Source organism: Sminthopsis crassicaudata, chromosome 2 (assembly GCF_048593235.1).
Source record: "Sminthopsis crassicaudata isolate SCR6 chromosome 2, ASM4859323v1, whole genome shotgun sequence".
Lineage (NCBI taxonomy): Eukaryota > Metazoa > Chordata > Mammalia > Dasyuromorphia > Dasyuridae > Sminthopsis > Sminthopsis crassicaudata.
Window position 1 is genome coordinate 630,894,528 of NC_133618.1, and position 121,896 is coordinate 631,016,423.

The 121,896-nt window shown below is 38.4% G+C and overlaps 1 protein-coding gene across 3 annotated transcripts; it reads left to right on the forward strand.

The window, feature by feature from the left end:
- Positions 1-54,527: 54,527 nt before the first annotated feature.
- On the forward strand, positions 54,528-120,848 carry UBE2Q2 (ubiquitin conjugating enzyme E2 Q2). 3 transcript variants are annotated; one of them, XM_074296489.1, is made up of 13 exons: positions 54,528-54,810; positions 85,736-85,840; positions 88,431-88,535; positions 89,916-89,972; positions 91,848-91,988; positions 102,869-102,953; positions 108,286-108,346; positions 110,367-110,457; positions 112,069-112,127; positions 116,660-116,708; positions 117,226-117,321; positions 119,145-119,211; positions 120,669-120,848. In XM_074296489.1, the coding sequence occupies exons 1-13, from the start codon at positions 54,637-54,639 to the stop codon at positions 120,698-120,700; spliced, it is 1,122 nt and encodes a 373-aa protein (XP_074152590.1). In that variant the 5' UTR covers positions 54,528-54,636; the 3' UTR covers positions 120,701-120,848. The 3 variants fall into 3 exon arrangements, with proteins under 3 accessions (XP_074152590.1, XP_074152591.1, XP_074152592.1); XM_074296490.1 differs by lacking the exon at positions 54,528-54,810 and adding an exon at positions 72,533-72,858; XM_074296491.1 differs by lacking the exon at positions 54,528-54,810 and adding an exon at positions 72,536-72,825.
- The last annotated feature ends 1,048 nt before the right edge of the window (positions 120,849-121,896 follow it).

A 121,896-nucleotide genomic window follows, 5' to 3' on the forward strand; every position in this document is an offset into this window, starting at 1 on the left:
AAATTCTTTTGAGAAATAGCTGGGTATAAACTCCAAATAGACCCATAAAAAACCCCAACCCCACAGCTCATCACTACTTATAGGATTTCTGAATTGAATGCCCTGATTTTCACTTGATGAGAGCACATTTTATTCATACAAATTAATTTCCAACCTAATACTTTAACCAAAAGAGCTATTAAAACTAAGGAGAAATGTCCGCTCCAGTGAGAGCTGAATGGCAGAGCTTGGTGGCTGTCTATCCTCCAAGTATCCATTTGGCAATCCCGTCTCTGGGTGGGCATGAACCATAGAATGGAGATGGTATGCCAAGTGAACTCCCTATTGCTTGTAAATAAAAGTTCATATCCTTTGGTCCGGTATTCAAAGTCCCTCACAATTCAGTACCACTCCATCTTTCCAATCTTGTCTCATTCTCCCCCCCACTTACAGATAGTAGTCCCCAACCTGTATAAAAATGAGCCTCCTTTTGGAAAATGCCATCTGCAGCCAAAGAGAGAGAACTCTGGCAAACAAATGTGGATCAAAGCATACTATTTTCACCTTTTTTCTTTTCTTTTATTTTGTTTTTCTTTCTCATGCTTTTCCCCTTTTGTTCTAATTTTTCTTTCCCAACGTGCCTCATATAGAAATACATTTAAAATGATTGTACCTATGTAACCTATATCAGATTGCTTGCTAGCATGGGGAGGTGGGAGGTAAGGGAGGAAGAAAAGAAAACTTGGAAGTCAAAATCTTACAAAAATGAAAATTGAAAACCAACTTTACATGTAATTAGAAAAATAATATACTATTAAAATAAAATTTAAAAAAAAAGAGTATATACAATTTACTAGATCATTGCACAGATCTAGGCATAGATTGTAAATGATTTGGTAAATATCCCAGTTAATTACAATAAATATTCATGTGAATGTAAAAAAGAGCATTCTTTTCATATATCAAGGGATCATGAGCCTCTATGTTAGAAGTCAGACAATGGTATCTGTTGACTGAGAAAAATATGTGATGACAAAAGGCTGCTGTGAATTCAGAAATGATTTTAAATGAATTTGTATTTTATTAAACACAATAGAGAACAAGACTTGATGTCAGGAAGGCTTGAGTTCTAATTCTCAGTGACTAATTTGTCTGGATCTAGATAGTTAACCTTATTCAGGCTCAGTTTACTCATCTGTAAAATGGGAATGAGAATAGCAACTACCCTAAGAGTTGTGAGCATGGACTAGAATATATATGTATAGCATATTAAAACTTTAAAGAACTATATAAATATTATTTCTTATTACTGTATAAATTTGAAAAATCACAGTGCACATATATATGGGACAATATTCATTCAGTACTCTACTCAAGGAGATAAGAGATACTAGGTCAGTATCCCATTGGTCCCTGTGTCTCTTTGCATGTGGGTCTGAGGTCAACCATGACAACCTCCAAAAAATCTGAAGCTCCAGAAACAACAGATTGAAAACTACTTTCCTATGTTCCATCTTAGCCGGACATCTTGCCCTTCCTTATCCATATGTATTCCATACTGTTTTGACTCTGTGCCCTCATTCACACTATTTTCTGTGCCTGGACTGCTGTTCCCCTAGCCCAGCAAATTTTCACCTGTCCTCGAAGAGAAACCTCAAAAGCTGCCTCTTTTAAAGCTCTGCCTGATCCTTCCAGCTGGTAATGATGCTCACCCAGCCCCATCCCAAGACCCCACAGCATCAACATTTTAGTTTACATTTCTCATGCAATAGTCAATCAATAGTATATGTTATCTTTATCTGGGTTGTTGTCTTAGCCTAGGGACTAGATTTTACATGAACTTTGCAGTTCCCCCATCCTTTCCTTCAGTGCTCTGACCAGAATAGTCATTTGTGCTGATTAGGATTGAATTTGTAAAGGTCCCTGAATGCCAGGCAGAACTTAGGTTTAGCCAATAGGGAGCCATAGAGTGCTGTGATCAGAAATCTCGTAGGGATTCTGAAGAGCTCCTTCTAGTTGCTTTGTCACAAAGAGGACTTGGCGATTCCATGCTGCTCTCAGATCATAAACTTAGTAGAGTTATCAGAGTTTAACTATCATAGGCAGAGAACAAGCCATGTTTTCCGTGCATCAGCAGGAGAGATCATGATCACCCAGGGTAAAAGCTCCCACACGGTGATGTGTGCTTAGCCAGACAAACTGACCAGGTGCAATCTCAGGGCTCCCATAAACAATGTCAAGGTACTGAGCTCCGGGGATCAAACATGCAGACACTGAGAGGGAAATGGGAAGCAGCGGTCATCAAGTAACTAAGGAAAGTGATTTGTCATGAGGGAGCCAATAAAACCCTGCCAGCGGCAGCCCCTGATGCTAGTGATTTCTGACCTGATGCTGGACTCAGCATCCACAGAATGAGTTATTACTAAGAGAAATGGCTGGCTCCTAGAGAGAACACGTTAGCCGGATCAGGCAAACAGGGACTCCGGGGCCTGCAGAGACTGCCTCCTGCCCCCTTGCCATGGGAGCCTGAGCCCCAGGAGCATGAGCCTATCTCTGGTGTTCCCCCAGGAGAGCAGAGACGGGAAGTCAGCACCACACTGGGCTCCATGTCTCTGTATGGAGCTCAGTCTGAACCCTCAGAAGACCAGAGCAGGATGGGAAGGGGATGCTCAGAATCCATCATCGAAGTTTTGTGAGCTCTATTTAAATTATGATCTAGGAAAGAAATCAGCATCCTTGTGTCTATGAAAGCTACACTGGAGCCACCATTATCAGTATTCTAGCGCTGCGCCGGAAACTGAATCGCTTCCATGTGAATTGTCTCAAGAAGATTCTGAAGATCCCCTGGCAGAATGAGAAAGCAGAATGAGGTCCTTTCTCCAACTCAACTGCCCAGAGTTCCAACTCTACTGCAGAGAGCACAGCTCCATTGGGCTGGCCACATTGTTCCAAGGCCAGATATATGCTTGTCAAAAAGGTTATTTTATGGAGAACTCACACAGGGCAAGCATTCACAAGATGGTCAGAAAAATCAATACAAGGACACTCTCAAGGTCTCTTTCTTTTTTAACATTTGATATCTTTAATGTCATCATGACAAGTTACAAAAGATCGCATGAAATTATTCAAAATTATTTACATTGAAGTCACATTATTTAGTTAACACATTAACAATGATCAGTCAGGAAGCAACATAGAACAGTGGAAAGAGAACAGAAAAGATCTGGGTTCAAATCCCAACTGTGTAACCTTGAGCAAGCCAAATCGCTTGGATTAGATGATTTCTAGGGTCTTTTCTAGCTCTAAATCTATGATCTCATGATTTCATGTTTTAAGAAAAACATTACTGAAGTAATAAATCTGTTGGCAAATGGTCTTAGCCTTGTTAATAGCAACATGGGCTGACATAATTTGCTCTAAGGTAGGGCCATTCTGGACTTCACTAAAAATAGATTATTTTTGAAATAGCAGAAAGATCTTTCTTTTCATATATCATAGTTAAAAAGATACTTTCTCAGCTCCAATGTATAAAGAATACAGAGGCATATAAATCTAAACAAATCGTTTCAGTGATCTTTATGTATCTGTAATTTGAAATACAGACATAAAATCATAGTTTTTTCTACTTTCTAATAATCAGTTGTGTTTTGTGAATTTCATTTCTGAATTTCTGATTCAGATGCAGAATCAGAACAAGATTCATTATTGTTCAAAGTCTCTTTTAATAACTTTAGAATTGATTGTATGACATAAAAGACACTGGCAAAAGATCACCCACCATAGAGTGCCCCTCTTCAGAGAAGGTGTCATGCTCTATGAACAAAGCAGAATTGAATTAGCTCAGAAGAAATGCAAGATGTGTAAAGTTAGAGAAGCCACCCCAAATGTCCATAGGGACTATTTGTGTCTGACCTGTGCCCCTATTGGTCTGATCAGCCACAGTCAGACATCCTGTAAGTGGACTCTCACAGAGTGATGTCATTTTGATCCTCTTCAAGAATAAGGAAACAACAACAACAATAACTACTACTACTACAACTATTACAACAACAACAACAACAACAACTACTACTACTACTACTACTACTACTACTACTACTACTACTACTACTACTACTACCACTACAACTATTACAACAACAACAACTACTACTACAACTATTACTACTACCACTACAACTATTACAATAATAACTACTACTACTACTACTGCTATTACTATTACTACCACTACAACTATTACAACAATAACTACGACTACTACTACTGCTATTACTACTACTAGTTACTACTAATACTATGACTACTACTAGTTACTACTACTACTACAACTACTACTACTATTACTAAATTATTTATGAATACTATAGTATACTATAATATAGTAGTATAGTAGTAGTTTAAGGCTTTCAAAGTGCTTTACAAATATTATCACATTTAGTGCTCACAATAACACCTAGAGGTAAGTACTATTCTTTTCTCCATTTTACAGATGAAGTGAAAGAAATATCAGTTATGTGATTTGCTAAGTGTCATCCAGATAAAAATATCTGAAGCTGAATTTGTATTCAGCATTTCCTGACTTCAGGCCCAGAGCTCTATCCATTGCATCACCAGTGTTTGACCACTCTTGGCCCAGGTTAATACCCTCTGGGTTACCACTAGATGTTTAAAAAAAAACTCCATAGCCAACTGAATCATAGGAAACTAACCTGGATGGAGAAAATAGTTAGAAGGAGGCTTAGAGGTTACTAGAGGTTCATTTACCCTGAGGAAACTGAGAGGGAAGAGAGGAAAAATTATTTCCTAAGGTCACAAAAGAGTTAACTGAATTCCTTGGACTGTGTAGCGTATGCTCCTCCTATAATACCAACTCTCTTGTTTCTCCGTAGTTGTGTCCATACTGTCTCTAGCATTAGAATATAAGCTCCTTATCCGGCAATCTGATACCTTTCTTGTCTCTCCAGTGCTTACCAGAGTGCCTCGCACATAGTAGGTGCTTCGGAAATGCTTCTTGACTCCACTTGTTGATCATTTTACCCATCCTCAGTAAGCAACTGCTTCTCAGTACAGGGCCGGGAGATGTCACACACAGTCTCAGGACAGAACCAGGAGTCACTGAGGAAAAACTAAAAGTAGAGCATTTGGAGTTCCTTCCTTCCTCACTTTTGCCTCCTGTGGCCAGTTTTTCCTTCCTTCAGTTCAGGTGCTATTGCCTACATGAAAAGCCTTTCCTGGTCCTCCCCAATTATTGACATCCTCTCCTCAGATTCAAGTCCCCATTCTTCCTCTTGCTAACTTCATAGAGCTAGTCATTTACTTTCTCTGGGGTTCATTTTCCTCCTTTATGAATAAGGAATTAAGCATAATGAACTCTGCCATTTTTTTAAGCTGTGACATTTCCCCAGTCTTTGAAGTCACTGAATCTGGAGTCAAAAAAATAACTTGGGCAAGTTCCTTCCTCTCTTTGGACCTCAGTTTCCTCATCTAGAAAATAAAAGCTTGGACCAGACAATCCCTACAATCCTTTTCAACTCTGACTATTCTTACTGCCTTAGAAATCACCTAATCTGTTTCTCTTGTACAGATGGGGAAACTGAGGCACAGAGACAAAATGATTTGCCCTAAATCAACCCCAGAACCCAGATTTTTTTTTAGTGCCTGAATCTTCTCTCTCTTTAATACAACCCAGATCCAAACAACAGCTTTTCCAGAACCCAGATTTTCTAACTTCTAATTCAAAATGTCTTCCATGGAATTCATAAACATTTATTAAGTGTCTACTATGTGCTAGTACTGTTCTAGGACACTATAATCTTTCTAGTCATTTCTCTTTGCATCTAGTATCTTTCATGTAGAAGAATAAGCCCCTTTAGGACTAGACTAAATAGTCAAAGCATTCAGCTCTCCCTGAGGACACTCCCCCGCTTCTGGTACCATATGTTCTAACAGTGCTTTCTAGCCTTTCCCAGTTCATAAATTACTTCCAAATTTACTAGCTGGGAGTCACTGCACTGTTTTTTGAAAATTACTTGAAGATATATTATAGGATTTCCAAGGAGATGTACAATGATAATAATAATGTCTTTCTCCCAGAATTGTCGTGAGGATAAATGAGATAATGCTTGTAAAATGCTTTGCAAACTTTAAAGTGTTATATAAATCATTCCTATTATTATTATCTTACCTTATCAGTCTTCTCCTTCTCTTTGTTTTTCACTCCCTTTTTATTTTTTATCAGAATTTTTTATTATATCTTTTTATTGATAAGACATATGCATGGGTAATTTTTCAGCACTGACCCTTGTAAAACCTTCTGTTCCAACTTTTCTCCTCTTTCCCTCACCCCCCTCCCCAGATAGCAAGTAGTCCCATACATGTTAAATATGTTAAAGTATATCTTAAATACAATATATGTATACATATTTATACAGTTCTCTTGTTGCACAAGAAAAATAGGATTCAGAAGGTAAAAATAACCTGGGAAGAAAAACAAAAATTCAAACAGTCCACACTTGTTTCCCGGTGTTCTTTCTCTGGGTGCTGCTGGTTCTGTTCATCACTGATCGATTGGAACTGATTTGGATCCTCTCATTGTTGAAGAGTCATGTCAATCATAATTAGTCATCATATAGTCTTATTGCTGTATACAGTGATCTGGTTCTGCTCATTTCACTCAGCATCAGTTCATATAAATCTCTCCAAGTCTCTCTGTATTCATCCTGCTGGTCACTCCCTTTTTATAAAGAAGATGACAGTGGGAAGAGAGGAGTGGACAGCTACCTGCCCCTCTTCTCTTTCTATTACCATGAGTTCAATCATACATTATTATCCTTTTTTTTCCTTATAAACCCTACTTTGAGGTTTCTCCTTTATCTCCACTGAATGAAATGCACTTCAGTACTCATCTCTGTGTCTGTGACTTGATATGGATTCTTTCATTCTTTGACCATTTTAGGTGACAGTAAGGTGCAAGTGTCTCCCACTCCCTCCTTCCTCCTTTTTGAATACTCTTCAACTTGCATACCCCAATTCTGGGATATTTTTTTTTTACCTTTACTCTTCCTTTTCTCTCCAGCATATTCCCTTTTCAACCCCATCCTATCTTCTTTTAAAATCACCAAAACATCACCTATATCAAGATAAGGTTGAAATGGGTATATGATTTAGATATAAAGGGTGATACCATAAGCAAATGAGGAAAACAATCACTTACCTATTAGATCTTTGGAGAAGTGGAGAAAATTGTGAAATACATCTGATGGAAGTGGAAATCTTCAACATAAAGAAGATCCAACTCACTTCCAGCTGATCAATGATGGACAGAAATAACTACACCCAGAGAAGGAACACTGGGAAGTGAATGTAAACTATTAGCACTACTGTCTATCTACCCAGGTTACTTATACCTTCGGAAACCAATACTTAACGTGCAACAAGAAAATTGGATTTACTCACATATACTGTATCTAGGTTATGCTGTAACACATGTAAAATGTATGGGATTGCCTGTCATCTAGGGGAGGGAGGAGAGGGAGGGAGGGGAAAATCTGAAAAATGAATACAAGGGATAATGTTATAAAAAATACTCATGCATATATACTGTCAAAAAATGTATAATTATAAAATTAATAAAAAATGGGAAAAAAAGAGAATTATGAAATACAGAATGGGCAGTTTTAATTAATTAACTTAAAAAGGCTATGTGCAAACAAAACCAATGCAAGCAGAAATGAAGGAGAGCAGTAAGCTGGGAAATAATTTTTTCAATCAGTGCTTCTGATAACGAACTTATTTCTAAAACATAAGGAAATAAGTAAAATTTATAAAAGTACAAGTCATTCCCTAATTAATGGTCAAACGATATGAACAGGCAGTTTTCAAATGAAGAAATTAAAGTTATCTATAGTCATATAAAATGGTTAGAAAAATGAACATTAAACAACTCTAAGGTGCTACCTCATACCTATGAGATTGGCTAAGATGACAGAAAAAAAGATAAATATTGACTGGTATGTGGAAAAACTGAGACACCATAAGCTGTTGGTGGAATTGTGAACTGATCCAATTAATCTGAGAGGAATTTGGGGCTGTGCCAAAAGGACTGTATAAAATCCAGCAAAACCATACTAGGTCTCTGTATTCCAAAGAGATCATAAAAAGGAAAAAATAATCCACAGGTACATGTTACAGATGATTTGCTTCTGTAGAATTATACTGTTTTGCTGGGTAAATTATGCTTGGTGGTAAGTCTAGATCTTTTTGTTTTCTGGATCTATTCCAAGATCTCTGCTTCTCTATAGTACTAGCTGCTAAATCTTGTGTGATCCTGAGTGTAGTTCTTGAATTCTTGCTAACTACTTAAAATATTTTAGCTTTGAACTGGAAGTTCTGAATTTTGACTATCATATTCCTAGGAGTTTTCATTTGGGGATTTCTTTGGGGAAGTTTCTAATAGATTTTTTCTGGTTTTACTTTGCCTTCTAGTTCTAAGAAATCTAGGCAGTTTTCTCTTATGATTTCTTGAAATATGATGTTCAGGCAATTTTTGGTCATGGTTTTCAGAAAGTTTAATGAGTCTTAAATGATCTCTCCTTGATTCATATTCTAGTTGTTTTTATTATGAGCTACTTTTCATTTTCTTCTATTTGTTCAGTTATGATTTTGTTTTAATCTTTCTTGTTGCTTCATGGAGCCACTAAATTCTATTTTGTTCCATTCTAATATTTAGGAGGTTTCTTATATGGGCAAGTTCATATACTCCTTGTACAAAGCTACTAGTTATCTTTTCAATTCTTTCCTCCATAGCTCTCATTTCTTTTCTAATTCTTTCTGGTAATATTTTGATTTCACTTATAATCTCTCTTCATCTCTTGTTTTATCTTTTCCAAGAATAGTTGAAATTTATCCAATTGTTTCATTTTGAGGCTTTGCATTCTCTTCTTCTGGAGGTGTCTTAATTCCTCTATAACAATTCTTTGTGGTGAGATCTTTTCATTGGTTCGTTCTTCCAGTCATACTTCCTAACTTCAGACTTCCTAACTTCTGGAGGGAATATTTGGTCTCATCTTGTGTCCTTTTGGGACTGGCTGTGGCTTTCTTGAGAGGCAGCACAGGCTTCTAATATAAGCTTCTATATGCTCCCAAAGTTCTCTGATCAGTGATAAAAACCTGATTGCCATCCTCTTGGTCTGAGCTTTATAAGTTCATGATTTGGATTTGAGTCTGAGCCACGTACCTGTGTGTTTTCCCTTGATTAGAATTCTAGCAGACTGCTACTAGATACTGTCTTATCAGGCAGCTAGAAAGCTCTATTGGTTCAGGGGGACAGAACTGGCCTGGTTTTCCTGAGTTATTCAACTTCAGTCTTCAGAATAGACTGGATGGTATAAATGATACCTTTCAGTCCACTTTGCTCTTGCAATCAGTCACAGTTTCTGCTTGCTTTTGAACTTGCTCCCCAATTAGTATACTATCAATGACTCATGATCACTTCTCACCTTGGAGCACCACCCCAGGTACGGGTTGAATCCTCATCCATTCTGTATCTGTACCTGAGAACATGTGTGGTAAGTCTTAGCATTTATTCCCTACTGGGATCTCTTTTTGCCTTGGTTCACAGTCAGTTTCTTACAATATATACAGCTGTTCCTAGCTAGATCCTGTCTGCAGTATTTACAGGTTCTGTCTCTCTCTGGAAAAATGACACTGTTCTTGGGTTTTCCGGTCAGGCTCAGGTCTGGTGCATTTTCTAGCTCTTTGTAGAGGATCTGTGGTGAACAGTTCATCTCTACTTCTTTCAGTTGTTCCACCATCTTGCCTTCCTCCTCAGTCTTCCTTTCATTATACCATATTGGATTTGAATATAGTCATCTCAATGAACTTCAGTTTCCCTCAATGCTTGTTTTGTCTACTTCATAGGGACATTGTGAGAAAAGCATTTCATAGACTTCTAGGAAGTATACAAATATGTCATTAATACATTTAAACACAATACACTCTGCTCCCTAAATGTGAGTGGAGAATGGAATATTCAGGTCTGCTTAAAGTTGCTGAAATAAATGACGCTATCCTATTGAAACAGAGATGAGAATTTTCCTCTTTCTCAGCCTTTTAACATTACAAATTAAATTCAGTTGGCAGAAATTGCAGCTAGATCTTCATTTTGAATATATCCCTTTTTCCTCTTCCAAAAAATACCCATTCCTTCCTCTCTTCCCCCCTTTTCTCCCTTGACCCCTTCTCAATTCCCAAGCAACCTGTGTTCTTAGGGCAGGCCACTGACCTCAACCCCCTCTCTACCAGATTAAAATGTAATTGAGAAATGTTAAACACATTAAATAAAAATACAGCATAGACAATGTCCGTGTGTGGTTTTCTAAGTCTTGGAAAGATATTCATTGACAAATAATAATATTAAAAGTCAAATAATTTTTCCAAGGTGCTATTCATTTCTATTTCAGTTTGATCCCACTAGCCTATGCCCCTGAAAGGTTATTTGGGTCACCCAGCCAGTGTCCTCAAAACCAGCCTTTTTAGAGTGTTATAGGATTATAGATTTGTACTTGAAGGAGCTTTGGAGGATAGTGTTTTCAAAATCTAAAGCAATAGAGACATGGAAGTTATTATTCTGAGTCTTTTGTGGGTGTTCAAACAGGTCAGAAACTACTCCTGGGAATTTGGGTTCTGGGAGGTATATTTGGTTCTTTATTTAAATTTAATTTGGCTGTGGATTTTGATGGTCCTCAGCTTCCCATCCTTATTTCTCAGTCATTTTTAAAACCTCACCCCATTTCCTTCGCCTTTCAAAATGAGTTTTATTATTTAAATTGCTCTTCCAAAATTGAATTACAGCATTGGCTGGTTTTGTCTCTGGGTGAATTTTCATCTTCTTTTTCCCGTGACATGTGCAGATGGAGGGCCCAGCTCAGCTGGCTCTAGATTTCTGGCTAACAGCCAGATCACTGAGCCTCATTTTCTGAGTTGGGCTAGACAGGACTGAGGATCCGCTTGAACTCAGAAAAAAATAATAACAATGATGATAATAAAAATAACATTTACATCGAGCTGTTGGTGCTTTACAAACATCTCATTTGTTGCTCCCAACAACACTGGGAGGCAGATGGTATTTTTATCATCTCCATTTTACAGTTGGGGAAACTGAGGCAGAGGATAAGTGATTTGCTTGTGTCACAGAGGTAATAAGTATCTGAGGCTGAATTGGAACTCATTTCAAGTCTAGCACTCTCCATTGCACTACCTAGCTGCCCCAGAAGAATCTAAATACGTGAACCAGAGGAGATCATGCAGCAGAATAATAAAGGAAGCAAAGAGAGGAGCAGAAATCAGAAGGCAGTTCAGGGAGCAGGGATGCCAGCTGACTGATGGGAGCCTCTCTGGGAGAAAGACATCTGTTGTGCTGAGCTTGTCAGTGAGTGAGCTGAGTTGGGGCTCCAGCTGGCCCCCCTTCTCCAGGGCAGGCTAGGATGACCCAGCTGGTTCTTGCAATCAAGTCAATTTGGAGTCAATGGCCAGTGTCAACGACTGGCTTTCTCCTCAACAGAGGCAGTGTGCAGAGTGGAAAGGGCACCCAAGAGAAGGCCCCAGGCTTCGCCATTGAGGAGGGACCAGTGATCCAGATTGCACGACATTCTGCAGCTCAGAACAAGAAAGTCCAGTTCTTGGCAGCTATGAACAGACTCAGGCATGAGATGCTACTTCAGTCTCCCCTTCCAACAAGCAAAAGAAGGAAGGAAGAACATTAAAAGGAAGATGTTGTTATCACTTCAAGAGAGCCAGGGCAGCAGAGCTTTGGGGCAAGAAGGTGGTAGTTAGGGGTAATCATTCTAAAGACTGCCCCAGATACTTCACCCAGATTCTCTCTGCAGCAACGAGAAGCAGGATTGTGGGGACCACGTTTGTTCACATGGCCTGTTTCACTGCTGTAGCAAAACTGACTGTTAGAAGGAGGAGAAACTCATGGCCTAGCCCTGTGATTCTGGGGGTCTGTGGTTTCTGGGTGCCATTCCTACTGAGATACTCCTCTGGGATCCATGTGTCTGAGGAAATGAGTCCTATTACAGCCAGCCCACCCCCCAGTCCTCCCTCCCCCAGGGAGAGAGGGAGACAGTTGGGGAAGCACAGAGAGGCCAAATCAGAGACAGAGATAAAGACAGAGAGAGAAAGGGAGGGAAAGGGATGGAGAGAGAGGGAGAAAAAAGAGAGACAGAGACACACAGAGATAGAGACACAAAAAGAGACAAAGACACACAGAGACAGAGACAGAGACAGAGAAGGAGAGAGAGAGAAAGAGAGAGAGAGAGACAGAGAGAGAGACAGAGATAAAGACAGAGAGAGAAAGGGAGGGAAAGGGATGGAGAGAGAGGGAGAAAAAAGAGAGACAGAGATAGCCAGAGAGAGACACAAAAAGAGACAGAGACACACAGAGATAGAGACAGAGACAGAGAAGGAGAGAGAGACAGAGAGACAGAGAGAGACAGAGAGAGAGAGAGAGAGACAGAGAGAGAGAGAGACAGAGAGAGAGAGAGACAGAGAGAGAGAGAGAGAGAGAGAGAGAGAGAGAGAGAGAGAGAGAGAAAGAGAGAGAGAGAGACAGAGAGAGAGAGAGAGATAGCCAGAGAGAAGGAGAGAGGGAGTTTTTAATGGCTTACTCTATTGCAGGCACTGTATTAAGCTCTGAGGATACATATAAAAATAAATAAGACAATCCTTGGTCTCAGGGAGATTATATTCTCATGGGGGAACACAGCTCACAAAGGATTCTGGAAAGGAGTGGGGAGGCCTTGAGGAAGAGTTTCCAATAAGAGATGAGAGACAGAGGAAGCCAGGAGCGGACCTCTGGGAGCATCCTGGAGCAGAAAGCTCTCTGAGAAGTGGGAACATAGTGAGTGCTGAGCAAAGGAACATTGGAGTACAGGCAGTGAGGAACCTGAGTCCTTTCTGTCTCCTGGAGTTGTCTGGATGAGAGATCACAGAGCTTTGATACTCTCTGTGCCAAACGATGGAAGATGTTCAAGTTCATGTGTGTGAGGATGTGTGTGTGTGTGTGTGTGTGTGTGTGTGTGTGTGTGTGTACTATGTCCCCAGTTAGACTGTTACTTGTGGAAGTCCAGGACTAAGTTTCACACATCTTTACACTCCCCCTCCCAACACTCCACAAAGCTCAGTGTTGGTGCTACACAGATATACATTTATGACTCCGCAATGACCAACAAGTATCTATCAAGGGTCAATATGTGCAACATATTGTGATCAAGTATTGAGGGAGATACAAAGGGAAAGAAGCCATGGTCCTGCCCTCAGGGAGCTTACGTCCAAGGAGAGGGAGGGGATTCTGTTCCTAGATAATAGAGGATGATAAGGAAGAAGTGTTTCTTAACTGGTAGCTCTTGATCCTGAGTGATTCTGGCCAATCAGATTACAGATTTTTCTGCATTGAGAAATCACTTACTTTATGGTGAGGAAACATCTTATACGTGGTCTTGGTTCCTTGTACGTATGAAATGTTTTGTTTGGGGCAGTCTATGTTGCTTTGATGTTAATAAAATAAACCTGAATGAAAACCAGTGTTTATATTGAGCTTTATAGCTCTGCGTAACAATAACACAAGGAGATCAAATGAGGGGAAAATCACTTCCATTGCAGGAATCAGGGAAGATTTCACGTAGGAACCCTAGGAGAAGGACAAAGATCACAACTGCACCCTAAAAGATGGGATAATGGGACAGAGATGTGCACGCGACCCCAAGCAACCTGCCCATCGTGATGTTGATTCTTACTCAGATAACTAGCAAATGAGAAATGGACTTGAAAAGGATTTGAATCCTGGCTCCATTATTTAGGTAAATGCAGATCTGGACTTCAGTTCCTTTGTCTGTGAAATGGCTATGTCACTCTTATGTTGAGAAGGAGCCAGCCTTGGGGTTGGGAAGGTTTTAGCTGTGTGGTCCTGGACAAATTTCTTCTCCTCTCAGTGCCTCAGGAAACTCTCTAAAATATAAATTTCAGAAGCGTTTTTGCCTGGCACTGCTGGAGGGAATTCAACAGGAATAAAATCATAGATCCAGACTAAAGCAGAATTACAGAGTTTGAGAGATGGAAGAGATATCTTGATGGGGTGGAGAAAAGGGAGTATGGCAATAGAAAAAATAAAGGAGAAGTTTGGGTAGAGAGAAGCCTGGGGAAGGGCTTTGGGTTTCAGCTGCAAAGTGTATTCCTAGCATCTCAAGAGCATATCTTGGCTTTCTGCCCCATTTAGTTTTCAGGGAAGTTCTGGTCCAGTTATGGAACAGGGAGAAGCAGTAGTAGAGGGAGTAGCTCCCTCACTACTGAGGGGGAGCTGAGTTAGCAGGAGGGGATCTATGAGCTGAGTTCTGCTGAGCAGAGCTCTGTGCAGCTCCACTGAATTACAACCTGTTAATGATTTATGGTAGAAGTCAGCCAACCTCCTCAGAGGCCAAAACCCAGGGGAAAAGTAAATGAAGGGGAAAAAATAGCAATTCTCAGGTTAGGGACCTTGTTGCTAACCAAGACTAATTATTAGGAGAAGAGCTGCTGGAGGAAATGGAAGGTAAATGACTTTTCCTCAGTCCCGGTTAGCAGAAAGGATTAATAATGAGTGTTGCTCTAATTATTTTTGTTATAAAATCCACTTGCCAACCCTACTATGATCACTTTCTTTGTGAATCTCTACCCAGTGGGTTCCATCCGTGACCACTCTCCTGTTGGCTCGTCCTCTGTAGCCACATCCGTATAACTCATCATTCTCTTTCTCTTTCCGAGGTTGGGCTCCCCAAGCTGCTGCTGGAGAGCTCCTAGGATCTTAGGAGTTAGATCCATGAAGGAACCTCAGAGATCACCTAGTCCAATGTCCTCATTTATAGAGGAAAAAACTGAAGACCAGAGAGACTGAGGAACTTGCTAGAGGTCGCCCAGTAGGTTCTAGAAGAAACAGGACTAGAAATCCCTTCTCCAATCCAGCCTTTTCTTCCCCACCAGACATCCACATAAGTCTCAGTGAGATCCAGGTCCCATTTAATGGCAAGGCAGTGGGGAGAGAGATCACTTCCTTGATCACACATGGCGGGGGGCAAGCTAAGCAATAGGAGTGGAACCCAAAAGTCTGTTTGCAAAGATCGGCATTGAGAAGAATAATGCCCCAGGAGGATGCCCATCTGAAGATCAATTGAGCAGCTTTTGGTAACCCCCACGCTTTGAGGGTAGGTATCCATATTTCAGTAGATTGATACTATACCCTCAAAGTAGGCTGGGAAAATACCCAGTGTCAAACACTTTATTATCTTTGCCAAGAAAACCCAAAATAGGGTCACAAAGAGTCAGATACAATTAAAAAATGACTGAAAAATAATGTCAAAAACAAAACTTTTGCATAGAATAGCAATAATAATGAATTATATAGATAAAATAGACTGCTCAGATATTAGAGTCAGAAAACTTGGATTCAAATTCTGTCTTTAAAACATACTAGCTGTGGGACCCAGGACAACACTCTTTAGGTGGAAATTGGGGCAGAACAACCTGGGCTGAAAAGTAGTCAGGAACACTCCTCTTCCTTAGTTCAAATCTGACCTCAGACACTTCCAAGCTGAGTGACCATTTGCCTCCTGTTTCACCCTGTTTGCCTCAGTTCCCTCATCTGTAAAGTAGAAGGAAATGGCAAAGCACTTCAGTATCTTTGCCAAGAAAACCCCAAATGGGATCAGGGAGAGTCGGAAAACAATGGAACAACCATAAATCTACTTAGTTGCCTCCATGCTGTTTTGTGCAGTAGAATATGTGCTCCTGGAGAGTAAGGATTGCATTCTAGCACATAGTAGGTGCTAAACAAATGCTTATTGGCTCCCCAGTGCCTAGTATTGCAATCTCTGTACGTCATAGACACTTAATAAATGTCTACAGAATTGTTGATATAGATTGGACTCAGAATAGAGATGGCTAAGACTATGGGACACCTGGCTCCCAAAATGCTTTGGAAGGAAATGAGGCGTCTCTCTCACATCAGTGGGTGGGTTGAAGAAAGCAAAGAGAGGCGGTCAAGGGGGAATGAGCCAGGAGGAATCAATAACCCTTGCTTATCCCTTCTAGTGGCTTCATTCCATCCATTAGCTTGGACAGAATATATTTGCATGAATTAATTTTAACACCAGGCTTTCAGTTCTATAACTTATGCCAGTAACTTTGCTTTGCAATGTTCTGGTTTGAATCCTTGGGCTGAGGATGAATCCTGAAGGTCACTCAGGAGACCACCTGGCTCTCAGAAGGGCCGAAGGGTCTCAAGCAGGTTTTTGTGTCGGCTCTTCTATGATTTTGGCTAAGGCAGTCCCCTCTCCCATTGCTTTCACAGATCCTCAATGCATGGTACCATTCTCTTCCACTTTATTCCAAAACTGGAACTTCTGCCCCAACGGGGGGGCATTTCCCAGCAAAATCCCAAAAGCACCACGAATAGTCTCACTCCCAGATCTTTGCCCACTAAAACAGCAGTGATAACCAACAGGACATTCCCAGAAGTCCCCCAAAGCTACCATGAATAATTTCACTCCAGACCTCTGGTAACTAAAGCAGTAGTGATAATAAACATCACCACAGAGCCTCCCATAATGATTCAAGTTTTACAGAATCACATGATGTCATTTAAACTTAGCAGATTTGTTTTGTTGGGAAAAGACTTGAAGGGGAGAGAGGAAGGCACCCACAGTGAGTGGGTGTTATATGAATGAAGAACCAGCAAAGGAGACTTGTGATCTACTTACTATAGAAAACTAGCTCTGGCTGTTTTTAGTTTCAAGCACCACCTTTCTGAAATGATGGTACTAAGTGCAAAGATTGTGCAGAGAAAGCCAACCAGGATGCTGAGGGCACGGGAGACTATATATACCACATGAGGGTCAGTTGAAGGAATTAGTGATGGAAGCAGGAAAAGAGAAGATATGGCAGGGGACATCATTCTGTCTTCAAGTAATGGAAAGGCTGTTATGGGAAAGAGGAAGCAGGCAGACGGCAGAACCAGGAGTATTCAGTAGAATTTTGTTGCAAAGACTCAGATTTCAGCTCAATGGAAAAGGAAAATACTTCTTACTATATAAGGGGATAAGGAGGGAAAGGAAGGGAAATTTCCATTCTGATCCCAATGAATAGAATCACAAAAGGACCAAATGTCTCCCATGAATCCATCGATCCCAGGATGTAGTCACAGAGTACAAACCAGCCGTTGAGGAATTTTGCTGCAACCCCACCGAGAAGTTCCGATAAGTATTCCATCATTCGGAGAAGATTGTGGAGTGGTCCCTGCATGGAAGTAAATGGTACTGTGCAGGCTATAAGGGACCCAAAGGGTCAGACACACCCGGGCCTACATATAACAACCACAGCTCTGTTGGAGGATCCCAGCTCTCTTAGGCTCTTTGGGAAAACCATTCCCAAGAACTGGAATGCCCAATTTGGAGCTCGGAATCTCCTCACCATTTATCATATACCTAGACCCAAGAGAGTGTCTGATTCTTTCAAGCAATCACACGATGCTTCATGGGTGGCCTCCATCCAATGACCCGAGCTCTGTAATTCTCCCAAATTGATTAAAGATTTTCCATATAATGGAGGGATTATAGGAAAGTCCCTTAAGAGCTAATTTACACTTTGTGCTTACATTTGGGGATTGAGTGATAGATTCAATGGACCATTCAAGGACTTCTGTGGCTCAGTTCATACAGGGAGAGACTCTAGTTGCATCAGAATCAAATAGAAATGAATCCTTGCTAATACATATTGACTTTGAAAAATATTAACATCTATATTGCATTGTACTTTTAGTTATTTTTAAAAACATTTCCCAAATACATTTTAATCTAGTTTGGGCTGTATTCAGTCAAAAGTCTAGCAGCCCCAAACTACCATGGGCAAGTTTTGATACTTCTGCACACTTGGAATCAAAGCTGATAAGCCTCAGAAGACACTGGATTTCCCTTTGGTCAGGATATGGCTAGCCCATCACTTGTTTCAGTCACTACAGAGCAGATTCCTCCCCACGACGTACGAGCTCTTCTAGCTCAGAGATTCTGTCATTCTTCTTGCCATCTCTCTATTTTAACTTCCTCGGAGGAATGAAAATGCTTTAGAAAGACTAATCTGGCAACAAGTGCAGGCTCTTTTGGAAGAGAAGATGGAGGGAGCCTTGGGAGACCTGTTAGGAGTCTATTGCTATCATCCATAATGCCATATTCAGATTACACCCAAGAATGACACTTTTTACCACCAATTTGGGAGTATTGGAACAAGAAGAACAATTTAGAAAAATGAGAAGGAAAACTAGTTTAGATGACATCCATTTTCTCTGTTATTTTTTCTTATCTTTCTAATCCAAAATGGTAGAATCTCCCAATTGGAAAGGCTCATGGAAGCTATTGAGTCCTCTCCTCCAAATAAAACCCAAACACCTTTTTCTAATTAGTTAGTAATCACAGGTTTTGCTTCCCACCACCCCAAAACAAAAGGTAATCCTGTGGCAATCATGGAACGGAGAGATCAAAAGCAATAATGGTTGTCCGAAATAATGCTTTTGCCCATATGTGTTATAGACTGCATTGAGAGGCGCAGTGTAAGCTCTTCATACTCTGCCCTAATTGGACCACCCTCTTGGGGATTACGTTCAGTCTTGGGAACCACATTTCAGGAAAGACATGGATAAGCTGAAGAATATCCAGAGCTCGAGTGACCAGAATGATGAGGGTCCTCAAGATCAGGCAGTCATACTAAGGCTTAATTAACCCAAAGATCAGGTGTATCTCCCTCCTTCCCTTGCTTGCATGACCCACTTAGTCTCCTGGGTTCGTTCTTGCCCCCATTCCTCATCCCTTATTAGGAAATTCAGAAAATATGCTTGTTTAAGGGGAAGATCACCCGGTTACCTTCCTTCATGGCAGATGATAGGGCAGTCTCCTACCAATACCACATCGGCTCTTTGTTTAAAACTTTATATAAGTGTGTACCCTAAAGGACTTTGAGCCCTCAGCCATAGTTTGGATGCTATTATACCTCCAAAGCCAGCCCAGATATGCTACTTGCCTTCTCTTAGAGGAAGACAACCTAGGGAAATCTGGGATAGAGAAGTCCCAGGGACTGTTGTGAATCCATGGGCCAGTTAGATGCCCCATCCTTTCCATGGTAGAATGTAGTGTTCATTTGATTATTATTCCCAGAGCATGAAGTTTAAGAAGGAAGGGAGAGGGAAACCAACAGCTTGGCAGGAGGATGTCAGGAGAGCAGGCACGGAGTCTGGTCAGGCTAAAAACGGGCAACTCACTCATCAGAAGGCCACGGCCCCAAGGTGAGATCCAGCTAGAGAGCCTTCTTGGAGAGAGACTGGAGTAAAGAGACATGGCTTGGACTAAGGGGAGAAAGTTAGGCAGTGGGGGAAAGGTGGGAGAGTTAGTATCAGTTGAAGAAGCCTTGAATCATTCCAAGGCACAAAGTCACAAAAGAAGTACACCCTTCTGAAGCTACTGAAAAGTGTGTGGCTTGTGCATAGACATGGGGAGGCTGATAACTGAGGGAAGAATCAGATGGTCAGAATGGCAGAGAAATACCCCATGAGAGCGGTCAATAAAAAGATAAATTAGAAAGTCCAGAAATTATTTTTAATGTTTTTAACCTCGTTCTCCCAATCTTGCCTGGGCTACTCACAGGCCAAGCCCCACCCCGGATTGGCATGGGGGCTTCATTTCCAATCTGGGTCTGTCCATCCTTCACAAGGTAGCTTGGCGAGCCCTTACCCAGAGTCTCACCAAATTGGCATCAGACAGTGCAGAATCCCCATCAGCATAGCCCCCACGCAAACTCAGAACTTAGGAGTCAATGGATTGATCAGCCTCAACCTCCCCCCAAAGCAAGGTATACCTGGCCCAAAAATAATTTTAAAATACCTACTGAAGGCATATGCAGTGCAACAGGCACAGAATTAGAATACAGTAACTTGGTGTGTGATCAGGGTCACGTTCCCTCTCTGAACATTTCTTAAATCATCTTTTAAAAGGATAGGAATTGATTAGATCAGTTCTTTTTTATTAAAGTTTTTCTTATTTTTTTATTATAGCTTTTTATTTACATAACAAATGCATGGGTAATTTTTCAACACTGACCCTTCCAATATGTTTCAAAACATATGCATGGATAATTTTTTAACATTAACCCTTGCAAAACCTTGTATTCCAATTCCCCACGCTTTCCCTATTCCCTCCCCCAATATATGTTAAAAATGGTAGAAATATATGTTAGATCCAATATATGCATACAGATTTATACAATTCTCTTGCTGCACAAGAAAAAAATCAAACAGGAAGAAATGAGAAAGAAAATAAAATGCAAGCAAATAAAAAGAGTGAAAATGCTATGTTATGATCCACACTCAGTTCACACAGGCCTGGGTGCAGATCACAGAACAATTGGAACTGGTCTGACTCATCTCATTGTTGGAAAGAGTCACGTCCATCAGGGTTGATCCTCACATAGTCTTCTTGTTGCCGGGTACAAGGATCTCCCGGTCCTGCTCACTTCCCTCAGCATCAGTTCCTGTCAGTCTCTCCAGGCCATCTGACATCGTCCTGTTGTAGAGCAGACGCTCTTAACCTTTCTTTTTTGGGGAGTATTCTGATGAAACTGATGATCTCCTTCTTAATATGTCTCTAATGCATAAAATAAAACACTAATCATATTTCCCATCCAAATCCATAGACTTTAAGAAATGTATCCACAGACCCCAAATTAAGAGTCTAGCTTCTAGCTTCTAGTTCCAGACCCTACAGCATTCAGTGGTAATTGTATGTAGAGAACGTCCTTCCAATCACAAAAGCCTGGGTTCCAGAGCCGCTCCCTCTCTGTGGGGGGTTTGGTGAAGCCCCGCCCCAACTCTGGACCTTCCCTTTCCTCCTACAGAACTGGCCGGTTTCCTACTAGAGGAAGGTCCCTTTCAGCCCCATCATTCTGGGAGCCTGACATCCAAGCCCAGGGCCGGCTGAATTGAGACATCAATTTCATGTTTGTGTCACTCCGTCGTCATGGCAGCAGCCGCAGAGTGGACGCAGCTCCTCCAGTCCAGGGAATTTTTCATTTCTGGCATGAGGGTCCAGCCTGTTTATAACCACTGCTCTGTCGCCATCTGTAGGCTGCCCAGCCATAGACATCCCATTTATAACGCTCCCTCCAAGCTAATTCACAAAGGATTTCTCTGAAAAAAAGCTAAAATTAGGCCCGGAAGAGGCTGACTAGTTCATTGTTTCTGCTTTCTTGAGGAAGGAATTGAGACCCTGAGACAATAGCACCTTCAGGACCCCCTGTAGCCTTAGAGAGTCATCTACAGCTCTTGCATCCATCTGGGATCTTGTAACTGAATGTGGAGCTCACAGAATTCTGATTTATCATCAGTAAATGTTTGGTTTGTTATTCCTATTTTATATAGCTACATAGCCAAGGCTGAGGAAAATTTTATCACATGAAAAGGAGTCAAGAATGGAAAAAGTTTAAGAAGTCTTAGTCTAAAACAGATAAAAATGAATAAAAATAAATTTTAAAAAATTAAAAGAAAGAAAGAAGTCTAAAAAAGATTAAAAATAAATAAAAATAAAATTTAAAAAAGAAAGAAAGAAGTCTAGAGCACTGAGAAGGGGAGGAATTTACCCAGAGTCCCACGACCTTTATGTGTCAGTCGCTCACTGGAACCCCGATCTTCCTCTTTTGGAGACTGGCCCATCATCTGCCACACTCTAAGTGCCTTTTAAGGTCATATAGCTAATAAATGACAGAAACCACAATAACTGGCATTTAGAGAGCTCTTTAAAAATATTACTTCACAGCAATCTTGTGAGATAGGGACCATTATTACCCTATTGTAAAGATAAGGAAATTGAAGTTCAAAGAGTTTCGTGTTATGGTAGGAAGAATATAGTATTTAGAATCAAAGAATCTTCCAGGAATTCAGCCCATTGTGGCATACAGTAGGCGCTTAATCGGTGTTTGTTGATTGATTTAAGTGTGTTTTCATCCCCTCTGAGTCTCATGTTCCTCCCCCTCCACGTGATTCCATTGGGCCAGCAAACAGTCAGACCTAGAGGTATTTGTTCAGCTTCCAGTAAGAAGACAAAGTTGGGTCCTAAATATAGTATCAGTGGGTATGTTTATACTCTGCTTACATAGTATTTTAAAGTTTACAAAATGCTTAATAATCATGAATATCTTGGACTTCATAAATACGCTGTGAGAGTCTTTTGGCTACTGTTCACTCATTCCAGTCATGTCTGATTTCTCATAATCCCATTTGGGTTTTTATTGGCAGATACTGGAGCCACTTCCTTCTCCAGCTCATTTTACAGATGAGGAAACTGAGGCAAACAGAGTAAAGTGATTTGCCCAAGGCCCGACAGCTAGTCAGTGCCTGAGACCAGATTTGAAATCAGTTCCCAGCTCTTTGTCTGGCATGGAGCCAGAGTTACAGGTGAATTGTAGAAAAATCACAAAAGTCAGCATTCACTTTTAGGAATTTGGGGAATAGAAGAATAATCCTTCTGCCCTCAACTTTTCTACACTGCTTGAAATTCATTCATTCATTCACTCACTCCAGGAATAACCTCAAGGGGTTTTAGAAGTCTAGTCCCACCCCCTCTATTTTATAGAGAAGAATCTGAGGCACATATTTCTAAAGCACTCCTCAGGTTTGCAAAGCTCTTTCATCACAACAATGGAGTGGGGGGGGGGGAGGGATGGTACGATATCTCCATTTTTACAACTGAAGAAACTGAGGCTTGAGGAGCCTTCTTGTGACTCGCATATAGCAGGCCCAAGGCCTGGACCTCAGTCATATTCAGGGAAGGCTGGCTTTTTGTTTCTGAGAACGGTAGAAATTGGAGATTTCTTAGAAGAAGGCTTTTGAGCTGAGCCTTGGAAGATGGATAGGATTTTGGCAGCCAAAGGCATTTCAGGCAGGGAGAAGGGTCTGAATCAAGGTCCAAGGTGGGAAAACGCCAGGTGTGTTCCAAGAATGCTGAGTAGTCCAATTGGACCAGAGGTGAGGAGATAATTTGGGCCAAAGCTAGAAAAATGGAGTAGGGTCGGATTTCAGAGGGCCTTGAATGCCGCACTAAGGAGCTAGATATAATCAGAGACACACTTAGGGAATGGACCAAGTATGTACCCCAGGAGTACCAGCATCTTGGAGATCATCCAACAGAAGCAAAACAGACTGTTCCGATTTCTTCACATCTTGGCTTGACTTGAATGCCTCAAGATCCCTTCCAGCTCCCGAATTCTGTGATTAACATCAGTCCTTCCCGACCTTTCAGGAAACGTAAATGATGCTTTGCATTCAGTAGGTGCTTAATAAATATGAGTTGTTGAAGTGAGGACTTTTTAGTAGGGCAGTGAACCCTCAGGTCTCACTTTCCCAGCAGTTTTTAAAATTTAACCAATTAGACAGTAAGGTTAAAGCCACTGTGAAAATACAAACACTGTTGAGGAGGGGAGTTTAGCCCTTCACACCTCGGTGTGAACCCGGTGAATCAGCGTTCCTGGACCCCCAGCTGAAATCCTTTGGGGAGTGTGAGTTCTGAAAGAGGAGGAATAGAAAAGGGGATCTGGAGCAAAGTCCCAGCTTTCTACCTCTTCAGAGCATAGATCACACAATCAGGATGGAGAGCATGTAGTATGGGAGAAAGAATCCCAGACCTAGAATCAGGAATCCTGGGCTTGAATCCTACCTTATGGCCAGGCAAATCTCATTCTACCTCTGAGCCTCAGTTTATCCCTCTGTAAAATGGGATACGTGGACTAACCCGCCATTGTGGCCAGGATGAGATGTCCATCAGGGACCAGACTCCAGGGTGACCCAAATGAACGGAGCTGTCCTTGGCCTTCCTGCTGGCCTCCGAGCGAAGTCTCTGGGGGTGTCCGATGGAAACAGAAGCCTTTCTAGGCTCCGAGCCCAGTCTGCCACTCCCAGATGGTTCCCAAACCAGTCCGGGCTTGTTGAGGTTAGCAAGGAACAGAGAAATCTACTCAGAGCCAGGCTGGGAGATTCCAGGAGTGGGAGTGGGGATGGGCGTGGGGATGGGGGCAGAGGCACTGACCAGGGAGAAAATATATTTATCTGCGCCTAAGCTCCCTGGAGCTTAGGAGGTTTAAGAAGTGTTCTGGTTCTCTGCCCCGTAGAGACAAGAAGAGAAACTGATCTGGGAGAGTTCGGTCTCTTCTCCTGTCCTACCCCTGGACCAGGCGCCGGACCCCCCCTCTACGGGGGGCGTGACACTGGCCAGAAGTCCTCTGGCTTGGATCAGCTCTTTCCTTCTCATCTCTCATCTCCACCTAAATTTTGTTGCTTCGAATTCCTGCTAACCAAGGTGTCGCTGCTATAATGATGGCGGGGATGATGAGAGTTTGTATTTTGGGAAGCCTCTGAGGTCCAAAGTGAGTGTTTCAGCAATCAATCAGCAGGCATTTATTAAGTGACTCCTGTGTGCCAAGCATCGTGCCAGGCAATGTGGATAACGGGGTATAAGAGTTGAACCCCAAAATACATTGGGATTTCAGACAGGATACCTGTCCTCTGTGTCCTAGGAAACTTTCTGCCATAAGGTGGCAGCTCCGATTGAACCCACTCCTGCAGGATGAGTTCCTAAAAGGAGTTAGCAAGAAGTAGGGTACCCGCAGCTTCTTTTATGGGAGAGGTCAGGGGTTGACCTCTACCGTTTAACCTCCGGATTGTATATATTAAATTCAAGAAAGGCCCTTTTCCAACAAAAGCCCACTTGGGGCAAGATAATCCTGTCCATGTCCCTCCCATGGCCCATCTAGACAAAGGAACCCTATCAGGAATACACAGAGGTCTCAAGGATTCTAGTTCTAGGGTTAGAATGAACCTCAGAGGCCATCTCTGTTGGTCCCTTTGTTGAGGCTGACAGAGTTTAAGTGATTTGAATAAGGAACAAAAATAGCAATGGTAAAAGTGGGATTTCAACTGAAGATCTTTGACTCGGGATAGTCAAATGGAGCCATCGTGGATAGAACCCAGGCCTGGGTCAGGAAAACTCATCTTTCTGACTTCCAGTCTGACCTCAGACCCTTTCTACCTGTGTGATTCACATCATTTAACCCTGTTTGCCTCAGTTTCCTCATCTGGAAAATGAGTTGGAAAAGGAAATGGCAAACCACTTCGTTATCTTTGCCAAGAAAACCCCAAATGGGATCCAAAACCACGTGTAACTGAACAATAACAACCTCTGACAATTTGATTTTATAATTTATAAATATATTTAAATAAATTAAAATGTATGTATTATAATTTATTTTTATTTTACTTAGCTCTTGTACTTGTGTGTTGGGTAATTTAAAGTTAGAAAGGACTTTAGAGATCACTTAGAACAATTCTCCACTTGTTACAAGTGGTAAATAAGAAACTCTAGACTTGGAGCCTGGAGGCCCTGTGTTCAAATCGAGACCTGAGAGTCATCCGCCAGCTGTCACTCAGTCTCTGAGATTCAGTTTCCTGATCAGTAAAATTTAGACAGTGAGTAAACCTCCAAGTCCAAATGGTGTGGGATTCTCTCCTCATTGGTGGACATCAGTGCCCTTTACCTTATGAGGGGTGGGGAAGAATTGATGACAGTTGGGGAAAGAAGAAAGAATACAATCTACCCAGTTACTTTGAGGGTCTTCCACCTGCCAGGATTAAAAAAAAAAAGCTGAGCAGGGCTCTAGACTGTCTCTCCAGAGCCCCAAAGGGAGAAAACACTGGGAAGAAACCGAATGTGGAACTGTGATCGTGCTCCTCTCCGTAGCTTGCTATACTTGAATCCCCTTTGGTGAGATCTGGGACTCTCAATTGTCACCTGCAATGGGAGAGCTCATTCACGCTGCATACGATCTGATGTATATTCTCCTGTGTATATTTTCTCAGGTTTTATTTTACTGTCGAATAATTTATTTTTGGGCTGTTTTCTAGGGGTGTTTATTGTGGCCATCTAGTTTAAGGAATTTAACTTGAATATAAAGATTACATCCTCTAGACTAACACTATTTAAATGGATAGATAAAATTCTAGGCCATATCTCTTTCCCTCTGCTCCTCTTTCTAAAGAGCTCAAAATGGCCATCCTCAGGCCCCAACCTCCTGCCTTCCCTCCTGCCAGGAATTAAAACCTCATTTAGAGAAGGGTGGGGGAAGGAGCTGTTAGAGATAGCTATTCTTATCTCCCTAGGAGCCACACATGACACTGCACACCACAAATATAATAGCTAGTAGGAGGATCATATAAAGTATTTGGCGAACCTTAAAATGCTATACTGTGTGATCCTCGGTCTTCTCCAGGGATTGGGGGTCTATCCAACCAGGACCCTATTAATTTTATTTCTTCAATATTTGTCCCATAAATCTTTTGACACACATAGTTATCATTTCCCTAGAGTAATTCCAGAGCCCCCTAATTTATTTGTCTCCCTGTCTCTGTTTCTCTCTGCTCCAATGACCCTCCAAAATAAACATTTAGTGATATGACTAAATCCTAGATCAGACCGTGTCTATGCTCCCTTTGTATGTCCAACAGCACTCAGAAACGGATCCCAGAGTTAGCGCTGGAAGAGCTAGAAAATGATTCAAAGCCTCTTTTAGAGATGAAGCAAGTAAGAGTCTGAGAGACTGACTCACTGGAGATCACATGGGAAATGAGCCGTCATCTCAGGCCAGACCCTCTGACACCGAATTTGTTCCTCTTGCCACTACAGCAGCCTGTCTCTCTAAGACAGAAGATGGGGGCTGCAAGATGGGACAATGCCCTGCTACAAGAGACTTTCACATGTTAATATGTCAAATATTTGAAAGATGGTCGTGTGGGCAAAGGATGAAAATTTGTTTTCTTTCTCCCCTTTTTTTTTAACTTTTTTTTTAATTATTATTATTTTTCCAGAACTCTTCTTCCAATTAGAGCCGACCAAGAGTTAGAATTATCAGTCATCAAGGGAAGAAGGAGAGGAAAATGGGAAGCAGGGAGGGGTTCCCCTGCTTTGAAATTCTAGGATTCTAGTCTAGGTACGTAAAGGGTCAGAGATTCGGCTCAAACTCCTTAACTGCCTCTACAACGCTAGCGTCCCTTTGGTCCTGCAATCCGGGGAGGATTTCACCTGGGAAGGCCTTTAATTGCCAGTTTTATTTTCCAGAGGAGGACATTTGACTTTGAGCTGTTCAGTATCCAGGATGAGGGCAGAGAGCGTCTTTCTGTCCCCTGTGCTGCTCGGATTACAGCTGCAGGATCAAGTCCAGTGATGGGCTCTGTTTGTGGGAAGTGAGAGAGCACTCAGAGCAGGCCTGGGAGCTTCAGGACTGTGCCAGACAAAGAGCAGCTGTAGAAACTAGCTCTATTTAGTCTAGAGATGAGATTTGGTTGAGGTGAAGAGGGAGATACAATAGTCATCTTCCTGTATTTAGAGGACCGCCAGTATTATTTGCTCTTTCTGACCACAACTTCCCTTATGTTCATCCCCCCTTCCACCTGACTGCTAAATCTAGTCTGTGGCTCTTTACAACCTCCGGTCACTCATTCCTTCCTTTGTCTCCCAGTCCCACACCCCTCCTCTCACTTGCTTTAGGAAATCCTGATCATGGATGACCCCCACCATTTGTCTCCTCCGCCTCCATTCATAAGCTGCTGAACACCTACTTCTTTTTTATTATAGCTTTTTATTGACAAAACATGCATGGGCAATTTTTCAACATTGACCCTTGCAAAAACTTCTGAACACCTACTTCTAAGGAAGGTCATACGATGTTAACAATAAAATGGTAATACATTTATATTATCTAAATCCAGCTGGGCTCGATACAATAGCAAATTTTTAGTTATTCCCTGGTGAATTCTAACCTAATGCCCAAGTGGTTGTTGCAAATTTATTCTCTTCAAACTACCGAACCTCCATGGCCCTCGGCTTACCCCCTCTCAGCAGAGTTCACCTGTTACTTTACTGGTTTGTTTCTATTCTTCAAAACCCTTCATCATCATCCTACCAGTTCTACCCTTTTGCTCCCGTCCTGGTAAAGATCTGTCCCTTTTCCTTGCCAAAGCCAAACTTGTAATACCATTCACTTCTGTCTTCTTCAGGAGTTTGCCCTATGGATCACTGCCTCTCCTTCTCTAATCTTCAATAGTGAACTGATTAGTTTTCCAGGAATTCTTTGTCTAATTTTTTTTTCTCTACTATGTTTAACATGGCCAGGTCTCTCCATCTTTTAAAAAACTTGTTGCTAAGAACATCCTCTAACTTCTATCTTATATAATAAAGTTCCTTGGAGGCATCCAGATAGCTTGGAGTCAGGAAGAACTGAGTTCAAATACAGCTTCGGACACACACTAGTTCTAGGACTTTGGGCAAGTCACTTAACTTCTGCCTCAGTTTCCTCAACTGTAAAATGGGGATAATGATAGTGATGTAATATGAAGTCCCCTGACCTTGGGGGGAGTAATAAGTCAGTAGCCCTAAATCTTCTAGCTTGGAGTCTACTTCAGGAAACAGCCCAATCTGTCTTATTCTGACTACTTTTTAGAAAACTCCTACTCCCAGTCTGATTTTGAATATACTTCTTTTCATTTTATTGCTTAACTGATGATCTATCTGGTCAGTGAAAATCCAGATTTCGGAGACCACCCTTAATTCTCCTGGAGATTAACTCCTCAGTCATAGAATTAACATATATATGATCGAAAGCTGTATAAATGTATATCCTTGCTTCAGTTTCTACTGGATTCCATTAGAATTCAGTCTGCTCGTAATTTACTGAACCAGCTACACCCAGAGAAAGAACTCTGGGAGACGACTATGAACCACTACATAGAATTCCCAATCCCTCTATTTTTGTCTATCTGCATTTTGGATTTCCTTCATAGGCTAATTGTATGCTGTTTCAAAGACCGATTCTTTTTGTACAGCAAAATAACTGTTTGGACATGTATCCATATATTGTATTTAACTTATACTTTAACAGTTGGAACAAAAGGTTTTTCAATTGTCAATGCTAGAAAATTATCCATGCATATATCTGGTAAATAAAAACTATAATAAAAAAAGAATTCAGTCTGCTCAGTAATAGGGTCACATTGCTTTTAACAAACTTTTCCCCTTGACAAGGAGATGGGTTCAAGCCTGCAAACTCTTTTGAGACATCTTGCGACACAGGCTTGGGACTTTTTGGGTCCCCCTTCTCAACCTCAACAATAGTACCTACCTCCCAGGGTGATCAAATGAGATAGTAACTGTAAAGTGCCTGGAACATAGTAGGTGCCACATAAATGCTTGTTCTTTTCCCTTCCCTATATTTCCTATAATGAAACAAAGACAAAGTCTTGTTTATGATATTCAAACTAAGAGCAAGAATATTTTTTTATTATCTAGTTAAGAGAAGTATCTCTTTCTTCACCTCTGATCAGATTGCAATGAGGAATAAAGAGAGACAATTGATTTCAGGAGGATAGTGTGATTCTATTTAAGTTCAATGAAAACCCTAAACTTGAATCCCATTCCTTCCTTTACTATGGAATTTTGTTTTTTGCTTTGGTTACTAGAAAATGTAAGAGAGAATTGCTGGAGTCAGAAAGGAGTCTGATAAGCAGAGGAAACTCTGCCCTCTGAACCTCTCTCCAAACAGAAAGGGTCATGTATTAATAAACTAGCTCTGACTGATTTTGGCTTAAAACACAGAGTATAGAGTTTCTCTCCCAGGTTGGGGACATTGAAGAGAGAATCCTAATTGGTGAAGGTTAGGCTGTATGAATCATAGGGCCATCGAGTCTTGTCTGGAAAGGACCCTAGAGGTCATCTAGAACTACTCTTTCATTTAACAGATTGGGAAACTGAGGCTGAAGAATCACTCTGTTGTTCAGTCATGTGTGACTCTTGGTGAGACCCTTTGGGGATAGGCTATTTCCTTCTCCAGCTCATTTTACAGAAATGGAAAGGGAGGCAATTAGGGTTAAGGGACTTGCCCAGGGTCCCACAACTAGGAAATATCTGAGGCTGGCTTGATGAGTCCTCCCGACTCCAAGCCTGGTGCTCCATCCAGTTGCCTGCCTAGATCATTGGTTTTGTTGTCTGCCCTTCATTCTCTAAGGGGACCATGGTATCAGGGAGGCCAATCCACATCATTTAGATAAGAGGTCTGGGAAGAGCTGGTATGGTCCCAGGCCTTCCAGCTCTGAAGTCAGTGCCCTTTGCCTCTGAAGTCCATTCCAGCTCGGAGACCGCTTATAAGTGAAACAGGGAGAAGTCACTCTTGGGACGGCTCAAGCTGGGCTCCACATTGGAATTCCTGGTACCTGGTCCAGGGAGGCCGCCCTCCTTGAATTGGGGCTTGTGCTGAGGTTTTTAAAAGCTTATGTTTCCAGAACCATTGATGAACTTCTGCAGATTACTGGACCACTTCACTACAAGCCGGAATATTTTAGGAAGTCAAACCCTGGGTCATGACAACTAATGGGCCAGGTTTGTTTTCCTATCTCAGGCTTCCACTTTGAACCAGCTGCTCTGATGATAACCTTGTATTTGGACTACTCTTCTAACAGCTGTTTGTCCTGCTGTTTAAAAGATCTGCAGAATCCTTTTTCCTAGACCACTGATTCTTTTTTACAAGTTAATCTTTTTTTTAAATGTAGCTAATACTGAAGTATCTGATTACATATTTTCTATTTCATATTTCTTAAATGTGAACTCATTTTTAAAAACACCACAACAGTGTACATAAAATAGTATTTTGTAGTCCAGGGATTCTTAAATTTTTTGTGAGTATGAATCTCTTTGGCAATTTGATGAAGCTTGTGGTCCCCTTTTCAAAATAATGTTTTTCAATTCATAAGATAAAATGTATAGGATTATGCTGAAAACTAATTGGCAAAATATTTTTAAAACAATTACACAATTGTACATGTTTAACACATATTGGATTACTTGATGTCTAAGAGAAGAGGTGGGGGGAGGAAGGGAGAAAAAATTTGGAATATAAGGTTTTGCAAGGGTGAATGTTGAAAACTATCTACGCTGTATTTTGAAAATAAATTTCACAGACTTCTGATGTAGGTATTTCTTATTTTAAATTGTCAGTTTGCCATAGCAAGATCTAGAAAGGGATTGCTCCTTCCCCCCCCCCCCTCTTAGTGTTATTGCTCTGAAATTGGGCTTCAGCTTAGAGCTGTGACTGAGTTGTGAATCAGGTGATCCAAGTTAAAGTTGGAGATATTCTTAATTCTTTGTCACTTTCACTCTAGCTGGCCAGGTCAGGGAAAAGCTTTGCACAGTAAGGTGCAAATCTGAGGGCCACAGGATGGTCTCTGCAATGGTTTGATAGCACATAACTCACGACTTTATCCAAACAACTTGGACAACACAGGTGTTGTCTGTCCTTCCTTCTCCAAGAGGACCATGACATCAGGAAGGTGATTCCATGGCATGCAGGTGAGTTGGAGTTAAGTGAGGGAAGGCTGTGCAGGGTCACTCAGAACCATCTGGGTCCAGGGGCAAGACATAGATCAAGATGACTAGAGATGGACTCGGATGCAATGGGAGACCTTATATTTTGGAAATGCACTTTCCAGAATGACTTGAAAGTGGGAGTTGTTCTTCCTAATGCCTCATTTTCCTTATTTTCACTCTTCTGATAAACAATATATTAGTAATTCTAAAGCACTTGGCTCAGGGTGAAATGTTTGGGTAATTACAATAATATAGAGAGACCTCAAGTCCCCATTTAATATCTTTTTCTTTTTTCCTGAGGCAATTAGGATTAAGTGACTTGCCCAGGGTCACACAGCCAGGAAGTGTTAGATTTTGAACTCAGTCCTCCTGACTTTAGGGCTCCTATTCTATCTACTGTACCACCTAGCTGCCCCCTAATATCTTTTCTATCAACAGACTAGGAAGGTCTGCAACCAACCTTCTCCGTGTAGAACTTGTCTCCACTACAATTAATAACAGTCCCTTCTCCTCCAACACTTCTAATCAGACCTAGACTGCCTGGCTCTTAACATGAGAGCATAGAGATGCTCACCACTCACCGAATGGCCCAGGTAACAAATCCCGAGGACTGACTCCCTCTTTAGGAGCTGATTCTTTGGGTTTTTCTGTATTTCCTTTTTTAAGCTAATCTGCTTATGCTAGATTGAAGGTAAATTCAGACTTCCAGTTGGATTCTATTTGTTTTATATGGATCCCTGAAGAAATCTGAGGTATCCCATGTATTAGGGACAAAAAGGATTTTTTTTTGCCTTCTCTTACTGAATTTAATCTGCTTGTGTGGGTTGGGAACAGAGAGGCTCCTCAGTGAGATAGGGAGAAAATGAATGCTTCAGCTACTGTGAATCTAGTTTACATCTAAAACAAGCACAAAGACAAAACAGTTTGTTTCTTACTTGAAAGGTAGGAAGTGACTGCCAGTTAATCCCCCAGGTCTCCAATTTTTCTGGGAAAACTTTCTTCTAGGGGACCAGATTTTTCCCTGTGAGGGAGGTAGCTTACTTTTATTTTCCCTTTTCTGTTTCTGCATTGTCTTTAAGTTCTATGGCAGAGCTTTTGCAAATTAGTAACCTGTGAGCAAAATGATGTGTCTGTTAAAATTGTACAAACATGAATTTGGAAGTATTATTATGGTCAAGATAGGGTAAACTAAGGCACAAAATTCCAAACACAATCACTTTATTGGTAAAGTGATACCAATAAGAAAAAAAAGACCCTGAATGAAGAATAACTACCCTTTTTAGATGTTTTGTTTTTGTTTTTTGTTAAGTACAGGACAAAGAACAGGACCTTGTAGTTGGGGGACAAGTTATGATTGGTTAAGAATTTAGCATCATAAATGTCTAAATCAATATGGTTGGTTCAGGACTGAAGTGTGTGGGGCAATATGAATGGTTGGAAATTGAGAACAAGAGGCTCGCAGCAACCTTTCCCTCCAATGACTAAAAAATGTTCATTGTTTGAGTCCACCTACAAGGTTAGAGATAGTGGACCAGACTTCTCTGATAGTGAACCAGACATCCTCTTATTAAGAAGTATTTATTTATTTAAAACTTAAATAAATACAACATACAAAAAACAGATAAAAATATCAGAAGCAGACATTGGTGGTGTAGAGATGTTGCAACAGACTCCCTGGTATTCCCCTGCATCTCTCAAGGATAACAGATTTCCTTGACACAAGAATAGAACAATGATTAACAGGAGAACTGGATTTCTAAACATTATAGAATAGCTTGACTTCTGAACTAAATTCCGAGATAAAGAATGGTGACTTAGGCAATTACAGGACAAAATCAATTAACTATAAATATAATCAATTTTTTAAAAGACATAGAACCAATCAGATTATTTCAAAAGTGAGCATACTCTCCAGGAGCACTAAGTATGGTAAGACTCGTGTGTGAGGGCCCTGTGTGGACTTTGCCCCAAAGCACCTCATTGATTTCCTGGGACACAAATGTTTAACTGAGGGGAAAGTGTAGGGAAAATTTGATTCTTTGCCCTGCCCTATCCCAGGCAAAAGGTTGTCAAGGGTTATAACCACAAAAGTTAAGACTAAATGTTGATTTTTTAAAAATCAGGCCTGGTGATTTCTTTGTGATGTATGAGCACCAGTCTTTCTGACTGATTCAGAAGGGGCAGTGAAACTGGGATGAAAATTAATCATGGTTAAGTCAAAGATGGTCAACAGCTTGAGAGCTGGAAACATTCCGACATGCTGAAGCATATCTTGAGCTTAGGAGTTCTATGCTGCAGTGGGCTAAGGCCAATGGATGTCTGCACTAAGTTTAGTGATAAGATGATTAGCTCCTGGGGAATGGGGTTAGAGGGCACAGAAGAGACAAAGGAGAAACAGCCCATGTTGTAAAATGGAGCAGGTCAAAGCTTCCATGCTGATGAGGTCCTAAGTATCCCCTGTACTGAAAGAGATAAAAGTCCCAGTTTTTAAAAATTAAAAAAAAATTAAAATGGAGAGAGCTAGCAGTGGTGGGGGGGAAACCAAATTCTTCACCTTTGGAGAGTGGAGGAGGAGATTTTCTCCTCTCCTGTCCCATATATAGTCATGGTATCTGAGCTTATCTTAGAAGTGGACACCTTGTTATGCAACTGAAAGGTCAGTTTAAGAGATTTTTAAGACATAGTTGAGGGCAGTAAAGACAGATTCTAGATAGTCATGGATACAGAGGCAGTCACTCAAAAATAGTAGGCACAAGGCCTTTGACAGCTACGTATGGACTCATAAAGCACTACTCCTGGCAATCCAGCTGTGAATAGACTCATAAAGCACTACTCCTGGCAATCCAGCTGTGAATAGACTCATAAAGCATTACTCCTGGCAATCAAGAGTTGAGCTTTAGAGAAGAACAAGACTGTAAACTCAACTGAGCAACTCAAAGATGGCTATATCAACCAAGGAATCTGAAGAGGACCCCGAAGAAGAGAAAAGGATGTTATTGGTCCAGGAAATGGTGGCAGCCTGGGCTCTGAAGAAGTACATTTCAGAAGCTGATAGGCTTACACTCTAGATCTAAGACACTTTATTTTTGTCCATAATTCCCCCAGAACTCCTATATGTGGGAGATAATATTTTGAATTTTCTAGATAGTGTGAGCCTAGAATCTAGCTTTCTAGTCAGAAAAATGGAGATTTCTTGGGAATTACCTTGTAGATGATCTCAAATTTGAGAATTTCCCTCAAGAATTAGAGGCCTGGATTTCTATTAGATTTCCTGAATAACATTACCTTTTGCAGAAAAAAATCTTTCATATATTTCCTGATTATCGTCCATGAATTATTCTGATAGTTAAAATCCACAGGAAGTCTTCTCCAACTTCTCTTGATTCTAATGCTTCCCCTCTATTATTTCCTTTTTATTCTGTATATAACATTTATTTGTAAATATTTATTTGAATGGTTTCCCCCTATTAAATTGTAAGGTCCTTAAGGGTAGTGACCATTTTTTGCCTTTATTTGGATTCCCATTGCTTAGTCCAATACTTGGAACATAATAGATACTTAATGTCTATTGACTGATTGATGAGAAGGAGATTGCTTGTTCAACAATCCAAACCCCCAGAGGGATGCTTCATGTCTTCCAGGATGCTGAAGAGGGCCGATGAATTCATCAGAATTCATCAGAGTTGCCCTCAAGGCAATGAGAGGAACTGAGGTACTATTGAAATACCATATATATTTCTGAATTTGTTTATGGATTCTTAGGCGAGTCCTTTAGTTTTTTTAGAATTTTTTTATGGAATGAAATAAAAACAACTTCCAGATGCAGTGTTAACTTACTTGAGTACCAATATAGGAGCTGAGACCCTGTTACCCAAGTTTGTGGAAATCTAGACATAAATCAAGGGAGATTTTTGAGGAGTTACTCCAGTAGGGACAATGAGGCAAAGAGAGAAAGTAACCATATAGAGACAACAGCCAGGATTAGTATCTGTGAATACCCAGAGGCTTTAGAGAGGCATTGAACAGGTAAGTATACATATTTTTATATTTTAAATGTATTTATTACATTATGCATATATATATGTGTATATATATATATGTATATATATATATATATATATACATATATATATATACACAAAAAACCCTTATTAATAGTAGCCTTGTCTTAACACTAAGATCTTTTAGATTAAACTAAGATATTTCTCTTCTTTTTTCTTTAAGGAAATACAGTAATGTAGCCATAAGCAAAAATACAGCTATATGTATACACATCTAATCTTTGAGAATTGCTGTTCTAATGCACTAGATACATGACCCTTTCCTAGAACAAAAGATAAATTGTGCTAAAGTGTAAGAAGATAGGCCCAGTGATACACTATTGGTACATCTATGAAATGATCTAACTCCTCTGAAAAATCAATTTGGAATTATGTAAGACAAGTCATTAAGTCATTCATTCCCTTTGATCCAGGGTTTATACCAAGGAGATCTATGACAGAAAGAAGGACATTTATTTACACGTGTGAGAATGCATACGTATTCAAAGCACTTCTTTTTAGCTTTCATGGAGCACCATGTAGGTGTGTTAATGTATCTGGGGTTCCCATTACCTTTGATCCATAATACAAGTCATGGGTGCATCAGCACCCCCAGGCTATGCCAACTATGTACCCGAATAACAATGATAATACTACTTATATGACCAAAAAATTGTAAATAGAGATACCAGTGAATGAAGAATAACCAAACAAACTATAATGGAATGGAATATAATTATATAATCATTGTTGTTGTTTACTCGTGTCCAACACTTCATGACCCCAAAGGAACTGGAGTGGTTTGCCATGCCCTACTAAAACTCATTTTACAGATGAAGAAACTGAGGCAAGCTGGGTTAAGTGATTTGATCAGGACTACACAGCTACTAAATATCTGAGGCTGGATTTGAATGGAAAAGAACTAAGAACCACATGGTGTCACTTAGCTGCTCCAAATTGTGCTGAGGAAATTACAAAGTTGGGGAATTTGGAGAATTGTAGGAATATGTAAATTGAACAAAGAAAGCAGAACCAGAATACATGACTACAATAATGTAAACAGCAGAGCACTAAAAGACTAGAATTCGGTACATATGCAAGGAACCATCTTGATTCCAGGGTAATTGTTTTTGGAATTTACGTTTCTTCTTGATAGAGAAGTGGTGGACTCTAGATGCAGATAATTGCATGTATTGTCAGATACAGTCACTGAAATCAGCCTTCCTTAACTTTTTTTCCTATTTTTAACAAGGGAGCACTCTGGGACAAGAGAAGCCAGGTTACTACAAAATGGTTGCAGTGCCAAAATCAAAGGCATCAATAAACCCTTTTTAAAACGAGCCCTAAGTGAACACAGGGGCTCTTTCCTTTTACAGTGTCTTGCAAAACTGCTCAAGGTTTAATTCGATTCGATTGTGTGGCTTGGCAGAAATCACAGAATGTGCTCATACACCACAGGAGTTGAGGAGGCTCCATCCATGAAGCTCCTTTTAGAAGGAACATTATTAGCTGTTCCGATATCTGTCTTGATGCTCTTTGAAAAACTCCTGATGTCATCCCAGGCACTGTGGAGATCAGGTTATTTAGGGCCAGTTCTGTGAAGGTACCCAGTGTTCCCTTCTCTCTCTCCCTAATGCACTGCCAGACATATTGTACGTGGAAATTGAGCGTGTTCCCAGGTACTCACCTGTTCCTGCAATTTATTCTCCATTTCAAAAAGGCACTGTCGAGCACACTGAAAATTGCGTGGGTTTTATCCTTTTTAAAAAAAAAAGAAAAAGAAAGAAAGAAATGTTCTGGACATGCAGGGCAAAAGTATCATTTCAAGATATAAAATGGGACTAGCATGGCTAGAAAGAAATAACCTTGGAGTCAGGATGTGATTGCTCAGCAACCAGAAGATAGGGTCACATGTCCCTCCTCCCTGCTCGCATCACCTTGTCCCTTTTCAAAGAGCTTTGCTGGCAGAAATTGCAGAAGAGTCTAGTGAAAGACAAGGAGGCTAAAGCAGGGACACGAGGGCAAGCATCTTTCAGATGTTCCCAAACACCAGCCTTGGGTATTGTAAATTTCTTTTAATGAAAGAGCTAAAACCCAGCCAAAGGCTCATCCTCCTGGTTGAAAGATTTTTACAGTTGGAAAGAACATCTAGTCCCACCCAAGTTTGAACAGGAATTCAATTCAATAAAAAATCATTAAGTATGCCATGTGCGTTGCTAAATGATGAAGAGACAAAGAAAAAAAGAACTTACTTTGAGGGAAGAAATTAGTTTATTCTTTGGTTTCATATCAAATATATATATATCCCCAGTAATTACCACTGAGACTAGCACATAGAGAAGGATGGGAAGCAAATAAGCAAGCATATATATATATGCAGATATACACAAAATAATTTTGAGGTTGTGGAAATAGCTTGTAACTATTCTGGCCTGGGTTAACAATTGGTACTTGACTTCAGTTTTATCGATGAATTTTATAGAATTAGATTTCATGAATGTCTGTGTTTCTATTTTCAAGGTCTAGAAACTAATACAATAAGATCCCCAAACAGTTGTGATATTACATTTTCCAGTGAAGAGACAAATATCAGACAAAAGTAAGCTTGTGCTTAATACCAATGATAATTTGTCTGCAAGAAATAATAAAATGAAAGATGATGAATAGAGAAGCATGGAAAGATTTTTATCAACTGATTCAAAATCAACAGAACCAGGAAAAGAGTTTATATAATGGCAACAATGTAAACTGAATAACAACAACATAACAATCGAATATTATGAAATTATAATAATCAAGGTTATTAGTCTATGTACTATCAATAGTTAGCTCAACATAGAATGAAGTTTTATCTTTTTTCCTTGAAATCCCCAAAGCTAACTACATATTCCTTTACTTCTCATGATTTCCATTTGAAATTCAAAATCTGCTCAGCTCAAAGGGTCATAGGATCGATCCTCAAGGTCAGTCACATAAGTAGTAAAACAGCAGAACCACAACAGAACTTTAGAGCTAGAAGAAACCTTAGTGGTTATCTTACAGGTCATCACTCCAACCTTCTCATTTTACCAATGGGAAACTATGGTTCAGAGCTCAGGAATTCTATTCTTATTGATTAACTAATCAATTAATCAATATTTATTTAGTGTCAATTAGAGCTAGCATAGTGATAAGTCCTGGGAATACAAAATGAGGCAAAAATCAGTTCCTGTCCTCAAGGAACTTACAGTGTAATGAGGAAATTTACCCAGAGGGTAAAGAAGAGGCACAAGATGATTGATATACAGGATTTACTGTCAGAGAGCAAGATTGAGAGCCAGAGAGAGTGGAGGAGAGGAGGCGAAGGAGAGAGAGAGGGAAAGATAGAGAGAAGGAGGGAGAGGGGACAAGAGAAAGAGAGTGGGAAAGAGAAGAGGAGAGAGAGAGAGGGGGAGAAAGACAAAAGGAAAGGGAGATAAGGAGGAAGATTAAAGAATGTATCAAAGAAATGTGCTACATAATCTAGAGATAGGGAGACACGGAAAAGGAAGGGAGAGAAGAAGGGAAGGAAAGAGGAAGGGGAAAAGGGAGAAAAGAAGAAAGGGAGGAAGCAGAGAAGTTTATTAATCCTTTACCTGTTATGGATACTATCCTGCATCTGGTTCAATGATCATTCAGAGCCAAGAGGCTTTAAACAAAAAGTTCTTTTGTCAAAAATCATTTTCCAGTGACCTCAAGTAGAATCAAGGAGGTTCCCAGAGGTCTTCTGAGCTTTCCTCAAAAGTCTGGAAAATTATTTTATATTCATCTCATGCAAAAGGCCCATAGCTGGCTCTTAGCTCAATCCACTTGGAAGCAAAGTTACTCCCAAACTTGGCTCATTTGTTTTAATTTTTATTTTTTTTCTGGTTAGGCATGTACATTCATTTTTAAAAACATGTCCTTATGAATTATGTTGAGAGAGAAAAATTAGAACTACTGAGAAAATCATGAGAGAAAAAACAGAAGAAAAAAAAGTGAACATAAAATGTATTGATTTACATTATCACTGTATTTCTCTGGACACAGATGGCATTTTCCATCCAAAGTTTATTGGGATTGCCTTGGATCACTGAACCACTGAAAAGAACCAAGTCTGTCATAATTGATCATCATACAATCTTGTTATTACAATATACAATGTATTCCTGGTTCTGCTTATTTCACTCAGCATCAGTTTGTGTAAATTTTTCCAAGCCTTTCTAAAATCAGCTTGTTCATCAATTTTTATAGAACAATAATATTCCATGATATTCATATGCCATAACTTATTCAGCCATTCCTCATCTGATGGGTACCAATCAACTTCCTGTTCCTTACCACCGCAAAAAGAGCTGCTACAAATATTTTTGCACATGTGGGACCTTTTCTCTCCTTTATGATTTCCTTGGGATACGGAGCCAATAGAGACACTGCTTGGATCAAAAGGTTTGCACTGTTTGTTTGATAGTTCCAAATTGCTCTCCAGAATTAGATCCCAAATTTGTCTCTTTTCAATGAGTTGATTCAAGGCAGTTTCAATAGACTTATCATGGAGAGTGCTATCCCCATCCTGAGAACTATAAAGACTGAATGTGGATTGAAGCATAGTGTTTTCACCTTTTTGTTGTTTGCTAGTTTTTTCTTTCTTGTGTTTTTTCCCTCGACCTAATTTTTCTTGTGCTGTATGATGAATATAGAAATATGTTCAGAAGAATTCCATGTTTGACCTACATTGGATTGCTTGCTATCTTAGGGGAAAGAGGAAGAAAAATTTGGAACAAAAGGTTTAGCAAAAGTGAATGTTGAGAACTATCTTTGCATGTATTTGAAAAAATAAAATACTATATAAAAAAGAAAAAAACCAACAAAGTTAACCCAAATGCCCAAGATCTGTGTCATAATTATATCGAATACAATATCCCCAAGTGGTGGTGTAGGAATATGGGAGGGGGTTAGCTCCCTCCTCCTCAGTTCCATTAATATCCTGATCCATAGCAATCTAATAGGTGAAGTGAAAAGTCTTATTAAACTAAGGAACAAAAGTAAGAGTCTATTTGTGTTAACTTTGCAACATAAATGAGCCTTATCTAATATTTCAGCCATGCTTCAGGATTTTTTTTTGCCATAGCCTAAATCCCATGGGAAATAAAGGGTGTGAAATTCAAACATATATTTGGGAGTTCAAACATAGTATTATTTACTTTTGATTACCAAGAGTTTTAATATCAAGTTGCTACAAAGCAAAAAGGGGATTTATCTGGACAATAGAACACAAGAGACAGGTATAGAAATTGGACAGGACGTGAGATTTCTTTGATTTAGGGAAGTCTGGGATAAAGAAATTCTCTCCAGCAAAGCAGATCAGCACCTTCTCTGCAATTTATAGTCTATGAGAGTTGTCTTGTATAAACGGTGGTTAGGTGAGTTGCCCAGGGTCACACGGCCAGCACATGAGTTTGCCTCTTCCACACCAGATCTCTTAAGTTATATTGCCTCTTAAAAGACTGTAAATGGAACTAAAAGTCAGTTTTCAATTGTCTTTATCTTTTAGGAGAATTAGCTAGCGGAGTTATGTACATGAATGTGATGGACAGCATCACCCATTCTCCCACCATCAGAAGCTTCTCTAGTCATTTTAAGTGTCTTTACTTTAATAAGTACCATTATCTAGCTATTTCCAACTCTAAGGAGACCTAAGTTAGAGGAGAAAGCCTCCTTACTGACCTACAACAGAACCAATGATGATAACTAAGCACATGGCCCATCCCCTTTGCCGGCTATTTAGAATTTATCCCTCTCAATTTCAGTTGCAAAAGGTGACCTTCAGGGACTGGGAGGTCCAGGAGGGGCCCAGATTACAGATGGGTGGTAGAGCAGCCAGCCATCGTAGCACGAAGTCCAGAAAAGCCAGAAGCCAGAGTCTGGGACTTGAGCCCCCTGGAAGGCACTGGGGAGGGAGATTCAGACTGAGATCTAGGATTGGCTCTAAGGAAACCCAGCCAAACTATGAAACTAATTCCCCACAATTTGGGGGGAATGTGTCTATTTGTGATTATTTTGGGAAGCAGATATTCTTCTTTGCAAAAACCCCATTCTGGTACCTTAACATGAAGAAGAAGAAGACAGAAGAAAGAAGAAGAACAACAACAAGAAAGAACAAGAAGAAAAAAGAAAGAACAAGAAAAGAAGGAGGAGGAGGAGGAGGAGGAAGAGGAGGAATTAAATGTAATGATTTCTAGTCCTACTCCTGATTTTGTTCTATGATACTTTACTTCCTTTAATTCAGGGAAACTGACAAATGTTTGATTACATCAGAATTAGAAATTATGATTTACCAAAAAAGGGGGGAGGAAGGGGAGAGAATAAAAATAGTTCTGTACCAAGATTCCTCCCCCCAAAATAGAAATAGAATCCAGGAATACTTCAGGAAGGAGTGTCATAGAAAGCTAAAAAAATTATTCCAAAAGGAATAAAATTTTAAATTATTTGGAAAAATATAGATTTGTATATATTCAATACCATCAGGACAAGTTTTTTTTGTTTTTTGTTTTTTTCTCTTCTGAACAAGATCCCCTGGTGGCTAAGGAAAATATAGCCATCCATCCTTAGGCAGCAGGATACTTTAATATATCACCTGTTTATAATGTAGTGACTACGGAAAGCCATCTTAAAATGCTTTCCTCCCAGGAGGGAAGACACTAATAGACTTCCCATTAAAATCACATTCTTTTCCATAACCTTTCATGTATTTGACATATGTGTTAGGTAAAGTAGACACACAGTTTGACAAAGCAATTTTTTTTAAAAAAAGCATACAACAGAAAAAATTATTGATACTCTTGTCTGTTCCACAAACAAGACATTCTCTCTTGATTCCAAGCATTTCCTCTGGTTGTGCCCCAGGTCTGGGATGTTTTCCTTCCTTAATTTACTTTAAATATACCTCCCTGGTTTCCTTTAAGTCCCAACTAAAAATCCCATCTCCTACAAGAAGCCTTCCCCAATTCCTCATGATTCTGCCTTCCCTCTGTTAATTTCCTATTTATCCTAAGGGTAGCTTACGTGGTAAATATTTGCATGTTGTCTCCCCTTAAGGGATATCTTCAGCATTTAACATAGTACCCAGCACATAGTAGGCACTTATTAAATGTTTTTTGAAGTGGGAACAAAAATAGTACCTACTTTCTAAGGTTATTGTCCCAGGATCACATGAGAATATTTATAAAGTATTTTGCAAACTCTGAAGTACCATATAAATAAGTGCTATTATCATTATTATTACAATCTATTCAGATAATACAAATTCTCCATTTAGCAGACTGGGGATGACCTTGATGTCTGACTTCTTGGTGGAGAGATGATGGATAGTGGTACAAAATCATACATACACTTACATTAAAATACAAATTTATTTTGTTTGATTATACATTTGTTGCAAATGAAGGAAACATGAATTTATTAGGGATCTATTATGTTTCAGGTACTGTGAGGCTTTTTGAAGGGGAAGAGGTAAGAGAAGAGAGCAGGGAGGAGTTAGTATGGTGATACAAAAAGAAAAAGAAAAAGAAAATATTAATAACATCTTAAAAATACGGAGAAAAAAACAGTTCAGAGAAGTTGAGAAGAGAACAAAATCAAAAAGAATAGTTTTGGTACAACCTGATAAAAGTAACATATACATAACATATAGAGAGACAGAGAAAGAGACAAAGACAGAGAGACAGACATAGACAAAGAGCAAAGTGTTATAATAGATTCATGGTTTCACATGCAATCTTCATTTCTTAGCCTTTTTCGATATGATAATGTTCACGTGTATTGATCTTTCTGATTTATAATAATTATAATAATTTTTAAAAACTTACTCAAACCTCCAGAAAATCAAAATAGACCACATTCCTTTGATTTCCCCAGATTGGGTGATTTTAAATACAAGGCTTCTCGGATGTTTGGGTCTGAAAGGACTAATGAAATCATCACACCTCATTTTAGGGAGGTAGCCCAGATATGAAAAGTGGCCCATCCAAGGTCACACCTGCTGCTTAGTGGCAAAGCTGGGATTCAAAAATGTTTCCTGTCCCTGAGGTAAGTCTCCTCCAGTCCACCCAGATGCTACTTCCCAGGCTCTGATCCTTTGGGTACCTGAGAGCATTTTGCAGGAGGTGCACTTCTATGAATCTTAAAAATAAATCCTCATCAAAGTGCTAGGTCTTTCCTGATCTCAGCCATTAAGCCTGAGAGCTTAATGGGCTCCTCTCTGGTTAATTTTTCATATCTTGTAAGATGAGGCCTAATTGTGACCAAATTGACTCTTGCAAAACTCAGGAACTTTGGACATTCCAAATACCATAATGGATTCATTGATTATGGCAGACCCTAGGTTTTGCATCTATTCTTCCCTGCCACAAACTCCATCTTCAAACCACATCCACTTTTGCTCTACACAGCAAGGCTGGATAAGACCTTCAAGCACATTTCAGTCAGAGAAGAGAAGAGCCAGAAGCATAAAGGATGTAGCTACTATAAAGCTGCCATTACTAGTAGAAGCACTGCCTAGAGGATGCTTTACCACCTAAGCCCACAGAGCAGATAAGCCCTCCTCATGCTACCTCTGACTGCCCTCCTCCTTTTGCCAATATCATTGTCCTTCTAGTCATCCTGGATCCTTCACCCCTCATTTCCAGTCGGTTACCAAGATCTGATATCAATCCTACCTCCACCACATCTCACAAATCCTGCCTCCATCACTTCTCTTTGGAGCCATTTAGAATTGGCTCTTCGGGCTTCTACAATGAAACACAAATTCCTCCGTTTGGGCTTTTAAGTCTTTACAATCTGAGTTCAACCTATTTCCCCAGGTTGGTTATAATGTCTCGTCAAGAACTCTGCATTTCAGTCCAACTGGTCAACTTTCTGTTTCTCCACATTCAATTCTCTGCCTTTAGAACTTTGCCTCCAGATCAATCCTTTATGCCTGGAGGATACACTCAGTAATTCAACTAGTTCCCATCAAGGTTCAACTTAGAGTCACCTTCTAGAGGAAGCTTCTCCCAGTTACTCCCAGTTGTCAATCCCCATCCCATCCACCCTGGAAATTACTTGGTAGACATTTTTTACTTATCTGTATACATGCTAATTTATAATATATTTATACATTTTTATATATACATATACATAATATGTATATATAAATTATTATAAAAACTTCTTAGAAGAATTAGCATGTATATAAATTTATTTATAATTTTGTTATTATTATTATTATTATTATTTCTTTTATGGAAAACCAACACAGGGCAAGCATTTTGCCTATAAGTATTCCTGTTTCTTCTTCAAGAGTTCCTTAACCCAAGGCAATCACAGATCCAGACCTTCTGCCCATTTCTCATCATATCTTGCAAATTCCAAGCGCATACTAGTACATTCCAGTACATACTAAATTCTTAATAAATATTGAATTAAAATGGAGCAGCATTAGAATCACAGTCCCTGGGTTTGAATCCTGTCTCTTGTCACTTATTGTGTGACTCTGGACAAGTGACACAGTCTGTGGCTCAGTTTCCTTCTGTAAAAAATAAGGGGACCGAATTAGCTAGCCAGTAAGGTCTCTTCCAGTCTTAAATCTAAGATCCCATGAATTGATATGAATATGCTTTACTATATATCACTAAATACTTAATAATTATTACCTCATTTGATCCTCACAACAACCCTGAAAGGGAGGTGTTATGATCCCCATTTTACAGATAAGGAAACTGAGGCAAACAGAAATTAAGTGATTTACCTAAGTTCATACATTTGGGAAGTGTCTGAGGCAGGATTTGAAGTCAGTCCCAGCCAGTAGAAAAGTAGATTTTGGTAGAATCAAACAAATTACCCTCTGTCACTTACTTTAAGTAATAGCATACCTAGTTTTGAAATTTACCAGGTGAGAACACATTTTTCAGTTTAAAAAAAAAAACAAAAAACCAAGTTTGAACAAGACCTAGACATCTGACATTTGAAATAATTTAGTAAGAGCTGAAGGATTTGATCATGCTCTTTGGGGCTCATTTCAAAGCGAGGTCCTTAGGCATCAGCATGGAGTTGAAGATTTCAGCCCAAAAGAAGAACGGACTTGGGAATTGGCGGAGAGGGGTTCCAGCTCCAGCCCTAGCATTAGCATGGGTGATGAGAAAAGGACGACTCAAGGTTTTGCCAGCAGCCAAGCTGACATGGTAGACTGGATCTAGGGTTCAAGCACAATCTTTCCAAGAGCCATTGGTTTCCCTTTTGGGACACACACTCTCAAGTGTGAGCTAGATTCTATGCATCTTTGTGAAAATCTACATCACAGACAGACCTTTAGCAAATGCCTGTAAATCAAAGTTAATTAAAGTCTGACTGATTGACCGCTATTAACTGTTATGAGCAAAATGCAAGAATGTGGGATTCTGAACTTATAGCACCAGACAAATGCCTCTCAAGCCTTCTACATCACTATTAGAACCCTAAAGGGAGATGTCAGCTGCTGTCTGGGGTCTAGCCAGCCTTTGGGAGTGGCTGTGGAGCCAGCTAGTCCCTGGGCTTTATGAGTTTGCTTTCAGTCACCAGTCCAAGGGTGAGTCCCAGGGTGAAGTTCTAAAACTGAGTTTATGAACTCCCCTTAGGGAAGAGGGATTGTTTCTGGATGCCGTGTCCAAGGGGTCACTCTGTTCCAAGTAGAGAGACTTACTATGGGCAATATGCTGGAGCCAGCTAGAAGGGCTCCAGAGAGCTAATTGGTACAGTTTTAGTGTAAATGGCATTTACAGCTCAGAAATAGTCAAATTCTACAAATTGCGGCTTGATTTATCTTCTTGTTGATTGTCTAGACTTAAAGTGCTAGAGAAAATGCATGGTGTAAATAGAACTTAAAAGTGTTATATTTATTATATATATAAATGATCAGGAGATGACTATCTATATTTATAATATTAATATAATATATTTCCAATATATTATAAATTATAATTATGTAACACATACATTATATATACATCATACATTGATTATACATCAAATTATATACTTATATTATATTATATAATTATATTTATAATTTATATATATTTATAATTACATATTAATATATTATCAATAATACTTTTAAGTTCCATTTGCATTATATATTATATATATACATATACATAGCTATACATACACATACATATTCTCCCTTGAAAACAGTACATTAAATTTACATTCACACCCTAGCTTATTCTCCACATTACTAGAGACTCCTTCCATTGAGGAGATTGGCATTTATAAGGGATGATAGATTTTGAGCAGGCAAGGAACTTGAGATTTTCAAATCCAGGCACTTTATTTAACAATTAGAGAAGAGGAGGCCCAGAAAGCTAAGGGGCTAAAAGGGGCATGAGCTAGTGAAAGGAGACCCCAGTCAGCCATTTGTCAGGTATACATTTCCATTGATCTCCTTTTGCCCCTGAGTTTTCACAGATGTCATGGAGCTTAGAGGTTATTTGGTCCAAGCCTCTCACTTTAAATATCAGAAAACAGATTTACCCTAGTTTACAAAGATAATTGGCTCTAAGCGCTTTGAGCACAGAAGACTATTACTTAATAATTAATAAACAGATACAGGAGTCAAGAAGACTACTCTTCCTGAGTTCAAATTCTGTCTCAGATACTTACTAGTTGTATGAACCTGAGCAAGTCATTTTACCTAGACTGCTTCAATTTCCCCATCTATAAAATGAGCAAGAGAAGGAATGGCAAACCACTCCAGTATTTTTACCAAGGAAACCCCAAGAAAGAGGTAAGCAAGACTGAAATACAGAAAAATAAACAATATTTAAATATTGACAAATATTTTAAAAATAACAATCATAAATAATATAGCAAACAAATGCTATTTAAATCATACCTGCTATTATTTAGTAGTGCCTATTACTTGATACTTATTAATATATTTCTTTTATAATAATCATAGATTTAGAGCTGAATAAGACCTCACAGCTTATCTGGTCTAACCAAGCATTTTACTGATGAGGTAACTGAAGCACATGGAGATTAACCAATTTGCCCAAAGATAGTAAGGAGCAGGTACTCAAATTCCAAATGTTCTTCCTGCTACATGAGGAAACTGAATCCAAAAAGATAAAGTGATTTGTCCAATGTCATTTATGGAAGAATCAAGGCTAGGACCCGGTTCCCCTGCCTCTCAATACAATGCTTTTCTCACTCTATCTCCTTTGAGTTGGTTTGACTCAAGTTAAAATTTTGAGCTCTAGAAAGTAAGTGAATAAACTGAAAAAAAACCTCAACAAAACAAATGGAGCCTTTCTAAGCATTGTAACATAAAAATAGATAATTATTTATAGCATCGGCTGGCTTTACAGACTTGTCGGTAGAAAGGAAAGTGACAAGCTCTTAAGTCTATTCATCTAGCCAAATTCCTAAGGCCAAAGGTTTCCTCAAAAAATCTGAGTTTAGCAAAGTTTCAAGGCTGTAGCTGAAGTTTTTGCCTGCAGCTGACTGGTTGAGTCATTCCTTATTAGAGGGAAGGATGCTTTCCATCTTCTGTGTTTTGAGTACTTGGGTTTAAAGCTAAACCCAGCCATTTCTGCAACCAGTTTGAACAGCATATGATGTTGGAGATAGGGGTGGGGGAGGCAGGAAAGGAGAACCACAGCTGAGCAAGCCTGCCTATTTTAACTAATTATCTTGGTTTATCGGGTAGCAAACTCAGTTATGTCCTGTTAGATTACAAGTATTGTCAATGCTTTTAAAATGGCAGTCTTCTAGGACAAAACCCGATTCACCCTGTCCTAGTTATATATGTATATATACACATATATATGTATATATATGCTTGAGATAGGCAGCTATAAATAAGTTATAAATATATACTTATTTTTACATTATTAATACTTAGAAAGAACTCTATTTTCTTTTCTCTATTCACTTGCTTCCACTGAGATCTAGATACAATTAAGAGGTTTTTTTCAATCTGGGATTCTTTCTAGTTAAACTGGCAATAGGGTTTTCTCCCCCAGATTTTAAAAATGGAAAGGATCTCAGAGACTATTTCTTGTCCAACCTATATCTAAACAAGAATTTCCTCTACAACATACTTAACAAATGGGTATCCAGACTTTGCTTCAAGATTTTGTTTTATTGAGAGAGGCAACTACTGCTTTTCCAGAGAAGTTAACAAGCATTTATTATGTATCTACAAAGTGTGTCAGCCACTATACTAAGCCCCAAAGATACAAGGAAAGGGAAATACTAGTCCAATGGGGAAGATAACATGTAAACAATGCAAACAACTATGTACAAAGATAGATATAGAAAGAAAAAGAAGAGAAAGAGAGAGATAGGGGAGAGAAAGAAGAGAGATAAAGAAGCAGGGAAGGAGAGAGAGGAAGGGAAAGGGAGAGATGGAGGAGAAGGAAGAAGAGAAAGAGAGACAGACAGACAGCTAGACAGAGACAGAGAAAGCCAGAAAGACACCGAGAGAGAGACAGAGAAAGAAAGAGACAGAGACAGAGAGACAGAGAAGAAAAGGGGAAGGGAAGGAGGGGAAGAAAATGAAAATAATTGTAGATGATCTCAGAAGAAAGGCAGCAGCCTAATAGAGAACCAAGAAGAGATTTTTGTAGAAGGTAAGACTTTCAGCTTATACTTGAAAGAAATTAAGAAAACCAGGAAGCAGAAAGAATTTCAAACATGAGAGGCAACCAGGGAAAATACAGTGTCAGATCAAGAGATGGAGTGTCTTGTACAAAACAAAATCAAAATGATCAGGAGATGAGTATCATGGGAGTACAGAGAATATAAAGGGAAATACAGAAAAATGGAAACGTAGGACTTGGCTGCCAGCTGATGAGCTTTAAAAGCCAGAGGATTTTCTATTTGATCTCAGAAGTAACAAGGAAACTCTGGAGTTTATTAAATAGCAGGGTGACAAGGTTAGACATGTGCCTTATAAAGATCAGTATGCCAGCTGAATAGAGGAGGCAGGGAGACTACTGTGCAGGCTGTGGCCATAATCTGGATGGGAGATGGAGGCAGTCCATTTCTCTTTGAGACAGCTTTAATTGTAAGAAGCCCTTTCCTTACATCAAACCCACATTTACCTTTCTTCAATTTTCATCCACTGCTTCTAGTTTTGTCCTGTGGAGCCAAGCAAAGCAAGTGATCATTTCTCTATGATAATTAATAATTAGTTATTACATTAAGGTTGAGGTTTTTCCTTTCTATTTCCTCATTCAGAGACCAAGCATGCATTTAGGCCAGTCAGTCTCGGAAGGACATTACTGGTAGATGAGGTTGCCCAAATCCTTGGGATATATGCTCCGAGATTTTGATTTGGGGTGGGACACCACCAAATTAGAAGATCTTTTTTTAAAAAAATAGCCTTTTATTTTTAAAATACATGCAAAGATAGTTTTCAACATTACCCTTGCAAAACTTTATGTTCCAAATTTTTCTCCCTTTCCCCAACCTCACTCCTAGCCAGGAGGTAATCCAAAATATATTCAACGTGTACAGTTCTAGAAGATCTTTGCAAACAGAATCTAATCTAGATGAATTCTTGTGCTTAGGAAATAAACCCATATCACGGTACCCCTCACTTAGGGAGTAGGAGAATCCAGCTTATGAAAAAAACAAACCAACCAGAGGACAGTGAATAGAGATGGATTCCTTTGTCCAGCTGGAGGAGGCTGGGTCTCTTGAGCAAATCACCTTAACAGTCGGAAGAACCTCTTAATTAATATATCTACCTCCTCATTAATTGTTCACCAATCAGATTGATTTTCACCTATCAGCAGCACCTTCTTTTCCAAAGCTATTTAAGCATTCAGGGATCTCCAGGGTTTTCAAGAAAAAACACTCTCAATTTATTGATTATCATCTAGTCTAATTAATAAACTGATTATTAGCTACCAAGAAATTCTGTCTCTTGGGCTTTTTATTCATCTCACCTTCTACCACGTAACAGCCCTTAAAGTACTGGAAGACTGTGACGGGATTCAGATAAAATGAAAGAATTGTATTAGATTCTCTCTGAGTTCCTTCCAGTTTTTGGTCAATGATTCTATGAATCGAACCAATGGGAATCCCAGAGAAACCAAACCACAGAATCACAGATAATTTAGGGAGATAACAAGAAAGCATCTAAGGGTGGCTCTGGAAGTGCTTTATTTTGAAGGTACAAATGAAAGAAATCCTAATACATTTAAAAGAACTGTCCTTTTGAGGTCATTCTGGGAAATGTAAGCTCCTTGAGAGCAGGTATCACCTTCATTTTTGTCTCTATATCCCCACTGTATCTAGCACTACTAGATAAGTAGTATTGCTTGGTGAATTGAAGGATTAGATTACATTATGTTTAGCCGTGAATAGCTGAATTAGTCAGCAACCTTGGAAGTTATAAATGGAAAGCTGAAGCGTACTAAAAAGAAAAAACTTTCTAACAATTATAGCTACTCCAAGGAAAGTGGGCAGCTTGGGATAGGCTCCTGCTCAGTAGAGGTACTTCTACAGGATTGTGTAGGATTTTTAGGTTGAACTAAATGGCCACTAAACCATCCCCACCATGTTCTCTGTACTCTTGTACAAGACACTTCAACTTCTGATTGTGGAAGTGCATTTTTCTGGTCACCTCTCATTCCTGGATCATTCCTTCTCCTCATTTTTGCCTGGCTTCCTTCAAGTCTCAGCTAAAGTTCCACTTCCTACCAAAATGCCCTATTTGGTCTTCCTTAAAGCTAACCTTCACTTTCAGATCATCTCCAATTTACTCTGTGTCTCTCTCTGTCTCTGTCTCTCCTGTCTCTGTCTTTGTGTCTCTGTCTCCCTCTCTCTCTCTCTCTCTTTGCCTCTCTATCTCTATCTCTCTTTCTCTGTCTCTGCCTCTGTCTCTCCCCCCCACTCCATTTATTCCATTGTCCTACATAAAAAGTCAACTTGACTATATGTTTTTCTCTGCTATTTCATTTGCTGAGACTAAGCCACCAAAGGTAGAACATGCCTCACTAGAGTGTAAACTGGGAAATTTATTTTATTTTTAAAGTAAACTTTTATTGAATATTCAATAATAAAGGCATTCTTTCTGTTCATCAAAAATAAACTAAAATTTAAGCTTGTACTTTTAATTAACATCTAATGATTATTGCAAAAATACAAAAATGAGGCATAAAATGCCATTATGAAATGTCTGGGCAGAGCTGGCACAAATGGCCATATGAGACCAATAGTTAGGAGCCACTTATAAAACACCTGTGCACTCAATAATTTGAATTTCAGAATCCTGTAATTTTAGGGTTAGAAGTGGTTTAAAATGATCATCACATACAACCTCCATTCATAAAAGAATCCCTGTTATAACAGATTTGACAGACGGTCATTCCGTTTTTGCTAAAAGCCTCTTGGGAAAACCTGCCGCCTCCGAAGGTAGTCCACTTTCCCTTTCCCTTCGGCGGTGCTTTTAGTCGTTGTCAAATTCTGTAGGCCACCTTGCCCGGTCCTCCTCAATGTACATCCCTTCCCTCTGAGATTCTCTCCCACTTATCCTGTCTATAGCTTTCTGTTGTGCGCATGTGGACTCCTCCAGTAGACTGAAAACTCCCTGACAGAGGGATCGTTTGCCTTTCTTTGTATCCCTAGCATTTCGCACTGTGGCTGTGCTTAGGTGGAGCTTAATAAATGTTGACGACCAAAAAAGAGCAGTTATTAAGCACTTGCTATTTAACGGTCACTGAGGTAAGTGCTGAAAATAAAACTGTAACATCCCTAGCATCCAGTAAGTCCATGGTTTAAGTGACTTGCCTGGGGGTCACAGAGTTGGTGTCTACATCTGGATTTGAACTCAGGCCTTTCTGACTACAGAGTAGCTGCTCCGTGCCTCGTGGCCCCAGCTGCTTCCGTTCTAACGGAGGGGATACCACCTGTACTTTGAGTTTATATGGAGCATTGGTGCCCGGCCTCTGGTGTCCCGGGCTCCTTTTGGTCTGATCAGCCTCAGTGGGACACACTGTAACTCACTCTAACACACCAATGTCCTTGTGGTCCGCTGAGAAACAAACAACCAAGCAACCATTGGACAGTTTCATCTCTACTTCTCGGTTTCCTCTTTGCTAAATGGAGGTGACGTAGCCCCTCCCTCCCAGAGCGGCGAGGCTCGAGGCGCCGAGGGACGTCCCGTGTTTATCCGCTCTCGTAATTAACTTGCTCCTTTCGGGGAGGACCCTGCACGCAGGGGAGTGAACAGCCTTAGCGACCTCCTCCGCACCTGCACCTGGTGAGACCAGAAATTAACCGTGGACGCCCGATGTGGAGGGTCTCTTTAACCCGGCTTTGTCTTTAGGCCACACAGATGAGGAACGTATTTGCACAGATGCACAAGGAGAAGGTGCCCGCAAAGGTGCCATGCCTTGGGAACACCCCCTGCCAGAAGCGCTGCCACCTGGGAAAGTGACCAGAACCGTCCCGTTCCCTTCCAGATTGCTTAGTCTTGTACCCACCCCGGTCCTCCCGCTTCAGAACGTGACCCTAGAGGTCAGGGGCTAGTTTTGCCTTTTTGTGTGTGTGAGTAGCAGTGTTTAGTGTAGTGCCCGGCGGGAAGCAAGTGCTTAAATAAACGTTGGTTGGTGTAGATGGAGAAGGACAGTTCCTGCAGGAGGGGGAGGAGGGGGACCTTTCTAAAGTGGGGGAGGGGAGAAAGGCGGCGGAAGAGAGGTAAGGGGAGCAGTCATGGAGTGTGTGTGGACTCAGGGAGTTAGACGCAGAGGAAAGCGGGGGGAGCGGAGCCAGACGACGGGAAGGATCCGAGGAAGTGCGCAAGCATTTGTCGAGCGCAGCAGCCGTGCCCTCCGAGGGCCCCCATTCTAAGGGCTTTAAGAAGGGGTCTGTTTCTGAAAGGAAAGGGGCGCGGATGGGCCCAGACAGGCTTGGACCCTGCGCAGAGGGAAGGGGAGAAGGGGAAGGTCCATAGCCGCTTGGGGTTTTAACAAGGAGGGGAGGGGAAGAGGTGGAATCCTGGACCCCAAAAGTAGAACAATTCTAAGAGGTCCCTGAAAAGTGACGGGGCCAGACTTGAGGAAAGGTCTGCTCCTGGGCGGGGCGGCGGCATACAAGATGGGAGTCCATTCGGAGAAGGCAGGCCGGACGGTCCTAAAGAGCGGACTACAGTGGAAAGGAAAGGGTGTAGAAGGGGGAGAAGGCGAGGGAACGGGACGGAGTGGGAAGGGCCGGGGTGTCCAGGAGAGAAGAGGCGTGGTTGGAAAGGTGGGGGCGGGGAGAAATGGGAATGAGGCGGGGAGGTAGGTGCGAGGTTGAGGAGGCGGGGCTCGGAATACGTGAGGGAGGCGGGGAAGATGGGGTGGGTAGGAGGCGGAGCTTGGTGGAAGAGGACAGAGAGATAGGGCGAGCCGCAGAGGAGGCGGGACTAGAAGGGTGGGGGAGGGGAGAGATAGAGCGAGACGGTGAGAGAAGGCGCGGCTTGGAAGGTGGGGGGCTGGGCGGTAGGGTGAGACGGAGCTCGGAAGGTGGGGGCGGGGAGATGGAGTGAGACGAAGAGGAGGCGGGGACTAAGGGGCAGGGGCGGGGAGAGATAGGATGAGCTGGAGGGGAGGCGGGGCTTGGACGGAAGGGGACAGCGAGATAGGGTGAGACAGAGAGGAGGCGGGGCTCGGAGTGTGGGGGCGGGGCCCGGAGAGGTGTCCGTGCGTGCCGCCCGCGCCGGGTGCGCGAGGAGCGGAGGGGGCGGGGCGGGGCGGGCTGAGGAGGGCAGGGCCGGTCGGTCCGGGGAGGGCAGGGCCGGGCTGGTCGTCGAGCTCGTCGGTCGCGCTCCGAGGCTCTCCCGGCGGCGGAGGCGGCGGCGGAGGGCGGCAGGGGCAGGCGAGGGCTCGCGCCGCGGGGTCTCTTACCAAGGCCGGCCGGTCTCGCCACCTGAGCGGCCGCCGTGGGCCGAGGCGCGGGCGCCCCCGCCATCTTCGAGGCGGCCGGGTAGGGCCGGAGGCCGGGGCGCGGGGCGGTCGCGGCGGCGGCGGTGGGCGGGACGGCGGGGCTCCCCCTGCCCATGCCCCGGAGATGAGGCGAAGATGTCGGTGTCAGGGCTCAAGGCCGAGTTGAAGTTCCTGGAGTCCATCTTCGACAAGAACCACGAGCGGTTCCGGATCGTCAGCTGGAAGCTGGACGAGCTGCACTGCCAGTTCCTGCTGCTGCCACCGGGCAGCCCGCACCCTCCGCCGCTCACCATCCACTGCAACATCACGGTGAGCTGGGGGGTGGGACCCGAGACCCCGGGGGTGGGGCCGCGCGGACCCCCAACGGCCGCCAAGGCTTGGCTGGGGGCTCTGCGGGGGGAGGGGAGGGGGTGGGGCGGCATTCCCCCCCCTCCCGCGTTACGGCTGTGACCGCGGGCTGACCCCGGGGGGGCGGGGGGCGCCCCGGGTCCCTTCTCCTCCGCGAGCTGGTGAGTCGCCCCGCCTTCATCCTTTTTAGCCCTTTAAAACCCCGGAGGGAGCCTAGGGAGGGGGAACCGAGCCCCAGGTCTGCATTCCACTGGGGCGGGGCCTGGGGCGGGGGCGCAGCCCCCTCCCCTGAGGCCATTCCGGCCAATAAATGCCGGTGGGACCGGACTTGGACTGAGACAAAAACTCCTGCGTGGCCCCTTGGCCCCAGCGGAGGACTCCATTCTGAGCCTTTTAAAAATCCTTCACCGTTTGCTATTTGACTGGAATCAATTTCCTCAGCACCCAACTTTTTTTTTTTTTTTTTTTTTTTTTTTTTTTTAATAATCCGGACCAGACTTTGAGGTGAGGTGGTTGTGTGCAGACCCAGCGGGAGTCCCGGGCTGCATTCCCCTCCGTCGAAGGAGTGGAAGGCATGACCTCTGACCTTAGAGGCTGGTTGCATTGTCTGTGTTCCAGGATGTATATACGTGTGTGCATGTGTGGGTATAGACACACATTTCAAGATACTCTCTAGCAGAGCCTGTTGTGTGAGATGGGTTGTGCTGTGTGCACTATCATCATTAAGATTTGCAAAAATACTCGATGTATTAACTCGGCTTAATCTCCACCAGCCTTTGAGGTGGGGAGAGCGATTTTATCCTCCTTTTGTACGTGAGAAAACTGAAGTCTTGCTTTGCCCGGGGCACGATTTGGGTTCTGGTCTTCCTCAAGCCTAAATCCAGCTCTCTACCCACTCCCCCGGGAGGTGAGAGACCCGGGCTCCTAGTCTCAGATTTGCATTGAACAAACTTAGAAGTCACTCTGTCGTCGTCATCCTATAATAAATACCCTCCAGGATATTTCTGATTCACTCGGTGACTTGACTGCCCTGCCAACATTCCACTCCACCCCCTGTCATCATCCTCATAGGGTAAGTAGCCTGGAGCTGGAGCCATCTGATCCAACGCTCATTTTACAGACAGGACACTGGAGCGAGGCAGCTTTGAGCCCTGGGCAGAAGTGAGAAACAATAGGGGTCAAAGACTGAACCTGTGCAAGCGGATCTGCATGTAAACCTCAAAGTACTTTAAAAGGATTGGGAGGCCAAAAAAAATTACACGATCTTCTGAGTGCGGAAGGGACGGGTTACATCAGTGTGGGAATCTGAAACACTTGTCTGTGGTCATTCTGTCAGCTTTGTTAGAGAAAATATTAGTAGTGTGGAAAAAATATTAAGACACAGAAAGTAATTGAGGCAACTCCATTCAAACCACCTGACCTATTTTATTTAACAAGCTCTTAAAGCTGGGAAATGGATTGGCCCAGACTACCACCGCTTCCTCAGGAAGTTTAGTCAGTGTAAATCAGTTATCACAATGAGGAGACAAAGTAATCATTGAAACGACCTCATCTGGCAAATGTTTTGATTTTTGCCTCACAAACATGGCACCCAAGGGCAGTGGTGTTTTAGAATCCCTTGGAAAACTTAGCAGTGATTGGGGAGGGTGATGTATCACCTCTTATCACTGCAGGGTGGAGGAAGATAGAAGCTTCAGTATGGATGGTGAGAGACCCAAGGAAGCGCACTCATGATCCCACGAGAGTTTAAACATGAAAATGAAAGGACAGTGACTAGAAAACGGCATTGCCAGATTTTTTTTTTTTAAGGGTCTTTTTTCTCTATTAGTGACAGCAGTGATCGAATTTGGGTTCTAACATAATGATTGAGCTGGAAGAGGAAGCTGAAATGCTCCAAGGAAAACAAAGATGGAAGGACTCAGGGGAATTAGATCAACTGTGTAATGAGGAAGTCAGCCAGAGTTTTGAGAGCACTGAGGGATTGAAGAGAGACCAAAACCTTCCAAAAAGAAAAGAAAATCATAGATCTCTATTTAAAATAAGGGGGTGTGAAACTACCAGTAGTTCTTTACCCATATTCTTGCTTAGGCGAGGAGGCTGCCCTTTATGAAGGTAGGAGACTGAAACAGGAAGACTCTCAGGAACTGTGCCACTTTTCTTCACCCCCCTTTCCCTTCCCTCCCTTCCTCACACATTGGAGTTCATCATCATTCTTTAGCTGTCTCACTTCTCATCATCCCTCTGTTCTCAAATTTGCTCTTTTTCCCTAATTGTGACCTTTTGTCTCTTGACTCATCCCTTTCCTCAAGCCTCTTACCTCTATTTTGACTTTGCTTTTTGTTTCTATCCATTCTTGACCTAGTCATCAACCAATTTTTATTGTTTAAGAAAATTCATTCTTCTATTCTTGAATCTCTTTTCTAGCAAGGGTTCTACCCTTTTAATCCTTAACACCTATGGACTGTGTACCTGAATTGCTCAGCTGTCAGTCATAGACTTTGCTAACTCTAGATCCATTCAACATTTGTACTATCCTCATCTTTACCCAAAAGGCTGCTTCTACTATAACTATTCCAGACCTTTACTTAAATCCATAATTCCACTCCAACTCTTCCCCTAAATCTTTAGAAGAGGACCTTACCTCTTACTTTTTTGAAAAAATTCAAGGTCATCAGACTGTGACCCTCCCCTCCCCTCCCTCCACTGCTTGCTTTCTGCTATCATCCCAGATGATGAAATAGGTCTTCCATACTGAGCTTAACTTCTAAACCCATATCCTTGATTTCATCTTGTCCTTCAACCATACTCTTTGAAGCCATACTTTTATTCTCTTTCATCTTAGATTTGTCGATTATTAGGACTGGAAAGGAGGACTATAGCAGTTTTTTTGAGATGAGGAAATTGAGATCTAACAGGGTTAAATGACTTGAGTTATGGCATACAATATTACTATCACCACCACCACAGGAGATTTTTTTGATGCTTTAAGGTTTGAAAAACCTTATTTACATTATCTCATTTGTAGTGAGACTGGAACACAAATCTCCTGCTTTATCCAACCTTTTTTAATTTTCAGTCTCTTCTCTTCTATTCAGTCATTTTCTTCTGCCTACATTTATACTTAGTTCACATTTAGGTATTGCTTTGAGATTGCAGAGTTCTTGGCTTAATTATATCATTTGATCCTCACAGCAACTCTGTGAAGTAGTTGCTGTTTTCTCAGTTTTACAGTAAAATGAATGGATGAATGAATGAAAAAGCATTTATTAAATGCTTACTGTGTGCAGAATCTTGGAGATATAAATAGAAAGGTAAATAAATCCTTGCCTCTAAGAAGCTGACATTCTAATGGAAGAGAACACATAGGAGGTTTTAGCTGGGGGACAGTGGGAAATGCTTCATATTTTCTGTTACTTCCACTGATAAAATCATATCCATGTCTGGTGTTGAATCATTCAATAGGCCAGAGACTTTGGTGAGAAATTCCTTTTCTGGACCTTCAGTGGTTACAGCTTAGAACCTCAAAAGAAATTGTCAGGTTGTATCTTCACAGGCCTTGTGAACAGGATGGCTTGGAGAGCTGGAGGAAGCAGGACAGTAATGTAGGGGTGCTACCACACCTAGGGTTATTGGGCTTCGCTGACATCACCAATAGTTGGTCAAAGGTTGGTGTTGGTGGCAAGAACAATAGTCCCCTTTTCCATAGTGATTTCTTTCCTCATTTATTGTTGTGGGGTCTGGATTGGAAGCAGAATTGGTCTGGAGGATAATGTCCTGCCTAAGGTTTATCTGGGTATGAGGCTGCATGATTTGCCTGGCATGTGCCATTCTCTGGATGAGGCTCAATGATGGGAGGTCACATGGCTGGTGATTAGTTGAGGCAGAAATGGCTATGTCAAGCACTTGTATTACCAAGCTTCTCCTAGCCTGAAAAAACAAGAGGAGAATACCCCTTCCCTGCTCTTATCTCAAGCGATTTTATTAAGCTTTTCTTCTCAGACACATAGGAAAATTTCATATGTGCTGGTTGCTTTCCATTATTCGCTTTTATATCTCTCCAATAGGTGCATAATAAATGTTGAGTGTTGAGTGATTCAGTGTTCCCAATTCCCCTTATTAAGTTGTGCTTTTTCACACCTCAAATTATCTTGTATTTACTTATTTATGTGCCTATGCAACCTTCTTTTGGGCAGTCTGTCTTGTTTTTGTTTTGTTTTGGATTTTGCCTTGCATGAAGTAAGTACTTAATAACTATTTATAGAATTGAATTCTCCTTCTGTGGTTACTTTTCTGCCTCCTAAGGTTTTCCTCTAAGTTGGGTCCCTGCTTCCACTTTCCCTTCCTCCCCCCATCCAATTCCTTGCATCATCTTCTCTTCATCCAAGTCATCTCATCTCAATCTGTTTTAGTTGATGGTTCCCATTCCTCCCAATTACCTCCCAGGTTATAAATGGCCATCACCTTTCACTGTCATTTCTCCTAGATCTCCCTACCAGCACTGCCAAGACCTGTGAATCTGCCTTTTTTCATCTTCCAGGTACATTCCCCCCAACTCACTCTTGTTCGGGTCTCACTATCTGAAGCCTGCCCTTCAAATAGGCCTTATTAGGTTTTCTGCTTTCATGTTAGGATTACTAAGTGAGAACTGAGGTTGTCTGGATAGTGACAAGGTGAGAATTCAGGTTGGACAATTACAAGGTGAGAACTCAGGTTGACTTGATGGAAGGAGCAGGCTCATTGGCTGAGGTGGTTCTTCCCAGAAGCCCTTGCATTATCCCACGTCCATTCTCTGGGAGAATAAAAGAGAGGACTCCCAGAGATAAATAAAAAGACTCTGAATTGCATCAGGCTTGAATTTTACATAATTCATGAAATTCCGAAAGCCATAATAAATTTTCTCCAGGTTCCAGGCATATCCTTGCTATGGATTTCCAATCATTCGGGGTTAGGACTTCATAAGACAAACCATCTAGTAACATTTTGACATAAGCTGATGTAGCCCCATAAAGGGTGTTCTCACTTAGTAATCCTAACACTTTCATTCTTCAGACCACTTGATTTCATGCTCCCACCTTTTACCACTGTCATTTGAAGAATGGTTTCCTCTGCTTGACAATCTTTTTCTTCCTTTAAAGCTTAGCACAGATACAACTGCTTCCATATAGCCTTCCTTCCTTCCTTCCTTCCTTCCCCAATAAATGAGCTTTACCATGGTGAATCCCATATCCCTCATCTTAGTATTGTCATTATTAGCTTTTATGTTATAAACACCATCAGGACAGAGATTTATTTTTGTCAGCTAGGACCTTCCATTAATGTTGGTTTAAATGATTTTTTTTTTAAATTTTGGGTCTCAAGTTTTTTTATCTGTAGAATGAGAGGCTACCTGTTTGTTCTTAGGCAGACTGTATTTGGATCTCAGGTTGTAGTTTGCACAGTCCCTTGTCTTCACCAAAAGAGGGGAGGCAGGAGCTGGATTTAGAAAAAAATAAAGGATTTATAATGGTAAATAGGAAGAAAGGGGGAGGGCCAGGAATGAGAAAAGGATGAAAATGAGGATATGTTTGGTGACATGAAGGATATGGATCTAAGTTTGATTATTAAATAGTCATGAAAGTAGGGGATGAGTGAATCACATTAAATAACAGGCAAAGCAGTTAGAAAATTATAGACTGTTATGGTAAAGGTGATAAATGGTATTTAGGTTGGTGCATTTCATGTAGGACCTTTCTACCAAAGATTGGCTTTATAATAGTGAAATTGTTGGATCAAAGGGCAGAAACAGCTCTTTATTTCATTTGCAAATTTATTTTCCAGAATAACTGAAACACTGAATAACTCCGCCAAGAGCATATTAGTATATCTATCTTCCCCACATCCCCCTTCTTCATCAACTATTTTCCCTCTGCCAGTTTGTTGGTTATGAAGTGAAACCTCAAAGTTTTAACATTTTTCTTATTAATTATTTGAAGGAGGGTTTTATATACCCAGTGATTGTTTTCATTTCTCTTGAAAAAAAGTTTGTTCCTCTCTATTGACCACTTTTCTATTAGATTTGCTCTTAATTTGTGTCAGTTCACAATCTATCTTGACCATCAGATTTTTAGATGTTGTGAAGTTTTTTCCTCTCTCCAGTTGACAGTTCTTCTTTATATTCTAGTTACATTGGTTTTGTTTATGTAAAAGCTTTTTATTTCAAAATGGCCTCTTTTATTTTGTCTTTTGTGATCATAACTAAACATTTCTTGTTTGGTTGTGAATTTTATTGCTAGAACAATAAATATGAAAGGAATCACTTTCTGTCTTATTTTATTTTTTATTGATGTGTCCTTTTCTGTTAAGGTTGTCTACATATCTGAAGCTTTTTGCCATAAGTAGAGTGAGGTTTTGCACTAACCCTTAAGAGGCTATCATGCTTCAGGAGGTTGGTTTGTGTAGGGAACATTTGGCTGCTATGTTTAATTGTTTCTTGGGCTTAACTTTGTTTATTCCTAAACCCTGATCTTGTAGACTAGGAAACTGAGGCCCAGAAAGATGAAATGATATGCCAAACGCCACACGCTCCTGACTGCAGAGGCAGGGCTCTTTCCACTGTGCCACGTTGTGTCTTGGCTTTCATACTGTTTTCCCTGTGCAAGCCATCCTTGGCAATGTACTGCATCCTATTTAGTCACTGTCATATTACCTGCTATGGGAATTATTCTGAAATCAGGGTGAGCTATGATTCTCAGCCCTAGATTATCATGGGGAGATAATTGTGCTCCAAAAGATGGGCTTTTGTGATAGGGAACAGCTTGGGATCATTGAAAGAACAGCCCAGTTCCTCACATGTGCCTTAGGCTTGTCAGATTTTCTCAGTTAGTTTTGGGCCCTGCTGTCCATCTACAGTGCCAATCCAAGGTAAATGTACGTGGGAGCAATTATTCTCTGTGGAATATTAACTGTTTTAAAGAAATCACCCAAACCAGGAGACTAAAATAGTGGAGAAACTGCAAAGGTGTTTTTTGGGAAGTGTGGGGACGAAAGAGCATTTTCATTTGATTTTTCTCAGCCACCTGTGAAGTAGGTGCTATTATTCCAGTTTTACAGATGAGGAAATTAAGGCTTGAAGAAGTTAAGTGACTTATGTGAAAGCCTTTGAAATTTTCTAGAGATAAAGAAGGATGTAAACAAAAGTGTGGAGCTGGTATTATCTTATTTGATCTTCTACTTGGGGAGTTATGTAGAATAGGTAATAAAGGAAAGACATTAAGCTGGAGTGTGTCAAGAATCTTGAAATCAAAATGGAGGGTTAGATGTAAAACTAGGGCAGGTGAGTGTTGGTTAAAGTAAGGGTAGAAATTTATCTTAGGAGAGATGATGGTTATCTTTATGGGAAGGACAGCCATGTGGAAGAAAGATTGTTTAGTTCTGCTTGGCTTCAAATGACAGAGATTATCAGAGGCTTATGGTCAAATACAAGGAATTGTCAAAAAGTAAAAAGGGCTTAAAGATCTGATGACCTAGATGAATGAATACTTGTTGGGGATAGTAGAGAAAACAGTTCTTTTTCGACTTGGTTAGATTTGGTGATCTCTGAGATCATGTGATTAGAAATCTTAACTATTATGTCAATAAATTGCTGTACTTTGGAAAATCTAGAGATGATTTATCGGAAAAGGGTATATAAATAGATTTGGTCATCAGACCTGACAAGCAAGATAACAAGCCAATTTTCATTTTTTAATTATTGACTAGCATAAATCCTCTTCTAAGTAAAAGATTTTACTGCCATTAGAGGAATTTTTAAAAAGTTGTTAATCAGTTTTTATATTCTTCTGTTTTCTTTTATTTCAAGATTATGTTTTATGGAAATGTTAGCTCATTGGGTTGGTTAAATTATCTGGGTCTCAAACTTCATAATCTTAGGCCAAGTTTTCTTATCTTTTCTTGTTTTCATAGGCTCCATTCGCAGTCTGATGAAGCCTTTGGACTCTTTATTAGAATAATTTTCAAATGTGTGAAATACATAGAGTTGAAAAGGAAAATCGTGTTGAAATAGAATCATTAAAGTATTTTTGAAAACCAAGTTCACTGCCACCAGGTTAACAACCTTGCCTTAGGCAAAATTGTTAATGCTTGTGAGCCTTAGTTTTCTCTGAAATGGGAATGGTAAGATTATATAGAGAATAAAATGAGATAATTTGCATGAAAAGGCTTTTAAGACTTCAGAGAAAATGTTTATCTATTATCATCATCGTCATCATCATCATCATTTCTAGACATTGCAGGAGGCAATGGAGAGTTCTTCTCAGAAGTTGTATATAGTGGTTGAGGAGGGATCCTTACTGAGGAATTCCTCTGTTTTCCAACTATTGTTTTCCCTTTACTGTGCTGTCTTCATTCTTCAGTTTTTTTGGTCTTTAAACCAAAGATAAGTAGTTTCATTAGAGCCATAAAAAGGAACTAAGAGTTTGGACTCAGGAGTTCAGCTCTATAGATGGCCATGGTTTAGTCCAGAAAGAATATTTATTTTGAATAGTCTAAGCAATTTAAAGGTTATACTGTATAGACATAATTCTTATTAACTCTCCTTGGCTCTGGAGGGAGGAGATTTCTCTGAAAAGAACAGATGGCTAATACCTTTTGCTCTTTCTTATGAAAAGTGTAACTGTTGGTCCATTGTGAATTTGTCCTGATACACTGAAAAATCTAAAAAAAAAAAAGAAGTGCCCCTAAGAGCTTTCATTTTAGTGATTAAAAAAGAGTTCACTTCGAAATAAGACCTGCCAGTGCAGAGCTGCCTGTGCAAGGAATGGAGTAAAGCAGGATAGACAGAGGCTGGGTCTTTTGATTTCTAAAATAATGCATCTGATCCCTCTGGACTTGTCTCCCAAAGTAACAGAAGGCCTAATGTTGATCATTCTTTTTTCTGTGTCCTTATTGCTTTTTCCTTGCTGCTGCTTTGGGTCTCTTTTTACTTCAGTTCCCATCAATGAGATTAAATTGACCCTTATTCTCTAATACTGATTATTGAAAAGTGATTTTCTTATCTTTAGACTTTGCATAGGAAATTACAGACACATGTTTTCCAAACACTTTTTATCATCTCTGCTTTTGTGGTCTTTACTCATAACAGAGGCTGAGTTTTTTGCTCTTAGAATAAAATATCAGGGGTTTCCTAGTCTACCTATACATCCTTTACAAATGGTTTTTTATCTGTTAAGGACTTCCTGTTATGAGGAAGCTTTCCACTTATATACCCCACGTTTGTTAGGCAGTTTGCTCTTAAATTGCCTTGCTGCAACATATGGCTCTGAGAGCCAAATAGAAATAGGGCGTATTCCTTTTCTACATGGAAACTCTTCAGATTTTCCCAAAGCACTAGCTGTATCAGGTACCAATTGGTATATCTTAATCATTGTTTATTGTAGTTGAATTGTGTACTTGACTAGACTGAGAAATAATCTGTAGACAGCACAAGTTCCACTGTTAGTCTTCTAATAACAAGAGAGAGGAAGACTATTGGATGGACCTGGCAGGAGCTGACTAGTATTTGGTGGACATGGAGGAGTATGATCTGAATCCTGGAGAGAATTGTCCCACATTGAATATGAGATATGTCCACCTATTATTTTCTTGAGCATATAATTTTAAAAGTTGTCTTTATTGCCACCTACAATAATTTGTGAACTGGTTTTTGGCTTTTTTTTTTTTTTTTTTTTATTACTGAAGGGCTAATAAAAGTATCAACTGGAGTCATCACAGCCCCTTTGGAAAGGTGCCAGAAATTGAGCTTTGTGCCTGGCAATTGTGCTGGTTTTTGCCGTGAGAGCAATGCATTCTTTGTTTTGAATTATTGTATTTGGTATGTGGAAGTCTAGAGATGCTGAAATCTAGTTACTGATGTTTCCAAACCAGGTAAATCCTGCTCTCCTTAAGCTTAGAGAAGTCTGTGACCTTTCAGACATCCTGGTATTTACTCAAGTTGCCTTGAGCAATGCTTCTTCCTCTTACTTAGGGATTCTGTATGGGTAACCTGTCAGTTCTTTAGCATATAGCAGTCCTAGGCAAGAAAGGTTCTTGGACCAAGTCTCTGTGAAGGAGCTATCTGATTTTGTTTTGGTATTTTATTGTTTCATTTTTAAATTTTGTTATTATTTTAGAAATCTGTGCCAAGAATTTTGTCTTTTTTTTTTTTTAAAGGTTTTATTACTAGGAATCTTATAAACAACCTCAGAGTTCTCTTTTTAAAAATTTATTATTTATTTAAGCTTTTTATGCATGGATAATTTTTGCAAAACCTTGTGTTCTAAATTTTCCCCTCCTTTCCCCCACCTCCTCTTTTAGATGGCAAGTAATCCAAAATGTGTTAAACATGTTAAAAATATGTGTTAAATCCCATATATGTATACAAATTTATATAATTATCTTGCACAAGAAAAATCAGATCAAAAAGAAAAAAAAATGATAAAGAAAACAAAATGCAAGCAAACAACAACAAAAAGAGTGAAAATGCTATGTGGTGGTTCACACTCAGTTCCCACAGTCCTCTCCTTGGGTTTAGATGGCTCTCTTTATCACAAATCTATGGAACTGGCCTCAATCATCTCATTATTGAAAAGAGCCAAGTCCATCAGAATTGATTATCATATAATCTTGTTATTGCCATGCATAATGATCTCCTGGTTCTGCTCATTTCACTCAGCATCAGTTCATATAAGTCTCTAGGCCTCTCTGAAATCATCTTGCTTATCGTTTCTTATCGAATAATATTTCTTAACATTCATATATCATAATAACTTATTCAGCCATTCTCCAACTGATGGGCTCCATTCAGTTTCCAGTTTCTTGCCACTACAAAAAGGGCTGCCACAAACATTTTTGCACATGTTAGTCCTTTTCCCTCCTTTATAATCTCTTTGGGATATAAGCCTATAGAAACACTGCTGAATCAAAGACTAGGCGTAGTATGATAGCCTTTTGGGCATAATTCCAAATTGCTCTCCAGAATGGTTGGATCAGTTCACAATTCCATCAACAATTAATTGTGTCCTAGTTTTCCCATATCCTCTCCAACATTTGTTCTTATCTTTTCCTGTCATCTTAGCCAATCTGAGAGGTGTGTAGTGGTATCTCAGAGTTTTGTATTTGCATTTCTCTGATCAATAGTGACTTAGAACACCTTTTCATATGGTTAGAAGTGGTTTCAGTTCCTTCATCTGAAAATTGTTTGTTCAGATCCTTGTCAGTTATGGCTTTGAATTCTTATAAATTTGAGTCAATTCTCTATATATTTTAGGAATGAGGCATTTATCAGAACCCTTGATTGTAAAAATTTTTTCTCAGTTTATTGCTTCCCTTCTAATCTTTTCTGCATGGCAAATGCAAACCAGCAGCAACTGAACTTTGTTGATAATATATAAAAATGCTGATGATTTCTGTGGATTTATTTTGTATCCTGCAATTTTGCTAAAGTTGTGAATTGTTTCTAGTAGTTTTTTAGTTGATTCTCTAGCATAGATAATGTTCAACATTCACCCTTGCAAAAACCTTGTGTTCCACATTTTTTCTCCCTCTCTTCCTAATCTACCAGTTCTCCTACCCCTAGACTGCAATACAATATATATTAAATATGTGTAATTCTTCTATAAATATTTGTACAATTATCATGCTGCACAAGAAAAATCAGATCAAAAGGAAAAAATAAGAAAACAAAATGCAAACAAATTAAAACAAAGTGAAAATATTATGTTGTGATCCATACGCAGTCCCCACTGCCCTCTCTCTAGGTGTAGATGGCTTTCTTCATCACAAAACCATTGGCCTGAATAACCTTGCTATTGAAAACCATGATTGTCAAAATTGATCATTGTATAATCTTGTTGCTGTGTGCAGTATTCTTCTGGTTCTTCTAGCATCAGTTCATGTAATTCTCAAAAGACATTCCTTGGGCTACAGGCTGGGCCGTCTACCAGGAACATGAGACTTTGGAATTCAGGAGACCTAGGTTAGAGGTTCCTAAGGTTCTGGCTTTTGACCCTTTTTTCTTCTCTTCGCAGTTTTATTCATTTCTGTCACTTTTGTTCAGATGACTCTTAAGATTTATATCTCAAGGCTCTGAGGAAATAGGCATTGTAAATATATTTTTGGTAGAGTGACAGACTGAGTATTAGAAACATTTTGGACAATATTATTCAGGAGAGACAACACTGTTAATATCACTTTGACCCAACAATTCTAATGCTGGGATTCTATCTTAAAAACTTCTTTTAAAAAAATCCATGTATGCAAAAATACTTATAACTGCTGTATTTGTAGTAGCACAAAATTGGAAGCAACACAACAATTGGAGAATGGTTGAATAATTGTGGCAAGTTAACATAATGAATTATGGAATGTTAAGAATTTATTAAAATGAAACATGAGGAAATAAAGGAAAAACATAAGATGATAAAAATTGAAGTCACTGGAATTACAAATGCAGTGACTACAAGTATAGCTTTTAAGTAAGGGAAATGATAGGTGGTAGGGAACATTGTTGCACGTAACAAAAGCATTTTATTTGTTTGCGCTCTATTAATTCATTTAATAAAGTTTTCAAATATGGCTCAGTAGAAAGGACTCTAGTGGCCAAGGATTTGTTTTTATATCATGCCTTTGAGGTTTACTATTTCCCGGACCTAGAGCAAATATTTTAATTTCCCTGGGCCCCACACTTGTTCATCTGCAAAATTAGGGGATTAGTTATCGCCAAGGTCCTTTCCAGCCATGATCATAAGGTTATTTTGTATGTTCATTTGATTTTTTTGATTGATAAGAGTTCATCTCATCTGATCTATAGACCTATAGTGATTGCCTTGAGATCAAATTCATTTAGATATTCCACTAACCCAAAACCATATACTCACCTTTCTTCTTACCCTGTTTAGCAATAACCAGTTGTCTCTGACTCCTCCTTCTCTCAACCCAGTTAAGGGGACAGCTCATCGATTCCACCACTGAAACTCCTGGGTTTTCACCCCTGTGTACTGCACATCTACTCCAGGCTTTCATTGCCACCATTCTAGATTATTGTCCTTGCAGTATTCACCTCATGGCTTTTTGTGTTAACGCTGCTCTCTCCCCTTGCTCAGATCCATCTTCTTATACATGAATTAGTTATATTACTCTGCAAAAAAAAAAAAAAAATGGTTTCCTTATTATTTATCAAGTAAAATTCAAGTTCCTTAGTATTCAAGTCTTTCCATAATCAGGTCCTACTTCCTTGTCTATTCTGCCTTCCTCACATTATACCCTATAGCAGTATTGGACTCCTCTCCTAGATGGAGTTTGTGCCCTCTATTCTGTGGTGCCTCTGCTCTTCTATACTTAAGTGGACATTCCTTTCCTGTTTATCCTTCTGCAAAATGGTATTTTTAGGCATCAGCTTTCCCTCCATAAGACTAAAGTATAATATAAATGATTTCTTCCTCTAGGCTGACCCTGCTTAACATAGCTAATTTGTTAGAAGAAAACCTGACTATGCAAACTAATGTTACAGAGTGCAGTTATCTCTGTAGAACAGTATTGCCAGGTTTTGTGAGATCAAAGAAGATTGTAGTGCATTAATTATTGCCAAGCTCTTAAACAGAGTAAGGGTCTCTGTCCAGAGTTTCAGATGAGTCAAAGGAATAATGATTTTGTAGCTAAAATCTGGGCTGTTGCTGAATTTCTCTCTGCCCGTTCTTTCATTCAGTTGACCAGAACCTGTTAGTCACCTCCATGAAGCTTTTTCAGAATTTTGCCCTACCCATAAATTATCTCCCTCTTAAAAGTTTCACATTACTCATAGCAGTTTGCCTCCACTCTGGCTTTGCCACTTACTTTGGTTTGTCTTGTATCTCTCTTATATTACAGGATCGTTGTTAATTGTGTAATTCTTTACCTGTCTTTCTTCTCTTTCCCCATTAGATTATGAAACCTTTGAGTCAGGCCTGTGCCTTGTGTGACTGCATCTTTAGTACCTTGGAATAGCCCCATGTATGTAGGTAGTGGATCCCATACATCTGGGGCTTTGAGTGAACTGCAGGCTGCAGTATGAGTCACCACTGTGATGTGGATGAGATAAAAGATAGTGTCAGCTTGGACTGTGTTAAGAGGAGCATCACTTTGAGGGGAAAAGAGATGAGCTGCACTCTACAGTCTGCCTTGAGCCAGACCCAGTCTCAGTGTCCCACAGATTAGGGCAGGAAGGTCTTAAGTACGTGTCATTGAAGGTTGGGTGAAAGAACTGGGGGTGTTGAGCAAGGAGAAGAGTTGGCTGGGAGATGAAAGGGGTGGCAGGAGATGAGGTCTGGATTCAAGTTCAAGGGGCTTTCATGTGAAGGTGAGCTTAGATTTCTTCACTCTCTGGCTTTAGAGTGGGAGGTGAGGGGGAGAGACAAGTTTGTCTTGAAGTAAAAAAAAAAAAAAAACCTTTCTAAAATTAACTTGATCTTGAGAAGTAGATTCATCTTTGCAAGGAGGTTGGATGATCTGCCACTTAAGAATATTATAGTGAGGATTCCTTTCAGGTGTGTGTTGGACTAGAGGATCCCTTCCTAGGATTTGAATTGTTGAATTTAACTATTTGGAACCTTACTTCCTTTCCTGGTACCTTTTAAATTTTATTTCAATGTTATCCTACATGTACTTTTAACTAAATTATTTTTGTTGATAAATTGGATAAATTAGTTCTTAAGGAAGAAATAGTCTAGTATAAAGAATGCTAGATTGGGACTAAAGAGAACTGGGGTCTAGTTCATTGTCAGTCAATATCTAGCTGTGTGAATTCATGCAAACCCTTTGACTCTCTGTGTATCCACTTCCTCATTTACAACATGAGGGGATTGAGGTAGATATTCTCTACAGACTGTCTCTAAAATCCCGTGGATTGAGAACCCATTAATTAAGATTTGGAAGGGATTGTGGTGTTCTTCAAATCCTACCCTCTTAATTTTATAGAGTAGGAAACTGGAATGATTCCTAAAATCACAGAGACAGTCCATGTGTGTCCATTGTGGTATTGTGCCTCTGCTGCTCTCCATATTTCTGACTTAATCGAAGAATGTGCATTTAACTAGAGCTAGAAGAAATGTGCTGTCTAGAAGAAATGAAGGAAACTACCTTCTTTTCCCTGATAACTATCATTCCACTGTCTGGGTGTTGGCTGCAGCAGCAGCTCCTCTCCTGGCTTTTCTCTATGCTCTAGTTTTCAGTACCTCCTGGCTTGTGCTGCCCACAATGCTGGGGATCTGATGCTCAAGCCAAATAAGCTGGTTTTCATGGTATTTCATAGCTGTTTTCAAAGGACTTTGGATATTAGAAGAATGCAGCAGGGAAAAAGACTCAATGAAGGCTCTATAAGCCTTATTTTATTCCTTCATTCCAAAAAAGCATGTGGCTAGTAAAGGTTAGCTTCACTAATAATGAGTAGTTAGCTACTAATTTGGTATGAATTTGTTAGTGGTTAATCTAATACTTTTAGAAATCAGAACTCGTTCATTTTTGAAGGAAAAAACCCACTAATTTAAAAGAAAATTAGTTCTACGTAATGTAAGCAGTTATTTTATTGTTACCTAATTGATTATGATCCATTGTGATTGATTGGCTTTCTATGTTAAGGTGAACAGTTTTCAGGAAAACCTCTTCAGTTTATTTTTTGAGAAGATGAGACTCTGCCTATGTAAATTGATTCCAAAGAGTAAGAGACTTACAGATGGACTTTTACAAAAAGCTTTTCTTTGATTATTCAGGTTCTACCGTAATTATCTTTGAGTCCCTTTGGATTTTGGAGCAATATTCTAAACCTCCTCTTCCCATGCAGTTTGGGCTAGTTTTTTTCTTACAAGGAATTGAGACCAATCCTTGGCATTTGATTGATTTAGGGGAATTAAGAATCTGATGGTTTACATCACTTCTGGTTACCTAATTTAAAATATCCATGTGGGCTTCAGCCCTCTTTGAAGTTTGACTGGCAAACCTTGATGGGAAATCCAGAGGGGAGTTTTACTCTGCTTAATCAACTTGCAATGTCCTTGACAGGCATCCTTATGGAATATCCTCCCCTGCTACGACCAAGTAAGTCACCTTTTGTTAATTGTTGAATGATTTATTAGTGTCTCATTTTGTCTTACTATTTTGTACCTTAACATCCCTACCAGCTCATTGACCAGAGCAAACTTAGATTAGAAGACCTTGGAAAGAAGCCACAGTCCCTTGCATTGATGCCTATGTGTTCTTTAGGATCCTGGGCCTCCAAGTTTTGAAGCATTTATACCATATATGTAAATGCACTTAAATTTACCTTTTAAGGGAATCTGAAATAAATAGATTAAAATGTAGTTTTGCTTTGGGCATAATTAATTTTTTAAGAAATAGATTTTTGCTGATGTTTGCAATTTTTATGACACCTACATTTCTTCCTCTACCCCTTCCCTTTCTTCTCAGAGTACCATTCCTTAAATAAAAGAATTTTTAAAGAGTAAGAAAAATTTAGCAAAAACAATTCTTTGAAAAAAATGTAGCATCATATATATATTGTTACAATTCTATAGGCTATTCCTTCTGCTGAGGGTTTGGGGGAGGTGTCTCATATCTCTCCCTGGAGACCTATTTCTTAGATGTAATAATTTTGCAGTATATCAGAATATGCTTAACCATTCCCAAATTAGTGGGTATCTACTTTGTTTTCAATTTTTTTGTTGCAACAAAAAAGTAAAGTTATAAATATTTTGTTGTATACAAAGCCTTTATTTTTTTGTCATTGAGAACTTTCTCAATGATATATGCCTAATAACAGAATCTTTGAGTGAAAGGGTATGGACATTGTGGTGACTTTTCTTACATAATTCCAAATTGCTTTCCTGACTGTTGGACTAATAGCACCACCAATGTAACAGCAGTATGCTTGCTTTTCCTCAGACCTCCTAGCATTGACTAAATTCCCATCTTTTTTCATTGTTGCCAGTTTGCTAGATATGAAGTAACTCAGGCTTTTGATTGCAATTCTAGAATTAGTGATGGGACGTTTCTTTCATATGGTTAACAGTATGCAGTTGTTCTTTTGAGGATTGTATGGGATACTTCACTTTTATACATTTTTTATTTATATCTGCAAAGCAGCTGCTTATTTGGGAAATGACAAAATAAATTTTGGTATATAAATATAATGAAAAGTAATGCCAAAAGAAATGATGAATATGAAAAATACATAGAATTAAAGGAAGAATTAAAGAAAGCACCCACAATTTTGTAGAACTAGAAAAATAATTTCTACAATGACTATAGCTATGTAAATGGAAAGATTTAAGAATTCTATGTTACTATAATGACCATGCTTGGTCTTAGAGAAGATGAGAAAACATTTCTGAGGTGGAAGAGTATTACAGAACACAAGCATGTACCATCATATTCAATTGATTGGGTTAGTTTTGTTGTGTTGCTTTTTTCCTCTTCATTATCTTTTTAGAAGAGTTGGATCATTGTTTTTTGGTGGGAGGAGGGGCAGTGGAGTTAAATGACTTGCCCAGGGTCCCCTAGCTAGTAAGTGTCTGAGGCTTATATTTGAAGTTAGGTCCTCCTGACTCCAGTGCTGGTACTCTTTATTTACTGCACCACTCATAGAATATGAAAAGAACTCTACTGCAGTTCCAAGTGATTATGATGAAATTTTTAAAATTCTATATGGAACCACAAATAACTTGAGGGAAAACATCAAGATCCTTGGCTAAGCTCATGTGAAAGTTATCGCAGGAGGAAGAAGAATTTTTTGTGGCTCTGGTTTACTTTAAATTAAAAGAAAGACATTTTCCTCGCTTGCTAGCTTGGTCTGCCCTCTTAGTTTTGCTTTTCTCTATGGCTTGGAAGCTGAAAGGACTTGAATATGTGGCATGTGGCTCCCAAAACAGTGTTACTGGAAGAGGCATGAAGTAGCTGGAGTGCTCAGCAGAAGGAGAAGCAACTTCAATAGCCATGGTTCGAACAGCAGCCACAGGAGCCCAATTAGAGGTGGAAGTGTGTGGTGCTAGTGGTGGTGGTGGTGGCCGCGGCCTCAGGATTCATGGCAGCTCCAAGCCCCTGGCTGTGACCAGAGCAAGGGTGGTAAAGGGCATGGGACCATAGCTTCTGCCTTTATATCTAGGTCTTTTCCCTTTCTCAGCCCTTTTTTCCCTCCCACCCCTTGAAGGAAGTATGGTTGGGGAAAGAGAGTAAGTTGAGGTTCCTCTCAGAAAGTGAGGGGTCAAGAAGGAAAAGTAACTGAATTGGTCTAAGCTGGCTTGTTTCTCTGCATTTGGGAGCCCAACTTGACCCTTTGAGGGGATTGATTGGGGAGGGATGCTTGGGCTGGACACTAGAAAGGTACTCTTTATGGGAAAAATTTATTTGGTAGTCACTGTTTTTGCTACTCAGTTGAGCCTTCTGGAACCATTTAACAAGTATCAAGGTATCACTGTACTTATACTTATTTCTAGTTCTGAGTTTTAAGTTTCTTGAAAGCATAGTCTTTCTTATTTGTTCTCCCTCTCACTTAGCAGTTGTACACTGCATATAGTGGAAACTTGATGATAAATGTTTATCGAATAAATATATTTTGAAGTATTTCACACAGGCAATTAAGTTAAAGGATGGTCAAAGAGGACCTGTAGTTTTGGAAGTCTCCCTTGCATAATGCTAAGATTTAAGTTGGTTATACTATGATTTTATTTGTTTGTTTTGCCAGAATAGTATTTTTAGAGGTTGGGAATTCCAGCATGTGTACAACAACCAAAAAACTCAGCCGTTAATTATACAGCCAGGTGAAATGGTTGCTAGATGATTGTACTTAGAATCAGAAATAGCTAATTTTGAATTTTGCATCATTTTTAAATTTTCTCTATCTCAACTTCCTTATCTATAAAATGGAAGACTAGCTATAATCACCTCAAGGATTTGTGGTGAGGATCAAAGGATGCACTTTTAATCTGTAAAGATTCAGATTGTATTTTGCTATTATTAATGATATAATATGAGATTATAAAATTCTTATAAATATATAATATATTTAATATTAATTTAGTTGATTAATATTAATGATAAATTATAAAAATAAAAGCTTGTTTTTGTTAATTGATACTTATTAAGAATTTAGATATTATTATACTTCACCAGTCACCTCTTTTTAATTATTCTGCATAATATAAATTATTTGGCCTATCCATACTTAACTATAGTCTTATATGCTAAATTACTTTATTAGGCTTTTGTGGAAATAAAAATTGGTGACCAAATGCTTTTTTTCCTCTTCAGATTTGGTATAAGATTCTATATGATATTTAGTATTTAATTACATAGCTTAGTTACCAGTAAAGCAATGGTAAGGTGACTGTGTATATAAATAGGCTTGATAAGAAGGAGCAGGGGGATGCAGAGGACCAGCTACACACAAGATTAAAGCTTATAGACCAATGGGAATTTTAAAAAGACACATCTATAGGATGCAGACAAGAACAGGTTTGTGATAGAATACAAGTGTGGCATAATTTGATTAAAAAAAAAAACTATCAGGGCTGCTCTGAGTATGGCATAGCAACTGAAGAACCAGAAACAGAGTCCTGTAAAGCCATACTAAGTGGAAAAAAAGAATTTTTAGGAAAGTGATTTCCTCCCCTTCTCCACCATTATTTGCTTAGGGGGTCTGGGATGGTGGTAGCCATTAGTCACAGCTAACAGCACCTTACATATGTTCTCCTTTTGTATGCTTACAATAATTCATTCAGGCAAAGGTGAAATGACTTGTCTAAGGTCATATAGTTAGTGCTGGAAACAGGGTTTGAACTCTGTATTTATTTGGACAAGCATTTATTAAGTGCTTTCTATGGACCAAATTTTGGAATACAAATACAAGCAAAAATAAAGACCATTTCTGCCCTTAAGACGATGCATAAAAAGACACCTGAATAATTGCACATTCATGAGCTATATTTGAATGCTTATCTTCTCAAGGAGAAGAGGAAAGGTGGAATTTGAACTCAAAACTTTGAATATATATATTTTTTAAAGCAGCTGAAGGTGGATTTTCAAGGGCCAAGATGAAAAAATCCAGTGTCTGTGGATCAGGGAAATGAGTGGCTAGGACTGGCTTGGTCACTTCAGGCATAGTGGGTTACAGAGAGGTCTTCCAAAATGAGCTGGATTATCTGAAGTGTTGCTGTCAGAACTAGAAGGAGGGACATAGACAGTAGCTAGCACTAGTTTTATAGGACAGGACAGTGCAGTGAATGTCAGAAGCCACAAGACTGAGGCTTATGTACTGTCCTGAAGAAGAAAATACTTAAATTGACTCATTTTAAATACATTAGGAAATTAAAACCAAATGTAAAGTTTTATTAGTATTAATAAAATCAGGAGAGATGAACCATTTTCTTATTAAAAAATAATTTGGGGAGGGAAAACAAGTAGAAAAATAACTTTGTAAAAGCTGTGTATGTGAAACCTTGAGTTTTATGTTGAAGGCTACTTTTTTTTTTTGCTGTTAGCCTGCTTCTATCTTTTGGCACTAACTGACACTGAAGATTTTCTTCATAACTGACTTTTCAGAATTAATGCTTATTAGTTAATTTGACAAGCAATTTTTTGTTGTTTAAAAACAGCCATTCTTTTCCTCCCCCTCCCTCACTCCCAGTCTTCATTCTGCCCTCTGACTTCCTCACATTGTCCTCCCTCTACTAGACTAGTGATTCTTCTCCTAGTTTCTTACCTGTTCCTTTGTAACACCCACTCCACACTCAGCCTTGTCTCCAAATCTCAAATCCTGTGAGACTGAGCTTATCTCTAATTCAGACGAACAACACACTCTTCCTTAGGACCTTCAAAAAAAAACACTTTAAAAAACATAAGTAGAATTTTAGGCTTTTTATGATGAGGCAGATTTAAAGACCTGGAAGAGAGAACAAAAGCTAGATGAGTAGAATTATTTTAACAAAATAAGAATCCATATACTGTTTTCCAATAAGTGAGCTGCTTTGCTTGTTCTGATTATATTTTAATGAAGAAAAGCAGAAAAATATCCCATGGTATGTTATTGAAAATTTCTAGAAGCTATTTTTGATAGTTTGAAAAATCTTTGATTTCATCTGCTTGGAGTATTCCCATCTAGGAGTTAGTTTCCTTTGGGCTCTCTAGTTTCTAGATATTTGCAGCTGAGGCTTTATTATTCAACACTAAATTCCCTCTGGATTTTAAGGCCAGTGGTCTGGAACTCATTGCATATTTTTTATAAGTTAATATCATGAATCTATTTGCAGTATAATGATCTAAATCTTTGTTTTTCTTTGCAAACAAAGACTTGTTAATCCTATTAGGGATTCATCTGAACAAAAGGACAAAGGGCTACATAGATTTCTTTTCCAGACTCTCTCTGCTTGTGACTAGTAATGTCCTATTTTTAATGGAATTTGTTTTCTAAAGATACACAGTACATAGATGTACTCATGATGTGGTAAGTACAGTTTAGGATTGGTTTGTCAAGCTAGTGAAGTTGGGATTTGGTTTGGTTGATTTTTATATTAGTTAACTGTAGGGGAAAAGCGCTCATGGTTTTATTAATATATATTAAGTTCTTTCAGAGTTTGTACCATTTCCATAAGTTTCAAACACTAGCATTTTCTATTTTCTTTTAAGCTGAATTCAGATGCTATCTCCTCCTTACTATATTTCTTCACACCCCCTCTCTACTCCTCCCCACCCAAGTTAGTAAATGATTTTTACTATCTTGGACTTCCAGCACCTGAATATCATTACTACAATACTCCCATACTTCTGGTATTTCACATAATACTTTGCACACAGCAGACACTTAATATTTATTGAAGTTGAACAAAAGATGAAGACTCTAGAAAATTTCTTGAGCTGCCTGCAAATGTGGACTTGACTCATTCCCTGGTGATCATGATCCATGACTAAATTATTTTTAGTTCAGAGTACTTGGTATCAATGCTTATTACCACCAAAAAGTCCTGCTTTGGAGTCCTTGAACACCCTGTAAGAGTTCAGATAGAAATGTCAATAACCACTGATGGAAGAACTAGAGGAGGCGGTAATTGTTTTCTTGTTGTTTTTTATTTTATTTGTTCAATTACATGTAAAGCTAGTTTTCAACATTCATTTTTTTGTAAGATTTTGAATTCCAAATTTTTTCTCCCTCTTTACTAAAACAGCAAATACTCTGATATATAGATTAAACATATTTCCATATCAGTCATGCTATGAAAGAAAAATAAGAACAAAAGGGAAAAATCATGAAAGAAAAAAAAAATTTAAAAAGTATGTTTCAATCTGCATTCAGACTCCATAGTTCCCTCTCTGGATACAAATGGCATCCAAATCTATTGGAATTGTGTCAGATAATTGTATTGTTGAGTAGGGCTAAATCCATCAGATTTGATCATCCCATAATTTTGTTGCTAGTATATTCTCCCAGTTCTGCTCATTTCACTCAGCATCAGCAGTTCATGTCATTCTCTCCAGGCCTTTCTAAAATCATCCTGCTGATTGTTAATTATAGAACAATAATATTCTATAACATTCATATATCATAAGTTATTTAGCCCTCCACCAATTGATGGGCATCCGCTCAGTTTCCAGTTCCTTTACACTATAAACATTTTTGCCCATGTGGGTGGGTCCTTTCCCCTTTTTAATGATCTCTTTGGGACACAGTCCCAGTAGAGATATTGTTGGACCAAAGCATGTACACGTTTGATAGCCCTTTGGGCAGAATTAGGGATAGGCACTTGTGAATTAGCTGTGTTTGGGGGAAGACTTAAGATCCAGGCTTTGTGAGCTTTTTGTTGGCAGAGATCATGCCATTGAATCTTCGTGTTTCTAGAGCCCAGCAGCCCTGGAATGGTTGACTCTGCTGATTGACATGTCTTCTGTGTGCAAAGCACTGGCTTGCCAGCTGTAACATGTTACAAATAAATTGAAATACAAAGTTTCTTCCCCTTAGGAATATTACACTCTGTAGTTGGGGATATAAAATAGCAAACACTTATAACTCACTTTAAGGTTTACTAAGAGCTGGAAATATCACCTCATTTGATCCTCACAATAGCCCTGTGAAGTAGGTTTAGTTATATTAACCTCATTTTATAGAAGAGAATAAGTGACTTAACCAGGATCATGCAGTTTGAGTGTCCATGGCAGTATTTAAACTCAGGTCTTCCTAACTCCAAGCCCAGTGTGATTGAATTTGCAGTACCTGTGTTTGTACGAGGCACACACATAGACAAGAGAACCAGTGATCCAAGAACTCAATTGCAGTATCAGAAAGGCTGCAGAAGGTAAAGTACCAAAGGAACTGCTGCACAATAAAGAACAGTTGGGTGGCTTAGTAGATAGAACACCACCCCTGGAGTCAGGAGTACTTGAGTTCAAGACACTTAACTAGCCGTGTGACCCTAGGTCTGTTTGCCTCAGTGTCCTCATCTGTAAAAGGAACTGACAAACCACTTCAGAATCTTTGCCTAGAAAATCCTAAATGGGATCACGAAGAGTCTAGCATGACTGAACAACAATAGACAATGTTATGAATTCCAGAAAAGAAAAAGGTCACTGAACCTCAGCAGCTGAAAAAAAAAAATGGACCTGAAGTTGACCTTGGAAGAATGGGTCATATTTAGATAGGTGGAGAAAAAGAAGGGAGTGGACACTAGAAACTTTGTTGCAGCAATAGGACTGCTGTGGTGGGAGATACAGTTGGAAGAGAGTTTAGAGTTAACTTGTAAGATTTTGATTCAACAAATATTTATTAAGTGTTTACTTTATGCAGGGTTTTAGACCAGACCCCAGTGATGCAGAAATGAAATGCAAACTTTTTGGAGATTGTTCTCTAGTTGTAATGCAAGTAATGGAAAAATGGGATAAAAGTGATTTATGTTAGATTAATCTGGCATTGGGTATGCAAGCTAGACTAGAACAGGGAGAGACAAGAGGCAAGAAAAAGTAATCTTTAACTTTCCGTGTATCAGATAAGCTATGCTATGTATATCTGACGCTTCTAAAAGTGTTATGGTCTTATTTTAATATTTGATTTTGCAACTGTGATGGGAGCTATTGAGGCAGGTCAAGAAAGTATGCACTTAAGAAGGGAGGTCAACTTTTTCAGATGTCAAATAGGATGCTGGGAATAAACAGAATTGTTGCAACATGAGTAAATCATAGCTTAAAAAATGTGTTAATTTATGGAGTTCTTCAAATGAAAAGAATATTCAAGGTGTAAGAGTATGTGCAAGTTTGGTTTTTTTTCTCTTTTAAAATGTATTTAGTGTCTAGCCACCTGAAGAAAATTAAAGATATACCCATGCTTGTATTTTTGTGAGGAAAGATTGACTTAGTGACCTTTACTTGGAAATATGGGTTGTTAGCTCAGAATAGCTTTTTGGGGGTCCTGTTAGGATGAATATATACAAGATGTATATAAGTAGTATTGTATTGACACCCCCCCCCAATTCCATTGCTAAATTCAAATTTTTACTTAAATTTATTGTAGTTTTGAAACCTTCCTAGATTAGTATTCTGGTATTCATTGATCAGAACACCCCCGTTCCTATAATTGTCTTGTTTCTCATCTTCATGGAATTGCATTTGCATTCAAGTTATTTTGAATTCAAAAGTGAACAGGATTTTGAAGTTGGAAGACTGAGCCTACTAATTAACTTTGTACTAAATCAAGCCTACTAAATTACCTTTAATGCCCTTGCCAAGGGTATAGTGTTCAATATAGTGTGAAAAGAGTCGTCTTTGGAGTCCAAAGACCTTAATTCAAATCCTTTCTGCTTATGCTACTTACTACTCAAGTATCTTTAGGTAAATTCTCTGCCTAAATTCTAGTTTTCCTAATCTATAAAATGCAAGAGGATGGACTAGAAGGCTTTAAAGGATCCTTCCAACTCTAATAGATATTCATGTTTCTTTGAGATTATTGACCTTTTGTTCCAATTAAGATTAGCTTAATTTCTTTCCTGATCCTCTGAAGTTTTCCAAGTAAATAGTTGTTGTTTTTTTCCCCTCATTTTATAATCTCTAGTATTTCTAAAATTATGTCAAAAAACAATGGGAATAGGCGGCATCCCTTTAAATTTTTCAGGATTTTTTTTTTTTTTATTCTGAACTTCAGATATCAACAAACATTTCTATGTAAAAAGGAGAACAAGAAAAAAGGCTTGTATATGAAACCATTCTTATTTCAGAGAGCATGGTTTTAAAAATTATTATAATAAATCAACTTATTAGTTCCACAGCTGACCTGTTTATGTTACCCTCAGAACTTTTGTTCTCTTCTGTGCATTATTTTCTTTTTCTTTTTTTTTTTTATTCATTTTTCCAAATTATCCCCTCCCTCCCTCCACTCCCTCCCCCCGATGGCAGGTAATCCCATACATTTTACATGTGTTACAATATAACCTAGATACAATATATGTGTGTAAATACCATTTTCTTGTTGCACATTATTAGCTTCCGAAGGTATAAGTAACCTGGGTAGATAGACAGTAGTGCTAACAATTTACATTCACTTCCCAGTGTTCCTTCTCTGGGTATAATTATTTCTGTCCATTATTGATCAACTGGAAGTGAATTGGATCTTCTTTATGTTGAAGATTTCCACGTCCATCAGAATATATCCTCATACAGTATTGTTGTTGAAGTGTATAGTGATCTTCTTGTTCTGCTCGTTTCACTCAGCATCAGTTGATGTAAGTCTCTCCAAGTCTCTCTGTATTATTCCTCCTGCTGGTCATTTCTTAGAGAGCAATAATATTCCATAACCTTCATATACCACAATTTACCCAACCATTCTCCAATTGATGGACATCCATTCAACTTCCAGTTTCTAGCTACAACAAAAAGAGCTGCCACAAACATTTTGGCACATACAGGTCCCTTTCCACTCTTTAGTATTTCTTTGGGATATAAGCCCAATAGCAGCAATGCTGGGTCAAAGGGTATCTGTGCATTATTTTCAACACTCTTCTTTTTTGGCATTGCTATCACCAGTACTTTTTTTCTTCCCCATTTCCACAGACAATAAGCTCTCTCTTTTAATGAATAAACAAAACTAAGCAAAACAAATCCATACATAGGCCACATCTGAAAATGTATATCTCATTCTGTCTCTAGTCCATTATTCTCCAAAGATAGTCATGCATCTTGTTATCCATCTTCTGGAGTCATGGTTGACCATTTCTGTGATTAGAATTTTTAAGCCTAAAAAAGTTGATTTTCTCTTATGGTACTATGATTATTGTATAAATTATTCTCCTGTTTCTGCTTATTTCATTCTGGGTTCATGCGAGTATTGCCAGGGTTTTCTAAAACATTTTTTTATTTCTTAGCCTGTAGCACTTTACCAATACATTGAAGTCATAATTCATTTATCTATTTCTGATGGACACCTCTTTAGTTTCCATATTTTGCTACAAGAAAAAGTACTGCTCTTGATATTTTTTGTACATAAGGTTCCTTTCCCCCTCTTTTCGTGATTTCCTTGGGATATATTAGGATGATGATAGTATTGCTGGGTCTTGACCATATATAGTTTAGTGATTTTTGTAGTATAATTCCAAATTGCCTTTTAGTATAGTTGGACCAGTTTAAAGAAAACAACAATACATTAGTATATCTGTCTCTCTCATCTCTCCAACAGTTGCTATTTTCCCTTTTTGTCATCTTTGCCAATCTGATTGATAATCAGATAGAGAACCTCAGGAAATATATCTCCTAGGAGTGATCTGGTACATTTTTTTCATATGGTTGTTGATAACTTGCTTTTCTTCTTTGGAAGACTATAGGGATTGGCTTTTACGTATTTGAGTCAGTTCTCTGTTTATCTCAAATCCATGCATCAAAGATGGTTTTCCACCTGTTACTCGATTTATTTTAACTGCATTGATTTTATTTGAGCAATTCTTTTTTTCAAATTTATGTAATTGTCTGTTTTCTCTGATTCCCTCTAATCCTTGGTCAAGAACTTTCATAGCGGAGTTGTGAAAAATACTTCTTCCCTGTTCCTCTAATTTGTTTTTGATGTGATCTTTTATAATTAGGTGCATCCCTTTGGTACTTATTGGTATATGTGGTGTGAGCATCCCTTTGGTACTTATTGGTATATGTGGTGTGAGATAATTGATCTGGATTTAATTTCTGCCATACTGCTTTCCAGTTTTTGGTGTATGTTCAGCCCTTCTTCCTTTTGTGAGCAAAGAAAAAGGAAAAGATCTAGATAGAATATGAGAGTAAGCACAAGTTGGAAAAACAAAGTGGAATTCTGTGGTTTGGAGTGCTGAATATATCCTAACTTTGCTTTAGAACTGGAAGGGGCTTTAGGTAGCCCAGGAAAATGTTTGCAGAGGCAGCCAGCCAGCCAGCCTGTAATTGGTGGGAATCCAGCATACATGCCACGCAGGGAGAAGAATTATTTAGTTTGCCTTTCTAATCTTTTGTTAGGGAGCTGGACTCACATTGAAATTATGAGTGATGAGACCATCACAAATGTCTAAGTGCCATTTAAATACCTAGCCTTCTTAAAAAAGTTAGGCGCCACTCTTATGGTTGGACTGTATCAATAAAAAATAGTTTGAAATAGTTTGAAAGCCCCCACTACCATTCACACATTAGCAGTGGGCTCCTGCTCTTGGAACCTGTATTTACTCATTTATGAAATGGAGAAAATATTAGCACTTATCCCTAGATTATTGTGAGGAATATGTTTCTTTAGATAATATTTCTAAAGTGCATTCCAAACTTTTAAGTTCTATCAGTGTGAGTTATTATTAATACTACCAACATCCTTTGGCATAGAAGTGATTAAAATAACATAGTATTATGCATTTAGATAGCATTTGATCTTACTTCCTTGTTGTGATTCTTTTAATATGGATTGGATTGTTTCCAGTACAGAAGAGTAACATCGACATTATAATTTTGCTCAATGTAGAAACTGTCTTAATGTTGACCAATTTTATATCCAAGGTTCCTAGGCTTAGTTAATATAATTTTAAAAATACAATACTGCAACAGTCAAAATTGTCATTATTAAACTGAGAAAAATAAGTCTCAAGAAGACATAACTTATTTTTATTATGTTCTGTCAAAAGGTTTGAGTCATTGTGAGAGTTTATTGAAGATTTGGAAATGAGGCTAAGTATCCTATGAATCATCTGGCCATCTTTGTTTAAGATAAATTTATCTTAAATGAGATTCAGATGCCATATTGACTTTTTTTTTTTGTAAAATTCCACAAATTTCTAGCTTTCTAGTGCAAGATGAAGTGTAGACTTTATTGTCAGATGTCATTGGACATAATTAAACAAGAAGCTGTTTTCTTATGCTGTATCTGTTATAACAAATTTTGTTGGCAGAAGTAGTTCAAATTTTATTTCCCAAAGAATAACTATATAGGATCAGATCCAGTTATAATAAGGTCATTCCCTATGGTGAATATTAATTTTACATCTATTGTTTAAAAATAATAAATACTGCATGTGTTTATATGCAAATGTATCGAGAGCCTTGCCTTTACTCTGAAACTATCATACATATATACACACACATACATACATATACACACACACACACACACACACACACATATATATATACATATATGTCCTGTGTTAGTAGTATTTGTGTATTGTCTTCTTCTTTAAATGTAAGCTCCTTGAGAATCTGGTCTGGTTTTTTTTGTTTGATGAATTTTTTGACCTTCCCTTTTATCCCTGGTACTTAGCTCAGTGACCTGGCACATAATAAAAGCTTGTTGACTGATTAACCTTCATCCTTCAGTTTGTCTCGCTTTCCTCTCCTAATACCCAAGGGGTGGACTCAAAAGGGAGCACTCAAAAAACTGTTTAGTAAAAGTGTAAGCGTTGGTGTTGTATGCCATACCTCCCTCTGTACTAAATTTGTTCCTTATACTTAAATAGCTTTTACTTTCTTCCTTCCTTCCTTTCTTCCCCTCCCCTTCCCTCCCTTCCCTTCTCCCTTCCACTCCTCTCTTCTCCTTTCCTTTCCTCTCCTTTCTTTTCCTCTCCTCTCGAAGTTGGGGTTAAGTGACTTGCCCAAGGTCACACAACTATGAAGTGTTAAGTTTCTGAGGTCAGTTTTGAACTCAAGTGGTCCTGACTTCAGGGCTGGTATTCTATCCACTGTGCCACTTAGCTGTCCCTGTTTGTTTTTAATCCCCCAAAATCAATCCATTTACCTTGTTGTGGTCATTTTTGGCAACAACTTTTAAACAGTTTTTATTGTCCTCCTTTAATTGGCATCTTCAGCCTGGTTTACATTTATTGATAGATTCAGGGTGGGATTGCTCAGAGGCTGTTTGCAGTTCTTAATGTAGGTACTATCAAAGTTTTCTTGCTAAATATTTATTTTACTTTAAAAACTTGGGTATGCTCTCACTTTCTGAAAGCTACAGCTTTCCCCCCAGAGTTTAAGTAGAATGGGGAAATGGTTATTGGATTGGGAGAAAACAAAGATAATTAGGATTAGGATTAGTTCTTCTCTTCCCCCAGGAAAATATCAGTTTATATCTCTTGCTAGTTGCTTATTTTCTGAAAGAGTACAAAAAGTTTAGTATCACATTTCTGCATCTGGAGTAGAGTGGTTAAAAAATCCCAAGTATACCTACAACTTTAAAAAAGTAATTTCAAATAGACCTTTCTCAAATTGAACTTTTTTTTTTTTTAATTGTTCATCTAAAAGATGTAAAGCAGCACAATGTGAGAGTGCTGCAGATTCATTTTTGAAGTCTGACATGGCATTTCTTTATTTTGGGGGATTCATTATAATACCCTAGAGATGTGAAAGCTCCAGCTTTGGTAAGGTATTTAAGAGCTGGAAAGATGGATTTTTTATGTTCATGGAAGTTCCAACATGAGTACCATCTGCCAGTAAAGGAGAGAGACTTGTGACCTCATGTCCCTCACAAGCCTTTTGATGTAAAAAATTATACTGCCATAAAACACTTTCTATGGTTACATTTTCCTGTTTGTTTTAAAAGACTAATACGTGGCAAAAGGTGCCATTTGATGTTTGTCAAGGAAAAAAATTATTGTTTCTGAAGCACCCTGATAGTGGTGTAGTGTTAGTGATGAGGTCCTGGAGTAACTGAGTGGGGTTGGCAGAGAAAAACTGAAGTACTGATAAAATTATTCCCTGAGGCAAGTAGGGCAAGGCATTCATAGGGATCATTTCTACCTTATAGTCCACCCTTAGTGGAGGTCTTGGGTAGTCCCACTTTTCTGTGTCTGTTGAGAAATCCAAATTATGACAAATCTGTGACGTTGAATTTCCCCTATAGATCTGTCCATGGCCCATGCCATCTTTGCTGAACTTCTTTTGGGTTAGCCCAGGGTTCTGTTTTATGGTGCCTTTCTTCTCAATCCTCTGCCATGGCTCACGATATCTTTCCTCTCATCCACCTACCATGCCTCCTGGTATTTGGCTGTATGCTCTCCCAACTCTATTTCATATTTACCATTCCTGCTGTCTCTTGTATCTCTTAATTTTGTAAACTCTTCTAAATAAACCTGTCTTTTGCAAAGGAGATATGCTATTGTGAATTTGTCACATGACCAAATCCCAACATTTGGTGCCTGAATATCAGTCTCATGGTGTCCCCAGTACATCATTAGTGTTTGTTCAGTGTTCTAGACCAGAGCTAATTGATTAAGAATAATTGTGATGGTAAAGAAGCTTCAGGGTGTGGCTATTATGAAGAGCCCTTCTTTGAGGGTTCTCATCTGCTTATATTGACCCCTCTCCTAATTTAAGGGTGTTAGACTCTAACTGAATCCCATGATCAGGATGTAGCCAAATGTATTAACTGCAAATCTTTCTATAATAGGAATCCTATCCTTCTTCATCACCAATATGGTTTGTGGAATCGGATGACCCAAATTTGGCATCAGTTCTGGAACGTCTTGAAGACATTAAAAAGAGCAACACCTTGGTGAGAACCCAAACCTAGTAATTTCTCATTCATCATGAATAGAATGCTTCTCTCTACTTGTTAAGAGTTACAATGGCTGATGAGCATGGTTGGTTCATCCTGGGGGCACTGGCCAATCCATCAGCCTTTGCTTATCTTTAGACTTTGGTCAGAACCTTCTCCTTTTACTTTGCTATCCAGAGTGTTTAAGCAAAAGGAAGTAGTGGTTAGGAAGAGAAGGGAGGATTCTGGCCCTGCTATGTAATTCTCTGACTCTAGGCCTTGATCTATCTAAGATCTTCTTCCTCAAGATCCTTCATGTTTTATGTAATTAAATAAGTTTCTTATCTTCAGTTTCTACCCTTTTACTTCTGAAGCCATTCAGGCATTCACAATGACCATGTTTTAAAACCACAAAGAATAAACTTGGATGTAGTAGAGATAAAATATGGATGTTCTCTGAAGTAATTTTATCATCTACTTGATCTTGCAAATTACAGACTCTTACAGGTCAGAAGCCATATATTTAATTTGATTTGTACGTATGGATATTAAATGCAAATGTACTTTGCTTTAAGAAAATCTGATTGATAAAAATTTGGATTTGCAAAAGATATAATTAAGGGATGGCTCTTTGCTTTATAAAAGTGGTAACCATGTAATTCTTAGTAGTGGGTTTTTAAAGTATTTTATTTGAAGTAGAACAAAAAGGATAGTTGTACCATCATTGTAGTTTTATACATGAGAACAACTTTTTACTGTGATAAAAATGCAGAAAAAAGCATTGGGCAGCCTTGGTATTGATTTTGGAAAATATTTGAAAAATGTAAAGTTGCATGATTATCAGTTGACTGACTTCTGTGTTCAATCAACAATAAGCATATGTATCTTTATATGTACATACATATAATATAAAGATAAGAAACAGAATTATTCCTGTCCTCAGGCACCTTATGTTCCGCCAAGGACTCAATGCCCATTAAATAAGAAAATAAAAATATGTACAAAATAAATACAAGGGATAGGATGAGGGACCCTAGTGGAGGCTGAGAGAACAGAGGATCTAGAAAGGCTTCATATAAAAGGTGGTGTATGACCAACATTTTGAGATAACAAGCAAATCTAAGTAGTCAAAGTGAGGTGGGAGAACTTTCTACCTGGAAACAGTCAGTATGGAGACAGATAAAAAAATAGCAATAAGGAAGGCTACTTAACCTGAACTATGGTGTTTGGAAAGGTGAAAAATTTATAATAAGATTGGAAAGATAGATAGCCTTATATTATAAAAGGGTTTTAAAAGCCAGAAATGTTTGTATTTGATGCTAAACACTAAACACTTTACTAAACATAGGAGCCACAAGAATTTTACCACAGGGGGTAAAGACCTTGGCAGATTTCCATATGGTCATCCTTTTGACAGCATTGTGGAGAACAGATTGGAGAGAAGAGAGTTGGATCAGGGAGACCAATTAGGAGGTCATTCAGGGTGGTTCTCTAGAGAAGAAGAAGTGGATTGCAAGAGATAGAATGGCTAAGAATTAGTACCTGATTGACTCTTGTCAGGTAAGGCACAATGAAGGGTCAAGGGACCTGGGTGACTGGATGTGGTAGCAGATATAGGAAAACTGAGAGCAGGCATAGGTTTGCAGGAATAGATGAATTCAGTTTCTAACTTGTTCAATTTGAGATGTCTCTAAGATATCCAGTTTGAAATGTCCAATAGACAATTGGAAATGTCTACCTAGACTCAGGAGAGAGATAGAACTGGATTTTTAGATTTGAAATTCATCCGCATATATTTAAATCATTAACCCTGTGGAAATTGATCCAATGAGACGGTTTAGAGGGCCCAAGGCAGTCTCATACACCCACAATGAAGGGTATGATGTGGATCAAAAGGCAGCCTGATTCAGCTGGGAATATGTTGGGTATATGTGTGTTATATGTTGCAATAATACAATATGTCACTAAAATTTTCACAATAAAAGTATTTATTAAAAAATAAAAATAAAAGTATTTGATATACAATCTTTCAGTAATTTTATTAAAATAGACATAAATTCCATTAAACTGTCATAAAACACTATATACATGTTAATCTTGCAGTAATATACTGTTAACTGATTTTTTTAAAAGGAAAAAAATCAGGAGTTAAGCTGGGTGTTACCTAGAGCAGGGGTTAAAATTTCAAGGGAGGCTTGAGAATTTGGATGAGAAAAAAAAATTTGTCTTCATTTAAAAATATGATTCTTAGAAGGAGTCCTAGGCTTGAGTAGATTGCCAAAGTGTAATCCAGGACAGAAAAAAAAGAGATTTTTTTCTTAATTCTTCTTCCCTTTTATTCTACTCTTTTTTGTTATATCTCATATAATTCATCATATCTTTTAGAGCAAAGTCCATATATATACACTATAGCCTTTTCTAGTTTACCCTTCTTTTATCTATTTAAAGAAGTTGAATTAATATTTGACCAATCATGTTAGTGATGAAAGAGAATGGTTTCTGTTGAAGTAGTGTCAGACTTTTATTTTATCAGAAAAGTGTTAAATTTTTCCAGGGATTTTTTTCCCCCAAAAAATTCTAACATTGATTTGCCAAAATGTTTTCATAGCTTCTTCAGCAACTGAAGCGGTTAATCTGTGACCTCTGCAGATTATACAACCTCCCACAGCATCCTGATGTCGAGATGCTTGATCAGCCACTGCCTTCGGGTCAGGTAAATTCCTATTCATTGAGTACTTAGAATCTAAAGGGAAACACATTGATCTCAACAGCAAAGGTTGCATTGGTGTGTTTTAAATATATCTTGGTAGACTGACTTGTATAGATTTTTCCTCCTGGATTTTGTTACTCCTGCTTAAAGTGCTGAAGAATTACCCTTTTTTTGGATTAATGATGAAGTTATTTTTATCCTGGCCCTTGATTAGAATCTCCACACATTTTTGCAATCTCAGATTTTTCAGTCAAAAAAAACTCCTGCATAATTGGCAGATTAGTATTTTCTTTCCTCAATTGTGTTTAAATCTCTTATATTTCCAGCTTCTGAAGTAACTTAAAAGAATGTTTAGTTTCACCTGTTTACCAAATCCTTTCATTTGAGTCAAGATTCTCTAAGTAGCATGAATTTTTAGAGAATAATTATTTCTTGTTAGGAAAATATTGGTCCTACATTGTTTAATGTAATTCTTTGAATTAACTAGCTTTGGCAAATCAGCTAACTCTTCTGGGGTCCAAGTTTTTTTCTCCTATAAAATGACACAGGGCTAGATAGATAACAGAGTTCCAACTAAGGATCCTCCCATCTATGAAACTCTTAGGATATTTGTAATTAAGGGAAATACAGTCTGTGAACTAAATTTAATGTACACCATAACAAGTTTCAAATGGAAATGAACTAGCTTTGGGAAGACTTTATCCAGATATAAATTAAAATAACAAGTGACATTCTTTTAAATATAATTTTAGAGCATTGGAAAAATTCTGGAAAATATTGATATTTCAGATACCAAATAGATTAGAATTTTTTGTGATTTTTTTTTTGGCTCTTTAAATAAAATCATAAGAATTATATCTGAATGGAAATTTTTTAAAGTAAATAAAAAGGCTAGATAGCAGATTAGAGGTTTTTTTGGCAGCTGATGTGGATTTAAAAAAAAAATTTGAATACTCATTTTTCCTTATTGTTTATTCCCAAAGCATCTAATAATTTTATGCTGAAGTTAATAGGTTTTTTTAAAATAGTGTTTTGTAAAAGCTGGTGTGTATGTGTGTATATATATATATATATATATATATATATATATATATAGTGTGTGTGTGTGTGTGTATATATATGTATATACACACACAGACATACATATATATAATATATACATATATATGTATATATTATATATGCATATATATAATCAAAACTGAGCTTTAAAAATTAATTCAATGAAATTTGTATTATCTGTTTAAATGATGTCTGAAACAGTGTTATTGAGAATATGTAACTGGCGCAATATCTAAATTTTCTCATGCTCAGTAGGTGCTTAGTTTAATGTAGGATATAATAGAAGAATTCATCAATTATTGAAATATCTATGTATTTCAGAATGGGACAACAGATGAAGTTACTTCAGAAGAAGAAGATGAAGAAGATATGGGTGAAGTAGGTATTTTATACAGAAAGTGCACCATTTTGTTAATCATTTTATTAGTAAATATCTGTGTTCACTCTATATTTAAAAGTGGAAATGCTCCTTTAACCTGTTTTGATCACCTAATAGTAATCATTTCTCCCCAAGTGGCAGCTAGATGGCATCGTAATGCACATAACACTAGACTTGTGCACAAGACACTAGGCTTGGTGTGAGGAAAAGCAGCTTCTGCCTTTACTACTTTGGGGGTTCTGGACTAGCTACTTAAACTGTCTGCTTCAGTTTCCTCATATGTAACATGGGGATAGTAATCACACCTGCCTCTTTGAGACACCTCTCCTAGCTTGCTGTTTATATCACTTGTCCCAGCTGTTTACTACATAGGTGTCGACCCTCCTCATCATTTATTTCTGGCTTCCTCCAAGTGAGATAAGTCCTGACTTTTGCAAGATGCATGTCCCAGGCTTTCTTAAGTCTTAGTATCTTTCCTGTGAGTCCATACCCAACTTATTCTGTGCATGTCTTGTTTGAACATAGCACAGTACTTGACACATAATAGGTGCTCTGTAAATGCTTGTTGAGGACTTGAGCTGACAAAAAACTTCAAATAACTGAGGAATTTCAATTTGATCTGATGGGTAATAAGTACATTCTTAAGCCAGGGTGTAATGTCTGAAAGTGATGTTTTAGACAGAATCATTTTATGTTGGTCAAAAGAATAGATTGAAATAAGGGATACTAGAGACAAAGAAACCACTTAGGAAAATATTTTCAGTATTTAAGCTTAAAGGACTAAGATGCTTGCAATAAGAAAGCAGAGGGAAAAAAAAAAAAAAAAAAGAAAGCAGAGGGAATGATTTAAATGGCCCAAAAGAAAAGTAAATGAGACCTGATCATTAGTGCCATCTTTGTCTCTCTCGTGTTTTTATTTACCGATATCCAGAGTTTTGAGCCTAGTAGACAAAAGTGATCTACAAACAGATATATATATATATATATATATATAGAGAGAGAGAGAGAGAGAGAGGTGTAAGACAAGGGCTGAGCTATGGGGATATCAGTGTTTCTACCAAAGAACATTTAAGTGAGTGCAGTTAGAGAATGAAGTCTATACCAGGAGAGTAAAGGCAGAAGAGCTGAAGAACAACAACAGTTAGAGGAGAATAGTTTACCAGGAGGAGAATGTAGGAGATTGCCAATAGGTGAGGAAGAAGTTTGGTAATGGTCTCAAAGAAATTTAAGGAGAGCTGTAGATTGAGGATATGGTGAAGAAATACATTGAAGAGGAGTCATATGATGGAACTGAGAGTAGCTCATGGAAAGATGAGGGAAGGCGGTGAGAGTATAGAGAGGCATGCTTACAAAAATGCCCTTTGTTGCTGGTAGAGTTAAGCACTGGACTCAGGTTTTTATTGACTAAGGGAATTCTTGAGGGACAGAGAGGACAAGGCTGCCATCTTTAAAACTCATAGCTTCAGAGTTTCTGAGATCCTCTGAGAGGTGTCAGAGTCAGGGTTTGAATCCAAGACTTCTTGGCTTCCAGCCAGCTCACTACCCATGGTATCATATTCCTTTTGCCCCTCTTAATCTTAGATTTGAAAGCGCTGGTATTTTTTTTGCTTTGATACCATTGCATTTTTAACACTAATAATCTACATTATTCCCATTTTTCTAAAACTCCTAGCCCTTTTTATCTCCTTTTTAAAAAGAGGGATAAAAGAAAATAATAGTTGAGCTGAAACGAAAACAAGTACTTTGGTGAGAAATTAAAGCCAAAGCCAAAGATGGTTGTCTTTTAAAAAATCATGAAACGGAAGTGTCTTTTTTTTTCTAGTGGAGTGTGTCTAAAAACCACCTTAAATAAAATATTTTTCATCTCCTTAAAGGACATTGAAGACTTAGATCACTATGATATGAAGGAAGAAGAACCTATTGATGGAAAGAAGTCTGAGGATGAAGGCATTGAAAAAGAAAATCTGGCAATATTAGAGAAAATTAGGAAGAATCAGAGGCAAGACCATCTCAATGTGAGTATTTGTGGACTTAAAGATTTCATTCATACACACTAGCAAGAGGGAGAGAGAAAAATGACAATAAAATATTAGATATTAGGGAAAGGTATGCTTATAAAAATGATTTTTGTGGTAGGAATAAGGACCAGAGTCAGGTCTCTTATTGATGTGGAGAGTTCTAAGGAATAGAGAGGACAAAGCTGTCGTGACCAAAACAGGTGGGCACCTTCCCTGAAACTCAAGACTTTAGAGCTTCTCAGAGTTATACAGGGAGTAATAGAGGCAGGATCTGAATTCAAGACTAAATGCCTGTCAGGCCAACTTTCTGTGTACCTACATCATGTAACACAGAGGTGTTGGTCACTATACATATAGATATACATGTATGTGTGTATACACACATGTAGGTACTTGAGTTCAGAGTGATGTACCTCTACATCTAAGTTGTCTGAAACTTGTGCCTTTAAGCATTTTGTTCTTTTGTTTTCTTTCATTTCTTTTTATAAAAATGTCATTATAATCCTTCCTTGGTGAATTGAGTTTTGACTTAGTTTACTTAAAGAATTTAAATAATCATACTTTAAGTTTATTCCTTCAGACATGAGATTTTAATAGTATCAAAAATCTTCCCAATAACATTAGACAATTCTTCCATGGGGTGTTAAATTCACAGGACAGACACTTTCACACAGGGTATCTGACACATGGGCTGTCAGGGTGAGTTCTGGGAAAGAGGCAGCCTCTTACTACTACTACTACAGTATCACTATTAATAAAACAAGAGAAAAGGACAATGCATGTATGTTTGTTTGCATGAGGTTTTTTTTTTTTTTTTAAATAAGGAATAATAGATATCAACCTAAATTTTTTCTGATATGTTTGATTTTTCTTCACAAGTTATTAATTCATTAAAACACTCACCATAGTTTTCTGGAATAGGGAAAAAATAGGGGGAATGAGAAAATGTAGACAATGGTAAAAGTCAAAGATATAAAGGAAGGTGGAGTAGTGGGTCAGAAAACTTTTAGCTCTCCAAATTTCCTCTACAAAAAAGACAGAACATTGCTTGAGAAGAAATGTAGAGCAGTGGAAATAAAAGTCAATGTAAAGCAGTTCTCTTAAGACAACCTAAGCCCACCCTAGGAAACCTCCAGGACCTCCAGGAGCAGAGGTTCTGCTTGGTTCTATTTCCCTCCACACCAACTCTGCAGAATCAACAAATTACAAGCCCTGGGGGCAGCTGGAGTTGGGAGGCAGCCTGTTTTAGAAACTTTTATTTCAAGGGAAAGTGTAGGGGGATCTGATGGTTGAGTAAGAGAATATTGTTGAGGGATGCCAAGCACAGCTATGCTGACCAAATGCATCCCATACTGAGCTGCTACTGCCAGGGGGAAGGAGCTATTACATAAGGTTAATGCCTTAGCAGAAGGGCAGGAACTCTGTTTGGCTATGGATACTTGCAGGAGAAGAAGAGTTCCTGGTTTCAGTTCCAAGGAAGAGAAGACAGCTGTAGTTTGCAGCCCATCAGATAAATTCATACAGATAAGAATAGTATGATCATGAATTCTAGGTATGTCTTAGCAGTGGAGAGGAGAGCCCATAGTTGAGTTCCAAAACAGAACTCAGAAAATAACGTTTAAAAGGCTGAGGCTTTAGGCATTATTTTCCAAACCTTGGGATTAGAATTTGATCATATTAATAGCTCCTGACAATAAAATGAAAGTAAGAACATGAAAATGAGTAAACAAAGGAGAAAGAACCAAACCAAAGATAGTTACTATGGAGATAGAGAATGTCAGGATTTATATTCAAAGGAATATAGTAGGGCTAAAAAAGCTATTCCTTTTTCAGTGGGACATATATTCTCACAAACCCAGAAAGAGTGTTTTAGGAGAACTTTAAAAAGAATTTTAAAATCAAATGAGAGATTGAGGAGAAATTAGAAGAAGAAAAACCAATCCAAGAAAATCAAGTTATGAAAATAAAGTCAACTAACTTGAAATACAGAACAAAAAACTTAAGAAAATAATTCCTGGAAAACTGGAATTGGTCAAAAGGAAGCTAATGACATTTTTAAGACACAAAGAAATATTAAAACAAAATCAAAAGCACCAAAAAATGTAAGGGGATGTGAAACATCTCATCAAAAAAGAAGTTGCTTTAGAGAACAGATCAAGGAGAAATAAGAGTAGACTGCTTGAAGATTATGATTATAAAAAGAATCTTGATACTCTATTACAAGAAATGATCAAGAAAAATTACCCTAAAGTTCTAGAGCAAGAAGGCAAAGCAGAAAGAAAAAAATCTACTGATCCAACACCTGAGAGGAGAAAAACTTAAAGGAATATCATGGCCAAGTTTCTCTCTTTCTTTTTTTAATAGCTTTTTATTTACAAGATATATGCACGGGTAATTTTTTAGCATTGACAATTGCAAAAACTTTTGTTCCAATTTTTCCCCTCTTTCCCCCCACCCCCTCCCCCAGATGGCAGGTAGAGCAATAGATATTAAATATGTTAAAGTTTATGTTAAATACAATATATGTATAAATGTCCATACAGTTATTTTTTCTGCACAAAAAAGAATTGGACTTTGAAATAGTGTACAATTAACCTGTGAAGCAAATCAAAAATGCAGGTAGACAAAAATAGAGGGATTGGGAATTCTATGTAGTGGTTCATACTCACTTTCCAGAGTTCTTGCGCTGGGTGTAGCTAATTCAATTCATTACTGCTCTATTAGAAGTGATTTGGTTCATTTCATTGTTGAAGAGGGCCACATCCATCAGAATTGATCATCATATAGTATTGTTGTTGAAGTATATAATGATTTTCTGGTCCTGCTCATTTCGCTCAGCATCAGTTCATGTAAGTCTCTCTAGGCTTTTCTGAAATTATCCTGCTGGTCATTACTTACAGAATAATAATATTCCATAATGTTCATATACCACAATTTATTCAGCCATTCTCCAATTGATGGGCATCCACTCAGTCTCCAGTTTCTGGCCACTACAAAGAGAGCTGCCACATTCTTGCAGCATCTTCTTTAAGATCTCTTTGGGATATAAGCATGGCCAAGTTTCAAAGCTATCAGGCTAAGGATAAAATATTGAAAGCAGCAAGAAAAAAATTAAATATCATGAAGCTACAATAAGGATTACATACTACATTGAAGGACTGTAAGTTTTGGAATATTATATTTTGTAGAGCAAAAGAATTGAGGTTATGACCCAAAGGTACATATCTAGCAAAGTTAAGTATAATCCTGAAGGAAAAAAAAATAATAGTTAAACTGAAAGACTGTTAGGTATTTGTAACAAAAGCAACAGAATTTAAGGGAAAATTTAACATATAATATCCAGAAGAAATATAAATATTAAGGACCAATTATAAGGGATTCAGTAAAGTCAGATCATTTACTTCTTTTATATGAAAATATCAGATCTTTTATTTGGATACTTTGAAAAAAATGATGGGCTGAGCTGAGTATGATAAGAGTGATTCTTAAAAAACTGTTGAGAAAGATGAAATGGAGCAATTTCATACAAATGAGAGGAAAAAAAGGAAAAATTGATACAGAAGAAGTTAGTGAGGGGAGGGTGGGTCGTATTGAAATCTTGCTCTCTTTGGGAATGGGTTAAGTATATGTATCATGAAGATATAAAAGTCTTCTAATTCAGAGATAAGAGGACAGTAGACTAGGGTAAGAGAGAAAATAACAGAGGGATTCCTAGAGGGGTGGATACGTTAAGAAGTAGGGCAATGTAATGGATAGAAATAGAGGAGTTGAGGCCTAGGAATAGGGGGAGAAAGCTAGCAAGTGAAAATAGGAAGAAGGAAAATATGCCACAAATAAATATAGCTCATGATATGAATGGGATGAATTTACCTGTAAAATGGAAACAAATAATAGATTGAAAATTTGAATTTAACAGTATGTTGCTTTCAGAAAACATTACAAAAATGAGAAATACACACAAACATAAAATAAAGATCAGATGTAGAATTTATTATGTAAAAACAGAGATTGTAGTCATGATTTTAGGCAAAGTTAAAGCTAAAATAAATTTAAGCAAAAGCGAAAAATAGAGAAACTACACTATATGCCAACCATATTAATCAGAATTGTTTCAGATTATTTAAAATAACTTGACATTGTAAGATTATAATATTGCTGTGATATAGAAAATGATGAGTCATGGATTGAGAAACTTGTGCATAAGTTCTTTGAACTTATTCAGAGAAATAGAGGACAACTGGAAGCACACATAGTATAGTCTTACCCAAATGCATATGAATGTATGTTTATATGTATGGTCATAGATATCTATATAAGTCTGTATATATGTATAAGTTTATAGATATCTGTGTATATACACACATATGCTTGTGTGTATGTCTTCAGCTTAATTTTAGCATTCTTGGGGGGAGGGAAAGAATCAAAAAACAAAGTCAAAAGTGCACAGCAGAGAACAAAAGAAAACCTACAAGGAAGCAAAGAAAAGATGGACAATTCTGAACACAATGTGTAATATTTATTGTATATGCTTTCTTGAAATGGAAATTTATTGCTTTATATTTTGAATCCTTATGTTCTGCTGTGCAGATGGCAATTTTTTTCCTTTTCTTATTTTGTATTTAAGTTTAAAAAGTAAAAGCAGACATTTGTTCAGAGCCTACTGTTATGTTATACCTAAAGAAAGATGCAGACATAAATAATACATAGTCCTTGTCTTTGGAAAATTACAGTCTTGTTGGAATGGTGGCAAAATATACTCAAATATAGTACAAGTTAAAATCTGAGACAAGCATGATCCAAAACCTAAGTGTTCTTAAATTAGAGGGAGGAGAAAATGCTATAGAGATAGTAGTCTGTGGGGATAGGGGGAAGACAATATGGCATCTTATTTGGGCCTTGGAACAAACATTTAATGTAAAAAGGTCATGATTGGATATGGAGGAAGTAAAGGCATTCTAGGTATATGACATAGCATGAGCAAAAGCAGAGGAGGGAGAAATTGTGGAAGGGTTTTTGGGAAGTTGAAGACAGATGTTCCATTGAAGGCCAAGGAAAATGATTTAATCTGTTCTTCAGAATGGCTGAAGTATGGTAGATAGGAGGAAGAGGGAGACTGGGTTGGTGGTCTGTCACAGGGATTTACATCAAAAATCATTAGCATGTGGATCAGCATGATGAAGGGGCAAGATGGAGTATAAACTGGGGGCAGAGGAGAATGATTACCTAGAAGCAGGCTCAGTCTTAAAGTCTGGATGAATGTACAAATAACGGGAAAGCAGCACTATTCTCACAAGCTAGAAGAATCAAGTTTTAGACATGTTAATTTTGTCATATCATAACGATTTTAATCCTCATGAAGGGCAGAAGTGCCGAGTGAATCAAGAATTTTACAGTTGGAGAAAATGAAGTCCAGGTTAAGTGGCTTATCCAAAGTCACAAAAGATCTTTGATTTGTGTCTATTATGTAATATGCAGATTACTTCTATAAGTGAACACTTTGCCCTTAAATGTGAATATAGTCCCTTATTTTTTTTCTTTGAGTTGTAAGACTAGGAGGCCTTCTGCATACTTGGTCTTTGTTTTACCTGCAAGGACCAATTCTAAGACCAGGAGCAGCCATTTTTCTGTATATAATATAAAAGAAGTCTATGACACCCCACCCCCCCCATCCACTGTTTTAATAATTGTTTTTTCATTTAATTTTAGTCCCTCATGGCATTTTATTAAAACAAATGGCAATCAGGTACTTTATTTTCTTTGGCTTTCTATTTGATGTTTAATTCCCTAAGGTATAAAAATATAAAAGTGTTAAAAACTGTAGTTTTACTAGAATATAACATTGTTTTAACTTTTTTTTTTTTTTGGTTTTCTGATAACACAAAAATTAGGAGTTTTCTTTTTTTCTTTTTTTTTTTTTTAGGAGTTTTCTTTTTAGCTCATAGAACTTAAAGCTTGGTTCTGTGACCTTGGCTAATTAATTAATTAATCTTGTCAAATGAAGGAGTTGATACAGGTGACTTAAGGTTCCCTTCAAGCTTTAGTTCTAAGATTTTACTGGTAATTGTTTTAACTTGTGGTTAAAAAGCATCAAAATATTGTGATCCTCATTCAACAAGCAATTATTAAATACTCACAATGTGGAAGCTGCTGTGGAGGGTGAAAAGAAGTATAGAATATATATATATATATATATATGTATATACATATATATAGTATATATATATATGTATTATACTATACTATAGTATAGTTGGCCCTAGAAAGTTTACAATCTACTTGAGGATAGAACATCTCTGTAAAGGGAACATTGAAGGAGCAGCCCATGAGGGTTGGATGATAGATGCAAACAGTGACTGTTTTAGGGAGTTGAGAGAAAGCAGAAATGACTATGTGGAGCTCCAACCAGGGATGGATCACTGAGAAAAAGGGCCTCTTGAAGACTGGGCAGGATTTGGATTCTTGGAGAACAGGGGAATAGCTCAAGGTGGCCAAGGTGGCACACTGCCTCAAGGGACATGGGAAGATGCTTCTGGTTGGAGTAACAGACATTAAAGATGAAGACCAGAGCATAGAAAGCAGCAGGCCAAAGTGATGGGCAGGAAAATCATTGAGTTCCTAAGTATATGATACAGGTGAGAATCTGATCTGTTGAGATTGGGGGAGACCTCCTAGAGGAGACTGACAGCCCTGGCTTTGCTTCTTCTGCCAGCGTACACTGCTGCACCCATTCTCCTGACACCTTCCTCATCTCTTTTCCCTTGGTTATCCCACCTGCATGCTGAGGCCACACTGCCATGGTGTCTATGTCTGATCAGAAACTTCTTGGCTCTGATGCTCTGGCATCTTTCTTGGTGGTAATTCTCTGCCCCTGGGTTGAATGTCCTCTTCTTTCTGGCCTCTCACATTTGCTGAATCTTCCATTTTGCCCTTTTATTCCTAGCTCCTCCCACAGTCTTGTGCATGGTAAATGTATTGCCAGTGTTGAATTGAGCTGAACTATAAATATGAATAGGATTTGGAGAAGTAGAGAGAAGAAGGAAAGGATCCAGAAGTGAAAGATAAAATGAGCAATGTGGCTGGAGTAGAAGATTCATGTCAATGAAGAGTGGAAGAGGCTGTTGACTTGATAGAAAGCCTGGGTTCTCAGGCTTTACTGGATGCTTTTCATCCTACTTAAGTCATCCCTTTCTACTTTGGCACACCTTTAGGTGTTTTTACTTATACCAGGGCTTTATTACCTTTGCCCATTTCTTCTACGTCCTGAGGCCCAAGAAAAATAAATCTAATGCCTTTTGCACATGGTAGCCATCTGTGCTCCAGTTTACTCATTTTTTAAGTGAAGAGCTGGACTTGGAGGCACTAAAGATCCCCGTTGACTCTCAATGTCTGATCCCATGATTTCCTCAAATACTTTTTCAATCTGGAAAAGGAGGCTCCTTGGTTCTTAATTTGTATTTTATTGTATTATCTTTATTGTGTTTATGTTCTTTTGTACATATTCCAACATTTTAAATGTTTTCCCTAAAATACAAGGCAGTTTTCTAGGCAAACATTTTAGGAGTAGCAACATAACTTTTGTGTTCCCTCAGAGGACTGGCCCAGCAATTGTTTATAGATAAGGAATTTGGGTACAGAGATCACACAGTAAATGAGATAATCCAGTCACCAAGCCATGTCAAAAACCATATATTGAGCACTCATTGCATAATTTCAGCATCCTGAAACAAAAATCTCTATTTTTGAAATTTTTAAATGCTTGTTTCTTAATATAGTTTCCCCTATCTTATCAGTTTCTCTCCTTTGCATATAAGCCCTATAGCTCTAGAGGTTTTATATTGAAGAGTACATCAGTGATCAAAGCAGTGTGAGGAAAGGCAGGAGAAGTGATTTTGCAGTGATTTCTGATGTGAGATGTCATTTTCAGGAAAGTTTGAGTTTTTTTAAAAAAAGCAAATTAGCTTTAAAAGAATAGTCTAGGAGCAAGAGCAGCTAGATGTTGCAACAGATAAAGCATTGGCCCTGCAGTCAGGAGGACTTGAGTTCAAATCCATCCTCAGACACATTTCCTTGCTGTGTGGGCAAGTCGCTCAACCCCAATTGCTTCAACAACAACCAAAAAAAAAAAAAATTGACCAGATAAATTCTTTTTTTTGTTCAATAGTCACACATAGACTATTTTTCCCCTTCACTGGAAATATATAATTTATATTGTATATGTAAATATTTTTCTAAAGAAATAAGAAAAATTGGTGCTATGGATAGAGCCCCATTCCTGGAGTCAAGAGGACCTGAATTCAAATCTGGCCATAGACATTTGACAACTTAATAGCTGTGTGACCCTAGGCAAATCTTTTAATCTGATTGCCTTGCCTCCAGACCCCCCCAAAAATTAATTTATATTAAAGTGTCTGAAACTTCTTGATTTGCATCTCTACCTAGGAATTTGACACTGAAGTCAAACTTGGAAGCAAGTGATATATATGAGCAAGTATTCTTCTGGATTTTGTTGAGTATTATCGCTTGGAGTAGAGCCTGTAGGGACTGATGTTTGAAATGCAGATGATTGAGGTAGCCTTAAGAAAAGCAGTTACTAGAGAGAAAAATTACCATCTAGATTTTCATAAGTACAAGGGTTTTCACCTATACATTTCACTTACTGAGGTATGATCCTGCTAACAATCATAGACTAGAATAGAAACAGACACAGTTCACTTTTTGCATATTTATATTTTTTAATTTAAAAGCTGCTAAAAAAAATCACTAAAAGCTTTTGTTTAAGCACAGAAAAAGGATCTTAATTATGTAAAGGATTGGCTTCTCTTTGAATTCAGAAAACTGTTTTGACCAACATAAGTGAAAGAGGCCTTAACACTTACTATCTTTTCACTAGATCCCTGGCTTTGATAAACAAGAGGGACAAGGACAAGGTTTAACCAAAAAGAGGCTCCAGGGCTTTGGCTGCAGCATAGAATGGCTGAATTTGACTGTCAGGAGTCTGACATAGCTTAATCTATGTATTTGTCCATAATAGCAGATTAAAGTAAGATGATTGGATGAGATGAAACCAGTTTGAAGTAGTGAAGACACTTATTGCATAGAAAGAAAAGGCCTCTTTAAAGGATAGACGGGTGCTATATTTTGACTTTTTTTTTTTTTTTTTTTTTTCCTTGTTTATTTCTTCCTGGGGTTATAGATATATACATTAATTTTTTAAAATACAAATGTCTTTTATCAATCTTGTTGGGAGAGAAAAATCAGAATGAAAGGGGAAAACCATGAGAGGGGGAAAAAAAAGAAAAAGGATAAAAAAAGTGAACATAGCATGTGTTGACTTACATTCAGATCTTTCTCTGGATGCAGATTGTATTTTCTGTCCAAAGTGTGTTGGAATTGCTCTGGATCACTGAACCCCTGAGAAGAAGCAAGTCTTTCATAGTTGATCATCACTGTCTTTTGACATCTTTACCTGGTACAGGGGATTGACAAAGGAAGAAAAATCTCGACGCTTTTTGCTAGAGACAAAAAGAATGATATGGAGGAAAGATTATTTGACTTTCAAAATTAGAACAGTCTCCATTTTTATAGGTCTCTAGTCTGGAGATAGAGAGCCTGTCCTTTTATTCATTCTCTGTAGTGTCTTGTTTTATCTTCATAACCTTGTGAAGTAGAAATGTTAGCCCCATTTTACAGATGAACAAACAGAAACTTTGTTAAAAAGGTTCAGTGGGTGTTGGAGATGGATTTTGAACCCAGGTGATCAAAATTCAAAATCCACCTCACTCTGCTCCTGATGTCTCTTCCAGGCACTACACTCGTGAGCTATGGGACATTGAGCAAGTCCCATTAGCTCTTTTGGCTTGAGTCTCCTGATTTTGTGGAATGAGGGTGTCAAAGCTGATAAACTCCAAATTGTTGTTATCCATAGTTGTTTCTTGGAACAACTGATCGGACTAACACTGAACATCTCTCAATTCTAGGGGAAGCTCATATATTTGTGAGAAAAAAGTTCAAATTACGAAAAATCTGCATTTTAATTATCTCTTTGGAGCAATGTATCAACAATCCTCTAGTGACTGGTCACCAGGCAGCTTAGCCGGGATAGTCTTTGTAAGAAGGACTGAGGAGTTCATTGCTAGACCCATGCTTGAAGTTTTACAAAGCTGTGAGCTCACAGAATGTTTGCAGAGAGTCCTGGTCACCCCCATGCCCGGGGAGGCATGGCAAGAAACAACCTTTGGGGACAAACTGCCAAGCTCAAATACTGCCAGCACATATCCAAGTCACTCAGTTTATTTATCCTTTGATTAGAAAAACACCTACTGTATAATATAAGAGCCAGTTAGGTTTCAGTCATTCACACCCCACACAGTCCACTATGGGAACTGGACTAAAATGTACATTTTTATAGTAAAAGATTTGCTGAATAAATTAACATTGTAAATAAAATACTCAAGGATAGTTCTAACTTTTAAAAAACAACTATTTTCAAGTGCCTACCACCCCAAAATATAACACAGATATATAAAAAAATGCAGTTAATGATTCAGAATCCTATGGAACACAGCTGTTCAATTTTCTTTAGGCATTTTGTCAACTACTTAAAACTGTTATCTATATCTTTGCATAGTTTGTAGTGTGCAAGACAGATTTGTGTCATTCTGGGCATTTATCAGCAAATATTGGCAGAATGTTAAAGACTCCACCTTATTTCCAGGGCCAGCTTCCTATTGACATTTGCTTTGATTTCTGACTTTTTTGTTAGCATTGATCTATTCCATCTTCACGTGTGCTTATGGTATGTACATTCTTGTTAACATCCTCAAAGTGAGAATTCTGGATGATTAGTCTTAAAGGTTGATTTTGTTTTTCTGTTTCAGGGTGCGGTGTCTGGCTCAGTGCAGGCTTCAGACAGACTCATGAAAGAGCTCAGGGATATATACCGATCACAGAGTTATAAAACAGGTAAAAAGAGTTTTATTTGACCCTTCTAGACTTCTCCACCTCACCCCTTAGCCTACTGCCTTTTCTAGTATTTGTGATAAACTAATGAAGACAGATTAGACATTTTCATTAATTTTGTGTTTAAGGCTGAGACCCAAGTGTTAATATTTTTCCCGCAAAATAGATAATTGAACAGAATGGACTAAACTTTTGTTATTTTCATGGTTATTGTTCCAGTGGTCTGACTGTGTATAGCCTATCTTAATTATAACATGGATTAAAGTACTTGTTATCTGTTTACTCTTTGGGAGATGAGAAATTATTATGCAAAGAATTATTCCGTCATTGAACAAGTAAAGCCATTATAAACTTCATTAACCTTCTTTTGGTTCTGCTTTGTGTACTTTCCAAATAAGTTAACAGCTTTACTTTTTGTTCATTTTTTCCATATCATTTAGAATTGTGGTATGTTGCTCATTTAGAAGAATTTAGTATTTTTCTTCTATTGCCATCAATTACAAAATAGTTCTTCCATTTTACCCAACATCTTATCCAAGAAAGATTTATAGGAGCCTACATCAGAAAATCTATACTGGCATATTTTACTTCTAATAAAGAGATAGAAAATCTGAAAAACACTTAAGGATCTGAAAGCAGAAGTGAATTGTTTGATTTAGTTATGTAGAGATATGATTGAAACACCATTCAGAAAGTTTCATGTGACCAAATGTAAATCATGTTGCCTTTTGTTTAAAAAATAAAAAGCCTACTCATCAAAGGATTAGATCTATCACTTCTCTGGAATTAACATTTTGAATTCACTGATCACTTTTTCTTCAGGAAGTTTTATGAAGTCTAAAAAATGCATTTTCATCCTTGAGTGATCTTCCTTTTATATTTTTCAAATTAATAATCTTTATCTTGGGAAATACAAGACTTTTCATTCTTCTTATCCCGCCCCCTTTTAAAAAAATACTTAGAAAATTGTATACCTGTAAAACATCTGGCTTGAAATTTTTGAACAACTTTTTTTTTTTTTTTTTTTAAGGGTTTAGATGAGGAAATGAAGAAAATACCTTTATGCCTTTACTTGCTGCTCTTTAAAAGACAGGTGTTTATAGCTTAAGTATCATTTACATAGTTCAGCTATTTTCTCCTCAACTTCAGAGGTAAACAAGATCTCAGTGGCCATCTGTTCCAAGTCATGGCTGAAGAAGAATTTCCTTTGCCTTATAGCTCACAAGTGGCCATTTTACCTGTGCCTAAGAGATCTCCAGAATGGGGTGGGAACTCATTATCCTGGAGACATCAACCATTTTGGAATTGCCTTAATTTTCATGAAGTTTTTCCTTCTATCCAGGTGGTTTTCCTATTTCTAACTCCTGTCTGTTGCTTTATCTTGCTCTTTGGCATTTTATGCTGGTGAAGCTGATTTTTAAATTTCTTGACATGTACCCCTTTTCAACTTAATCTAACTTTGTGTGATGTTCTAAAAGTTCAACATTTTTAAAAAATTCTCTTTTATCACATGTATAGCTGCCCCTCCCAGTTTTGTTTAAGCCTTCCATTTTTGCCTTTATCCTAGATGTTGACAAAAATGTTAAACAGCCCACAGCCAAACACAAATCCCTGTGGCATTCTAATGGAGACCTCATCAAATCCTTAAAGCCTCTTGTTTTGGTCTTGTCATTCAAACAGTTTTGAATCCATTTAAACATAGTATCTTCCAGCCTATATTTCCATGGCTTTTTCACAAACATGATTCAAGAGACTTTTATCAGATATTTTGTTTAAATCTAAATAAACTACACATCTACAGAATTTCCATGTTCTATTAAAATAATAACCCTGGTAAAAGGAACAGTTAAATTAGTTTGACATGGCCTGTGATTGATCAAAGGCAGTTTTTTTTTTTGTTTGTTTTTTTTTTAATGGATGCTTTTTATTATCATATCAAATTTCTTTTTTTAAATACTAATAATTTTTATTTATTAAAATATATGCAAAGGTAGTTTTCAACATTAACCTTGCAAAACCTTGTGTTCCAGTTTTTTCTCACTTCTCCCCTCGACCCTCCCCTAGATAGTAAGTAATCCAATATAGATTAAATATCTTCAATTCTTCTAAACTTATTTTTACATTTATCATGCTGCACAAGAAAAATCAGATCAAAAAGGGGGGAGAAAGTAAAAAAAAGAAAACAAAACAAAAAAAAAAAGTAAAATTACTATGTTGTGATCCACATTCAGTTTCCATAGTATTTTCTCTGTCTACAGAAGGCTCTCTCCATCATAAATTTATCATCAGATTTACTTATGACAATATCCTTCTCCTATCCAGTAAATGTTCCTTTTTAACATAGATTTTATAAAACAGGAAAACCAACCAATCCATTTGCCTGCATCTGACATTGTATGCAAAATTCCACACCAGAATTCTGCACTTATGCGGTGAAGAGAAGTAGGTGCATTTTCTCAACTCTTGTCTAGGGCCAAACTTGGTCATTTTAATTATGATATTAACTTTGAGTTTTATGTTCTTTTCTATTTATATTGTTGTCATGTATATTGTTTTTTGTTGTTATTGTTTTTTGGGATTACCTCACTCCACATTAGTTCATAGAAATCTTTGCAAATTTCTCTGAGCCTCATTGTGTTTGTTATCCAGATGCTGCTATAAATATTTTGGTGCATGTGGGACCTTTGTCTTTAATCATCTTGGGTACATTCCTGACCATGGATCTCTGGTTCACAGGCTATGATCCAATCACATTTTTTTTAAGCACAGTTCTCAAGTATTTCCTCAAATGGTTGATACAATTTTTTAAAAAATATTTTTTGTAAAAGCTTTTTATTGACAAAACATATGAATGGGTAATTTTTCAACATTGACCTTTGCAAAACTTTCTGTTTTTAACTTTTCCCTCCTACCTCCTCCCCTAGATGACAGGTAGTCCAATACATGTTAAAGATATTAAAATATATATTAAATGCAATATATGTATGCATATTTATACAGTTATCTGGCTACACAAGAAAAATCAGATCTAGAAAAAAAAAAAAAACCAAACCTGAGAAGGAAAACAAAATGCAAACAAACATCAACAAAAAGTGTGAAATGCTATGTTGTAGTCCACACTTAGTTCCCACAGGCCTCTTTCTGGGTGTAGATGGCTCTCTCCATTACTGAACATTTGGAATTGGTTTGGATCATCTCATTATTGAAGGGATTCATGTCCCATCAGAATTGATCATCATATGATCTTGTTGCCATGTATAATGATCTTCTGGTTCTGTTCATTTCACTTAGAATCAGTTCATATAAGTCTCTCCAGGCCTCTCTGAAATCATCCTATTGGCTGTTTCTTACAGAACAAAAATATTCCATAACATTCATATTCCATAACTTATTCAGCCATTCTCCAATTGATGGGCATCCATTCAGTTTCCAGTTTCTACATTTTTGCACATGTAGGTCCCTTTCCCTCCTTTAAGATTTCCTTGGGATATAAAAGCTCAGTAGTAACACTGTTGGATCAAAGGGTATGCGCAATTGGATAACAAATTGCTCTCCAGAATGGTTGGATCCATTCACAGTTCCACCAACAATGTATCAGTGTCCCAGTTTTCCCACATCCCCTCCAACATTGGTCATTTTCTTTTCCTGTCATTTTAGTCAATCTGACAGGTGTGTAGTGCTATCTCAGAGTTGTTTTAATTTGAATTTCTCTGATCACTAGTGATTTGAAGCACCTTTTCATATGACTAGAAATAGTTTCAATTTCTTCATCTGAAAATTATCTGTTCATATCCTTTGACCATTTATCAAGTGGAGAATGGCTTGAATTTTTATAAATTTGAGCTAATTCTCTATACATTTTAGAAATGAGGCCTTTATCAGAACCTTTGAATGTAAAATGTTTTCCCAGTTTATTGCTTCCCTTCTAATCTTGTCTATTAATTTTGTTTGCACAAAAGCTTTTTCACTTAATATAATCAAAATTATCTATTTTGTTGATCAATAATGATCTCCCATGTTTCTTTGGTCACAAATTCTTTCCTCCTCCACAGATCTGAGAGGTAAACTATTCTATGTTCTTCTAATGTGTTTATAATATCATTCTTTATGTCTGGATCATGAATTCATTTCAACCTTATTTTGATATATGGTGTTAAGTGTGGGGTTGACCCAATTTGTAGATACACCAACAATTTTATTTGTATGCCTCGATTCCTTTAGTATCAAATATAAAACTATTCCCTGCTCTTGTCATTTTTGACAATCTGCTGGGAATGAGGTGTAACCTAATATTTGTTTTGATTTGTGTTTCTCTTATTAGAACCACTTTTCATGTAATTGTTAATTCTATGAAATTCATCTTTTGGAATTATCTTCCTATAATCATATTCTCTATAATTTTTTCAGGAATAGATGTTGACTGACTTACAGTTTGCTGACTCCATACTTTTTTTCCTTTTAAAAAATATCAGGGCCTTTTTTCCCATTTTTAGTTCTTTAGTATTGCTCTTTGCCTCTTAGAGATCACTGACAGTATCTCAACAACCATATCCTCCCTATCAATTACCATTGCTGCCTGGATGCTCTATCGTCAGAAAGAAAATCAGAACTATTTCTCATTATAAAGAACTGGCAATATCAACTATACTTTTAGGACCTTGGGGTCAATTGTCTTAAAATTAAACTGATAGGGGCAGCTAGGTGATGCAGTAGATAGAACACCAGCCCTGAAGTCAGGAGGACCTGAGTTTAAATCTGGCCTCAGACACTTAAACACTTTCTATCTGTGTAACCCTGGGCAAATCACTTAACCCCAATTGCCTTAGCAAAAAAAAAAAAAAAAAAGATACTGATATTTTAGTTTCCTTAATGATTTGCAACTTTCTTATGTGATCCTAGAACCTATGCCTCAGATAAATTCTACTACTATTTTATAAGAATAAAAATGTTTACTACTATTTTATAAGAATAAAAATGTTTACAAATTAACATGGCATCAGATTGTACTTAATATTTTTCTAGTGGAGTGCTACTATTTTGTCTGTTTTAAAAACCAAAAGACAGAAAAGAAATAAGCATGACCATGTATTTATTCATACACTTTCTTTTCCCATTTCTCCATTTACTTAGCAATTCATTTGATAGTAGTTAGAGTTGAAAGAATATCTTCTAAATCAGATGACCTAGTCATCTGTTATATCAGAACAGTTGTGACCAATTCTTGTTTGAATTGTAGTCTTCTCAGAGGTTGATGAATGTTTTATAGTATTAGTTTCTGTTAATTGAAATAGTTCATCAGATAAAGAATCATGAATTTATTTTAATATTTTTACAGGAATTTATTCAGTGGAACTTGTAAATGACAGCTTATATGAGTGGCATGTTAAACTTCTCAAGTAAGTATTTTTGTATGGATTTATTTGCCCAGTCAATGGCTACCATAGATTTTATAAAACACTTAACTTATCCTTACTGCTCAACTTTTGATGTCTTATTTTTAATCATTCCAGTAAATGAACAAGTGTTTTAATAATGTTCACCTTGTGCTAGGCGGTTTCCCAAATGTGAGCAATGAAACAACGTCTACTCTCAAGAAGCTCATGGTCTGTGAGGAAAGACAATGTGTTTATATGTCTGTGTGTTGTCTGTCTGTCCATCCATCTGTACAAAGTAGGTAGAGAGAGGGAAGGCCCTAGTAATTGTTGGGAATCATGTAGAAGGCTTTACGTGGAAGGAATGATAGAGTTTGGATTTTTATCTTGAAAGGAAGGAGATTCTTTGAGGCAAAGGTGAGAAGGGAGTATATTCTAGGTGTGGGTAGTGTGGGGATAGGATATGCAGTACAGTGTGTGAACTGTAAGCTCCCTGAAGACAGCAGACTTTGTTTTATCTAGCTTTACATAATTCCCAGTGTCTAGTTCACTGTTCTTGGGACAAAGTAGCAGCTTCAAAGTAAATGTTCACTTAATTGAATACTAAATGATAATGCTAGGTACTGTAACTTTCCATAGTTAAGGCACTATAATCCTTTTTTTATTAAAGCTTTTTATTTTTTTATTTTTAAAACATCATATGCATGGATAATTTTTCCACACTGATCCTTGCAAAACTTTGTGTTCCAAATTTCCTTCTCCCCACCCCCTTCCCTAGATGGCAAGTAATCCAATATGTGTTAAACATGTTAAAATATATGTTAAATCCAATATATGTATACATATTTATACAGTTATGTTGCTGCACGAGAATAATTAGATCAAAAAGGAAAAAATGAGAAAGGAAACAATGCAAGCAAACAACAAAAAAAAAAGAATAGAAATGCTATGTGGTGGTCCTCTCTTTGGATATAGATGGCTCTCTTCATCACAAGATCATTGAAACTGGCCTCATCATCTCATTGAAGGCACTATAATCCTGTAGCACCTCTCCTTAAATATCAGAACTGTGCTGTAAATGGAACTTGGTACTCCTTCAACTTGAAAAATAATTTGTTCCTCAAAATTAACTAGCAAAGTGTGAAATGATGGGGGGGGAAAAAGGGGGGTGGTGGAGTAACTTGACAAGATTTATGCTTGAGGAAGTAGATGGGAGGTGGGGCAAAGTTGAGAAACCAAGGTATGGGATCATTTGCTTTCTAATAAGAAATAATAGGCTATAAGCTAATGCTCTTGAGACTGTAACACTGGCAGTTGTAGGCACTTTTAGGGATGGAGGCTGGACCTGTAATCTCAATGCTAGAAAGATTCCCTTCCACCAATAAAAAGTTTAGAGTACACAGAGGATTGAACTTCCTCCATGGTCATAATTTCTCTGTGGCCAAAGTGCAACCCATCCAAAAATTGGCTGTTGCGTATGCTGTTAGGCAACACCAGACAAAATGTAGGTAGGAAATGCTTAGGGCTTCCAGTTACTTTGTGGAATTAATTTAGCTCTATAATTATAGTCTTCCTCAGACTTCAGTTTTAGTCTCTGTTAGGAAGAGGGAAAGACAATTATCATTCCTGTTTCTTTGACCTAGTTTAAAAAAAAAAAAAAGGTACAGAAAAGCTGCATATGAAACAATGATGTTTGACTTCTCAGTGGCTCTTAGCAGCCTTAGAGAACCTCCCATTAATCAGTAGCCCTGTTGCTGATACAGACAGAGGGGTTGACAAAACTCAAATGCTTTATGATAGAGGCGGGAAGAATTCTCGCTCTTTGAGCTTTTACGATGACTTTTAGATAGGCTAAAAGCAGTGAGACTGACCTTGCTGGCCACAGCTTGCTCATCAGCACAAAGAGCAATTTGGACTTGCTGTGATGCTGTGATCACTTGTCTGAGTGAAGCTGGAATACTTTAGCTCTATTAGAAGCAGCCTGGATGAGCATTGAGCTGTTCTGATTTGTCCTTACCTGAACTGTCCTATTTTTTCACCATAGGGTTGATCCTGACAGTCCATTACATCATGATCTTCAGGTCTTAAAAGAAAAAGAAGGGGTAGAATATATTTTGCTTAACTTTTCTTTTAAGGTAAGGAAATCTTACTAAAATCCAAATCAGATATCATTACTTTGATGCAAAATCAAGATAATAATGTTTTGCTTATAACCATGTTCTAATCACTGATTGTTCTGAGCCTATTTGCTCATTTATAAAGTGGGAATAATATTCATGCCCCTTCTGTCATAAAATGCTTGTGAGGAAAGTATTTTGTAAATCCAAAAGCTCTATGGGATGCAGACTTTGGGTTGTTACTGTGTAACTATAAAGATTTCCCAACAGATTTGTGAAGCTATCATTTGAAAATGTTGAACAAGTTTTATACTCTTGACTTAACATCAAGTTGAGTTAGTACTTTGGGACCAACATAATGTTTTAGAAATCTATTAGCTTTTCTGACCTGCAGCAAAAATCTAACATGAACTGGCTCTTTATCTTTGATTTATTTACCTTTATAGTCTGTTCAATAAGATTAAACTTTTGACAGTTTAATCTATAGCTGAAATGCAATACATTCATTCTCTCAGAAAAGTTGACATTTTATATAGTGCTTTATTGTTTACAAATATTTAATTGTAATGAACTCATTGCATCCTCAGAACTTCTTGGTTAAGCTTCTAGTTCATATATTAATTTATAGTTTTTTTTTTAAAGTTCAGAAGCACAGGAAGGTTATGGATTTGATATCGTACAGCTATACGTATAACAGCTAAGAGAATTCAGACCCAGGTCCTTATGTATTCTGTACTCAGAAACCTCTGTCCCGGTTTTTTTTTCGTTCATTTTCAGCATATAACCAAGTGTCCATTCTGGCTCTTTCCAACTGAAATTATTTATACAGTGACATCATTGGTGGAGGGATTGTAAACAGATTATTAGGTTTTTCTTCTCTAGTCAAACTGTTAGCAAGATCATGAGCATTTTTAAACCTTTTTAAAACCCATTTTCCTCTTTTTATGTTAATAGTCTTTGTATTTTGTGTTCAATTTTTTCTTTCAATGAACCCACCAAATCTTAAGAGAATGAGTTAAAGGAAAAAAGAGCACTAGGAAACCGCCATATAATAAAAAGGAGTCAGGAGAGAGATTGAGCAGCACTTGCTGAGAGAGTAAAGTCTGGTCTTCACCAGAGAGGAGGGCTAACCTCCTTGTTTGACTTCCTGTGACCCTGGGAGCTTCTGAACTCTAGCCAGTTCTCACTCTGCTCTTCTCTTTGGTTCCCCAATCTTCAAATATATGATCTGATTCAATCCTTTATTCCTGGGAGTTAAAATCATATACTCTGGAGCCGGAAGTACCCTTTGGTTATTAGGGCAAAAGGATTTTGTTTTGGTTGGCAGAACTAGCAAATAGTAGTTAATGATGGTGATAGATTGGAGGGGAAAAAACCTCCTTCTCCTATCTTGGTGCACCTTGGGCACTAGCTTCTCTCAAAGTTCAGTGACTTAACATTGGACTTGGAGCATTTTAATCTTCCCATTGTTTTGTTTGACCTTCACTTACTAGAAAATGACAAGTTTAATCAGGCTGTTTGTTGAAACTTAAAAAAACAAACAAACAAAAAAACAACCCTCCAGCCTACAGTGTTTGTTTCTTCAAACTGAATCGTAATCTGAGTGTGCTACTGGTACTTTCTTTTTAGGATAACTTCCCCTTTGACCCTCCTTTTGTCAGAGTGGTGGCTCCCGTCCTCTCTGGAGGGTAAGTTGCTTTAGATTCACTTACTTGTTGCAGCTAGACGTTTTAAAGGGTTCAGAGTGTGTGTTGTGTCTGTGGGTGTTTGTCAAAACTTTGTGGGCCTTCCATTTTTCACTCCTTTGTGATGGGGGGGAGCAGAAAAAGTTGTGTGAATGAATGGCTCCCTCCTTTCCTCTCACCTAAAGAATCCTCCAGGGTACAGTGGAAAGAAAACTTTGAAGAGTAAGTGACTTCATGCTTATGGCCTTGGCAATTTGGTCCAAATTTTTACCTTTTCTATGTTATAGATAGAAGTCACAGGAAGCTTATGAAAATGACCATTCCTGGATCTACTTCTTTTAGGAACTATACTAATGCTTTTGAAGGGTTTTCAGGAACCTAGAAAACTAACAAACAGTCTTGTTGGCTTTGGAGAATCTAATAAATTTGTTCTGAATTGTAAACACTGCATATAATTCTTCAGGAATACCAATAATTACTTGAATAGGAATTAGTGTCACCTTTGCTAATTTTCTGGCTGTGATTTTAATAAACTGCAGAAATACTTTGATTTGCATTTCTCTCTTTATTGGTGATATGGGTCAATTTCTCCATTTGTTCAGGGCTTGCCATTCTTTTTTGGAGAACTATTTGACCTCGGAATACTTTCCTATCCTGAGGAAGGGCAAAGTATCAACATATTTGGGCCGTTTCTCTGCTCAGAAACTTTCAGTGATTTCCCTGCTACCCAGCTCATGAGCTATGAGCCTAGTTTTCAAGGACTGCAGTCTTGAAACTCTTTAGATTATTGTTTATTTCCTTTTTCATCTTTTTCCCCTTCCATGCTCATACTGCAGCTAAGCTGATCTCCTGGGTCTTGGATCCTATCTCCTTCTGCCTTAGGGTCTCTGCACTCACTAACTTTGATGCCAGTGCTGCGTCCAGCCCAAATCCAACCTTTAGCAGGGGAGTGCCTTCTCCTCTGCTCTGTGGCCAGAACTGACCCATCGTTCTAAGTCTGCCAAGTCTGCTTGATCTCTTGTCTATCTGGGATCATTGTCTATCTTGTTATAGTTCTGTGTGTCTGTGGCTAATTCTCCTGGGACTTTAGAAAGTCCCTTGTAGTCAAGGGCCATCCTCTTACATCTTTCTCTCCCCAGAAACTTACATTGGGAAGTCTGCAATAAATGCTAATTGAATGTGCTGAATGTTAAGGTGGGAATATTGAGCTGATGCATCTTAAAGAGTTTGTAAATCAGAAGGCCCTGCCCAAGTTTGGTTTCATCACTCAGTGTATGAGAACAGAAACCATAAGTAAAAATTGAAGGCAGGAAAGGACAAAAACATGCACTAGAGCAGACTCTGGGAAAATTGGAGTAGAGATATGAGTAGAGAAACAACATAGGCAAGGGGAGAAAGGAGTACTCAGAGCCTTGGTGGCCGGACTCCAGATTCCTGCCCCAAATTTTTATATGTAGTCATGAAAGAGTTCGTGATGCTTCTGAGCTGGACAGTATTGACTCTACCACATACATTTTCTGATGACCATGGAGGACATTTTATTTTGCCTCATATTTTCCTCAGTTCTAAGTTTACCACTTTCACCTTCTCTATGTCAATGCACAGCTATCTCATCTTGAACTTTAAAACCTCGTCTTCGACAAACGCTTTGCTGACTGACCAGAACTGTTTTTGCTACTGGCTTGTATCAGCAATCCCTGGCTCAGAACTTCGCTGCATGCTTTAGAAATATTAACTGCTCCTTACATAGCTCATTGGAATATTGCAAAGATAATGTGACGTTTGTCACCATTCAGCAGAAGAGTGCCTCACTTGGACTGGTAGAAGAAAGGAGACATAGTGGGGTAGAATAGAAAGAGTTCTGGAGTAGGAGTCAGGCAGACCTGGGCTGGCTGTGAATGTTCCTCAGACACTAGCTGGGTAATTCTGGGAAAATCTTAGTCCCCTTCAACCTCAGTTTGCTCATCTAAAGTGAAGATAAAGAGTACTTTTCCTCTTGGAATCAGGAGGGTCTGCTTCCAGGAGATAAAGCTGTTTCTGTCATCATTCCTGCATTGTGGTCACCTTCTAATTCTCCACAGTATAGACTATCAGAAGCTTAGGGGATGACCCTTAGCCCCTGTTGGACTTGCTTTTGCTTCTCCTTTGGGAGACAGCACTAGTTTGAGCTGGATAGAGAACAGCTCCTTGTAGCCATCTGAGCAGGGACTGGACTTAGCCCTGTCAGTGCTGGACCTAGTATATGTCATCAGCGATTTGTATAGCTCAGTTTGCTGCTCTGCTCTCTGGTTGATTTAAATAACCATATGATCCTGCCTTTACATCATACAGAGAATATTGGTTCGAGGTTTCTATTAAGCACTCATCAAAAACCAAGGCAGTTTATCTTCTTAGTTGAGGAGCAAGGCTGAACACCTCCTCCTTTCCCCAACCATTCTCTCTTCAGTGGAATGCCTGTAACTGAGCTGAGAGTCTTAGAGATGCTGCTTTTATCCTTATTGTGGTGGAGCTTTTTGTGTCTTGTAGCTGACTCTGTTGTCACTGTCCCATAGAGGGGACAGAAATCACAGGGAACGTCCCAGGCCTTACCTTGAGATTTTCTAGTCTGTCTGTTAGGATTACTAAGTGAGAACTGAGGTTGTCTGGACAGCGACAAGGTGAGAATTCAGGTTTTCTGGACAATTACAAGGTGAGAACTCAGGTTGACTTGATAGAGGGGGCAAGCTCATTGGCTTCTTCCCAGAAGCCCTTGCATTATCCCACGCCCATTCTCTGGGAGGATAAAAGAGACAGCACTGGGCGCAGAGAGCAGATCGGCCTGGAGAAGGATAAGAGCTGGAGGAGATTCAGAGCCAGGATTCAAGAAAAAGACTCTGCATTGCATCAGGCTTGACGGGGCTCTCTGCAGGAAGGGAAGTCACTTCTAAGGACAAGAGTTAACAGCAACTGCCTGGAGACAACAGTTCACTACAAGAAGAAGAATCTGTCGGAGAGATTTGAGTAGAAGACACAGCAGATCTCTTCCCAGAGAGTGATCCGGCAGCTTCTGGAGACGACAGCTCGCTACATCTGTCTCCCCACCACATTTTACAAATGGGAGAGCTAAGCCAAGGATGGGAGAGCAACTCAACGAGAATCCTGTGGCTACAAAGTAGCCACTCAACTTAGACTCCTTAATTTTACAGAAAAGGAAACTGAGGCCCCCAAATCAGAAAACACCCAGTGGGTACATGGATACTGAAGCAGTAAATTCAAATTTGTAGACACGTTTTTCCCTTTGCTACCATGCATTCCCTGTTATTAAGAAATATTTGGGTTATTTTTCTTCTTAGTAATCTCTCTGGGTGCCATTTCCTGATCAGGGAGACTTCTGCCTTAGATCTCATGTAAAACCTATGAATTCTGAATGACATGAAATGGGAATGGGATTGGGAGAAGAAGAGGGGACACAGAGAAAAGAAGAGAGACAGAGATACAAGACACACTTCTTGGTAATTATTTACCAGTACTAAAATGACAGCTTTAATTAGCACATCTGTTTTCACAAAACTCAGGGCTTTTCCAAAGTTTGTTATTAACTCTCAAAAGATACCTCAGGTTTGTTTTTGTTTGTTTGTTTTTTTTTTTTTTTCTGTTTTTTATTGATGGAAGGCAGTGAGGGATGATTGGAGCTTTTTGTTTTTCCCATTTGCATAGGAAACTTCTTCCTAAGTTAAGTATATGCTATATATTGATTTGTTCAAGATTGGGAAAAAAGCAGGCTTCCCATTCTGAAATTGAATTGTCCACATGTTGAGTTCTGTGACATTTATGGATAATGAATGCCACAAATAGGGGTTCAGTTATTATTCTTTAGCAATAAAACATGGCTCGTAAATCTTAGAGCTGGAAAGGGGTTTTATGGAAGCCAACTCCCTCATTTTTCAGATAAGAAAATAGAGGCAGAAAGAATGTAGTGATTTGCCCAGGATTATACAACTAGTAAGTGTCTGACTTAGGTTTTTCACTCAGGCCTTCCTAACTTCCAGTTTGGTACCCTGTTCATGATGCCAGACTTAAGGGTGCATCAGGCTGGTTTCCTCCAGGTTTTTTTTTGTTGTTGTGGTGGTGGTGGTTGTTGTTGCTGCTAAAAAGTTCCTCAGGGCTAGAAGAGGCTTGAATAGAATTAAAAATTTGGGAAGGACAAATCAGAAAGGAGAAAAATAATCCAAACTAACCAAGGTAATGAGAAAGTAAGTAGAAGAGATTGACATTGTCAAAAGCAAATGTAGTATAAGAAGAGGACAAATTGTAATAGTGAAAAGGAAAGTCTGAAATTTAATTGGATAATGTGAACATTTGGTCTTATATAAGTAAGGAGAACTTATTTAAAATGTTTTTGTTAGTCTCTTCCTAAAATTTTGATTGGGAATAATTAAGCTATGACATAATATCGGCCTAAGTAAAAAAAGGATTTTAGTGTGATTTTTTTAAATAAAGGCAGAAATAAATATGACAAGTCAAAAATCAAGACTGACTCTTAATCTCTCTTTAAGGTATGTGTTGGGTGGTGGTGCGTTATGCATGGAACTTCTCACAAAACAGGTAAATACATTTCATGTTACATTTCTTTGTCATGCAGAGTATTAGGTCTTAATGGTTGTAAATGATATAGCCCCAGATAAGTTCCTGTGGAGTGAATGTGGGACCATGTAACACCCTGGTGAGAGTAGAAAGCGGACTTCCCATGGTTACAGCAGGGAGGCTTAATCTCTGACCTCTGTGCCCTGGCTACCTGGTAGCCAAGAACAAGGAAGGCCTCTTGTTTGGCCTCTGGGGATGATCCAAACCTTTGAGGCCTCAAGTCTGGCCTGCCCTGGAAGCCTTTGTGTTCCTTTGTGTAGGAACAGAATGAAGCCTCTGATAAGGACTTTCATGTAGGATTGTGGGAACTTTTTAAATGTGAAAAGTTAGCTTTAAAGGTGGGTTTAAGTTTCAGTTATTTATAAATGTCACCTGCTTATGATAAGAAATCAAATTTATAGTAATCAACATGTCTGTCAAATCAGATGACTGAAGTGAATTGCCACATGTTTATAGATGTATATACTTCTACTTTTAGGGCTGGAGTAGTGCCTATTCAATAGAATCTGTCATCATGCAGATCAATGCCACTTTGGTCAAAGGAAAAGCCAGAGTCCAGTTTGGAGCTAATAAGGTAAATTTCATCCAGACTTGCCTTGACCTTCCCACTTCCTACCCCTATCCTCCCTCCACTTACATGCAGAATACAAGATGATAAACATGTTCCATGATAAACAACAGATGTAGTTCTGGAAAGTTGTTGATCAAATTGTCGGTTGAATTTAGTTTTCTTTGACTTCATTCACAATGGAGAGATTTTATTTCAGATTGGTTTTCTGTTGACTACTTGTCTGAAATCAATCAAGTAGTCAAAGTTAGTCATAGTAACTTTCATTTATATATATTACTTGGTTTTTCAAAGTTTTTTCATTGATTATCTCATTTTATCTTCAAAACAACTCAGTGAGAAAAATCTTTATCATTTGATCCTCCAACAACCCTGTGAGGTAGATCTCAGTGCAGATGAAGAAATTGAAAACTCTGAGAATTACCCAGTAATCTGCAGCATGGAAGTAACGTTAATTAAGCAAGATCTGAATGCAGGTCTTTTGGACTATAAAATCCACCAATCCACAAATAAGCAATTCAATGAGGAGGAAGTGTTCATTTAAAGTCACTTTTTAGTGGGCTTTCTGCAGAGAGAAGAGTCTTTATGAGTTAGTCACCCTATCATTTAACTTGGGATTTCCATATAGTGTTGTTTTGTAAACAAGGATTTCTATGACCTTTACTTTTATTTTGATTTCCTATAAATATCAGTGCAAAGAGCTATTACTCTAATGAGCAGTTTTGGACTAGACCTATGATGTCCTTGGCCTAAGGAATACCTGAGAAGAAAACTCTCCATAGGAGGAATAAGGTGTGCTGCTCTAGGTTGCTTGAAGAGAATTAAAGCATTTCCTGGACCTTGCCCAGGGAGCACACAAAGCAGAACTTGAAGCCAAGTTTCAGGCTATCTACTAGCCCACAGTATCTTTCTACATTTATCTTATTACTGTCCAGTCATTTTTCAGCCATCTCCAGAGCCATAAAGAATAAATATTTGAAAAGATTAGTATCTTTTTCATATGTTTCCCCCTTTTCAGAGATTTTTTTTAACAGCAACTTGAAATGGAAAAACAGAATATTTTAAATGAAAAGTTCTGTTGCATCCTTAATTTCATGAGTGCATATACCTTATCCACAAAGAAAACAACTTCTAAACTTTTATGTCATCATGACTCCATAGTGATTACCTTGAAGAGGATCAGCCTCCAGGTGACAAGCTGTTATTCACATGTTAGTGAGGCCGATCCTGGCACTAGAGATGTTCAGGACATCCTTGTGCCAGAACTTAGAACCTTTCCAACATGAAAATTTGGGCCTGCCCCTGAACTCTTCTACTGCCCTGACTCAGGCCTTTAGAGCAGACCAGGGAAGGAAGTGATGGTTGGTCACGGTGACAGAGGCTAGACTTTGTGGTGAACTCAGGAAAGTCACATCAACTTTTGGGTCTAAGTTTTCCCATCTCTAAAATAAGGTGGATGATAGTAGTTCCATAACCTACTTTCAGAGTTGTTACAGGGAAAGCATTTTCTAAAAATAGTCAAATGAGGTAGAAGTTTTTGTAAAGGGAGATCCTAAGATGTACTCATTTTGAGGAATTAGGAGGAAGGTGAATTTGAGGGAGGAAATGATATAGCTTGTGAGCTGAGACCTCAGGTTACTAATGTTGGGAGCTATATATTCAGCCTCCTGTCTGAACCAGATAAGATATTTGTAAACATTTAAAAGCCTCTATATGCTACCTGTTTGTTCTTTGGTGAGGTATTTGGTTATATGTCGTCAATTGTGTTATAATGAGTGATGCCATAATAACTTCTTGGTCTAAAATATGTTTAAAACTCTTCCTTTCAGAATCAGTATAACCTAGCAAGAGCACAACAATCCTATAAATCCCTAGTACAGATACATGAGAAGAACGGTACGTTAAATTGTCATTTTGGAGCTATGTGTTTGTAAATGTATTCATCGTGTGAACTTTAAAATGTTCTGAAGCAATTTCAGCAAAACCTCCTAACTCAGACAATGGCAGTTTTGTATTTCTGGTAACCAGGATAACTTCAAGCCATTGTTTACCTTTGCAGACAAAAAAAAGCATTTGTTAGGCATATTAATGACAGAGGCAGAATTCCCTTCATCATATACTAAGGTATTGGATAGGCTTCAACGATAGAAAGAAAAAGGAAAAGCTTTCAGAGTTTCTGTGTTCCTAAAGATCACAGTATGCCATTTTCAAAGGACTGAGGGCAGATTCTAACTCTGCCACGTAAATTCTTTCCTTCTCTTCTTTAAAATGGAGATAGTAAGATTAACAAAATGCTGTATAAATGGGGAGGTGTCAGTTATTGCCACTTACTGCCTGTGTGACTTGGGGCAAACCCCTTCTCCCTTTTGAACATGGACTCGCTACTTACTTCCTCAGATCCCCAGATCCTCCAATCCTAATTAAGTGAACAGATTAATTTAAAGCTCTGAGATGTGTGAGTTTCTATGTAACTTAGTCCTTTTACAGATTCAGGTTAGTCTAAGTGAGAATTGTTTGGTATTTACAAAAGAAACCACTTTATTTTCATATATAACTGGTTTTTAATGGCTCCTAAACAAAAAGCCAACACTTTTCTGAGCAGAGTAAATGACTATGACAAGAAGTGACAACGTCCCAAGTGTCACCATATTGTGATCTTTCTCTACATAGTGACTGTGGTCATCCTATAGAAAATAAGACTAAAGACATAGTACTATTTTGTAATTAAAGAAATAGTTTGAACTTTTTAGGTTAGGAAGGAACCTCAACTACCAGCTCTTAATACCCACCAGCTAACACAAAAAATGGCTGTCCTGCCCACCACAATCCCTGGGTCCCCCAAATCCCAGTTCCGATGACTCCATTCCTCCCAAATTTTGTATTTGTACATCTCAAAAATCTTGCATTTTGCTACAGTTGTGATCCAATAGTGATATTCTGGCACAATGGCCATTCTTAACTTTTATTGATGGGTATGAAGTTAACAGCAATAAAGATGAGTTCTAGAAAGCACACACTCACTGCATTTATTATCTCTGATGAGTTGACAACAGTGGAGAGACTCTGGGCTGGGAACATGAATCTTGTAGAAATTTTATTTTCATTATAATTTACATTCAATTGATAACTCTTTTATAAGTCTGTACACTTTGCATTGCTTTTGTTATCAATATGGGCAATGGTTTCTCCAAGTTTTATAGCAAGTTTAAACAGTAAAAGTGTTTAGATAAAATGTGATAAGTGAAAGATAAAGGTAGTGGTTAAGCTTTCCTTTCTGAAAAACTAAACAGAAGCCTGGATTTTTTTCAAGTCAACCCAATTCATCAAAACATCTTTGTTTTCCCCTTTTCCAGGCTGGTACACACCTCCAAAGGAAGATGGTTAAGTGGATGGACCGTTCTTTGCCTGGACTGATGTCACTCTAATGAAATTTCCTGCCAGCGGATAATAAGCTACAAGTGCCCCTATAAACAGTCATACTGAAGACTTTAGCTATTAAATTTGTTAGTGGATAAAAAATTATTTGACATCCAGTGTAGGTTACAGCCTTTCTATTCTGCTCATCGTAGGTATCTTGGACTGAGCAGTTTGGGACCTTTATTGGTCCATTTCTTCCCACCTCCCTTTCATTGAAAGTGAAACCTCCAAAGCAGGCAAGTCAGCATTAAATTATACACACACAACTTGTACACATGCACACATACACTTTCACACAGCATACACAGACACACACACACACACACACACACACACAGAGTTCGATGAGTTGCAGTGGGGTTTGAGATTCTTACCTTTCATAGGATAATGGACTACAAAGACTTGCAATATATGGTTTCATTTAAAACCAGTAAAGCTTCAATCATTGTTTAATACTGTTTTAGAGATTTCAGGTCTTGTAAAATCACAGGTTTGGGGGTCTTTTTCTGGTCTAAAATGAAAACATTTGTAGTATTGCCAAATTAATGACATAGGAAACCCCACATATATGTTGTCAATTACACTTTTTAAAAATGGCTACATGAAGATATGAACTGTGTCTCAAAGAGATACTTATAATTGGATTATGTTGTATTTGAGCAGAGCAAGGCTGTGCCAATTAAAAACTTAGAACTTCTACTGGGGCCTGTCTTGCTGGGCTGTACCTGCTACTTGTTGGTTCAATTTACCTTATAAAGAGGAACCACAGTTTAAAGCTTGAAGTTATTTAAAATACTAAAAGCCGTTGGGGGCGTTCCATTTATTAACGGGGTGTTGCAATCATTTGTAAACTAATGAACTTCTAAAGTGATTGGCAAAATAAAACTTAAGTCCTCGAGCAAAATCTCTCATTCATCAGAGAACAAAAAGGCATCACTTCTGAAGAAACTTAAAATAATGTTGCCAGAGTCATAGCCGTGGGTTTGATATTGAAAGACTGATGGAAATACATACATGATGTGAACGCTTTTTCTCTTTCTTAGAAGATGGTATGGATTGGTGTCATGTCTTCATTTTATTGCCTTACTTGAACCAGTTCTATTTGGTTACTAACAGACCTTTTATACCCCAGGTTTAAACTAAAGGTATAATTTAAGTATTAAG

Coding starts and splice junctions, on each gene's coding strand:
- UBE2Q2 (XM_074296489.1), top strand. CDS start 54,637: ATGTCGGTGTCAGGGCTCAAGGCCGAGTTGAAGTTCCTGGAGTCCATC. Junction 89,973..91,847: donor ATGAAGAAGATATGGGTGAA/GTAGGTATTTTA, acceptor ATCTCCTTAAAG/GACATTGAAGACTTAGATCA. Junction 91,989..102,868: donor AGAGGCAAGACCATCTCAAT/GTGAGTATTTGT, acceptor TTTCTGTTTCAG/GGTGCGGTGTCTGGCTCAGT.